This window comes from Rhinoderma darwinii, chromosome 3, assembly GCF_050947455.1.
Source record: "Rhinoderma darwinii isolate aRhiDar2 chromosome 3, aRhiDar2.hap1, whole genome shotgun sequence".
Lineage (NCBI taxonomy): Eukaryota > Metazoa > Chordata > Amphibia > Anura > Rhinodermatidae > Rhinoderma > Rhinoderma darwinii.
In genome coordinates, this window is record NC_134689.1 from 26,130,680 (window position 1) to 26,274,858 (window position 144,179).

At 43.6% G+C, this 144,179-nt stretch overlaps 2 protein-coding genes across 3 annotated transcripts; both read left to right on the forward strand.

Annotated features, from left to right (window-relative positions):
• Positions 1-9,298: 9,298 nt before the first annotated feature.
• NDST1 (N-deacetylase and N-sulfotransferase 1) lies at positions 9,299-80,000 on the forward strand. 2 transcript variants are annotated; one of them, XM_075856168.1, is made up of 15 exons: positions 9,299-9,576; positions 46,000-46,796; positions 54,269-54,751; positions 54,857-54,944; positions 55,456-55,610; positions 55,855-56,040; positions 57,932-58,060; positions 61,423-61,605; positions 68,466-68,562; positions 71,592-71,715; positions 72,010-72,184; positions 73,322-73,492; positions 74,766-74,875; positions 76,375-76,477; positions 78,052-80,000. In XM_075856168.1, the coding sequence occupies exons 2-15, from the start codon at positions 46,284-46,286 to the stop codon at positions 78,169-78,171; spliced, it is 2,637 nt and encodes an 878-aa protein (XP_075712283.1). In that variant the 5' UTR covers positions 9,299-9,576; positions 46,000-46,283; the 3' UTR covers positions 78,172-80,000. The 2 variants fall into 2 exon arrangements, with proteins under 2 accessions (XP_075712283.1, XP_075712284.1); XM_075856169.1 differs by lacking the exon at positions 9,299-9,576 and adding an exon at positions 19,883-20,093.
• Positions 80,001-93,515: 13,515 nt separating this feature from the next.
• Positions 93,516-100,211, forward strand: RPS14 (ribosomal protein S14). The gene is made up of 5 exons (XM_075856170.1): positions 93,516-93,621; positions 94,248-94,398; positions 94,666-94,827; positions 97,225-97,301; positions 100,093-100,211. Exons 2-5 carry the CDS (start codon positions 94,250-94,252, stop codon positions 100,158-100,160), a joined length of 456 nt encoding a protein of 151 aa, XP_075712285.1. The 5' UTR covers positions 93,516-93,621; positions 94,248-94,249; the 3' UTR covers positions 100,161-100,211.
• Positions 100,212-144,179: the final 43,968 nt, after the last annotated feature.

The following is a 144,179-nucleotide window of genomic DNA, read 5'->3' on the forward strand; positions in this document are numbered from 1 at the left end:
TGAGGAGCACCTTCTCTATGTAGGTATGTCTGAAGAGCACCATCTCCATGCAGGTGTGTCTGGGGAACACCATTTCTATGCAGGTATGTCTAAGTAGCACCATCTCTATGCAGGTGTGTCTGTGGAGCCTTATCTATATGCAGGTGTGTATGAGGAGCATCATCTCCATGCAGATGTGTCTAAGTAGAACCATCCCTATGCAGGTGTGTCTAAGGAGCACCATCCCCATGCAGATATGTCTGAGGAGCACCATCTCCATGCAGGTGTGTCTGAGGAGCACCTTCTCTATGCAAGTATCGCTGAGTAGCACCATCTCCATGCAGGTGTGTCTGGAGAGCACCATCTCTCTGCAGGTATGTCTGAGGAGCCCCATCTCCATGCAGATGTGTCTAAGTAGCACCATTTCTATGCAGGTGTGTCTGTGGAGCCTTATCTATATGAAGGTGTGTCTGAGGAGCACCATATCCATGCAGGTGTGTCTGAGAAGCAACATCTCCTTGCAGGTGTGTCTGAGGAGCCCCATCTCCATGCAGGTGTGTCTGAGAACCCTATGAACTAGGCCACCTGTAGACATTGTCATCTATGCTGTAAAGCTTGTGTGTTCTGATTGTTGTTTAGAATCCAGAGTCATAAGGTTTTTCTAAGAGTTTACTGTGTGTAGCAGCATCGTGATCACTAGTTATTCAGGGCATAGCTAACGAGGGCAGCATAGTTAGCAGTCGCACTTGGGCCCTGGTGCCAAAGGGGGCCCAAAAGTTTCTCTGCTAAATAAAAATACACCAGTATTATAAATGGCACAGGTAGATGAGGGACCACATTATGCATTTCATTATTACCAGCGGCTTGATGTAGCTACCATTTTTTCTTAAGGAATGTAGCAACAGAAGACTTGTCTGAGCAAGCTCTCAAATATATATTTCTGTGCTAGTCGGTTATTTATGTCCTAACTAAAGGACCATTTGATTTGTAATTATAGTCTTACAGTCACTGCGCGCTGCAAGGACTTCATTACTGAATACATTACACGCCACAGACACAAGTTACAGGGCACAACTAGAGACTATGTTACTATAACATATGTACTGTAGCTACTACATTACAATACAAATAGATCTAGAACTCAGAAAATATCTGGCAGACAACAGTGGAAAGAGCAGCGAAGGAGCATGGAGTAGGTAAGTGCGCTATAGTTTATTACAGGCATTATGGCTGGTATACAGCATATTCCGAGCATATATACTGTCATCAGAAGCAGGTTGATGAGATTTTCGACAGGCATTGTGGCTGCCTGTGTCAGCTGTGCATTGGCAGAATACAGGCTGACTTATATAATGACTACATTCTGTTTCTAGTTTCTAAAATAGCAACAAAAGGGAAATCTGAAATTCTGATAATAATATTAGAATTATCCGCTAGCAGTCAGGTGGAGACGCAACCTTCGGATTTTCTTCAGGAAAGTCCTTACCAATATGATGGTTTTTTAAAGGCAAAGAACAACACAGTGGGTTCACTCTCTGTCCGCGGGCCTGTCCGTGACAATTATTATCCAATTCCTAAATACTATCCTTAAATAGGTTGTCTGGGATTAGAAAAAAAAAATCATAATTTTTTTTGTCCCTAGAAAAAGCTCTACATATAGAAGTGAATGTGGATGAGCTGCGATACCAGACACGTTACAAAATCCCCTTAACCCCTTCCCGACCACCCCACGTAGATTAACGGGCTGCAGGGACAAGGACCAGTGCTCCTAACAGAGCACACAGGCACTCCCCGCAGCCCGGCATCTCCGCTACAGAGGTGAGCCGAACTGATTAACCCCTAAATGCGGCAATCAATAGCGACCGCCGCATTTAAGTTGTTACAACAAAACGTGATTTCGGGGGCCGATTGTTGCTTTGGCAACAGGAAGCCTAACAAAGGCTTCCGGTCTGCCATCTACGGAAGGCGATTAGGTCCTGCCAGAGGCAGGACTTAATATGCCCCCTGTCAGTGTGAAACTGACAGGTATAATACCCTGCAATACATAAGTATTGCAGGGTATTATAACAACGATCCAACAATTGGATCTTCAAGTCACTAGTGGGACTTTAAAAAAAAAAAGGAAAACATTTTCCAAAAAAATGTACAAAAGTAAAAAAAATAAAACCCAAAGAATAAAATTAAAAATCGCCCTTTTTCCCTTATAAAGTCCTTTATTAATAAAAAAAATTAAAAAATAAATGAACTATGCATAATTGGTATCGCCACGTCCGTAACTGCCTAAACTATAAAAACATAATGTAATTTATCCCGCACGGTGACCACCATAAAATAATAAAGAAATGATACCAGAATCGCTATTTTTCTTGACACTTCAGCTCCCAAAAAATTGAATAAATAGGGATCAAAAAGTCGCATGTACTCAAAAATGGTACCATTAAAAACTAAATTTTTTGTTCCGCAAAAAACAAGCCCTCACACAGCTTTCTTAATGGAAAAATAAAAAAGTTGGGTCTCTTAGAATATGGCGACCCAAAAACTAAATATTTTTTTTAAACCGTGATTTTATCGTAAAATATAAAATATAAAACACCTATATACATATGGTATCGCCGTAATCGCATCATCCCACAGAATAAATTAAATATATAATTTATAATGCATGGTGAACGCCGTAAAAAAAAGAATAAAAAACAATAGAAGTTTTCACGGCCTAATTACACTAAATTCAGAAAAAAACCTATGGGATCAAAATGCTAGATAAACTATTCTTAGGGCTGTAGTTTCCCAAATGGGGTCAATTCTGGGGATGTCCACTGATTTGGTCCCGCAGGGGCTTTGCAAATGCGACATGACACCCGAAAACCAATCCAGCAAACTTGAGCTCCAAAAGCCAAATAGTGCTCCTTCACTTTTAAGCCCTGCCGTGTGTCCAAACAGCCGTTTATTACCACATATTTGGTATTGCCATAATCAGGAGAAATTGCTTTACAAATCTTGGCGTGCTTTTTCTTCTTTATTCCTTGTAAAAATTTATAAAAAAGTTTTATTGGGAAAAAATGTAATTTTCATTTTTACGGACAAATTCCACTAAATTTAGTAAAAAACCTGTAGGGTTAAAATGCTCTATACCCCTTGATAAATTCTTTAAGTGTTATTTTTTTTGTCAAATTGTGTATTTTTGGGGTTGTTTCCACTATTTTGGCCCCACAAGATCTCTTTAAACCTGACATGGTGCCTAAAATATATTCTATTAATAAGGAGGCCCCAAAATCCTCTAGGTGCTCCTTTGCTTTTGAGACTTGTGCTTTAGTACATTACCACACTAGGGCCACATGTGGGATATTTCTAAAAACTGCAGAACCTGGGCAATAAACATTGAGTTGCATTTCTCTAGTAAAACCTTTTGTGTTACAGAAATCTTTTTATTAAAATGGATTTTCTGACAAAAAAAAGAAATTTGTAAATTTCCCCTCTACTTTAATTTAATTCCTGTGAACCACCTGAAGGGTTAAAGAGGCTCTTTCACCAGATTTTGCAACCCCTATCTGCTATTGCAGCAGATAGGCGCTGCAATGTAGATTACAGTAACGTTTTTATTTTTAAAAAACGAGCATTTTTGGCCAAGTTATGACCATTTTTGTAGTTATGCAAATGAGGCTTGCAAAAGTCCAAGTGGGTGTGTTTAAAAGTAAAAGTCCAAGTGGGTGTGTATTATGTGCGTACATCGGGGCGTTTTTAATACTTTCACTAGCTGGGCGCTCTGAAGAGAAGTAACATCCTCTTCTCTTCAGAACGCCCAGCTTCTGACAGTGCAGATCTGTGACGTCACTCAGAGGTCCTGCATCGTGACGGCCACATCGGCACCAGAGGATACAGTTGATTCTGCAGCAGCATCAGCGTTTGCAGGTAAGATCGACTTACCTGCTAACGCCGAGGCTGCTGCAGAATCAACTGTAGCCTCTGGTGCCGATGTGGCCGTCACGATGCAGGACCTGTGAGTGACGTCACAGATCTGCACTGTCAGAAGCTGGGCGTTCTGAAGAGAAGAGGATGTTACTTCTCTTCAGAGCGCCCAGCTAGTGAAAGTATTAAAAACGCCCCGATGTACGCACATAATACACGCCCACTTGGACTTTTACTTTTAAACACACCCACTTGGACTTTTGCAAGCCTCATTTGCATAACTACAAAAATGGTCATAACTTGGCCAAAAATGCTTGTTTTTTAAAAATAAAAACGTTACTGTAATCTACATTGCAGCGCCGATCTGCTGCAATAGCAGATAGGGGTTGCAAAATCTGGTGACAGAGCCTCTTTAAGAAACTTTCTAAATGCTGTTTTGAAAACTTTGAGGGGTGCAGTTTTTAAAATTGGTTGACTTATGCGGGTTTCTAATATATAAGGCCTTCAAAGCCACTTCAGAAGGAACTGGTACCTATAAAAATAGGTTTTGGAAATTTTCTTGAAAATGTGAGAAATTGCTGCTAAAGTTCTAAGCCTTGTAACGTCCTAGAAAAAAAAAAGGATGTTCAAAAAAACTATGCCAACATAAAGTAGACATATGGGAAATGTTAATTAGTAACTATTTTGTGTGGTATTGCTATATGTTTTACAAGCAGATACATTTAAATTTAGAACAATGCTAATTTTTGCAAATTTTCTCTAAAGTTTGTTTTTTTTACAAACAAATACTGAACTTATTGATCAAATTTTTCCACTAACATAAAGTACAGTATGTCACGAGAAAACAATCTCAGAATCGCTTGGATAGGTAAAAGCATTCCCAAGTTATTACCACATAAAGTGACACGACAGATTTGAAAAAAATCGGCTGCGTCCACAAGGCCAAAACAGGCTCAGTCTTGAAGGGGTTAAACTGAATCTAACGTTAGTGCTTCACTTTATAGATTACAAAACCCAGTTTGTACTTTTACCTGTGACTTTCTTTTTAATTAATAAGCCGTACCAACGTCACGATGACTTACAGCCTTGTAAAGCATTCGCTGGAGTATGAGCACAGAAGACAGGCTCTCTCCCATGCTGATGAGGACCATAAAGTGTTGCACCACCTTACAGCCACAAAACGCTAATGCATGATGTGTAAAACTGTCATAACTCCTTGTTATATTTATATCTTCAACCTCCAGCATACTAAATACAAACAGGGAGGGATAGATAGATAGATAGATAGATAGATAGATAGATAGATAGATAGACAGACAGACAGACAGACAGACAGACAGACAGACAGACAGACAGATAGATAGATGATAGATAGATAGATAGATAGATAGATAGATAGATAGATAGATAGATAGATAGATAGATAGATAGATAGATAGATAGATAGATAGATAGATAGATTTTACAGAGAAGGACCAATACATAGGCTCAGATTTATTAGGCTTTCATAATCCAGTCTGTCAGAGTGAATTAAGTCAAATTTATTACAAGGTAAATTTGGACAGTCCTAAAGTCAGAAAATGAAATCTAAGTCTGCTGTAAAACCCAACCACTTTCTCAGCATTTTTCAAAATTGGCAAGAAAATTAGCACATTTTGCGCAAATACGGCATGTGCCATAATTTGTGAATTCTATTAAGCCAAAAAATAGGCGCAAAGCGAAATAAATTCCCACCAGATGAGTACAAATATATAAACTACTATTAACAACTAACAATTTCCGTTGGTTGGAACTGATTAATTTGGTTCCATAGACATAACAATTATCACTAATGAGCAAAAAGTAGTAAAACTATTGCAAAATTCATCAGCGCTCCAGCTCTGTGCTGACAGATATTAGAGATAGCGGCATGTGTATGTGAATACTAGCTTATAGCTGATGGCAGATCTGACCGATGCGTAACATTCATGACAGTTATCTATATGTGTATGGTAATGAAATGTACATTTCCAGCCGACTGAAATCTGGTGTCACAGACATTGAGGATACAGGCTGGTGGCAGGGTGAAGATAGTGTCTGAGACGCAGTACTGCATTGTGGATTACTTGATACTCCATGTGAATTCGTATGGTGCCCCAGTAGAGCAATGCTTCAAGTGGAGAATACCCTTGGAATACGGTATGTTTATTTTCCATTGCTTATTCAGTAACATATTCTATGAACGCTATACAGAGATTGTCATCACTCACACCAGTTCTTGTCCCCAATGGGGCTCACAATATAATTTTCTTATCTCTCATGTGCACTATGGCCAATTTAATAGTAGATGTGTGGGAAAGAATGTGGAAAGAAACCGGAGTACCCGGAGGAAACCCACACAAACCCTGGGAGAACATACAATCTCCAGGCAGATGTTATCCTTGGTCAGGTTCAAACCCAGGACCCCGCAGCTGCAAGGTAACAGATTTAGACTATGTTCACACATTGTGGTTTTGTCAAGATTTTCAGTTATTGAAGTGATTTGGAGAAAGTCACAGCAAAATTACTTCAAAACTGAAAAAAAAACAAAAAAAAAACCACAACATGTGAATACAGGATTAGGAAAGTTTTCCTCCAATTTCCCCCCACCTGTCTCTGCTTACATCGCAGCTACAGTGATCACATGCAGTAGCGGCACAAGAACGCTGCGGCCGATGGCTGGTCACGTGCCGTATATATATTGACAACACCGCTGCAGCCAGTGATTGCCTGCATCGGTCACATGTCGGTACAGAATAGTTACGGCAAGACCATGCGACCCTCGTGGGGGATTTAAAAGGTAAGTAGGTGAATATTTGTTATTTCAGCCCAAAAGCAGCAGAACATTTTTTTTAAAAATTTAAAGCTGGAAACCCCACTGTACATCCCCCAAATCTGAGTTTGAGGGTGCTGCACGTCACTTACACAGACCTCCAAAAAAGCACGTCGCACATTAGGAGAACAGCCCTGTCAGTCGGTGGTTTTCCCCCAAACAGAACATCTGGTGCAAAACACCCCTGAAATCTAGATTGGGGGACTATACAGTGGGCACTCGCCACTAGTTTAACGCTTTATGGGCATACTCTTATTTAACCTCTTTCTGCCCTGCGTTATAATAGTACTTACGATTACAGCACAGTGATAGTGAGGGTACGGGAGCTGTGCCCACGCCATCACTTGCAGGTGCCGGCTGTATTAGGGTATGTTCACACGCAGTGAGCAAAAACGTCTGAAAAAACACTAGCTGTTTTCAAGGGAAAACAGTTCCTGATTTTCAGACGTTTTTTAAGCCACTCGCTATTTTCACGGCTGTTTTTGGAGCTGTTTTCAATAGAGTCAATGAAAAACGCCTCCAAAAACGTCCCAAGAAGTGTCCTGCACTTCTTTTGACGAGCCGTCTGTTTACGCGCCGTATTTTGACAGCGACGTGTAAAATAAAGGCTCGTGGGAACAGAACATCGTAATTCCCATTGAAAGTGATGGGCAGATGTTTGTAGGCGTATTAGGGGCGTTTTTTCAGGCGTTTTACGCCTCGAATTACGTCTGAAACCATTGCGTGTGAACATACCCTTATACTGCCAACACCCCACGGTCAGGGATAACTCAGATCCTGGCTGTTTAACTTATTAGATGACTTGTCAATATCGATTGCAGCACTTTAGTAATGACGCAATCACGTGGCACCAATGGGTTGACATGGCAGCCAGGGGGCCGCATGTTTAAAGAGGCTCTGTCACCAGATTTTGCAGCCCCTATCTGCTATTGCAGCAGATCGGCGCTGCAATGTAGATTACAGTAACGTTTTTATTTTTAAAAAACGAGCATTTTTGGCCAAGATATGACCATTTTCGTATTTATGCAAATGAGGCTTGCAAAAGTCCAACTGGGCGTGTTTAAAGTAAAAGTACAACTGGGCGTGTATTATGTGCGTACATCGGGGCGTGTTTACTACTTTTACTAGCTGGGCGTTGTGTATAGAAGTATCATCCACTTCTCTTCACAACACCCAGCTTCTGGCAGTGCAGACACAGCCGTGTTCTCCAGAGATCACGCTGTGTCGTCACTCACAGGTCCTGCATCGTGTCGGCACCAGAGGCTACAGATGATTCTGCAGCAGCATCCACGTTTGCAGGTAAGTCCATGTAGCTACTTACCTGCAAACGCTGATGCTGCTGCAGAATCAACTGTAGCCTCTGGTGCCGACACGATGCAGGACCTGTGAGTGACGTCACAGATCTGCACTGCCAGAAGCTGGGCGTTGTGAAGAGAAGTGGATGACACTTCTATACACAACGCCCAGCTAGTAAAAGAAGTAAACACGCCCCGATGTACGCACATAATACACGCCCACTTGGACTTTTACTTTTAAACACACCCACTTGGACTTTTGCAAGCCTCATTTGCATAAATACAAAAATGGTCATAACTTGGCCAAAAATGCTCGTTTTTTAAAAATAAAAACGTTACTGTAATCTACATTGCAGCGCCTATCTGCTGCAATAGCAGATAGGGGTTGCAAAATCTGGTGACAGAGCCTCTTTAATTTCCATACAGGGACTACAAAAAAAATGTCTAAAAAGTTTAGTAAAGTTTATAGAAAAATAAACAAAATCCCAAGAAACAAAAAAACTGCTTCCTTATGGGAATAATGTAAAAATGGAAGCATAATTGGTTTTGCCGCATCTGTATTATAAAATTAAAATGTTTTTTATTACGCATGGCTAACACCGTAAAAAAAAAAAGGTAAAAAACAATGGAAGTATTCCTTGATTTCGTTCATCTTGCCTCCCAAAAAAGAAAAAGTAATCGAAAAGTCATATGTACCCTAAAACAATACCTACAACTTACCCTGCAAAAAAAATAAACCCTGATAAAGCTCAACGGTAAAAAAGAAAAAGTTACGGCTTTCACAATGTGGGGCCACAAAATATTTTATTTTAAGTATTTTTATTGTGCAAAAGTAATAACAAATAAAACAAAACACTATAAACTTGATATTGGCTTAATCTTATTGACCCGCAGAATAAAGATAACATGTGATGAAAAAAAATCAAAATGATATGACTTTTGGATATAATAACGAAACAAAAAATGTCCGCGTCCAAACTAGGCCGCAAAGTCTTTCGACATTCACTATTGTTAAGGTACCATAGGTAAACCCTATTTACCGATATATTGCTACTTTTTTTTCACTTTCTATCTGTACTCACCGCTATATTGCATCTAACCATTGCAAAATACAGATTTTTATCAATTACTGGTATTTCTACGTTGTCAAAACGATCGAAAATGATCCCAGTCTGTCGCTATCGCTATGGTGACACTGGCAGTGCACTGATTTATTTGTACATGGGTATATATTTTTTTCTCCGGGTAAGTAAATCTTGGTATAAGCAGATGGGCATGTGGCGGCAGGTATAGTGTAATGACCCCTTTATGAAGCAACAGGGTGGACTTCCAGCTCTGCAGCACAGCATGGGTTAATGTGAATCAGTCTTTGTGAAGGGTTTGCTAACCTCCCCCTCCTCTCAGCCTCTCCTCCTCCCCCTTCCCTCTCTCTCTGTAGCTGTGTTGCAGGCTCTGGATTCCCCCTTGCAGCCTGAGAAACCTTCTCCATGCACAGCGAAGGGATCAGGCCCAAGAGATCCGCAGCAGAAGCCATGGACGCTGCAGGTAAGCTGGCACCGGTTGTGCCATGAAAAGAAGGGCAGGCTGGCAGTGCATGGTGGCTGGGTGTATATGTGTACAGTGGGGCTATATATAGCAGTGCTGCAGATCTGATACATTGTATATCAATGTAACACAGTGTAATGTTGCTCTATGGAGGGGGCATGTAGAAGTGTATCTGAGATTATTAGCTGGCCCTGCCAGTAGTCGGGGGTAAACCTCCACGTGTGGCACCAGTTGTTTGTTTTGAGTCTTGATGGGACTGGGCAGGTGAGGGGCACTTAGGCCACATCCTGGGGATAAAGTTATGGCTGCAGGCTGGAGACAGGAGCGGTGGAGGGAGATGCCCCCTGGAGCAATCCCTGGGAGGAGTCCTGAGGACTGGAGGATAATTTATGGGGCAATTAGGGGAAGGCAGATCTGTCCGCTCCTGATTGGGAAGTTTAGGGTGAGGGGCTTTGTGGGCATGTGTAATAATTTCCATCGTGTCAACCATAGTGGTCATGAAGAATAAAGTCCCCTGTACACGTTAGGTGGCTACCACCATTTTTAGGATGTTCCCTCACGGTAATGGGTATGAGTGGCAGTCCGATACTCTCAGACTCTGTTCTCGGCAAGAGGTGTAAATGAATGGGACGGTTGGATTTTTCCTCTGTGCTTTTATTGTTTCCAGGGATATGCAGCGGTGAAGGTGTCCCCTTCTTTTCTCCATTGCGATTAATAGTATGCTTGGGATCTGCAGAGATAAAGGGGTTCTCTGACCAATCAATATTATGGCACATCCAGACAGCCACCATAGACTTTAATGATGACTGACCAGGTCTGTGCGAGCATTTTATTGGCACAGGGATCAACGTTCCCAGCAGGAGATCAACCGCTGGATATGACTCAAACCGTTGTCTACTGGTTGCTTTCTTGCAAAAACAGCGCCACACCTGTCCACAGGCTATGCGTGGTATTTCAGATCAGCCCCATTCTCTTGCAGTTCAGCTGCAATACCAGTCACAACCCCTGGAAAGATGTGGCACTGTTTCTGGAAGAAAGCAACCATGTTTTCTAATCCTGGGCAACCAGTGCTTCATCAGAAGACCTTTTTGATCCCACTATGAACGCCAAATATACATATTGTGGAGAAGAGAGGGGATGGTGGGGGTACCAGTGGATATGCTATCAAATTTTCTCAGAAAACCCCTTTATCGATGTACTCCTTGATCCCCCAATGTTCCTGAAATATTCAGATCGTATTTTAATCCTTTTTAATTTTTATCATAGCATAAAAAATTGGCTGCGACAAAAAACATTACTGAAAAATATCAAAGTTTTACTATTCTTGTTGTAAAGTATCATTTTATAATTCATCTGTTCCAAGCATTTCCTTCCTAAAGAAAAAAAAATGCCTTGGTGGCCTACACGGGTAACATGCTGGTGACAACCACTGTAGACAGCAATTCTAGTGCCCATCGGGTTGTCGCCCAACTTCCAATAGACCCTGAATGGTGTGCAAATCTCCATAGTTACTTAGTTACATTCCATAATGATACATGTTTATATGCCATATAGACACATTTGTGGGATACTAGGTGGCATCCCCTACAGGCATTGTCATGACTGCTGTAAGTGGTTGTCACCCAGCATTTGCCACTCATGAGGAGGAAAACACCTATCTGGACGGGACTGATATTGATCTTCCTGATTCATGAACAGAATTCCAGTGAAAACTGTCACTTTAGTTGTCCATTATGATTTTTATTCGCCAGCTAATACCTATGGGGACAACCCAATTGTCCTCGGATGCCTCCAATTGGATGAAACAGGGATGGGACAGGTTGGATTTTTTTCTGTCTGATCCTTTGTTTTTCAGGGATAAGCGGCGTCCGAGAACTGGAAGTAGCTTTCTTCTCTTCCAGAAATAACGTGCCATTTGCACAAGCCAAACCGGCATGTTAATGGGGGGAATTACAGTAGATAGCTGTTGGCCAAACGATCGCTGGGCCTGATGGCTATCTTGTCTACGATGTGCTTTACATAGAAAGTGTAGTAGGATAGAGGGAGTGAGAAGGAATGTAATTGTACAACAATGCAGATTATCAGGATGCCAACCGTCCGTAAATTCCTGGACAGTCCGTAAAAATAGGAGACTTTTCCTTATTTTTTTCACCCGTGTCCGTAAATTTATTTTTTTTGATGCGACTGTGATTTGTTTGAAGCTCGTACAGATTTTTGGGATTGTAATTATCATCACTTTAAAAAATACTGCATACTGCTAATGTGTTGATGTCCGTATTCTAAGCTATGGACAGATATTACTTATAGCCTTTGATTCATTCTGGTTTTCCAATTTGTTCGTAAAAAATACTGTCTGTCCGCAATTTCTTGATAAATTGTCCTGAAAAAAATCAGCTTGGCAACCCTGATTGTTATAATCTTCAGGGTTTGTGGGAAGCTGAGTAACTATGGGCTCTGTATTCGCCGCCATATGTGGTTGTCGACCAACCGTTATTACCCATGTAGTAGACTGAATATTTCTCCGTATGTTCACACAACGGATTCTGTTGCAGAATCTCTGCGGTCTATTTTCTGTTTTATCTGCCATGGATCCCCATTAAATAGGGCTTATCCAAGTGTGACTACCCAATGCAGTTTTCACACGGTAACCGCGACAAGAAGTGACATCGCACGAAATCTGCGGGCAAATTCCGTTTTGTGAATGAGGGGTTGCCGTGACCACAACCCCACAGTTGCAAGAAATCTAGCAGGTTTCTTGCGACTGTCTGGTCTCGACAACCCACGGGTCATAATGCGGCCATGTTGACTTTAATTACGTACGATGCACACAACGATCCCTGGCTGCGCAATCTATGTTGTGGTCAAAGTTGCCGTGTAGCCCTAGCCTTAGTCTACAAAAAGGGGACCACTCTGGGACTTGTATTTAAGGGGGAAGTGTTCTTTACCCTGAAGTATAAACTCGAGCATGATCATAAGTAAGTGACTACACCCCCGTATGTTCGGTGGAAAATCATCACCGTCGATGTTGTCCATTTTGTTGGACTTGGGTCAAATTCCAGGAGCCAGTGCACTTAGAAATGTATCTATTGGCGTCAAGGGCAAATGGACCATAGGACCCGGCGCCAAGGGCATATGGCCCATTGGACCCAGCCCTGGTTGTGCCCATCTTCTTTAAGGGAGTTTTACACTGGGCGATTATAGTGCAGACGAGCGTTTATATAACGCTCGTTGCCGATAATTGCCCTGTGTAAAAAGGGCAGCGATCGGCAGATGAACGAGCAAACGCTCGATCTACTGATCGTATAGTTTTAAAAAAAAAAAAAATATTCTCATTTACGGCAGCACATCTCCCTGTGTAAACAGGGAGACCCGCTGCCGACATGATAATGTATGGGGACGAGCGACCAGAATAACGACCGCTCGTCCCCATCCATAGTTCCGTGTGACAGGAGCAAACGAGCGCCAATCAACGATGTCTCGTTGATCGGCGCTCGCTGCACCGGCCAAATATCGGCTGATGTAAAAGGCCCTTTACTGAGTGGCGAGGACCTGTGCAGGACTCTATTCTACATTGTTTGCAGACAAAGAGGCAGGGAATTGGATCAAGGGCTTAGCCTGGGTGGCAAAACTGGGCACCTAAATGACCCGGTTTGATCTTGCTATGGTGCCCCCTTTCTTTTATGTGCGCCACGTATTGGGGCCTAACTTTTTTTGGTTATTTTGTTTACATGCCTTTTAAAAGTCCCTATTTGCAGGCCACTAAAAAGTAAAATTGGCTCCTGGAGAGTTATAAATGGCTTCTACACTCTCTAGTTTTTTGTCCACCCCTGATGTAATCTATGCACAGTGCAATTCATTACAGTGAAAAGCAGGGATTAGAGGGCAATAGACTTGCTAATTTTAATCGCCCTTGTAAAAAGGTGTGTGATATAAAGAAACCTTGCCCTTAGGGGTAGTCTCTGATAATGTATATTAGTGACACTCTAGTTAGCATCTACTTGTCCAGTATTTACTCATGTAGTAGTGGTGGTCAGAATTTCTTAGGCTTCGTGCACATCTGCGTCAGGGCTCTATTCTGACGTTCCATCTGAGCTTTCCGTCGGAACGGAGTCCTGACTGACACAAACGGAAACCATAAGTCATTTCAAAGGTGACGGATCCGGTGCCAATGGTTTCCGTTTGTCTCCGTTGTGCAAGGGTTCTGTCGTTTTGACTGAATGAATAGCGTAGTAAACTACGGTATTGGTTCCGTCAAAACAACGGAACCCTTGTACAACTGAGCCAAACGGAAACCATTGGCACCGGATCCATCACCATTGAAATCAGGGATTCCGTTTGTTTCAGTCAGGGCTCCATTCTGATGGAAAGCTCAGACGGAACGTTAGAATAGAGCCATAACAAGTATGTGAACGAAGCCTTAATCTGACACAAAGGTTTTTGTTCTAAATAATACATTGTACCAATTATAAGGGACCTCTTACACGACGTGGACCGTGTAAATGAGCGCTGATCAATGAGACGGCATGTTGATTAGCGCTCGTTTGCTCCTTTGCTTGTTAACACGATCGCTTGTCCCCATACGTTTCCATTATGTCCATGTTTACACAGTTTATTTTCCTAATCTAGCGAACAAAAGGTTTTCAATTGATCATAATGGATTGTCAGGTGTAGTTATCAGAGGTGAAAAGGTAACCGTTGCACATTGACCCTATTAACTGATGAGGCCCAATGTCCCCTCTGCCACATAAAGACACCATGGCGCATAGTAGGTGGGAGGCCCGCTACATATCTCGCATTAGGACTCGGAAGCTTCAAATAACACCTCTAAATATTGTTGGGTTTTTTTGTACCAAAAATGTATTTTTAAAAGTTTATTGCTGATTTGGGGGTTTTCGTAGCTCCCGTAGAGCACAATAGAGAGTGACGACGCATATGTGTTTGCTGCAGAAACAACTCCATTGAGATGAATGGACCTGATTTTCAGTCGCAGAAATTTCTGCATCAAAATCTGCAGCGTGTTCAGGGGGCTTTAAAGAGGACAACCTCCATTTTTGTGTCTGATAACCAGTTGTACTTCTACTGGAACCTAAGCATTCAGCTGTTATTGCAAAGGAAAGCTGCAGACACATCAACGTGTAGTAATACATAGTCCTTCAGTGTAAAAGCAGTTCTTTAAGATGGCTTTGGTTAATATAGAGGCTTTCCCTTTAAGATTCCCATATGTCCTGTAAGTAGACACCCTTTGTCAGCCCTTATAGGACATATGGGGTTTCTGTCAGCCAGTCCCTCACTATTTTTATTAACTTTGCATACCATTCCCTATGTTATACAAGAATAAGGTCCCGCTATACTATGAAAAAACAATGCGTGGATGATATTGTTCTCTTCTGGAAAGGCAGCTGCTTCCATTATAGGGATCTACCAGAAAGCTGCTTCCCTGAAGTCAAGCATACTCAAATAGGTGCTCCATGTATTTGGTAGACCAGACACACAGTCCTGTCCTGGGTAGAGATTGAGCAGCAATTAGGATCCTTACATCACGTTTGGGAGAGGGGAAATATTCCTTAAAGGGGTTGTCTGAGCACCCTTTATTTTTTAACTGTCCTCTGTACGCCCTCGCCGGTATAGCCGGCCATGCATTGACAACTGAGCTCACGAGACAAATACTTTGAACCCTTTTCTGTCATACTTTCCGACGTGCTTAGCAAAGCGATGTGGAATTTAGGTTCTGTTTATCAATAAGATGTGACGTTCCCATGTGTGCTTAGTTTTCGGGCTTGATCATAAATCCTTGGTTGGTGACCAATGTCGAGGTGTATACATGATCATGCATCAAACAGACCCTATATACCCAGTTCTACCAAGTCTCTAGCCATTGGCGTTCCATCATGGTGCTACGGCCTCATGGTAGGCTTGGGCATGCCTTAAAGGGGTTCTCTACTTTGAGCAGTCCCTACTTGTTAGAAGGGACCCTTGACAATAAGTTGATTAGTCTCCTCTGCTGGGACCAACAGTGATTAGCTCTAATCTGTGGGGAAACCTAAGTTTTCAGACGTAATTCGGGCGTTTTACGCCTCGATTTACGCCTGAAAAATCGGCTCCATTACGACTACAAACATCTGCCCATTGCTTTCAATGGGTTTTACGATGTTCTGTACCCACAAGGTGTAATTTTACGCGTCACTGTCAAAATACGGTGCATAAAAAGACGCCAGTGTCGAAGAAGTTCATGTCACTTCTTGGGACGTTTTTGGAGCCGTTTGAAAAACTCAATTGAAAAACAGCTCCAATAATGTCCATAAAATACGCCGCAAAAAACGTGAGTACTTACAAAAACGTCTGAAAATCAGGAGCTGTTTTCGCCTGAAAACAGCTCTGTAATTTCAGACGTATTTTGCTACTGCATGTGAACATACCCTCACAGTAAAGGTACTTTTACACGACCCAACCTAGGCCGTGTAAACGAGCGCCGATCAACGAGACATCTCGTTGATCGGCGCTTGTTTGCTCCTTTCACAAGGAGCTAGTATGGGGATTATTATCATGTCGGCAGCACATCTCCCTGTTTGCACAGATGATGTGCTGCTGACGACGATAATAGTTTCAGTATTTAAAACTATACGATCAGCTGATGAACGTTCATCGGCTGATTGTTGCCCTGTTTACACAGGACAATAAACGGGAACCATCTTTCTATGAACGGTTGTTTGCCTGATAATTGCGCAGCGTATTTAACACTGGCCAATTTGGGCAGTAAAAACTAGGGTGTAGGAGTAAAGGGGGTTTTACACTGCGTGATTATCGGCCAGACGAGCGTTCATACAGGACAGCGATCCACAGATGAACGAGCAAACGCTCGATCATCAGCTGATCGCATCGTTTAAAAAAAAAAAAAAAGCTCAATATTATTGTTGTCGACAGTACATGTCCGGGTAAACAGGAAATCGCGCTGCCGGCATGATAACGTATGGGGACAAGCGATTGGAGTAACGACCGCTTGTCCCCATCCATAGCTCCATCTGACAAGAGCAAACGAGCGCCGATCAACGATGTCTCGATCGGCGCTCGCTGCACCGGCCGATTATCGGCCGGTGTAAAAGGGCCTTAGCGCCGCTTCCAAACTCCAGCAGCTTATTTGGTTGCAAACAAAAGGATTGGGCATGTTGGAATCCATACAAACCACCGTACACTTTAGAAGATCGGCCAATCCCATCTAAATCGGTTTTGGGTGACATAACCAAAAAATGTGTATGGCCGTCTTAAGCATTACACAGTTCCCATTACATCTTACAGAACAGGACAGGTCCTCCCAGAGTGAGACACGCTCTCTATTCTGGCCAAAGGATCTTCCTCTATTAAAGAGGCTCTGTCACCACATTATAAGTGCCCTGTCTCCTACATAAGGAGATGGGCGCTATTAATGTAGGTGACAGCAGTTCTTCTTATTTAGAAAAACTCTATTTTGACCACGTTATGAGCGATTTTTAGCTTTATGCTAATGACTTTCTTAGACTTTCTTAATGCCCAACTGGGCGTGTTTTTACTTTAGACCAAGTGGGCGTTGTACAGAGGAGTGTGTGACGCTGACCAATCAGCGTCATGCACTTCTCTCCATTCATTTAGTCAGCGCATGGGGATCCTGCTAGATCAGTATGTGCTGTCTTATACTGACACATTAACGATACTGAAGTGTCTTGACAGTGAATAGACATTCCTTCCAGCCAGGACGGCATGTCTATTCGCAATCCCGGCACTTAGCTGTACTACAGAAACGTTACAGAAGTGTCAGGATTGTGAATAGACATCCCGTCCTGGCTGGATGAGATGTCTATTCACTGTCTAAACACTTCAGTATCGTTAATGTGTCAGTATAAGACAGCACATACTGATCTAGCAGGATCCCTATGCGCTGACTAAATGAATGGAGAGAAGTGTATGACGCTGATTGGTCAGCGTCATACACTCCTCTGTACAACGCCCACTTGGTCTAAAGTAAAAACACACCCAGTTGGGCATTAAGAAACTAATTGGCATAAAGCTAAAATCGCTCCTAACGTGGTAAAAATCATTTTTCTAAATAAAAAGCATCACTGTCACCTACATTATAGCGCCGATCTCCTTATGTAGGAGATGGGGCACTTATAATGTGGTGACAGAGCCTCTTTAACTAAAAATTCCCTAATGGGGTGTATGAAAATGGGTTTTCTTTACTAAACAACCCTTTTAAGGCCTCCATACATATTGCTGTTGGTTGCTCCTGTTGGCTTTGTAAGATCTGCCATTGATGAAATGTCTTTGATTGACTTGGCAGACATACTCCAATATCTCATTTTCGATGGAGAAGGGGATTTTTTTGAGCAGCACCATTTGTTTCTGGAAGCCACTTATTGTTCCAGTCTCCATTAGGTAATATCAGTGTTTGGTTAAGCTAAGATTTGGAAGAGTTTGTCACAGACCTTCATGGGCATTTAGGCATCGGCTCCTCTTTAAGTCTAACCGTGTCTTTGCCCAAATTGCTAGGTCAGCTTTTTTACATGTTAACTGAAGTGACTTTTATGGGGTTTTATCCTCGGGGGAATGTTTTGGGCTCAGAGGTAACTTATTCCTAAAGTGAGTTAATAAAGAAGGGTCCCTAAGTGTAGGTCTCTGCAGCATAAGACATGTTTAAACCAGTGGCGTAACTACCGCTGTAGCAGGGCCAGCAGCATGAGGGTGCCCGTGCTGCCCGCCAACATGGCCCCCCCCCCCCATGGCCAGAGGCTCTACTAGCAGCCGCTATGGCTGCTACAGTGCGACGCCACTGAAGGGGTTGTTCCTACAAAAGACATCCAAAAGAATCCACAAGACAGGGGATATATGTGTGATCACTCGGACGCCCAGCGATAAGGAGAACGGGGGACCGACAGTCCCCCAAAGTTCTCCATGACAAACCTCAGACTTCCGGGGTCTGTCGGCAGCTCCATACAAATGAATTGTGAACCGGTCGCGCTTGTGCACATGCGTGACCAGCGCTCCTTTCATTTTTATTGAACTGCGCAGACCCCGGAAGTCCGAGGTTCGTCATGGAGAACTTCGGGGGGATTTTTGGTTGGTCCCCCGTTCTCCTTATCGCTGCCAGTGATCACACATGTATGAAGGCTGTTTTTTTGGGGGGGTGGAGGTTGGGTGCTCTATGGCGTTATCTACAGGGGTGGGCACTGTATGGCGTTATCTACAGGGGTGGGCACTGTATGACGTTATCTACAGGGGTGGGCACTGTATGGCGTTATCTACAGGGGTGGGCACTGTATGGCGTTATCTACAGGGGTGGGCACTGTATGGGGTTATCTACAGGGGGGCTGTATGGGGTTATCTACAGGGGGGCTGTGTATGGCGCGATCTATAGGAGGGCGCTGTGTGGTGGGAGTCTACAGGGAGGCACTATCTACAAGGGGGGGGGGGGTTATGTGATACCCAGGGTAGTTGGGGCCCCAGTCAAAAGTTTGCTATGCGGCCCAGTCTTTCCTAGTTACGCCCGTGGTTTAAACTACTGCCTCGTAGCCAAAATAAAACTTGGTCTCCATTGAATTAGTCTTACACAGGACTTGTCAATACTTTAAAAGGGTCCGTGACACACAGATTTTCTCTTTTGGTTTTATTTAAATCCGTGTCAGGCACCGCCCCCTCTGGCCTTGTGCTAGGCATAACATACTTTATCAGACTTGCCTGGGGTGTCCCTTTTAATGTTCTCTTTAGTTATGCTGATCTCCACTACATTGTAGACGCTGGGTGACAACTTCTGCCATAACTGTACCCATTATGGATGTCTTCTAGCTTTTCAAAGCCAAGTAGTCCCCTACCCCTCTTCCCCTCACCATGCTTTGTACGAATGATACCACTGATGGTCCGTCTTTACTGCGCTTCTGGTATTCTATTCATTTACAAATAAAACCTGCTATATTACTCATCCAATATATTCTTTTCTCTATTGTTTAATAATGTAAATTAAAAATGTATAGGAATTCCTTGTGCTGATATATTTTACTACAACAGTAAGACTATTCAAATTTAGAGTCTAACATTTGGTATTTGTCGGTTGTCACAAACAGAGCCAACACTTTTTGTACGAATTCTATATAAACTTCTTTGTTCCGAGTCCCCTGTGTATTGTTCTTCAACGTAGAATGCCGCCGAATATATTTGCTCTGTTTAAATAAAGGATGATAATTTGTGTCTCAGTCAAAAGCTACAGCGTGCGGCGGTGACAGCCGCGCTCAGTACAGACCTTATGAGAATCGAGCAGTGTTTAGAAACGCACTCTATGAAATCTAATGCTTTTGCATCCCAAAGGCAATTATGGCATTTAAATCCTTTTACTGCAAAGCATTACTGGTCCGGCGGTGACGTGACTAACCATTTTTCCAGCTTTGTAAGCCGTATGAAGAATAATAGAGGAGCAGGCCTGGGTTTCTTCTGGGAGTGTGGGGTATCGATGCATTGTCTGTGCGGATATCTCCGTCACCAGATGGAAGCACAAGGTGAGTTATTTAGGGAGAGCAAGACTTTTGCTGGTCGGAACGGAGCGCGTTCTGCAGCAGTCATTAGCTGCCTGGGGCCGATGTGCATTATACATGGAATGTGTTTAGTGCAGCTGTAGGTTACGTCTGGGATTTTTATTTTTTTCTGCATGTGCTTATATTGGGTTTACTCCTACAGATTGCAGCCCCGGACATATAGATGTCCTAGTAATTAAAGGTGCACACGGCCGTATTATGGAACTGTATCGGAATGTTCACGCGTGGCAGATACTCTGTGGATTTTTCATCCGGATTTGTGCAAATCTCATCCGTGCGCTGCAGAAAATTTTTTAATCTGGAGCATGTAATTTTCTGCTCCGGAGTGGCTTGCAGTTTTGTTGCAGATTTTCTCTATTGAGTTCAATAGGAAAGTCAAAATCTGCAACAACTTGCGATTGTTCCTAAAAAAAACAAAAAGAGAAAAAATATTTTCGCAAAGTTAAAAATAAAGACTAGACTCCTCTCTCCTGGCGCTCCCATAGCAATGTGTCCCTGAGACCCCCCTCATCCCCAGCTGGTCTCTGTACGGTCGACCATCTGTGATGACATTTTGTCATGTCCCTGCTGCGGTCACATCTGACTAAACTTCATCACAGGAGTCTGGCTGTACGGACAACTAGCCGGGGGATAAGGAACGCCAGGGGAGGCAGGAAACCGCTAGAGAAACCGCATGAAAAAAGCTCGATTTAATGCAGATTTTCTGGTGGTTTTCGCGGCGGATTCTGGGTCGAATTTACTGCAGAATTGTCCGCAGCAAATCTAACCCTTGTGGACCTATCTTATAACCTCGGAGTTGTACACAGCCATAATACCGGGCCGTACAAGTGTTTTGGGAGTGACTGTACCTCTGTATAACTCCCTATTGCATACAGCACCATGACTTGCTCCATCGGACCCCATATGTGCTGAGGAATTCAATACTTCCAGGTGAGAATATTTCTGCACCGCACCCAACAAGGCCTGGTAAAGCCTTCATGCACAGCTGGGCCATGTGCATGAGCCCCAAGATTGGTTTCACACGTTTTAGTTTCCGTATTACACCTGAACGTTTTGCGGTTCTAAACCTATGCTGATCAGTGAAACCGTGCGAGATCCTGGTGCTGTGGCAATAATACTGATGTTAAAGAATGGCCGCGTGAAACCAACCAACTGGGAAATGCGCATGTGGCTCTGTTCATATCACACCTATGATGTGGGTTCTACGTACACGCCAAAGTACCCATAGACTTCAATCGTTCTTTGGCCGGTTTCAGACTACTGTAGACTAGCTTCATTTTAGTGTTCCATCACGGACTAAGGTTGGTTCAGTAAAACCGTGGTAGATGCAAGTATTGCGGAGGTAAAATGAACACTAAAATGCGGCCAAAATATTTTTTACTAATGAAGGACAATTGTTCCCAAGCAAAAAAAAACACCTTCTAATCTCGATAAGAGTGGGTTCACGTGTAGCCAACATGCAGCATTTTTTTTTTTAAAGCATCAAAACATCCGGGGAAATGGCCTCCTTCAGACATGGCTGGCCTCATGAGATTAGGGGACTTTTTTTTCAGTCGTTCCATATTTGGTAAGATATAGTCCTGTTCCTCACACCCAATAAAGGGTTAGCCAGCTCTTATTTAAAGAGGCTCTGTCACCAGATTTTGCAACCCCTATCTGCTATTGCAGCAGATAGGCGCTGCAATGTAGATTACAGTAACGTTTTTATTTTAAAAAAACGAGCATTTTTGGCCAAGTTATGACCATTTTTGTAGTTATGCAAATGAGGCTTGCAAAAGTCCAAGTGGGTGTGTTTAAAAGTAAAAGTCCAAGTGGGCGTGTATTAGGTGCGTACATCGGGGCGTTTTTAATACTTTTACTAGCTGGGCGCTCTGAAGAGAAGTAACATCCTCTTCTCTTCAGAACGCCCAGCTTCTGACAGTGCAGATCTGTGACGTCACTCACAGGTCCTGCATCGTGACGGCCACATCGGCACCAGAGGCTACAGTTGATTCTGCAGCAGCATCAGCGTTTGCAGGTAAGTCGATCTTACCTGCAAACGCTGATGCTGCTGCAGAATCAGCTGTAGCCTCTGGTGCCGATGTGGCCGTCACGATGCAGGACCTGTGAGTGACGTCACAGATCTGCACTGTCAGAAGCTGGGCGTTCTGAAGAGAAGAGGATGTTACTTCTCTTCAGAGCGCCCAGCTAGTGAAAGTATTAAAAACGCCCCGATGTACGCACATAATACACACCCACTTGGACTTTTACTTTTAAACACACCCACTTGGACTTTTGCAAGCCTCATTTGCATAACTACAAAAATGGTCATAACTTGGCCAAAAATGCTCGTTTTTTAAAAATAAAAACGTTACTGTAATCTACATTGCAGCGCCGATCTGCTGCAATAGCAGATAGGGGTTGCAAAATCTGGTGACAGAGCCTCTTTAAATGGTCGACCCTTAGACCGCACAGGAGTTGAGGTTTGAAATTTAACCACTCGTCGTCTTTCATTTCTTACAACCACGTACAATAACTACTGTCACTTGTGTGTGCGTCACACATCAAAATGCATAGCCATGATCTCTCTCTCTAAGCTGGATTGTAACCAATATGTACAACATTACACCTTCCACAGGGTGTTCATCCAGCTTTCTAAGACTCCTGAAATCTTTCTAGTAATGTATTAATATATCCCCTACTTGTATGCTGCATAAAGGCTGATTTACTGTTCACAAGATTGGGAAAGCTGGAGTTAATGGTGGCCGTAATGGTTGTCGCCCAGATCTCCTAGAAGCCATTAAAGGGCTTGCTTTGTGAAGACAACCCCTTCTCTAAAGACAGCGACCCCTGGAACCTCCGACCATCACTGGGGATAGCTGACTGACCAAACCTTGTAGTGATACGTGCTAGCTATTCATTCAAATGAATGGATGACCATGTAATACATGAACAGGCCCGGTTTGGCAGAATGGTAGCCACTTTTATTTAGCGGCTCTTTGATGTCCATATGCCCTAATATGACTTATGGAAAGGGATTGTCTTGAGTGAACCACTTTACGAAAGAACATAATGGAATTTGTAAAAAAAAAAATTATATCTGAAGGACTTTTTTTTTTTAAGGCTTACTATTAGAATATTGGGGAAATCTAATGACTTACCTGAGGAAAAATTACTATTTTCTCTCATGTAACATACGACTGGTGCACAGACTGTACTAGACGATCACCATTTGATTGCCTCGTGCAAACCAGGCTTAACTTCATTTGGCCCAAAATTTATTTTTCTATCGGATGCCAAATAAAAAATAAAATAGGAAATTGCCAGTTAAAGAGCCAAAAATATGGTTTACTGAAATTCAAAGTATTTCCACTATCACTAGTGACATTGTAAATGTTCATTTAGGTTTCGTCTCTCACAGATTTGAGGAGAAGCCGACCCTATCTTTTAAGTAAAATTTGTTTGTTTTTAAGTGTTTTTTATTTTTTTTGCTTGTTTTTTTATTTTAGCAGGTTTGGTCTCTTCCACCATTCAACTTACAAAATTCCTCCGTGATCTAGCTAGTTCATGGTGGTAGGCCTCAGCAATGTTTGGTTTCAGGCTATGAAATTCCAACCTCCATTGTTTGTCTCATAAATTCCTGCTTGTAATGTAAAATGGTTGTCCTGATAAATCAGCGATAAAGTGTATTTGGGAGGCGGTGACTTTTTATTGGTTTAATACCTGAACTAGAGATAATAATAGGCTTATGTTTGGGTTTTTTCCTCATTAGATCCTTTTTTTATTTTTTGTCTTTTTTACATTTACGATGGTCTTGTTTGTGTCTAAACAGTTGAATGTTGGGGGGAGGGGGGTCCTCACCTGTCTGTGGCTCACAGCGGGATACAACAAATTCCGAGTAGTGTTCAGTGTTGACAGCCTGTCTTCCAGACTCCTTCCCCTGGGAAAGTGGTATAATCGTTCTAGGTATCTAGAGAGATCAGCAGATGCTGGTAAACACCACGTCTACAAATCAGAGGTTCTCAAGCTGCTTGCCGTGCAGGAGCCACAATATCAAAGCCTAGTGAGATGTATGAAGACATAACCTCGTGGTCCTACAGCCTCGCCTGAAAAACGAAGGCTGGATTCACACACAGCACTTTGTTGCGATTTTGTGCATTTTTTTTTTTTATGGCGTTTTAAATGGCCTTTTTGTTTTGTGTAGCCAGATGTTACATTAAAGTCCATAGTAAAATAAATATAAAATGCACTACACAAAACTGCGTTTTGGTTTGTGGTGTTTTTGAGGCAATCATAGGGCTCAATCAGACGAGCGTAAAATTTGTCCGTGTGCTGTGTGTGAAAATCACGCACAACACACTGACCCATTGATTTCAATGGGGCCGTCCACACATGCAGGAGTTTTCACGCAGCGTGTGTCCGTTGCGTGAAACTCACTGCATGTCCTATATTGGTGCGTTTTTCACGCACCAACGCGCTCATTGAAGACAATGGGTGCGTGAAAATCACGCACATCACACGGATGCACATCAGTGTGCTTTGCGTCATTTGCGCATAAATTCCATTGGAAAAAAAAAGATGCTATGCGAGTGCGTGAAAAATGCATGCCAATCACAGAGCACACTAATGCATAACGCAGCACACACGGACCAGATTCATACGCGTGAATCTGATACGCTCGTGTGAATGTAGACTTTTGGCCAGTGGCATTTTTTTCCCCAAAAGCAGCATGCTTTGGTGTTTTTTCAGGCGGGTTTTTCCCTTAGGGTATGTGCACACGTAGTGTTTTCAGGTGTATTTCAGGGGCGTTTACGCCTCAAAAAACACCTGAAAAAAACGGAAGCACAACGTCTACAAACATCTGGCCATTGATTTCAATGGGAAATTCGGCGTTCTGTCCCGACGGGGCGTTTTTTAACGCCTAATTTAAAAAAAACGGCCCATGAAAAACTGCCCACGAAACAGACGTGCATGTCACTTCTTCAGCTGTTTTTAGAGCCGTTTTTCATTGACTATAGAAAAACCGCTCCAAGAACTGGCGTAAAAAATGCTGCGAAAAACACGAGTTGCTAAAAAAAAACGTCTGAAAATACGATTTTAGCTTTATGCTAATGAGTTTCTTAATGCCCAACTGGGCGTGTTTTACTTTTTGACCAAGTGGGCGTTGTGGAGAGAAGTGTATGACGCTGACCAATCAGCGTCATACACTTCTCCCCATTCATCACAGCACATAATGATCTAGCTAGATCACTATGTGCAGCCACATACTCGCACTATAACGTTACTGCAGTGTCCTGACCATGAATATACATTACCTCCAGCCAGGACGTGATGTGTATTCAGAATCCTGACACTTCGTTAATACAATCCTGACACTACAGCACAGCAAGTGTAATCTCGTTTGAAATGACAGTGTAGAGCGTAATCTCGCGAGATTATGTTTGCTGTGCTGTAGTGTTTGTATTAGCGAAGTGTCAGGATTCTGAATAGACATCACGTCCTGGCTGGAGGTAATGTATATTCATTGTCAGGACACTTGAGTAACGTTACTGTGTGTTTATGTGGCTGCACATAGCGATATAGCTATATCGCTATGTGCTGTATAAATGAATGGGGAGAAGTGTATGACGCCGATTGGTCAGCGTCATACACTTCTCTCCACAACGCCCACTTGGCCAAAAAGTAAAACACGCCCAGTTGTCCATGAAGAAACTCATTAGCATAAAGCGAATATAGGTCATAACTCCGTAAAAAATGATCGTTTTTCTAAATAAAAAACACTGCTGTAATCTACATTACAGCGCCGATCACATCATGTACAAGATAGGCCACTGATAATGTGGTGACAGAGCCCCTTTAACGTTACTCAAGTGTCCTTACAATGAATAGGCATCGCCTTTAGCCAGGACGTGATGTCTATTCAGAATCCTGACACTTCGCTAACGTTTGTGTGAGATTTACACAAGGCAAGTGTAATCTCGCGAGATTACGCTGCAAACTTGTCATTTAAAACAAGATTACGCTTGCCTTGCTGTAAATCACACACAAACGTTACCGAAGTGTCAGGATTCTGAATAGACATTGCGTCCTGGCTGGAGGTGATGCCTATTCATTGTCAGAACGCTAGAGTAACGTTAATGTGTGTGTATGTGGCTGCACATAGTGATCTAGTAAGATCACTATGTGCTGTGTAAATGAATGGAGAGAAGTGTATGACGCTGATTGGTCAAAAAGTAAAACACGCCCAGTTGGGCATTAAGAAACTCATTAGTATAAAGCTAAAATCGTTCATAACTCAAAAAATCAGAAATGATAGTTTTTCTAAATAAAAAAACACTGCTGTGATCTACATTACAGCACCGATCACATCATGTACAAGATAGGGCACTTATAATGTGGTGACAGAGCCTCCTTAAAGAGGCTCTGTCACCAGATTTTGCAACCCCTATCTGCTATTGCAGCAGATAGGCGCTGCAATGTAGATTACAGTAACGTTTTTATTTTTTAAAAACGAGCATTTTTGGCCAAGTTATGACCATTTTTGTATTTATGCAAATGGAATTGCAAAAGTACAACTGGGCGTGTTGAAAAGTAAAAGTACAACTGGGCGTGTATTATGTGCGTACATCGGGGCGTGTTTACTACTTTTACTAGCTGGGCTTTCTGATGAGAAGTATCATCCACTTCTCTTCACAACGCCCAGCTTCTGGCAGTGCAGACAGCGTGTTCTCGAGAGATCACGCTGTGTCGTCACTCACAGGTCCTGCATCGTGTCGGACGAGCGAGGACACATCGGCACCAGAGGCTTCAGTTGATTCTGCAGCAGCATCGGCGTTTGCAGGTAAATCGATGTAGCTACTTACCTGCAAACGCTGATGCTGCTGCAGAATCAACTGTAGCCTCTGGTGCCGATGTGGCCGACACGATGCAGGACCTGTGAGTGACGTCACAGATCTGCACTGTCAGAAGCTGGGCGTTCTGAAGAGAAGTGGATGATACTTCTCGTCAGAACGCCCAGCTACTAAAAGTAGTAAAAACGCCCCGATGTACGCACATAATACACGCCCAGTTGTACTTTTACTTTTCAACACGCCCAGTTGTACTTTTACAAGCCTCATTTGCATAAATACAAAAATGGCCATAACTTGGCCAAAAATGCTCGTTTTTTAAAAATAAAAACATTACTGTAATCTACATTGCAGCGCCGATCTGCTGCAATAGCAGATAGGGGTTGCAAAATCTGGTGACAGAGCCTCTTTAAGCTTCACTGTAGGACTTCAAAAATGGCAGAAGAAAAGCATGTACAAAATTACACCAAATGTAAAACGTTAACAAAAACAGATTTTTTTTATTTTGTCAGATGGGAGGGGGAATGATTGGTGCATGGCCACGGTCGTTGCGCCACATTTGAGGTGCACGGCCAGCGAAAAGATGCAACAGATTTATTAGGAAATGTGCGCCTCTTAATAAATGTGCATTTAACTCACGCGGAGAAGATGGCTAAGACTGGCAAATGAAAAGCCAGTCTTAGTAGATCTGCCCTATAGTATAATAGAAAATTGTAGAACTATTCATTTATACAGTGATTACTCTTTATTTACATAAAACCGGAAGACCCCTTTAAGTATTCATAAAAATTAGAGATAATTTGTTGGATTATTATAATAAATTATGTTTCTTCGAGTGAGCCCAGGTCTTGATAATACATTGTATGCGACTGAGAAACACACCAGCTATTGTACCCAAAAACAATTTCTGGCCTAATTTTAGTGGAGTACGGCAGGTAAAGAGCCTTCTAGTGAGAACACAAAGGAAATGTAGTTAGAGGAGCTTGTCATTACCTCCGCATCCCCCGGGGACAGGCTAAGAAAATGATGATTGTGGAAATTACGAAAAGAGAATATTGTCGTCATTCAGATGTGGGAATCCGCCGTCGTACATTGACCAAGGACCGGCAGAAGTGGTAGATACAGTATGGATACTATAGATCAGCACGGAGGTGTAAGCTGACTCAGAGGGTGGGGTATTTTTATTTTTGCTTTCGACAAGCTAGAGGAAAATGCTGTGTGTGGGCTGAGATCTATCCTAATCTTCCATGTTTCAGTATTAAATCTACCAAGATAAACCAGGAGCTGTTGAGCTGCTAAAAAAAAAAAAAAAAAAAAAAGTAAAGACTCCGTTCTGCTTTTTATTTTGGGTCAATGATTTCTTTTAGCCACTTACATGAACTTCTGAAAAAAGATCTTCTATTCAGATTGTTTGACGAAGTCTAAATTGTGCAGTAAAGGGCTTGTCTGCTTTTTACAATCCCTTTTTGTTAGATGGGTACCCAAAAGCTGATCACCGGCTGTTCCACTGATGTGACCCCCACCGATCAGCTGAAATCTGAAGAGAAAGTTGACAGCAAGTGCTCAATTCCCCTTTAGCGCCACCACAGGAGATATTAAGCATTACATAAGATCCATGTACCCTCCGTGTAATTCATAGATGTGCTGGTTCCTCCAGAGAGAAGTGCTTTTTATTGCCACACTGCTCTGGGTACTAGATGAGCTTCTTGAACGAGGGACCTCTCCCTAATTCAGAATGTCCTAAAAGGGTATTTCAAAATGTGTTTTCTAGACCAGACGTCCCCTTTAAAACGATCAGATGTTAAATTCTGATGGCGTAATAGGACTGGCCAATAAAATGACAGGGTTTAACGACCAATTGCGTGCTCCCTGGAGACAGTAACTGATCTTTTCCATACCTTTTTTATAGGACTTTTCAAGTGTTGTTTGGTCGCTTTTGTTTGGATTGCAAACCATACCATGCGATCTTTGGTAACAATACAATAATTTGCAACAGCAATTTACCCAAAAAATGTCTTCGTTGCTAGTCGCCATTTCGGATAACTTCCCATAGTAAGCAATGCAAACAGTTAAGCTTTGTAATTTTTTTTTAATAGGAACATAGATAAATACCTATATATATATATATATATATATATACCGGATAAGAAAAAAAAAATAGGAATGCTGATCGGATCATGATTATATATGGACGTCTAAATCTTGTAGGCTGTGTGAGAGAACAGAACAAGATTTCTCCTAATGTGAGAGGTGGCTGACGCCCAATTCTTTTTGAGCTATGAAGTGGACCAGAAAACACTGTAATAGTAGATAAATTAGACAGAGGAGTGATCTTCCGTTACAAAACTGGTAACTTTAGGAGCCATCATAGCGATCTGCTGATCGACACATGACCAGATCCTGAGACCCCTGTCAAACAGCTCATTTTGCTGGGAGAAGTTTCCATCCGCTGCTATAGGGAATATCACGTGCAGCCATTCAGATAAATGAGCGTCCATGTAATACAGTACCAGGTCCTACAGAGAGAGAGAGCCACGGTTTATCAACCCTTCTCCTAGTTGGGGACCACTCTTATTAAGGCCATTTTACACAGGCCACTGATCGGGCAAGCGCACGTTCATCGGCTGATCTGCTCGTTTATGCAACATGAAATGTTAGCGTTGTGGGCAGCACATCTCTCTTTATGAACCGGCAGATGTGCTGCCCACATGATAGAAATGTATGGGGACAAGCGATTGTAATAACTATCGCTCGTCCCCATAGACAACCAATCCTTGCTCCTTGTGACAGGAGAAAACGAGCACCGATCAACGAGCTGTCTGGTTGATCGGCACTCGTTTTCACGGCCAATATCCGGCTGTTTTATATTACCTCTTCGTCTATATGCCCTAAGGCTATGTTCACAAAGGTCGGATTACCTGCGAAGTGCGCAGCTTATCCGACCCAGAACACACAGGGGAATCTAGGTGAATATTCACACCAAACGGTGTTTTAATTTGGTGCGCATATTTGGCCGAATTGACTGCTGCGTAAAACGGTCGCCAGAAAAAAAAAAAAGACCCATGCTCACCACTCCTGGAATTGTATTTAATCCTGAAATTACATTTCAATGAATTACATTTCAATGAAACGTCATCCTGCTTTTACGGCTGCTTTGTATGCAGGCGAAGTGCTATGGCAGTGCCACAAGAGGTAAATGTAAAAAAAAAACCTGCAGTATTTGCTACAAATGCACAGCGTAATTGCAGCAAATTCCACAAACCGTGGCATTAGTTGCAGAATTTTACTTCCCCATTGAACTCAATATGTAAATCCTGCAACAAATGTGTGGCGAATCCACAGCATAAATTGGCATGATGCGGATTTACAATCTGCTCCGCAGGTCAATCCACGAACATATTCTGTCTAATTTTTACGCAGCGTGTGGATGATATTTGTTCAAATGTTATCCACTTTGCTGCCACTGTAATACGCTGCAGATACGGACATAAAATCCACACTCCATGTGAACATACCCTGATAGGCCATATAGAAAGAGGTTGTCGAGATAAGAGCTGTCCAAGTAGCATAATGTTGTCAGTAGTATCGTCCGTGGATGACCACGCTAAATCTTCAGACTGTTGTGGTCACCAAGGAAGTCCGCTGCCAGTCGGTAAGTGCTGGTGGCACGTACTGACAAACAAGCTACGCTTTACCGCCGCGTAGAAGTATTTTTTAATAATGCCGTTTATAAACGGGCACAAGTATGGTAACAGGGTACTTTTTATTAGGTTATATTTTATAGCGTTAGATCTGGTACTGGTGGAGGGTGCTAGTGCTTCCGCTCCATGGAGTGACAGATTGTCTTCATATCCGCATAAAAGGCAATACAATCTATTCTTGGCATTATCGAGCCCGATGGCTCATCATCGACCGGTACGCTGCTCAGACACATGCTAACTATTGACTTTCCAGAGTCTGAAAATTCCATCTGAGCTTTGCAGTCATTCTAAAATATTTCCGACTATATCTGCTCTATAGGTTTAGATATGCATTTTCCTGAGGCACAAGTTCACGCACAGTTCACACATCTAATGGGGCTCAGTTAATTGACAGGGAACACAGATTTCACTGTATCCATCTTCCCAGGAATCGCTCTGCAGCGGCAACGCTCTCCAGATATTGCAGGCACCCAACCATGTGTCGTCTTTGTGATAAGACATGCAGAGAAAAATATCATCTTGTGGAGGCCTGCTGTGTGGTAACAAAAATAATCCGCTTTAGGCATTGTTACTTGAGCATCTTCCATTCGATGGAGGCCTGGAACTAATTTCTCTAGGATGCGCTGTGGTAAATGCCTTAAATCTTGCTTGAAAATATAAAACGATGGGGTGTGTGGGGGAGGGGGTACTGTAATGATGTACTTGATAATGACTGTGGAACTTAGAGAGTTAAATTTCACCCTCCCAGCTCAGTCCTCCCTTGAGTCGAAACCAGACAGTCCGAAGTCGTGAGAAAATGTACAATGCTGGCTATTGTTAATACGTCCTGCAAATACAACTTTAAATGAATCTATGAAAGTGATGTCTAGAGGATAGTTTTAGCAGTAAAGTGTGAAGATAGAATAGAAAAAGGCTAAGAGAGGCTCTAAATATTTGACCCCTTCCCTAAAAAAAAATAAAATAAATGGCTTTCTCTTTCTTAGGCCGATTTCACACGTCGCCTATTGGTTGGAGAAACCGCGCAGAAAATCTGCAGCAAAGTGCAATGTAAGTGAATGGGGTTTTAACAAACCCTATTCACAAGAGTGTTAAATGCCTGTAGCAGATTCTAGATGTGCTTTAGATTTTTTATATGTTGCGGAAATGCCGCAGATTCTCACAGCAAATTTAATTAATTGCAATGAGTGAAATCCACGACTGTCTGCCCCAAAATCCACAACGAAATCCGCATGTAAGTAACACATGGATATCGGCAACTATTTTGGTGAGGATTTGTAGGGCAACTCAAAAGCATAATTTTTATGTGATGTATTACCCAAGCTTAAAGGTAAACTGGGTTCCACCCGCCACTGTGACTTTAGACCACTTGGGGTCCAAGGTATGGGACCCCAACATAGTCAGTATTTCTGTAAAGAGAGTGTCACTATTCACATTCGTCCCTAGAGAGAGAGCAAACCTACAAACTCCATGCAGATGTTGCCTTTGGTCGGATATGAGCCCAGTACCCCAGGGTTTTAAGACAACAGTGCTAACCACTGAGCGACCATGCTGCCCAGTTATCTGTGGCTTTTCAAAATTGACAGAAGGGCCGGGGATGGTATTCGATAGTAAACTAACAGATACTCACCCCCTGAAATGCCCCCTCTCCAACGCTGAAGTCCTATTCTCTGCCACTCCGGGCCTAGAAGATCCTACAGTGGTCACATGCTGCAGCAGCCAATCGCTGGACTCAGTGGTAATGCTGTCGTATACTGCACGTGACCGATGAGGCGAGCAATTGGCTGCACGGCATGTGACCGCAGCAGGATCGTCCAGGACCGGATCAATGGAGATCAAGACCTCCGTGCTGGAGCGGGGGGCACTTCAGGGGGTGAGTATCTGTTAGTTTACTATGTATTGCCATACCCTGCCCTGCTGCACAATTTAGAAAAATCCCAGATAACCCCCGTATATCGCCTTATGTAAAAGCCCCTTATCGGCCAAATGATATTTCGGTAGAACGAACGTTCCCAACCATTGCCCAGCGTGAACCTGTGCAGCAATCGAATGACTAACGATAATTTGCTCATTTGTCAGGATTGTATCTTTTATGCAAACCTAAAAATGAATGTTTGTCTGCGGTACCTCTGCTTGTGTATACAGGCATCTGCCTGTAGTTTGTAATGGAAACAGCATGAGAGGAGGAAAGACAAAAGATCGCCGGTAGGAAAAAAAACATGCGATTATTGTTAAATATAAATGCAAGCCTTGCTAAAGCAGCAATCGGCGCTCATTTTAGCGATCTGTCTTTCTGTGTAAAAGTACCCTTAATATACCGGCCAATTCCCGCAAACAAGCGTTCATATACGTGGCTCGTTCCAGATGAACGAACAAACTCGTTCGTCGGCTGATCGCATATGCAGCTGAAAATGTTTTCGGCAGCAGATCTCCCTGTATAAGCATGGAGATGTGCTGCCGACTAGGGTTGTCACGATACCAGAATTTGGACTTCGATACCGATACTTTGTGTAGTATTGCGATACTCGATACCAAAATGATACTTTTCCAACAATAATACAAAAAAATGTCCCGTTTTCTGATGTGAGGCACGTGGTGTGATGAGTTTTGAACCTCCATGTGCCTCAATTAATAGTAATTAACCCCATCATGTTCCTCAGTCATAATGGACAACATTGGGTTGTTGTGTGAGGTACATGATGGGGTTAATTACTATTAATGTGAGGCACATGGAGGTTCAAAATTCAGAATACCTTGTGCCTCACATTAATAAGTGAAAGAAAGCAGTTTTTATTTTATATTTTTACCGTGTACACATCATAAATGACGCTATAAATTTGTTGTGTAGGTTATTATGGTCGCGACAATACCGAATTTGTGTGTATTTTATGTATTAAGACTTATGTTAATGTTTATTGGAAAAAATAAGTTTTTGTTTTTTGAATTTTTTTTGAATTTTATTTAACATTGCTTTTTTTTTAAACTTTTCTATTTTTAAGCTTTAATATACTGGCATATATCTATATGACAGTACATTAGCCTGTATACTGATAGTACACAGGCAGTTGTTAGGACATATCGAAGTATGCCCTAACAGGGAATATAGTCAGACCGCACTGGGGTCCTTCAATGGACCCTGGGCTGTCTGCCCATATATGGTATGTCCCTAGATCGCGTTACAGGGATTCCCTGTGACGCGATCAATTGGGCATCCCCCTTCTCATTTTCCCCTTGAATACCGCGGTCAGCTTTGATCGCGGCATTCAAGGGAATAGCGGCGGAGATGAGAGGTTTCTCTGATCTCCGCTGTTAGAGCGGGGCTGCTGTGTAATACAGCCATTAAACCGCTCCTGACAACAAGTCTGTGCACGGGGTCAGCATGATGTGATGCGGCCGGTGATGTGCTAATGAGCGGCGCCGCAGACACTGAAGACAAAAAACATGGGGGTGTTTTGCAGTTGACATCTTTCTGGCCTTGGGCTACTGAGCTAAATATCTCAAGAACAGCTCATTCACATACAACACGTTTCCATTCATTAGTTTGTAAGGTGCTTCAAATAATACTGCAAGGTACTGTACACAGAGCTGAGACCCTGTCCGGCAAGGCTCTGTGACTCAGAGGAACCGCGGCATCTTTTAAAATCAGTGGTTGCTGTTTGTAGTTGGTTACTGTGAAGACGCATAGTTAAGCATGGGAGCTGTGGACACAAAACCGTAGGAAATTTTTACTCAAGACTATTTAGGGCTCATTCAGACGAGCGTGTAACTCGCCCGTGTGACGACTGTTAAAACAACGGCCGTCACAAGGACACGTATTTCGATGGGGCCGTTCACACAGCCGTTATTTCAACGGCGCGTTTGTAGGGTCTGTGGGAAAAATAGGAGATGTCCTATTCTCTTGCGTTTCCACGCATCCCTCCGAAAACTCTAGTCTATGAGGAATCTGTGATAACGCATCCCGCACGGGTGTACCTCTGACCTGAAAAACCGTCTGTTTTTCACGTCTGAGGTTGCGCACACTCGTCTAAATGTAGCCTTACAATTTTGTGTTTTTATTTTAGTTCATTTTTACAGTTAAAAAATTGTGGCTACATTCGACTACGCTATTGCTTCCGGCAAAACATCGGGTCCGGTGCACAACAGACACAAACGGAAACCATGGGCACCGGATCCGTCACCATTGAAATCAATGGTGATGGAAACGGAAGCCTCTGGTTTCCGTTCGTCTCAGTTTGTGTCTGTTCAGGATCCCGTTCTGACGGAAAGCTCAGACGGAACGTCACAATTGGACCCCAACGCAGATGTGAACGAAGCCTAAGCTTGTCATTAAAGGGAACCTGTCAGTAGGTTTGTAGCCACTAAACCACAAGCATGCTGTTATGCAGCTGGGATTTAGTGTTCCAAACCTGCCTACCTCAAAAATAGACGTTTAGGGTATAGTTCGTAAAACTATAGATGGGAGCGGCATTAGGCACATCCACATTGTGAACATGAAGCCGAGGACCGTACACTGCGCATGCGTCCCATGCCACTGGACTCCTTTCTGTAACTTGTCATTGACTATTCCATAAACGTCCGTTTTTTTTTTTGTTTTTTTTACATGGGCAAATTTGGAATACTAAACCCAGCTCCTTAATGGCATGCAGATGATTTAGTGTCTTCAAACCAAGTGACAGGTCGCCTTTAAGAATAGACACTATATATTGGTATAATCCAAGGGACATACTAGAACGAGCCCAGGTATTTATTCATATTGCTAAAAGTGTCCATTTAACAATGTCGATGCCCCTTTTTATTTAACTGTATCCCAACAACAAACTGATTACAGGGTCGTTCTGGTGGGACCCACAACAATCCGCTATAATCTGTTGTGTAAATCAACAAGTGTTCAATATCCCTCAGTGCCACCATAGTGGAAATTAAGAATTTCATGGCTCCCATTTTAATTAAAGGGCTCTCGGACACTCTTTGTAGCCACTCTGGCTTGTACATTATGGTCCTAAACCTGAACCCAAATTAATGGATTTCTAAGCCAGACAACAATAACATTCCGATCATTGCTCTATAGGGGTGATTCTCCGTTTAAAATTTCGTTATACTAATTAAAAGTTCGCAATCATTGACAAGTGTAAACGTGTGCAGCAATTGCACGATCAGCAAGAAGTTGCTTGTTTTGTTTTTTCAGCCAATCTTTTAGGGCGGATTTACACGAACGTGTAATACGTTCGTGCAACGCGCGTGATTTTCACGCGCCTCGCACGGACCTATCTTAGTCAATGGGGCCGTTCAGACAGTCCGTGATTTTCACGCAGCGTATGTCCGCTGCGTGAAACGCACGACGTCCTGTATTTGTGCGTTTTTCGCGCATCACGCACCCATTGAAGTCCATGGGTGCGTGAAAATCACGCGCGGCACACAGAAGCACTTCCGTGTGACGCGCGTGATTCGCGCAACAGCAGTCAAAGCTATGATTGAAAACCGAAAAGCACCACGTGCTTTTCTGTTTACAAACATACAAACGGTGTCATAATGATGGCGGCTGCGCGAAAATCACGCAGCCGCGCATCATATGGTGATGACACACGGAGCTGTTAAGTGCCTTTTGCGAGCGCAAAACGCCGCGTTTTTTTCGCGTGCATAACGCACACGCGCGTGTAAATCCGGCCTTAGGGTGAGAACACACGGTACAGCAGCCGCATGTGGATAATACCATGCTAACGTGAGTGACAAAATTGCGCAAAATTAAGCTTTTAAAACTGTAAGGGTATGTTCACACGATTAACAAAATACGTCTGAAAATACGGAGCTGTTTTCAAGGGAAAACAGCTCCTGATTTTCAGAAGTTTTTTGAGCAATTTGCGCTTTTCGCAGCGTGTTTGCCACATTTTTTACGGACATTTTTGGAGTTGTTTTCAATAGTCTATGAGAAAACGGCTCCAAAAACGTCCCAAGAAGTGTCCTGCACTTCTTTTGACGAGCTGTCATTTTACGCTCCGTATTTTCACAGCGACGCGTAAAATAAAGGCTTGGGGGAACAGAACATCGTAAAACCCATTGCAGGCAATGGGCAGAGGTTTGCCGACGTATTGGAGGCGTCTTTTCAGGCGTAATTCAAGGCGTAAAACGGTTGTGTGAACATACCCTTATTACCAGCAAAATTGTGTGGCCAGAAGGGGTGGGTTCCGCTCCCGCACCATGTATTTTTACCCTATTAAAGACCTAAAGATTATCATTTGTCGGCGGTCAATCCCCTTGTGTAAACTGTAATTTTCTAGTCATTATCAGACGAGACAGGAGGTGTGGAACTGTAGGCCGAGGCGTGGTAAATACTGAAAGGAGCAAAGCAATCTCAAATACGATCGAAATTCTGAAATGACCATACAATTATTGTTACGTATAAATGCATGTCTTTCAAAATCGGCAGTCGTTTTTACAACTTTATCCTCACGTGCAAAGGACCCTTAACCCCTGTGCTTCATGCGTAGACGTTCTGCAGAGTCTACTGATAAGATTAGTTATGTCTCATATTCTGTGTCTACACCACGTAAAGATGGAGCAGTCTATGCATGTGTAATAATAAATAGTATATACTGTAGCTGTGGGTAAATATCTACAATTCATGACTATTTATAATTTTTATCCGGATACACAATGAAAAGTATTGGTAGAGCAGGAGAATGGGGGTGGAGTTAGGGCTGGGCAATTATGACCTAAATCAAAATCCCGATTAATTGAACATGTGACCTCGATTACGATTATTTAGGCCACACCCCATTTTGCATACCACACCCTCTATTTGCATGTTACACCATTGAGTTAATATTTATCCCCTGAGCCTGCAGTATACTACTGTATATAATATACCCCCTGACACTGCCCCCACACACTATAATGCCCCATAGTTGCCCCCACAAATTATAATGCCCCTATAACTGTCTCCACACATCATAATGCACCTATATTTGCCCTCCACACATCCTAATGCCCCCATAGCTGCCCCCACAGAGTATAATGCCCCCATAGCTGCCACCACACCGTATAATGCCCCCATAACTGTCCTCCACATTATATAATGCCCCCCATAACCTTCCTCCACACCATACAATGCCCCCCATAACTGCCCTCCACACATATAATGCCCCCCATAACTGCCCTCCACACGTATAATGCCCCCCCATAACTGCCCTCCACGCAGTATAATGTTCCCATAGCTGCCTCTCCTAGTATAATGCCCCTATACCGGACTTCCAATCAGTATAATGCCCCCATAGCTGCCCCCACGCTGTTTAATGCCACACAGCTGCCTGATAAAAATAATATACATACTCGCCTAACCCGTTCCAATGGCAAGTGGAGGAGATCCCTCTGCTCTCCTGGTCCGTGCAGCTCTGCGCAGACAGGCGCGATGACGTCACTGCCTCGCATCCAGCGATACACAGTGAATGGTAGAGCAGGGACACTACGGTCCCCTGCTCTACCATTGGGTACAACTGTATCTGTGTCCTGAAGTTGCAGATACAGTTTAAACCGGGAGAAAATAATTAATAAAACCGAAATTCGCAAGATGACGTCGATTTTTAATTGCGCTGATCTTCGATTATTTTTCGATTAATTGCCCTGCCCTTGGTGGAGTGCCCGATCCAAGCGAGTGTGCTCACTCAGCCTTTTTCATATGTCCTACAGAGTTAAATGGAAAGTGGCTGGCTATTTTAATTCAATTACGCTGGGTTTTCTGCATTAACAGGAACGCCATATTTATTAAGGCCCTCCAACACTTTTACAGATAAAATTGAAATCCATTTGGGGACATTTATTCATGTATTAAACCAGGTGGGAAATCTGGGTGAAGCCTTACGCTAAGGTCGGCTCAATAATCAAAGATTTTCAAGTAGGAAACGTGTGTTCATCTGTGAGAGGAAACGTGGACATCTGATTGGTCGGCCTCATACACTTCTTTACAACACCCACTTGGTCAAAAGTAAAAACACGCCCAGTTGGTCTTTAAGAAACTAAATTTAAAATAGCTCATAACTTGCTCAAAAATGATCGTTTTTCAAAATTAAAAACACTGTTGTTCTCTACATTACAGCGCCGAACAGATTATGTAGGAGATAGGGCACTTATAATCTGGTGACAGAGCCTCTTTAAACTGCTGCAAAGTGTGAACAGAGCTCAAGTCAAGACTCCACTCTTGAGTTGCGGTTCTCCAGCTGCAATTTAGCGCAGTTAGAAAACCCTCAATGGCTAGATGTGACATTTAAATCTGAGATTTTATAAAATCTCATCCACATATTTGGGCATATTTAGAATGGCATTGTTAGAGCGCACCATATTTTATCAAGTCCTTCACCACCATTTTTCCTAACATTTGTCCGAAAGCAGGGGACGCGGTTTGCAAGTCACGTGCTATACGACTTCTATATATGACTTCTATACTAGGAGAAAGTTTGATTTGTTAAGGTGTAGCTTATTAGCTGCGCCATATTCATAAGCCGCTGAATGCTGCGCGCGCATTGATTATAGTGCAGGCTACAATTTAACTCACACTTTGAGGATTCTTAACAGAATATTTCACAATATTTTCTTCAGTGTTTTACGAATGCGAATCTGAGATATTAAATTAATGATCAATACTTTTTTTTTTTTTAAGATGTACCCTGCTGCAAGAGTAAATCATTTTATTGTGACCTGCCTCTGTCTCACGAGTAAATAATTTTATGCTGGCATTACATCTCCCATGCTGTGCTAGGAAATGCAGCCCCTAGAGGCTAATTACCAGTGTCGCCCTCTCGTCTACTAGAGACGGGTACAATGAGGCATTTTTGTTGCGTTCTGACAATCGGATATTGACGGTATAATATTTCAGCTCTCCTCTATATCCAGTATATGAGTCTGTTGTGTTCGGAGCCCTAAGGGTAAAGAATAAAAAATACGAGCTGGTGTTTCTAACTTCAGCCTCCCCCCCTCAACTGGAGTAGTTGCTCGTTGCAGGCTTGCTGTGCGTTGGCAGAGCTGTGTGTGGGATTTTGTTAGGGTAGACGGGCTCGGTAGGACAGGATTAGGGTGCGGTACGGAGCCGTGATTGCTGAATGCTAATTCCGTAAGTAGAGTAGCTGAAAGCTGCAGGGGAGAATTTGGATTCCCTTGCAAATGCGCGTTAGTCATGCTGGTATCTGGGAAGCCTATACGGTGGCCTTCTGGAAATGCTTTGGGGAGACTTGGCCTGACCACTCGGCAGTGAGAGATTAGATCTCTGAGAAGCACCTGTCAAGGTGTTGAGTCGCAGCAAGAAGTATCTATTTGGCTTCTCCCCAGAGGGAACATGACCTAGATAGTTGTTCTCTCTCTCCGCCTGTCACTGGGCAGGTTTGATTCATGTGGAGGTTCGGGAGGCGGAAAGGAGAAAAATTGTTTTGGGAGTTTAGAATGCAAATGAGCCTAAAGTAATGAGGGCTTAGGAATTCCAGCAGGGCAGCATTGTGTATGTGCTCCATGCCTAATCTAAAATTGAAAGGGTGTTTGTAAATGAGGAGAGGTGATATGATGGAACCATTGAGATCTTTCAGGGATAATATAGGGCTAAAAAGGAATTATGCTAATCCTTTATTTAGAAAGTGACAGCATATTAAGCATCGCTGAGAATTTCGCATTCATGTCGGGCCCTTCCGCAGTGGAGCTTACAATCTAATTTCCTACTGCACTTCCACAAAATGTTATATTATCAGTTGTCGACGTTCCAATGTTTTTGGACCTGGGGAAGGAAATCTGAGCAATACGGTTGGGTCATAAAGATTTTATGCGGATGAAATCTTGACTGGAATGAAATCTAAGCCATGGGTGTACTTTGTAGATTACACCATCGTACAATTGTGGCTTCTAAATAGCCATTTAATTGACGCTCTTTCCCGTTCTCTTTCCCGTTCTCTTTCCCTTTCTCTTTCCCGCTCTCTTTCTCTTTCCCGCGCTCTTTCTCTTTCCCGCGCTCTTTCTCTTTCCCGCGCTCTTTCTCTTTCCCGCGCTCTTTCTCTTTCCCGCGCTCTTCCTCTTTCCCGCGCTCTTCCTCTTTCCCGCGCTCTTCCTCTTTCCCGCGCTCTTCCTCTTTCCCGCGCTCTTCCTCTTTCCCGCGCTCTTCCTCTTTCCCGCGCTCTTCCTCTTTCCCGCGCTCTTCCTCTTTCCCGCGCTCTTCCTCTTTCCCGCGCTCTCCCTCTTTCCCGCGCTCTCCCTCTTTCCCGCGCGTGTCAGAGGGTCATACACATTTTTGATCAGCCAATGTCATTATAACCAACTTTGATCTAATGTGTATAGGTAGCATTTATCTGTGCTTGTTTATGGTAGTGTATTGGGCTACATTCAAACAAGTGTCAGATTTCCACTCGTAAAAAACGTGCGTAAATCTGGTCCGTGTGCGTTGCGTTATGCATCAGTGTTCTTTTGTGCTTTGCAAGCGGGCATTTCGTTTTTCACGCACTCGCAAAGTACTGGGTTTTTTTTTGTTTTTTTTTAATGGAATTGATGCGCAAATCAATGAGCTAGGGATGCACGATGCATCGAAACTTCAATACTGTTTCGATACTCTGCATCCCCAAACGGTTCACTACCGTTGTTTCATGTATTTCGATACTAAGCTGTGCGGCCACACAGCTCAGTATAGTAATACATGAATGTATGAGAGCGGGGCTGCGGCTGTGTCATACAGCCATTGCCCCGCTCCTGAGTACTGACAAGTGCGTGCCGTCAGCATGATGTGATGCGGCCAGCGCTACACTAATGGGCGGCGACACTGAAGACAGAACATGGAGTGCGCACTGCAAAACACCCCCATGTTTTGTCTTCGGTCCCTGCGCCGCGGCTCATTAGTGCAGCGCCGGCCGCATCACCTCATGCTGACCGCACACGCACTTAATGCCAGGAGCTGGGCAATGGTTGCATTATAGAGCCGCAGCCCCGCTCTATAACGGCGGAGATCAGAGAAAGCTCTCATCTCTGCCACTATTCCCCTAATTCTGCAATCAAAGCTGACTGCAGCATTCAGGAGAAATTTCGAAGGGGGGATGCCCCTGGATAGCGTCACAGGGAATTCCTGTGACGCGATCGAGGGCCATACCATATATGGCCAGACAGCCCAGGGTCTATTGAAGGACCCCAGGGCTGTCTTACTATACTTCCTGTTAGAACATACCTAAGTATGCCCTAACAACTGCCTGTGTACTATCCGTACACAGGCTAATGTACTGTAGTATAGATATATGCCAGTACATTAAAGTTTAAAAAATAAAGTAAAAACAAAGTAATATTACATTTTAAAAAATACACATACGCCTTATTTTACAATAAACATTAAAATAAGTCTCAATACATAAAACATACACATATTCGGTATTGGCGCGGCCGTAATAACCTGCACAACTATTTTTTTGCATCATTTATGATGTGTGCGCTGTAAAAAAAACAAAACTTCTTTCACTTTTATTAATGTAAGGCACGAGGTGTGATGACTTTAACCTCCATGTGCCTCACATTAATAGTAATTAACCCCATCATGTACCTTACACATTAACCCATTATGACTGAGAAACATAATGGGGTTAATTACTATTAATGTGAGGCACATGAAGGTTAAATTCAGCATCACACCTCGCTCCTTACATCAGAAAATGGAAGAACTTTTTTTTTTTTTATTACAGTTGGCAAAGTATCGTTTTGGTATCGAAATCGCAATACTACACGAAGTATCGGTATCAAAGTCCAAATTCTGGTATCGTGACATCCCTACAATGGGCGCGTAGGTGCGTAAAAACACCAATATAGGACAAGCACTGAGTTTCACGCAGCGGACTCTCGCTGCGTGAAAACTCCTGCATGTGTGAACGGCCCCATTGAAATCAATGGGTCCGTGTGCTGTGCGTGATTTCCACGCATCACACAGACGAGATTCACGTTCTTATGAATGGGCCCTTAAGGTATTGCTATATAACCATGTTACACACTGCTAAACACTGGAGCAAAATGTACTCCAAACTGAAATTCCACTTTGCACTGTTCAACTCTATGATCAGCCAAAGTTGGGTTGTTAACTCCTCCGGCAGCTACAATGGATATCTAGTGATATCTTCGGTACTTGATTGCAGCATGCTGAGACTTGTAGTTGCACAGCCTCGGGTTGCCTATGCCGGCTGTAAATTGAAGCGTTGGGTGGCATGACATACAAGCTGACTTTTCTACATGCAGCTTAATTGCTCCGACACTAATTCAAAGTAATAAATGGAAGTTGAGATCTCGCAGTAATAACACTGTGGGCAGTATATGAGCGTTGGTTCTGAAATTCCATTCATTAGTGTCAGCCCTGGAACATTTTAATGCCATAAATTGCCTGGTCTGATACCATCTCGTGGCTAAATGCAACACTAACAAAAGCTATTCTACTGAAATGTGTATGGGCTTACATTGATAGAGGCGTAATGAAATCCATCAGTAGATGTATTGAGATGGTGTGAGCTGTGAAATACATTGGCACGAGATAAACACCGAAATGACCACAGAACATTGGGTAAAAAACCCAGTGACCGTGCAGTTTGGGATGTGAATATGTCTACAGGCCTAGCTTTGTTGGATTTCAAAATACCCGATTCTTTGTTTCCATGAGAGATAAGCTGCTGTCCCCATTGAAATAAACGTGCATGTTCAGCCAAGTATTCGTCTTTATGGGGGAGTCCGTAAAAATACCTGTCCGCCAACAGTTCTTTAACATGTATGGTCAACTTTAGTCACAGGATTACGGTTTCATGATGGCCACGCGTTGGCTAAAGTCCAGTTCCACCTTCCCTTCAGGTTACTTTTCATCTTCGTTAAAGGATATGCTGCGACTCTCTGTATCTGACTTATTTTTGTGATCTTACGTAATGTACAGTGATCAGTCCTGAGTTGAAGAGTATTAGTCCTCTCTCCTGACCTGTCAGTTTTAGCAAATACTTGTATACCCCATGAAATGACAATTCTGGGACGAGTTTTCTTAGAACTCTGTGTTGTGCTACTCGGCTGGAATTCCTTATTGAAATTTATTAATTAATTGACAACTGGGTGCTGCCGTTTCCCTTCTCAGTCTCACTCTCTCAGCACTGATTGGACATTGTCGGTCTATGTAGGGACACCCCCCCCCCCGCCCCCAACTGGTAATGCCCAGTTGTAAATTTATTCATAAACTTCTAGGAAGAATAACAGAGAAACGGCACAACGTAGAGTTCTAAGAAAAGATGATGCTCCAGAATTATTTAATGGGAAATACAATTATTTACTAAAACGTACATGTCGGGAGAGGTGACTGGTCCTTTTTAAATAGTGAATTGTCCTTCAAGAGTCTATGTACACTTTTTTTTTTTTTTTTTTTTTTAAATCATTGTTATTGGTGCAACTTTGTAATTACATTTTTATAAAAAAAAGTTAACTTTTTGTGATACAGCTGCTTTATAGCCTGTATACAGAGCTGCTGTATCTTGTGCTGAGACCTGAATCAGTCAGCTCCGCGGCACTGACTGGTTCATTGAAAGCGGGTCCTGTGTCTCTGACATGCTGGATCCACCTGTTATCGATCTAATCTAAGTTTTGAACTTAGATGTGATCAATAACCGCTCAATGACCCTCTCTCACTGAACCCGTCAGTCCAGCTGACTTGACTGATACAGGTTAAGCTTACGATACAGCTGCTCTGTATACAGTATACAAAGCAGCTGTATCACAATAATTAAAAATAATTTTTAATAAAATGGAATTACAAAGTTGCACCAATCACACTGATAAACATTTTTAGAAGATAAAAAACATTTTCAAAGGTGTACATAGCCTTTAACAGGCAATTGTAGCAGGTTTTGAGCGATGGGTAGGCTAAATCTATACGATTAATAGCTTTTTTCGCTTTATGGACATATTTCATTCTGTCTGAGCGGTGTCAGTAAGGTGAATCATAGGCGGGATTCACACGACCGGGTCGTTCCCGAGCCCGAGTGTCGGCCGGTAAAATCGGCCATTTTGCCCGGACGGTTTGCATAAAGTTATGCATCCGTGCCGGGCCGGGCAGATCCGGACAGTGACATCAGCGGCAGCTCCTGAAGGGGAATCCCCATGTGTTCGGGGATTCCGCTTCAGGAGTTTCCCCTGATGTCACTGCCCAGATATGGACCGAGACATCAAGCGCTCTGTCCAGGAGCGGAATCCCCGAAAACACGGGGATTCCGCTCCTTCAAGGAGCTAAAGTGCGGCTAGCACATAGCAGAGCGGGGAGATACCTCCCTGCTCTGCTATAGTGGCGTCGCTGCAGTAGTAGTAGTAGCAGCCGCAGCAGCAGCAGCTGCTGCAACTAGTGGCGCCATCGAAGGTGTCGCCGAGCCAGGGTGCTTTTAACAAGCAGGGGAAGGGAGCCAGCGCAGCGCTCCCTCCACCTGCTGTACACCCCGGCCCTGCCACACAGTGTACAGCGACGCCATTCGTCAGAATGGCATCAACTCCTCCTCCTCACATGCACTCTGCGCTGTGAGGAGGAGGAGATCGAGCGCAAGCGCCGGGAAACCCGGCCATCACTCGGAACACATTCCGGTGATGGCCGTGTAATACCCGGCCCCATAGACTTCTATGGGAGCCGGGCGGCCGGGTGCCCGGGCGAAGATAGAGCATGTCCTATTTTTTGACGGCCGGATTTCCCGGCCGTCAAAAAATCGGTCGTGTGAATAGCCCCATTAGGGGTCTATCATTCCTAATGCAGCCGGGTGCCAGCCGATTTATAAACGGCCGGCACCCGGCCGGGAAACCCTGCCGTGTGAATGAGGCCTTAACGTGCAGAATGAATGACACTTGCCACGTTGTCTGGAAAAGTTACAATACTAAGCACAACACCTGCTTCCTTCCCTCATGTAGTAGACTTTGCTAAGGTTACAAAAAGTATAATTGTGTAGTCTCAAAATCCTCGTAATACTTGAGGCCCGTGTTCTCTTCTAAATCCACAATTGGTTCACTGTAGAAGGAATAAGGAAAACCTGGTAGCTACCATCGCTAATAGCAGCAGTTCCATCCTGTATGGTTTTCTTTTTTTTTTTTCCCTTCCGGCTAAATCTTTTTTTTTTTTTTTGTCTTGCCGGTGAGGAATACTGTATTTTCTTTTTCTAAATATCTAAGGATTTACTGATGTTGTGAGTTACAACCGTTTTCATGTGCATGAGAAGAGATATGAGCGGGTGGAGGGTCTTTTAAGATTGCTATGTTACTGACTGTTCGTGTTTGATCTACTCTTGACTGAACTCTTGAGAAGTTGTTGGACCCAACTTTGATGCTGATAACTTTTGATGTTTTTTCTTACAGCCAATGAATTCCATCAGTATCCTACACCATTGCAATCCTGATTCCACAAATGATGAATGACCGTGATTTACACCTAAGCCTTCCTCCGGCACATCATCTCTCCTACACTGCCGGAGAATCCTGCGACAAACCAGCCTTACGTACCCGATTCATCCTAGGGTTGGACTTTCGATGGACATGCCATGGTGACATGAACAGAATGAGTTAAGGGTACTTTCTACATAACCAAGGTGTGTTAGTTAGCGCTTGTGCCGCTCAGCTCATTCTGAGTAGGTGCAAGGACCATGAGCTTGTCCCTGAAGTCACGCAGGTTTGGGAGGCCAGTAAGCCCACAACTGGTTCTCTTACTTCTGTTTGCCTTCTGTCTTCTGAGTGTCTTCATCTCAGCCTATTATCTCTATGGATGGAAAAGGGGACTGGAGCCTTCAGGTGGTGAGTCACAATCCCTGGACTGTGATGAGCCCAAGATTAGCCCTTCACGTTTGCTCCCTGTGAAGCCCATGAGATCAATGGACACTTCTAGAACTGACCCACTGGTGCTAGTCTTTGTGGAAAGCCTATACTCTCAACTTGGGCAGGAAATAGTGGCTATATTGGAGTCAAGCCGCTTTAAGTACCGGACCGAAATAGCTCCAGGCAAGGGTGATATGCCTACTCTTACCGATAAAGATAGGGGGCGATTTGCACTAATTGTGTATGAAAATATTCTAAAATATGTCAACCTGGACGCATGGAACCGAGAATTACTGGACAAGTACTGTGTGGAGTATGGTGTAGGCATCATAGGCTTCTTCAAGGTAAGGTGGTCATGGTTTTATATGCTTTTAAGTCTACTCTTTCTGAAATTTAGATCTTGGATACACAGCCGTGAGGAACTGGTTTTAAACTGTACCCAGTTATGGCCTGGTAGTACAATAAATGTGTTTTCTAATTCTCAATGTGCGATCGTAGTAGGATTGATACCCTGGAATTCCCCAGTCTATGGAAATTTGGTTTCTAAAAGCCTAGATGTGTTTCTTTTGTGGTCAACTCATTCGTTCTCTTTTCTTCGCTATCCCCAAGACACAACTTATTTAGTCCAGTTGAGTGGCCTTAATCCTCTGACAAAGCTGTAAAAGGGACATTGTTCTTGGACTGGGGTCTTGCTGGATAACCCCTTTCAACTGATGTCTTTCTATTCACCCCTTCCTCTCCCTCCCAGTCTACTAGACAACACATGGCCTTTAATTCCCATTTATCCTTAATGGGTTTTGGACTTTTTTATTTTTGATCTTGGATGCTGTAGTTATCATACACAAAGTACAAATATGTTGTATGCCCTTCTTTTATATTTGTATTAACTCCTAAATTTCTGTACAATATTTGTGACTGAGTGAGGTTAGTTTCTAACCATCTAGATAAGATTCTAGTGTGTACGCATTCATTTAATATATAATTCTACACTTCAATGTGATCTTTGCTTTATGTATTATGTACTGATCTTGAGTTAAATGTTTTAGCTGACCATACAGATTCTATGTATGTTGGCTAAACTTGCCGATTTTGTTAGGACAGGCCAACCATCTAATGTGTATAGTGGCATCCCAAATTTCCCCTGATGGCAGATGTCTGGAGATGTAAGGGTTGATCCTTTTGTCAGTAGATAAGCGACTGCCAGAGGTGTCTGGCAGCGGCTTTCTCCCTTTTCACTAAAACACATGCACGCTCAGCCGAATGTGTATGGGGGAGTCGGGAGGAATAGCTTGCGATCGTTCTATCTTAAGTGTATGGTCAGCTTTACACTCCATTCACACGCATTGCTGCATTTGGAATCCATTAGCATTGTGCTGACCACCGCACCCCAGCAGCTTAGCTCAGATCTCATTATGTACTAAACTCTAATGCATTGCATTATGGGACTTTTTTTTTTTCCCCTGTGTCATACATGCTGTGAACACTACCTCTCCTACAATGACCCACAGTAATGGAATCCTTTTGTAGACAGTGTGTGAACTGAGCCAATATTTATGAAAATGGAGTCAACTTCTTCATGTGTTTTTAGAAGTAAGTTTCAAAAAGTGTGGCCACATGTATTACCTAGAGAGATGTAAATTATATTTTCTGTCTGATACATCTTTAGATCCTAATGGATTAGTAGGTTGCATTCTAAGGAATGTTGGTTCAATTTCCAAAAAGGCTGCCGCCATTTCTGCGTATAGCAAGTGCTCTAACTGGTGGCCGTAGACTGTGCTATTCCAAACAGTTGAAAAAAAGGTATACCGAAGTATACCAGCCCAACGGAGGCCAAAAGGACACTCTTGAGGCCTCTGTAGGGTGAATGGGGAGAATACGGATTAGTTTGCCATATGCGCCGGGAGCTTACGCCAAGTGAACACTGCAAGTGTGAACACAGCCTGAAAGATCCACCGATGGCTATTAAGTGCGTATGGTCGTCGTAGAAAACCAATATAACTGAAACAACTCAATACAAAGTGAATTGTCTTCATACAAGAGAGCAACTCCAGGCAGGTAATATTTTTTTGCTTTTAGGAAGAAATGCTTTTTATATTTTCATGCATTTTACAGTTCTACATAGTAGCAGCCTGTTTACCATGAAGGATAGAACCAGGAATTATCAAAATCTTCTAGACTTTATAAGCGAAATAAACGAGTCCAGAAGCTATTGTGACTTTAGAGTGATCGGACATGAAGAATTTAATTTTATATTATTGGAGAAGAACCCCAAAAAGTTAGAGGCAAAAAGTTACTCTCATAGCTAGGCACATTGGCCTTCTGGGACTTGTATGAGCCTGGATACAACATGTTGTCACCATCAAGTGAAGTATCTGAGATATGGAGAGCAGTTGTTTTATCTCGCTGTGAAATCCATACCAAGAATTTGTTCCTCGCAGAGATCGGCATTGTTAGGACATCTAAAGTACTTTGGATGTTTCTGGAACCTCTTTCTTGCTGTAGGTCAGTCTTAACAACTATGTAACTCCATTATATTGACTCATTTAACATGTCGTCGTGGCTGTCCGCAGTGGAATAGCAGTATAGATAGGCTTAATTTCCAACAGCATCCATATTCGTCCCATAATCAAATATGGAGTTATTCACACCCACAGTTTTATAAGTTACGAACATCACTTTAAAAGGGCCTGTAAAAGACTTGATGATTTTGTATCAAACGAAAATATCTTTATTTTCTTCGTTTTTATTTGTATTGCATAAGAAAGAATGAATAAAAATATATTTGAAAACAAAACAAGGGCCTGTAAAAGAACGAAAAAAAAAAAAAAGGGCAGCATGGGAGGGCTGGGGGGGGGTAAGTTCTAATTAATGCTAATTAATATTTTGTTTCTGTAGTATATATAGGTCCTGTAATGCATGATGTTCTACGGTTTGGGGGCATGCTACATCATTAGATGGTTAGGTGGTGGCATTCGTATAACTACCAGGGTAGCAGGCATAGAAGATGCTATAGGGTCCGGCAGCTGACATCTACTCCTGAAGAAGACTCAACATTGAGGGTGTACTTGGTGATCTCCTTGGATGATTGAGGATAAGAGAGTATTTTAAGTGCAGAAGATGGAGGGGAGCCTGTGGTTAACGGTATGTACCCCAGGGATGAAAGAAAAGCCATAGAAGACAGTGTGAAGACTGCTAATTATTTATTGAACCTCCTGACTGTTTTTGGTGGTCATTATGAAGTGGGCCTCGTGGGTGTTGGTCCCTTATTTATATCCGGGCCCATAAGTTCTGCCTATTAGTGTAGCCCCATATAATAGCAATGAGTATGTGTTGCACAACATGAGGCCTGCCTAGCTCATCAGATTTCTATGTAACAAAATCTGTACTTTACCGGTGGGACTATGGAGGGCCACCTGTTTTTACATAACTTTTCATAAGTAATCCTGCATACTCATACAATTTGTTATGATTACCATATTTTATATTTGCATTTCTTCTTTTTTTTTTCTCTTCAGTAATTAAAGTTTCAACTTTATCTACCAGGAGAGTGCGCAATTTTAGATCAGTGGGGTTGCTGCACTAAGGGCCCTTTTACACAGGCTAATGATTGGGCAAATGGGCATTCACAGAATGCTCATTCCCGATTATTGCCCTGTGTAAACAGGGCGACGATCAGTCGATGAAACGCTCATTCATCGACTGATCGTATAGTTTCTGTAGCCTAAAATATTATAGTTGTATTCTTATATTATGTTGTGTAAACAGGGAGATGTGTTGCCGACATGATAGAAATGTATGAGGACGAGCGATTGTAATAACAAGCAGTCTCATTGATCGGTGCCCGTTTACACAGTTAAAATGGGCTTGTGCAAAAGGACCCTAAGCCCACTTGTCTAAAACGCTGTCACTTTGTAGGCAAGTGTATATAGGGTGACCCCCTATGATGTGTACATTTTGTTGAGCTTTATAGATTTCCCAAATAGGGACAACATTTCATTTAAAAAAGGCAGCGGGTTTTCCCCTGGGTGAACAAAGGATTGCGTTGTTTGAAATGTGACATGTCCAATCCTTCTTTCCCCTGACGGCAGATGTCTGATTTTAGATTTGGAATCTGGTTTCACTGAAATCAGTAGGTTCGGCATGATATCCCTAGTTTTGCACTTGTTGAGTAAAGCTACCTATACACATAAGATTCAAGTCGGCCGACCATTCTTTTCAAAAATGTCGGCCGTGGTCTACTGAAACTGCAAGTGTATGGCATAATGGGATGATCGTTTTCCACTTTGTACTGTCCCCGGGATTCTTTTTAAAAAATAAAAAAAAATACGGACTTCCTGATCGACCCAGTTTACTTTGTCATGTTGCTGGTGGGATCGTTTGTATAAATGAACGATCCCTCTGACTATTGATCAGTCACGTTTTGGCTGATCGAAGTACTATGTGGGTGGCCAAGTAGCAGGCTGTGACCGGCAGTGATCTGGCTATACTGTGACAGTGAGGCTTACTTTGGGGTTCCCAGTGCACTGCTACACACCTAATGACTAAAAAGACTCAACCCGCTGTGTTCATGTGGCAATGTTTCAAGCTATGGTGTCATTTTCAGAACGCAACTGGTGCATGGCCGGACACCTCCTAGGAACCAGGTTGCCTGGAGTGATTCAATTGGCCCCTAAAGTCCATGGTAACATGATCATCACTCACCTAAAGCAAAAGTAGTTTTTTTCAGGAATGATTCCAGTTAGGCTTCAATTCTCTTTAGTCACCATTTGACCCTATGACCATCGCATCGATAAAATCAGGCATTGATCATAAAGTCCTAATTAAGTTCAGAAGACCTTTTAACACTCACTATCTTGTTTTCAGGTCAAACATTGTGTTCTGATGCATTTCTTAATTTTATCTTTATAGTAGTTGGAGCTCTGGTGTGTGTGGTGTGTTTTATATATATATATATATATTTATATATTTTCGCTATGGCGGTTTTCATCTGCCCCATAAACTGAATGGAGCTGCAGGAGTGACCACTACTCAAAAATGGAGGCTCTGTACCCCCATTCTAGTAGTCAGTGGGGGCCCCTGCTATCAGACATTTATCACCTATTCTGTGAATAGATGGTAAATATGTTTCGTGGCAAAAACTAAAAAAAAAAAAAAAGGGTGGCCATTTACTTTTAAGGGATTTTCCGATCTTTACAAATTGTGTACATGGTTTAACTGCTGTAAGATTAGTCACTTACTAATTATACTGTCTGTAGCTGAAATGTCTCTGTAAGGCTCTGTTCACATTACATCAGAGCCCTCTGTCGAGGATTTACCGACATATACCTTAGACAGAAGGCTGTGACGTATCCCAAATGTATAGGTATACAGAGGGATGCGTCACCTATAGGATCACAAAAAAACAAGGTATGTCGACACATACCGGCCGGTCATATGTCAAAAGGACGCCGTTTTGGCATGCGCCAGGTGACTGGGGCCTTTTTATACATTCCACGTATACGCCGAATGTAGGGCACTGATGTAAGGTGCGCAGATCATAAGCGCAACACTTACTTGCAGTCACATGACTATACTCCTGATGTGAAATCTCGTACTCTGAAGACGTGATTATCTCCCCTCTCCACCTTCCTGAAGCACACATGTCCCACATCCTATCCTCTTCTTCTTTACCTGCTATAGCCACCTCTCCCTGCTTCCCCCTCCCCTCCTGTCTCTGGAGTGATCAGGTTTCGCATGGTGGGCAGCAGATCATGCGGTGTCTACGTAGAAGAGTTGTGTTGTGTGTAAGGACAGTGAGTAAATACAGCACTGTTAGGCCTCATTCACACGACTGTCCGAGTGTCGGCCGGGAAAAAATTTTTCCCGGCCGGTTTGCATCCGTTCCGATTCCGTTCCGGGCTATGTTGCCGTTTTTACCGGCCGATTTGGACCCGATTTGCATCCGTTTTTTTCCCTGTCCGTTTTAAAATCGGATGAATTTCATTTACATTTGTTGCCACACACAGCTCTCTGTAGATAATGCCACCCAGACCTCTGTAGGTAATGCCACCCTGCCCCTTGTAGGTAATGCCACCCTGCCCCCTGTAGGTGATGCCACCCTGCCCCCTGTAGGTGATGCCACCCAGCCCCCTGTAGGTTGCACCCATCCCCCCCCCCCCCCCCCCCCACATTCCAGGAGAAGTCACTGACTTCAATGTCCATATATGGACAGTGTAGCCACTGACTTCTCCTGGAGAGGAATTCCCTGCCACAGGTCGGGGATTCCGCTGCAGAAGTGAGTGACATCGCTGTGTCCATATATGGACAGTGTGGTCACTCACTTCTCCTGTAGCGGAATCCGCGGCCATAGAGTCGGGGATTCCGCTGCAGAAGTGAGTGACGTCGCTGTGTCCATATATGGACAGTGTAGTCACGCACTTCTCCTGTAGCGGAATCCCCAGCCATAGAGTCGGGGATTCCGCTGCAGAAGTGAGTGACATCGCTGTGTCCATATATGGACAGTGTAGTCACTCACTTCTCCTGTTGCGGAATCCGCAGCCATAGAGTCGGGGATTCCGACGCAGAAGTGAGTTACATCGCTGTGTCCATATATGGACAGTGTAGTCACGCACTTCTCCTGTAGCGGAATCCCCAATCCCCGGCCGGGGATTGGGGATTCCGACTCCTACAGGGAGCAAAAAAAGACCCTCCTCCTCCTCACATGCACTCTGCACTGTGAGGAGGAGGAGAGAGTGCGCGAGCGACGGTAGACCCGGCCATCACTCGGGACACATTCCGGTGATGGCCGTGTATTACCCGGCCCCATAGACTTCTATGGGAGCCGGGCGGCCGAAAATAGGGCATGTCCCATTTTTTGACGGCCGGTTTTCCCGGCCCGTCAAAAAATCGGTCGTGTGAATAGCCCCATTAGGGGTCTATTGTTCCTAATGCAGCCAGGCGACGGCCGCTTTATGAACGGCCGGCACCCAGCCGGGAAGCCCTGTCGTGTGAATTCCGCCTTACACTTTGTTATAGAGGGGCATGCAGGCAGCTGTAAATAAAGGCAATGTCTGTGAGAGGGGAGATGAATTATGGGAATTGTAGTCCATTGCATGTTAATCCTGCCCATACAGAACAAAGAGGAAGTGGCCCGATTTTACGTTTTTGCCAAATTGAACTTTTATATTGCAATTTATCCAAAGTACATCCTTCCCCTTAACAAAAGCTTCAATTTACAGAAATGACAAAACTGTTTGACTGGGAACATTGAAGTTCTCCTTTTATATTCCAACAGAAGATAACTTTTGAGCTTTGTCTTTCCCGTTTAACACCGTTGATGTAATGCAATGCAATCTGGGAGTGTTGTTGACAACACACAAGTGAGTCCTTTTTCTATATGTGATGTTTTGTCAAGGAAAAGTGATAAAACTTTTTGCATCTGAAAGTTGACACATTTAGCAAATTGCTCTTTGTTGTCACCTGAGCAAATATGTGGCTTGTACCTTGTAGGAGAAGGTGTGAATATTTCTGGTGCTGGGTAAGCAAAGCTGTGTTTTTGTGCATTAATGACGTCTCCAGTGTAAACCGAAACCGTGTTAAACTCTTGGAGTAAATGGAATATGACTGGGCTCGAGAGGAGATGGATGGAGCATGAAGGATATTGTGTATGTATAGAATTACATTCTTGATGTATAGCGTAGACTTATGCTACAAAGTGAGCCTTATTCCTGCTGCTTCATTCTTGGCATGCTGACCAGGCATTATTTAATCCTCTTCTTCCAAAAAATAGCTGTGGTCATGACTACATTAGACATAAATTTCTTTCTTTCCACCACAGGCCAATGAAAACAGTCTACTGAGCGCACAACTTAAAGGATTCCCCCTATATCTTCACTCCAATCTAGGCCTCAAAGACTGCAGTATCAATCCTAAGTCTCCTCTCTTGTATATAACCAAGCCCAACCAGGTGGAAAAGGGTGATCTACCAGGAGAAGACTGGACCGTTTTCCAGTCCAATCATTCCACCTATGAACCGGTGCTTCTCGCCAAGACAAAGTCAGCTGAGAGCATACCTCACTTGAGCGTGGATGCGGCCCTCCACACAACTGTGGTACAGGATCTGGGGCTACATGATGGTATCCAAAGGGTCCTTTTTGGTAACAACTTGAACTTTTGGCTCCACAAGCTAGTATTTGTAGATGCTGTCTCATTCCTGACTGGAAAGCGGTTGTCTCTTCCCCTAAACCGCTATGTACTCGTCGACATCGATGATATATTCGTTGGCAAGGAAGGAACACGCATGAAAGTAGAAGATGTGAAGGTAGGAGCAGTTCTATTAATTTTAGTGGTCTGTTTGGTCGTCTTGCCCTTGACTAGAATTTTGTGGAGTGTGTATCCAAAGTGACTTGCCCCCATTTCATTCTAGGCCCTCTATGACACCCAGAATGAGTTGAGAGCGCACATTCCCAATTTCACTTTTAACCTGGGCTTTTCTGGAAAGTTCTTCCACACTGGTGAGTTAGATGAATATGTTCTAAGTATATTTAATAATCCAAAGCCCCCATCAAATTTATATACGTCACCAAAATATGATCTACGATGGAGAACATGTGAATATGACAGATCTGCAGGGTAATGTCTTAGATTTCCTCCTCCTCCCCCCCCCCCCCCCCCCCTATGTCAGTTCTCCAGAAGACTATAGGAAGGTTTTAGACATCTGTCTATAGGATACTTTGGGCAACCATGGAAAATCTGAAGCCCCCCAGCTTCTCTGCGGTATTTTCCAATGACTCCTTAGGCTTTTTACTAGGACGTGTTCTTCTAAAGTCTAGGATCGCCGAGTATACTCTTGTGTCTAAATAACTTTCTCTAACCTTCAGTAGGGGCCTGTGTATCCATCTGACCTCTCAAATAATAAAATGTTTGGTGTAGAGTTGAAGGATTTACTCCAGCAGTGTTGATTCTGAGGTAATGTTCTCTTCATACATGGTCTATCTTCTGTTTTGTTTCTGTTGGTGACACCAGGTACGGATGCAGAAGATGAAGGAGATGACCTCTTGCTTTCTTACGTGAAGCAGTTCTGGTGGTTCCCCCACATGTGGAGTCACATGCAACCTCATCTCTTCCACAACCAGTCAGTTCTGGCAGAGCAGATGGCATTGAACCGGAAGTTTGCTGTGGTGAGTGTGACCTACAATGACTCAATTGCTATCTTACAGATCAGTCTTGGCCGTTTCTTCAATGTTCACCTCTGCCTGTTTGATCACGGGAGGTTCTGATGGGTCAGGAGGTTTGTATCCAACATGTTAATCGTCACTGCTTACCTTCTATTGCATTAGGTCATATAGAAAACTTCTGACTTTCTTGACTTTTTGTAAAAGCAAGATTCCTATAAAGGGAATAAAACTTTTGTTTGCATTTTAGGAGCATGGGATACCTACGGATATGGGGTATGCCGTGGCCCCTCATCATTCTGGTGTGTACCCCATACATGTACAACTATATGAAGCCTGGAAGCAAGTTTGGGGAATAAAAGTTACAAGTACTGAGGAGTATCCACATCTGAAACCTGCACGCTTCCGAAGAGGATTCATCCACAGTGGCATTATGGTTAGTCCTAAGTAAAGAGTTCCGATAGTTTTAGTACCGATCACTATACTTACATCTACATACAGGATGTACAACATCCAAATATGAGAAATCAGAAATCTATGTTTAAACCTGCTGTTTGGTACCTTGACCCATCTAACGAAGTACTTCAGGACCTTCTGAGGTCAGAATATAAAGGAAGTGTCCACTGCCCAAAACCTGAATATAAGGGATATTTGGGGTGGTTTTTCATTATGACAGGCCTTCTTTAAAGAAAAATAATACACAGGATGGCCAAAAAAAGAATGATATGGTTACCTATGACCTGGTGGTTAGTCTGCCGTGGTGTTTCGGTGCGGTTCTTTAGGCTTCATGATTTTACAGGTGAAAATGTTAAATAGAACAGCTTCACATGTTAAGAAGGCAGACACAAATTACATCTAAAAGCCGAGCCGAGAGCGTTAAAACTGTGGCACACTACCGCCGGGTAGTAACATTCAGGGGCAAATGTTACTTTCTAAGGACCACTTAAAGGAACTCTAAACCTAGAAATGAGTAATAAAAAAAAAAAACTGAAGAAACTTGCCCACAATGTTTGTCAGGATCTTCTGCATGTTTCTAAAAAAGCCTTGTAGAAATCCTGCAGAGAATACAGGGGTCTATTTTCTCCTGATCCCTCCCATTTTCACTTGAGGGGCATCTGAGGGGGTTGGGCTTGGTTAAGGGGTTGTGGTTTAGTGTCCCTCTTCTACTATTGCAGACAGAGCAGTGGGGGAGTGCTCCTGGGACATACATGGAAGAATTGTTTTATAGAATAGAATCAATGGAGATGAGGATATTAAAGAGACTGTCACCATATTATAAGTGGCTTATATTGTACATGATGTAATCGGCGCTGTATTGTAGATTACAGCAGTGGTTTTTATTTAGAAAAACAATCGAAGTTATGACCTATATTCGCTTTATGCTAATGAGTTTCTCAATGGACAACTGGGCGTGTTTTAGTTTTTGACCAAGGGGGCGTTGTACAGAGGAGTATATGACGCTGACCCATCCATTCATTTACTCTGCAGATAGCGATATATCTATATCGCTATGTGCAGCCTCATACACAAACTCTAACATTACTGCAGTGTCCTGATAATGAATATACATTACCTCCAGCCAGGACGTGATGTGTATTCAGAATCCTGACCACTTCTCTGCACGTCTCTGTGATTTACAGCACAGCGATATCTCGCTGTGAATGACCGTTTACAGCGTAATCTCGCGAGACTACGCCTGCTGTGCTGTAAATCACAGAGACGCTACAGAAGTGGTAAGGATTCTGAATACACATCACGTCCTGGCTGGAGGTAATGTATATTCATTATCAGGACACTGCAGTAATGTTAGTGTTTGTGTATGTGGCTGCACATAGCGATATAGCTATATCGCTAGTGCAGTGTAAATGAATGGAGAGCAGTGTATGACGCTGATTGGTCACTGATTGGTCAGCGTCATACACTCCTCTGAACAACGCCCACTTGGTCAAAAAGTAAAACATGCCCAGTTGTCCATTGGGAAACTCATTAGCATAAATCTAATATAGGTCATAACTCAAAAAATTTTGTTTTTCTAAATAAAAACCACTGCTGTAATCTACATTACAGCGCCGATCACATCATGTACAAGACAGGCCACTTATAATGTGGTGACAGAACCTCTTTAACAGAGGAATTGCTGCTTTTGGGGGTTTTTTTGTGTGTATTTTTTGTGTACCAGTGATTTGTAGCTGTGGTCTTAGAAAAAAAAAAAATATATATATATATATATATATATATAATTTTTATTCTCATTGCAGGATAAACTTTCGAGTCCCTTTTATGAGGGATACGTGTCCACTTTCACAACTTTGCTTTCTTTGCCACAGGTTCTACCTCGCCAGACTTGCGGCCTCTTCACACACACCATATTCTATAATGAATATCCCGGGGGTCCTGTTGAACTGGATAAGATTATTAATGGAGGCGAACTTTTCCTCACCGTACTGCTAAACCCAGTGAGTTCCAAAGAAAGAAAAATGATGTCTAGGTGTGGGCTCCTGCCGCCAGCTGTATTGTTTATCTTCCGTGTGCGATCATATCCCCTCGTGACATCATTTATACTGTTCATCCCTATCCCCGTGCAGCTATTTATGTCCAGCGTGTGATCTAGTGTTGCAGTCTGACCCCCTTTACTGAGGCTCGGTGTAAAACCTCAGATATATAGCGGAATAGATGAGGCTGCAATGTCCCAGCTGCGGATCCCAGGTGCTCGCATTGAGACTATTCCAGTCAATCAGATCAATAAACTGCCAGACTGTTGTAAACTATAAAAAGCCATTAAATGTTCTATCAATATTTGATGAAGGAGTAATTGTTTCCCAGGTTTCTTCCTGGACCGTATGCATTGCAGTGCACTGATAACCTTCACTCTGCTTCAACGTACTCCGTCCGATTCATTCCTGTTAGATAACAGGAGTATGAACTTCATTTCCTAATGGGTGTTTATAGGACAAGGCCGTCAGGAATGAAGTCACCGAGTGGAGAACTTGACAAAAGGATAGAAGAGATTATTTTTGGTTACATCTGTTTTTCTGAAAACTTGGTGACAATTAAAGTGACCGTTTCATCAGACGCCATAGTGACGTCATGCATTCTGAGTCACATTGGTCAGATTTGACCTCCGTGCTGCATCACTGCTAACCACTGAGCCGCTGTGTGACATGACTTAAAGGGATTGACTGACCAAGAGAACTCCGTTTTTTAAAATAAACTGGCTTCTCTAACCCCCAGCGATCAGCTGTTCTTGGCAGGGGAAGCTGCGTCTGGCCGCTCATTGCCCCCGCAGCGCAAATGCAGTATTTCATGTTGCCCATTCAAATTTGCATGGATGGCTGGGTCCGCCAGAACAGTTTTAAGGCCCTATTCATGCTACATTTTTTGGCAGGCAGAAAAATCTGCCTCAAAATGGGCAGATTTTGACTTGCCTGCAATTTTCTTGTCGCGATTTTGCAGCGTTTTTCGCAAACGCCACGAAAAATGCTTTCTCTGCCTCCCATTGATTTCAATGAGAGGTCAGAGGCGGAACCGCAGCAAGAAAGAGCGTGCCGCTTTTCTTCTTTTTTTTTCTTTTACTGCAAACCGTTAAAGACAGTCGCGGAAAAAAAAACCTCTGCCTCCCATTGAAATCACAGTTGACTGTTTCCGTGTCAAAATCAGCGGAAAAAAAAAAACTTACTGTGACCTGGGCCTAACAAAGCCGCTCGCCATTCTGGCTTATAGATTGGGATCCTATTAGACAACCCCTGTGTATAAACCCTATTGAGGCACATAGACGTCAATCTGAGGAACCGCCTTTGAAACAGTTGCCGGCTAGTCACACTCCAATAGAAGTGAATGAGGACCGAGGCGGTTGTGCAACTGCTCACATTCGCTACTATTAAAGTGGAACTCAAACAGTAAAAAAATATTACACTCAAATTTAAGAATGTCAATAGCAAAGGATCGGCCAGTTGTTCCGCAGTACGTAGCCACCAGAAAAAGCGTCCAGGCCAATAGGAAGTAATGTCATTGGTGAAAAAGAAGCCTTTTTTGTTCTCTGTCAGATTATTTCTACCGCTCTCTTTTCAGTTCCTCGCCAGCAGGAGACCTTTCTTTGTTTTGCAGTTCTATAGAGATTGACTGTAATGTGCCATATGTTCTATCACGCTGCAGTACAGTCCACTTCTATAATGTAATCGCATTTGGCACTTTTTACTTTGAAGCATAAAAATTGCAAGAGCCCTACAGAAGAGCAAGGCTGCAAACCCATTACACAGTTCCCGTACTGCTGTGAGCTGGGAATTTAACGTGACCCAGTTAATTTCTGGAATGGCTGGGTAGGTAGACCAATTACGAGAACACAGGAGACTTCTAGTGCCCTTACTGTATGTCAACATTACATATTAAATGCATTAGATCTATAGGGAATCCAACTCCTTGGCATTGCCCTGTGGTGCAGCAGACACCGGTTGCCATAAAAGAGCCGGTGGCTTCTGATTCGCTGATGAGGAAGCTGCGTAAAGTTGAGTTTATTTCGGTCTCACTGCTCTATTGTTGTATTGCTCCCGCTTATATTTTGCCCCTAAAGCTATTGGTAGTGGTGACGTGTGCTTCATGATACTGTTTACAGAGGTCTCACAGCTGGGATGTTCAGTTGTGGTCTTATGTGTAAGTCATTGCCTTTGGGCGATACTTGCCGGCTGCTTACTTTATTCTGTGTTGTCTGCTTGGATACTTTTTTGCTCTTCTCCATTGGGGGTTATGATCAGTGTCTGAATCGTCGATTGCGGGACTGATATAGTCTAAAAATATTTATTTTTTTCTGTCTCTTTAGTAGATAAGCAGAGCTGCAAAGTTAAGCATGGGGGAAGGGCTGCAGAAGTCCACAAAAAATGGCCACAGGTATCTTGAGGCCAATGTAGTACCTGTAGGGGGATGCATTTACACCACCTAGTCTCTGTTAAGTCTATGGAATAAGTGATCAATTATTCTATAACTTGGGTGTATTCCCTATAATAGTACATGCATAGCTCCCAACAGTCCCGGTTTCTCACCGCTGTCCCAGGCGGTCTGCAAAATGTCCCGCTGGGCGCTACAGCTGTATCAAAACAGCTGATCGCTGCTGACAGGCGCCCTGCATGCCAGATGACTGCAGCAGCGATGAGAATAAGGCAGGAGTCTGGCAGCGGTGTTCTGACTGGGAACGATATCGGCCCGGGAGTGGACCAGTCCAGTCACCTGACCCGTCATCTGATCTCATCGGTCAGGTGACTGGATAACGGTATCGGCCCGTATAATGACCACTTCAGACAGTACAATGTGCTGTATCCAGGTAGGTGTTAGGGTATGTTCACACGGCCTATTTTCCGGCCGAAAAATCAGAAGCAGAACGCCTCGAAACGGCCGCGAAAAAGAAGTGCAGGTCACTTCTTCAGCCGTTTTTCGAGCAGTTTTTCATAGACTCTATTGAAAACAGCTCCAAAAAACAGACGTGAAAGACGCGAGTGGCTTAAAAAACATCTGAAAAGCAGGAGCTATTTTCCCTTAAAAACCGCTCCGTATTTTCAGACGTTTTTGAGTTTGCGTGTGAACATACCCTTATAGTTGCCATACATGATTTGCAGTGATCCAGAGCATGCCGAGTGCTAGGTGTCATCGTTGGCTGTAAATTGGCTGCGTCTAATGTTTAGGAGATGTTCGCAAAAGAGAATCATGGGCCGGCCCCTTAAAACATTATTTGTATGAAAAACATCTGCACACCAAATACTGATGTTTTATCTGAAATTTATGATATATTTGATGGCTTTTCCTGACTCGCTGCTGCAATGTTTTATTTCAGATCAGCATTTTTATGACCCACTTGTCTAACTACGGCAATGATCGCCTGGGACTGTACACTTTCAAGCACTTGGTGCAGTTTCTTAACACCTGGACAAACCTCAAACTACAAACCCTGCCTCCTGTCCAGCTGGCGCATAAGTATTTCCAGATATTTCCAGAGGAGAAGGACCCCTTGTGGCAGGTAAGGACCACACAATTGATGGAATAAAGTTAGGAGAGGGTATTTTTCAGCTCACCCCTTTAGGTTAATGGGTGCGATCACCTTCATTAAGGGAATTCTTTATGGACTTCAACATTGATGACCAATCCTTAGTTTCTGGCCTTCAAAACCCAAAGACGTAGGGGCCGTCATGCTCGCAGGATTCCCCTTTATTGTTTACATGGTTACAGCGGCTCAACTGTTTGAGAGGCTGTGCCTTGTACATTCGTCCCATTGAACTGGTCGAGGCTGCAGTAACGGGCACAGCCACTGGTACGGATGGTATTCTGTGCCTATGTAAATATTATTTAAGTGAGCGCCACAGCCCCATCATTGTGCTTATCGACAGCGATCTCGGTCGGAGCCCCACCGATCAAGCATGGTTGGCCTATACTAAGGATAGGCCCCCAATGTTAAAGTTGGTTGTTAAGCAACATATTCTGGCCACTGCTTACTAAATAGAATTGCTAAATGGTAAGAAAACTCTTTATTTCCCATTAATGATTGTTAATTCATAATAATTTATCCTTGGGTCCTGTTCACCATTTTTTGCAGGCGGAAGATTTTGACCTGAACTCTGTTTGCCACGTTTTTTGCAGTGTTTTTCGACCACAGCCATTGAGCGCTGCGGGCACAAAAAAAAAGCAGCAAAAAACTATTTCTCTGCCTCCCATTGATGTCAATGGGAAGTCAGAGACGGAAATGCTCGAAGAAAGGGCAAGACACTTCTTTTTCCCACAAGCTTCTTTTTCCGCTCGCGGGAAAAAAAAACGCCTCCGCCTCCCGTTGAAATCAACGTCAAAAAATGCGCCAAAAAACTGTGAATAGGGCCTTAGTGTTTTTTATTTTTTTTATGCAGGTTACGCATTGGCGCCTGCTATTTTACCCAGTCTCACCTTCCCACATGTGTTTATCTATCTTCCGGCAGCGTCACTTACACATGGAGACACTTTAACCCCGCACATTCCAGTGTAGTTAACTGGCTCATTATATTTCCTACCAATTCTTTATCCCACTGCATGCTAAAAACAGACTGAAAATTAAGCAGCATCCAAAGCTGCTGAGAAGCACAGCCCCTCAGGGAAGGTGAGAGGTTATTTACTACACAGATCTATCATCTCTTCCCAGAACACAGTAGATTACACCACACAACAGAGCGGTAAGAGAATAATTACTTGTATTTAAAGCGCAAGTTCCCTCCGTGACCATACACCAATATATAAGGGGAGTTTTTCCCTAATAAAATGTCATGATCATGGGATTGCAGAGTTCGTTCCGTCTATATCTTTATCATTACTCTTTACGAAGTGGCCATAAATCGCAACTTACTCATTCCCGTAAAACACACAGACATTGGGTTGGATAAATTTGGCCACAGCAGCCGTTTTATTTTATTAACAAACATACAAAACAATAAACCACATTTGCATAAATCAAAATAACGAGGAAGGGTAGTCCTTGGAGCTGCAAATTTGGCACCAAACTGCCCACATATACAACATTTACCCCCAGTCGTTTCCCCACAGGTTCAGGGGCAAAGTTATAAACCGCAGTTGGCTGCCACAAATGTAAACAACTCCCCGGGACACCACCCAGCAGGAGCCCAAATTAAGCAAAACCACTGAGCAATTGTATCAATTTGGGAAGGGCCATACCCACGATGAATCCCCGATCACCAATTTACCACCAACTCCAAGGACCCCCAATCCACCACACGAATATACTTAGAAAACCTTCAAATATGAGAGCCCCACCAATCAACAGGGCGCGTTCTATCACCTCCTTAAGGCCCAGAGGTCAATGCCGACCGCATTAAGGTGAACCCCATCACCTAACCAAAAGTTCCCCAGGCCATCCCCAAAATCGTAGTGACTCACAAAGACACCCCTGTTCCTGACCACAAAACTAGAAACCACTCGATTTGACTTTCATGCGAGCCTTATTAAGGCATGCCACGGAGCAAGTGTGTCTCCAGGCCCTGTAGGGAAGGATCTCGGACCACACCACTACTACACTGGGAAAACAGGACCAGAGGCAGAACAGGTCGTACTTAATATCCCTTATCCGCTCCCTAAAAGGGCGTACTCCCAGGTTATTGTCACCCTCGTGCAGCACCAATATCCGGAGCTCTATCCAGCTGGGCATAAAGATGGAAGTCGGGGAGATCCCGATTCCAAACAATACCCCTATTGCCAAGCCAGCAAACTATAGCTGCATACCGCAGGAAACCCAATTGTCGCCCATCAGGGCAAACATGGTCCCATTCATCCCCCAGTGCGTGTAGGAGTGGCCGAGTATCCACAATAAGCGAGGGGCGTGATCTGCAACGAGAAGAAAAAAGGAGGGGGGGGGAGTGACACGGACAAAATTACTCAAACACAAAACATATAACCTACCTCCGTATCATCACAAGAACGGAGGACGGCCATAAGACTGAAATCTCCTAGACACCCAGCGACAGAGACGTCTCACTACCTCTTGCCCAATCCCCCAAGAAGCCGCCTCAGTAGTGGCCCCGATCGGAAAACAAATGAAGAGCGAAAACAGATCAAACCCCAAGATCTCTAAGTACTTCCGAAAAAAACACGGTAAACTAATATCGAGTCAAAAACGAACCATTGTCATGGCATAACAGTTGAATACCAGAACCCTTCCTAACAGCACTGTAGCGAGCGAAACAATCAACTGGGCACATTCGTGCTCTAGGAACACACCCAACATAACCAGTCTACCCCTACCCCCTTGATCCGTCTTGGAGTGCGTAATCCAGAACTCCACGCTCCCATCGAACAGCACGTCCTCTGTCCGCTACCCTCCGGTCCTCTTGGTGCTAGGCGCCACCAATTCCACCACCCGAAGGGCCCCAAAAAACGCCCACGAAAATGCCAACCGATAAAATGTCAACCTTATTGTTGGCGCTCCAACAATAAGGATACAGGGCGCTGTCCATCTGGCAATATCCTACCCTTACGGTAACCCCTCAGGGCCTGGACAACCAAGAAATCTTTTGTGACTTCCTAAAAACCCCGGATCTTAAAACCGAAAATGCTTCAGCTGCCACAAACAAATTCACCTTGGATACCGACCAGCCCGCCACAGAAACCTGGCCCAAGAAGCCTAGCAGTGCCAACACTCGATCGCTGTCCAATTGCAGATCCGGTAAACCTGCCAACCATCCCTCCCAGTCCCTCCACGCCGCTTCGTAAGCTGACCAAGTACCAGGTGCTAGAGAAGACTGGATCAATCCTCCTTCTGTTCGTAAACCAATCCCCATAGCCATTCTGGGAAGTCGATCCCCTCCAATTCCGCCTTCAGAGCCAACATACAAAACCGATCCCACTTCAAGCGAGAAAGAATCTGCGATTTCGTTTTTCATCCCGGGCACATGCACCGCAATTATCCACGTGTTAAGAGACAGACAGCGCAAAACTAATTGTCGCAAAAGCCAAACCAACAGGAGGGGAAGATGCTGACACATTATTAATCGCCACCACTACCCCCATATTGTCACAATGAAAATGCACAATTCCGAAATCTCTCACTCCAAATCTCCACCACCACCAATCCAGAAAAAAGTTCCAAAAGAGCAAGGTTCCGCATCAATCCAAGTTTGACCTATTCCGCCAGTCAGCGCGACACGCACCATTGACCCTTACAATATGCTCCAAACCCTACGCTCCCCGCAGCGTCGGTAAATCGCTCCTAATTAAAGCTATCGACTACCAGGGGACATTACAAGCGATTTACCATTGTACAATTGTACAAATTCTGACCAGACGGCCAAATTGTCCCTATGTTCCCTGTTCAGATGAACAAAATGATGCGGGACCCTCACACCTCCAGCTGCTTCCGACAATCGCCTACAAAACACCCTGCCCAAAGGCATAATCTGACATGCAAAATTACATTTGCCTAAAAGATTGCAAATCTCTAAGAGCTATTTTACGTAAATGCTGGGCACTACCCACTTTGACCTGCAGGGCTTCAAATTCATCCACGGGAAGACGACACTTCATCTTGACCGAATCAATCAATGCAAGACCCTCCGTCTTCTTGGTGGCCAATGGAACTCCAAAATGTTCCGCCACCCACTGAACTGTGCACAGCAAATTAGAACACACAGGGGAACCCGAGGGAGACTGACGCAAAGGAAGTCGTCCAGGTAATGAATGACCGGCGTGACAAATCTCCCACTCCACTCCAGGAAAGAGCTGAAAGCCTCAAAATAGGTGCAGGAAATAGAGTAGCGCATTGGGAGGCACCGATCCACAAAATAAGCCCCGTTCCAATAACGCCCCAACAGCCGCAGTCTGTCAGGATGTACCAGGAGGAGGCGGATAGCAGACTCCATAACTGTTTTGGCTATTAACACGCCCCTGCAGTAACGCTGCACCCACTTAACTTCCGCATCAAAGGAAATGTAAACCACCGAGCAAAGTTCTGGAGCAATCCCGTCATTGACCGACAGCCCTCTGTGAATGAGAAAAAAATGTTTGCGCTATCTTGAGCACCATCCTGAGAGGGGACACCACCAGATAAGGGAAATGGATATAGAAAAAGGGGCCTGCCATACTCCCCAACGCGACCTCCTTGTTCAACTTGTTCGTCACCACCCTGGGATATTGCAACGCTGAACATAAATTCTGCCACGAATAGGGGACCAAATGGGGGATCTTAAAACCGAACCAAAAACCATCCAACAACAGCTCTGCCCTCGCTCTGTCAGGTAGGGTTCCGTCTCTAACCACCTCACTCGTGTCAGACCCTTAGCTAGCACCACCCGCTCCCTTTTCTTTACCTCTTTTGAAGCATTTAGCTGACCCGTGCAAAGACTGCTAAAGGAGGAGCAGCTATGTTTAAAATTGCACCCCATTCCAAACTTGCACTTAAGTTGCCAGCACAGCCCGAACCCCCCCAGATGCAGCAGTACTTTAACAGGATTGTGCGGACTGGCCGGCAGCACCAGCCCCTCCCTGAAAAGACTGACCGAAATGAATGGGGGCCATCACACGCAATCACAGCCCTATGTCCTTATTATCCCCCTTAGCCACGTTCCCCCCCCCCCCCATAAACCCGGTGCGTATCACCATATAACAGAAGGGGGCGGAACACTGTTCCAGCTCCTTCTCACATATGACTCTCACCAAATGCCTGTTGCCAACTTGCAAAAATTTGAGGGATCAACCGATACCTGCGCTTCTCCTCCTCTTTTTTTTGCTCTCTCTCTGTTTTCCCTTACCTCCCTGACCTCCTGTTTTAAATGAGCGCCCAGGGGGCCCTCATAGCAAACAAACACCTCCCCTTTCACCTTATTGTCCAACTGCACCCTATCCACTTCCTTGTCCTCCTCTGTTTGGACCGACATGGTTACCCCTGCCTCCTTAATCCCCGAGACCTCCCCCGATGACTGAACACCCACAACAGGCCCAACTGGTGGCTGAACCCACACATGGACAGCTGCGGCCCTCCACAGTAACAGCAGGGACCATCTCAGATTACTAGGGCGTCTCAACCCATCCACCAGGAATAGACAAATCAGTGTGGCCAGTGGAACGCTGCCCACCGCCATTTCGCCGTACCAACGCCAAGGTTCCAGATGACTGGCAGGGCGTCCGACTGGTGCCTCGCCAGGGCTGCCCGCCGCAAATTCGCGTACCACAGAATGGGAGCTGGAGCTGTCCCAGGTGCAAGGGAGCCTGCCCCCACCCCTGCAGAGTTAGGCCGGTTGCGTGGATTCCTCTCAGACTGGGCGGTGGAGCCGGGGACCCGGCCTGGAGGCTCCCTAGAAAGGCTCCGTATCCGTCGCCTGACTCTCAGGAGGACCTCCGGGTGTAGGCCGCTGCTGAGGAGACGTCACTGCCTGTCCCCGGAGGAACGGAAGGCACCGGCGACTCGCCAGGCCCGGGAGCTCCCTCAGCCAGCTCCTGCGGACTGGTCCATCCCAATACCTCCTCCAGCGACACACTCCATTATAAGTAATAGGGTCCATCCTTCTGTTAAAGGGAGCAATTCAAATAAAAACACTATAGTAAAAGGATTTTACAGGATTAGAAAAAAATTGCTTTCTTCTATAAACAGCGCCACACTTTTCTATAGTTTGGGTCTGGTATTGCAGCTGAGCTCTATTGAAGTGAATGAGTCTGAGCTGCGGACAGGTGTGGCTCTGTTCATGAAAGAAAGCACAAAGTTTTTTCTAATTCTGGAAAACTCGTTAATGACCACATGCAGTAAACGTGCGTCGTGTGGTTCTCTGCTTTTAACCTGCGCCATTGTATATGTAAGTATGACGCCTGTGCTCTAGCAATCGACTTGGTCAAGTGCCTGGCTGTTAGGGATAGATTGACAACTGGGAGAGAGGACCGAAGAATATGGAGACCGTGACAATAAATATACAATTCTGATCAGTTGTTTCTCAGGGACACACAGGGTTTGTCATGCGGCTTTCCTAGAATACTGAAAGGTTTATCTTTCTAGTTATGCACCGAAACAAGGTGAGTATCCATAAATAACTAGGCATATTTGCCATTCAGCAGTCTAGGAAAGCTGGGGACTCTACCTTTCAGAATGGCAATACAAGCCCTATTCTTGGTCACCCAGCTTTTCTAAATTCAGATATTACCATAGCATTCCTTCATTGTGCTGATCGGCAGGGGTCCAGTAGGCCGGACCCCCACTAACCATAAGGATAGGCCATCAATGTTATAGTTCCGGATAACCCCTTTAACGACTTCACAGTTGAGGGCAACATGATCAGCTATTTACCACTAGCTTTTATTTTAGGAGGAAATCCTCAAAAAACATGGTCTTTTCTTCCTATTGCAATATTTTTTTTCTATTTGCAGGATCCTTGTGAGGATAAGAGACATAAAGACATTTGGTCTAAGGAGAAAACCTGTGACCGGTTTCCCAAGCTACTCATAATTGGACCTCAGAAAACAGGTATGTCTCTTTAAGAGCCGCCGGACGCCTGCCTGGAATAATGACCTGCATATGTGTGCACAGGGGTGATCTGTGAGCATGTAACACCTCTGAGCATGGGATGTTATATTTGTCCCATGGGAGGTGGGATTATTAGCAAGTGCGGAGGGGCAGGAAGGATTACTACATGATGAAGAGTATGAAAAGAGGGGAAAGTGAGATTAATACAGGATGTGGTGCGTTCACAGGGGGAGTCTGGATTAGTGCAGGATGTCAGGAGGTGGGCGGAATTAGTGTGGGAAAAAAAGTTGTCAGAGCAAGGGACGGCAGTATACAGAATATGAAGCTGGTACCCCCCGGTTCTGTGTTTCTTTCTTTTAAGCTGGCACAGCTGCTGGGTAGTGTGTGTACATAGTGACAGCTGCAACGGGTGAGACTGAAGGGTGGACACCGTGCGAGGGTGCTGAAGAGGACTAAATAGGACTTAATGTCTGGAGAATATGGTTATTTATGCTTCTACACGTATGGTGAAGTTATACATTTACTAGGCTTTGGAGTTGCCAGTGCTGTAAGGATAAGGCTGTGCTCGGATGATGCAGTCGTTAACAATTTTTTGCAAAACGGCGGCGGTTTTGCTATGGTACTAGGGCAAAACCCACAATATGACTGCAATGTGTGAACACTGCAAAAAGCCACATGTATAGAGGGCACGGTTCAGCCAAAAACTGTGGCAGCACGCTGTTGTAACTGCAAGGACATAAACCTTCATTCCAAACCCGCGTTTTATTATGGTTTATTCGCATGCCAACGCTGTTTGTAGCTGCTACGTACGGCCTTAGTCTTATCCTGGAATCACGCAAAGTTTTTGATGCTGTTTTTTGAGCCAAAGACCAAAGTCGATCCAAAAAGAAGGAAAAGTCTAAGGCCTCCTCCATGTAATTTTGTACAGGCATTATTCCTTGCAGTCCATAGAGAATCCAATGGGAAAAATAAAACACCAGAAAAAACGCCCTATCATGAGCATGCTGCATTTTGAAAAAAAAAAAAAGACAGACCCCAAAATGCGACAATAATGCCAAAGACCTATACGCTCTATATAGGCTTTATCTTATTTTACTACAGACTTTAAAGTAACATCTGGCCGCAGATGATCATTGCAATCGTCAGGGCCGAACAGCAATTATATCTGTTATGGCCTAAGGTATTCCCCCTGCCAGATGCCTGTGCATTTTATAGTCCATTATGTATTGGAATATACAGATAATCCAATGCAACCTGTGATTGGCTACAGCAATCTTATGGGATGAAACATCATCCCAAGAAGCCGGCCTGGACGGAGGACAAGAAAGAGTCTCTGACGACTCCCGTGGCGTAAATATTCATTTTTTTCATTAATTTCAAATGACATGCTAAAGATTTAAGAAACGCATCGGCAGCGTGTTGATGAGATTTGTTCAAATCTCATCCATTCTGATGATACTGGAATATGCTACGGATTTCCATAAAGAAATCTGTTGTGAAAAATCTGCAGTGTTTAAGCTACGTGTGAACATACACTTAAAGGTTTTTTGTTTTTTTAGTTAAACAATTATTATTTAAGTGATTACACATTGTTTTAATTTTTTCACAAGTCAGGAAATATCATAAATTAGATTCTAATTTATAACATTTCCATGTGCTGGCCACTAGAGGGAGCAGTTCCCAAAATTGTAGCATGGTCAATGTGGTAAAGCAACCTCATTGCTTTATGCTGCAAATTTGGGGTAAACACACTCACTCTAGTGTCTTCACACAACACCCCCCCCCCCTCCCTTCTTCTAGCTAGTGCCAGGAGAAGGAGGGGGTTTGAAGGTCTTCAAACCTCCTACACTGTGTGCCGCCATTTTCTGAGCGACTGCACAGTGTAGGAGGATTATATACAGGGCTCAGCAGACAGTATAACACGGACATAATACACACATCACATACACGAACATAATACACACATCACATACACGAACATAAATTACCTGCTCCTGCCGCCGCCTCCGCTCCTATTCCTTGCGCCTTCGCTTCCTTGAACATATGGCTGGAAAATGAAAATGGCGCCGGATTTCGCTCTGCGAACGAGCTTAGTTTTGGTCTGTGGGAGCAGCACATGTGCCGTTCCCACACACACACACATGTCGTACGCTGCAGAGAATGGAACGGCTCCCATTCGCATTCTCTATGGGCATGTATGTGCCGTATTCCATCTCTGTATGTGTCGTTAATCGACACATACAGAGATGAAAAAAAATGGCAGCCCCCATAGAGAAGTAAAAGTAAGAGCACTTTAAAAAGTAGAACATGGGACCACAAATAAATAAAATTTATGTTAATATCATATTAAAAGCAATATGATAAAAAAAAAAAAAAAATTGACACCTTCCCTTTAATAATCAGAAAGACATAATAAAGCCTATACATATTTGGTATCCTGTACTATAAAACTATTGTGTTATTATAGATGTAAGATGAATGGCGTAACAAAAAAAACTATGGCGAATTGCATTTTTTATGCTTTTATAAAAAAAAAATCAAATCTAAAAACGTTAACTTAAATGTACCCCAAAATTATTCCTAAAATATCTATAACTTGACCTGCAAAAAACAAGATCTTCTAAATCTACGTCAACAAAAACATAAAAATGTTATGTCTGTCAGAGTGAGGGGCGACAAAAACAACAAATTGCTTGAACTTTAAGGGGTTAATACGTAGAAATAGTTTTTGTGTCTGAGTAATGTACTCCTCTTCCTCGGTTTGTCTGGCTTCTGAGCTCAGGCCTCCACGACCCCCCCTGCTGGTTCAGTGTGTATACAATTTATCCTCTTTATCCTTGAATTCAGGGAGGTTTATCTTTTTATATGAGCACTGTAAATTCTGAAAGAGAAATGGTAACACTCCAGTAGCAGAAATATATGATTTACAGCTTTGGATGTGAATAGAGCAGATGACCTCTCTGGATTGTTATAACGCAATGTTCTGAGAATAATCCAAATATTAACTTTGTTTCCTTCATGTTCTTCAGGAACCACCGCATTGTACCTCTTCCTGGGAATGCACCCCGACCTGAGCAGTAATTACCCCAGCTCTGAGACCTTTGAGGAAATCCAGTTCTTCAATGGCCAGAATTACCACAAAGGGATTGACTGGTACGTTGTATCTCATCGGTTGTATGTAGAGACTATATTTCCACAGCAATATTATAAATAATGTTTGTTTCTTTTGAAAGTAGGATTAATATGAGATTAATGCTTTATGGAGATAAGAGTTGTGATTATGGGAATAACTCCCAACGTTTGTATCCCAAATTGTGGGACAGTCTAAACCCCGCTCCTCCGTGTACTATCTTAAAGATCCCCTTAAATACAGATACTAGAACATGGGGCTCCACCCTACACCGACATGGCTTGGATGTAAATGGATTCTTCTCACCCATTTTCTAGGTACATGGAGTATTTCCCTATTCCATCGAACACCACTTCAGACTTTTACTTTGAGAAGAGTGCCAACTATTTTGACTCAGAAGTTGTTCCCCGTCGGGTGGCAGCACTTCTGCCCAAGGCTAAATTACTTACAATCCTCATTAATCCTGCAGACCGTGCTTACTCCTGGTATCAGGTAATTGACTCATTTACATACCCATGTTCTAGGTCGATGGTTCGTCGCGTAATGAGAATGTGTCATCAGAAAACAACCTATTGTTTAAATAGTTTTTTATGTTTAACATCTTTTTTAAGAAGTTTTATTTTTGTTTAATTTTCTATATCATTAAATTAAAAAATAATTCAGAAATCCTGCAGTTTTCCCTCTGGCCACTGAGCCACAATATAGACTGACCCTTCCTGTTCTGTAGAGATCACTTCTTAGCAGTCATCTCATTATCTTCACCGTTTATATAGATAACACAGGAACCACCATTGATAAGAGGTGATGGACACCGCTCCCCTCGTCCCCCTCCCTGCACAATGACCTCTGCACAGGTCACAGAGCATGCCTAGAAAACTCTCCCATAGAAGTCAATGGGTCCTCTCCTTTTCAAAATTCCCTATAGACCTTGTAGTTGCTGTAAATCACCTGTCTAAATGCTGTTAACTGCAGGTCAGGCCCTCAAAATCATGTTTAAAAAATAGAATTAAAAAAAAATCTACAAACAAAAAAGAAAAACAAATTAGCATAAAAGATTATATTTCACTATGTGGTCTTAATTAGGAAAAAAATATATAGGTGATACGTTCCCTTTAAAGAGCCACAAGGATGTAACAATTATGAAACGTCCTGCGTCTACTAATAGGTGGCGTGAATCACTTACTGCATGGACCTGCCCACTCCAGTCACCAGACTCTTCTGACATCTAGTAATGGGCATCAGCAGTCTATTGGTAGTGTCTTTGGCTACTGCTTCTGCCTTTGGCCACAGGGGGTAAATATTTGACTAAAGTCATAATGACATCTGTCTCCATGACTTCCTGTAATACACAAGGATATTGTGCTCGCAACTATTAATCATGATTGCTGAAAAAAGAAAAAACGGGTGAATTTAACTATTCAGACTTTTTGTGGTCACCCTTTAATTTACAAATTGGGACGCACTTTAAATATGAATCAACATTGAAACCTACATGAAATGGCCTGATTTATGTATTAACTGCTCAAAGTATTCGGCTAATACACAGAAGTTGAGAATTCTTTCTCAAATTTCCCAATATTTTTTTTATTTTTTGTTTTCTAAATATTTTTCCTTTTTTTTTGTCCTCAGCATCAGAGGGCCCATGATGACCCTGTGGCCCTGAAGTACACTTTCCAAGAAGTCATAACTGCTGGACCAGATTCGTCACCGAAGTTAAGAGCGCTACAGAACAGGTGCCTTGTCCCGGGATGGCATGCCACTCATATAGAACGATGGTTAAACCACTTTCATGCTAACCAGGTGAGAGACCACAGAGTGCGCTTCTTTCCTCACTATTTAAAGAAACCCCCTTCCCCCTTCCCTTAAAATTTTACTAGTTTACAGAGAAATGTTAATATGCAATCCACGGTTCTCAGTTAGTGTAAAGTCCACGTCCTAGAATATCTTTTACTAGCTACTTTTTTCTCATTAGTTGATGTATCAGGATGTTCCTGTTTTCATAGTTTAGTGCCGTGTGAATGAATGAGATACTACAGCATGATCCTTCTCAGTGGGAAAAAGAGGGAGGCAGTACTATCTGTGCCCACTTCATTTACAGCAAGGCAGTAGCATCTCTAGTAGCGGGGCTTAATATAAAAAATCATAGGAAGATCTTGCAGGTTCCGGATTGTTGTGCATACTGCACTACCCCCCCCCCCACCCCTAATTCTCATAGCTCCTACTATAGCAGGCTGTCTGCTCCTAGTCTCCTCTCCTTAAGTGGTCCTTTCTCCCCAAACACTGGCAGCCACATTCTTTGCTTTACACATCCAGTGTAGCTCCCCCTAGAACATATGATGCCTGCAGGTTGTTGGTACCCGGATTCATAACTTTACATTTATCTACATTTATTTGAAGAGCACAAACAAGGACCGCACATTCATTAATGAACAGGAGGTTCTTAGTTAACATTTTGATCAAATTGTATAAGCCCACCTGCCACTTTTCCGGTCTGTGCTGTCGGCGGCTCGGCTGTAGTGGGTGCAATGACGTCACTGAATTGCACTAGCCGGTGTCAAGCTCCTAACGCCTCTTAGGCCTCAGGCCTGTGAGTGTATGACGGGACAGGGAATGGATGTCTCCCTGCTCCGCAATTGTATTCTTAAGACGCAGAAACAGTTGAAAGGGAACTGTTTTAACGGTGAAACCTCCCCCTAGCATTTGCCCCTGCTGTCTGTCATTTACAGAAAGAAACAGGAGGCAGTACTATCTGTGCCTCTTTCAGCTTTAGGATAAAATGTCCCAAATGGAGGATATCTGATCTTTTCGTGTATTTATTAAATATAACCTATGAGTGTGATAAATGGGAAATCTCCTCGCGTCTGCCAGTACCTGGGCTCTTTTCAGTAGCAGCAACACACTGCATCCATAGGGAATAGAAAACGTCAACTAAATGGTCATTTTAGGTAAATCTAGCAGATGAGGGTCACCATTATACATTGTGGATCCTGTACTGTTAACGCTTGACAGGAAATATTGATCACATAGGAAAGAGCTACTACCGGTAAATCTTTCTTTTTTTTTTTCCTCCTAGATATTGGTTTTAGATGGGAAGCTGCTGCGCACTGAGCCTGCCAATGTCATGGAATCTGTTCAAAAATTCCTTGGAGTGGCGAATGCCATAGACTACCACAAAGCGCTGGCGTGAGTACACATACTTTTAATTATTTTTTTCAAGCTTATTTTAACCCCTTAATACCGAAGGTATTTTAAACCTTGATGACCAAGTAATTTTTTAAGTTTTTCCATAGTCGCATTCAAAGAGCTTTAACTTTTTTATTTTTCAGTCTACACCGCTGTATAAGGACGGTTTTTTGCGGGACAATTTGTATTTTTTAATATTTCATTTTGGCGTATTCATAATTTATCGATTTTAACATTTATTAAAAAATTTTGGTGGGGTAATAGGAAAAAAACTGAAATTTCGCCACTATTGTTGTCTTAAGCGTCTACCGTTCTTTCCGCAGAGTGGGGGATACAACTGTATATGGATAAGTATAGCAGATGCTAGTGCTCCAAGTGTGGGCGCTCCGAATGTTTATCTCAAATAGGTTACGTTGAAACTAAATAAACAAATAAATGACATATTTGTAACTTATAAGAGCTTTGCGTTGCAATTCCGATCCGGGATGCCTCATGATGATCTTTGATCGGGATTGAACTTGTTAGAATGAATTTTAAAAGTTATTTATCCATTTTAATGTAACTTGAGACAAATGGCAGCAGTGCCCAATCTTGGCGCATGAGTATCTGCTATACCTATCCATGCCCACAAATAAATATTACATTTCTTTTAGGTGCAGAACATAAAAAAATTTCAATCGAAATCATTTTTTTTTTTTTTTAAACTTCTGTCTCTTGATATTGCTGTCAGACTTATTATGGCGCCCCCTGGTGTTCTTTTGATTCCCTCTCAGAACATCCACCTAATGTGTCCAGTGGGGCTGAGCAAAAGCCACTTCTAGTGCAACTATTCCTGTTGGCTGTCCTGTACAACAGCAGAAATCACTCCTTCGAGCTACCGAACATGTGACCACCAGTGCTGGACACATTAGGTGGACATTCAGATAGGGAATCAAAAGAACACCAGGGGGCGCCATTACAAGTATGTAACAGCAATAGCTATACAAAGGCGCATTTATTTGTTTTTGATACAATTGAAAAATTGTTCTGTTTTGTGAGATTTATCAGAGAAATGCAATATTTAACCCTATAATTATATATATATATATATATATATATATATATGTGTATGTATATATATATATATATATTACAAAATCTGATCAAAAACCCTAAAGAACAATACTCCGTCACTAAGGGTTAACTATAAAATTAAAAAAATTACTTTTTTGCACGCTGCCTCATTAAAGCATACCTGCCATCTATAAGTAACTTAAAAAGTGAAATTTTGCACTTGAATAGCTGACGCTCTTGACATGTCTAAATGGCACACTATGTTGGCATAGGCATTTTCCATTTTTTATTTATAACCATTAATTAACTTAAATCAGTTTTCCGCTCATTTCAACGCTATTTTTATTTTTTTTTAGTTGGCAGCGCAGACATTTAATTAGTGCAATTATCTCAAATCCGTAGCACCGGGATCAGGTCCTTCATTCCTTACTACTATTTTTTTCCAGGTTTGATGCCAAGAAGGGATTTTGGTGCCAACTTCTGGATGGTGGGAAAACCAAATGTTTGGGAAAAAGCAAGGGGAGGAAATACCCAGAAATGGACTCCGATGTAAGTTTGAAACAAAAGTTCAGCGTTACAGATTTATAGTTTTAGGCCCAGTTTACTGAATGAACACGAGATATAAGGCTCTGTCACACAGTGGGTCGTACAATTGAGGTTTTATAGTAAGGGTATGTTCACACACTAGACTAAAAACGTCTGAAAATACGGAGCTGTTTTCAAGGGAAAATTAGCTCCTGATTTTTAGACTTTTTTGAAGCCTCTCGCTATTTTTTTCTGCGTTTTTTACGTGGCCGTTTTTGGAGCTTTTTTCAATAGTCTATGAAAAAACAGCTCCAAAAACTCCCAAGACGTGTCCTGCACTTTTTTTTCACGCCCGTTTTGAAAAATGGCCGCGTAAAAAACCGGCACATCGGCATAGAATGCAGTTTTTCCCATTGGTTTCAATGGGCAGATGTTTGGAGGCGTTCTGCTTCCGATTTTTCGGCCCTGTACGGAGAACAGTCTAAGAAACCTTCATCCAAATTCTAAGAGTCAGTTCACACTGAGTTGTTTTTTTTTACGCGGAAAATGCGCCAAAAAACGGCCGAAAACTCCTTTCATTGATTTCAATGGGAGGCAAAGGCGGTTTTTTCCCGCGAGCGGAAAAACCGGCTCGTGGGAAAAAGAAGGGACGTGCCCTATCTTCGGGCATTTACGCTTCTGACATCCCATTGACTTCAATGGGAGGCAGAAGAAGCGTACTTCGCAGCATTTTTCCGCGGGTGGAAAATCGGCGTGCAGGCAGAGCAAAATCTGCCTCAAAATTCCAAACGGGATTTTGAGGCAGATTTTCTGCCTGCAAAATACTCTGTGTGAACCCAGCCTAAGTATGCTTTTGTGTGGAGTTTCCACTGCTAAAGGCCTTTTCAGACCAAAAGGAATTTATTAACCTTTCTAAGCATTAAAATGTTGTAAGAGGCCCAAAAATTGCAATTTGTGGTGAAAATGTAGACACTAGCCACTTTTAAAAAGGGGGTGTGGCATAACAAAAAGTGCCCACCTTGGCCCGACAGATTTACTATAATTTACGATTGAAAAATGTCCTACATTATGGTGGAAAATGCCATAGATTTCCCTTAGTAGGTTGGAGGTCCGGGCCGGGCCCATACTTTGCCCCCTTACCATCCCCTGATCGGAATACCCCCTTCTCCATCGGACAATAAAATAAGATGAAAAAAAAAAAAAAAAAATATCTACCTACCTCACCACTCCGCTTCTCCCCCTGAATCCCATCAGCCTCTCACTGCAGGTTGCGGCTCATACATGATACTGATGCCGAGCAGGATGTTGTATGTGACGCAGCACTCAAGAAGTTGAGTGCTGCCTTGCAAATAAGGCCGTGACGCTGCTCAGGTCAGTACATTGTATGAGTCGCGGCCTGCAGTGAGAGCCTGATGGGAATCAGGGGGGAGAAGCGGAGCGGTGAGCATAAATATTTTATTTTTATGTCCGATCGGGAGGTCGAGGGACCGGGCCACGGTTGCACTCCCTGCCACTGTGATTGTTACGGCCAAAACTTCTTCATAGAGTCTTTGTGCAGAGCAGTCAATGTTAATCTCGATTTCTTTTCATTTTTGCAGTCACAATCCTTCTTGACAGATTATTATAGGGACCATAACATCGAGCTCTCCAAGCTGCTGTACAAGATGGGTCAGACACTACCGACCTGGCTGAGAGAGGAACTGCAGAACACGAGGTAGCTGTTGGCTGCTGCTTTTGGGAAGAGGATAAGGTCTTAAGAATTTGACCAAGTAGATTCGGCATCGAGGAACTATGGCCTACCCGCTTGGCAAGTGACTTCAATGTAAAGACATCAAGATAGACGTCCCTTACTCCTGAAGGCATCACACAGCAACTGATATGCATCCTGAAAGGCCTGTTTTAGAGGCCTGGTTTATATTGTGTAGGATCCTCTACTTTATAGGGTCTTACAAGTTTGTCTGACTGTTGTACTTGGACTCAACCACTTATAAAAGTATTAATAATGGAGCCCCAATGATTTGGAGTGACGTGGGCAACTGGTGAATCTTGGATAGGTCTGAAATCGAACTGTCCGACGTGGACTAGTGTCAAAAATCACCCTGTTGTACAATTGATGGAAGTGCCACAAAGCTATGAAATACCATGTATTTCAAGAATATTTCCTGGTCTTCCCACAAAGAGACTGCAACAGTTTCCAAGCTGCTTCTTGGAATTCCGAGGTCATATAAATAACTGAATGTGATATTTGGTTGAGTGAAATCCTTAATATCCATGTAATTAGTGTACAGTTTGGTGCAAGCCGTGTATTGAGTTATTTACAGATTATCATGCCTCCTATGGCAGCACTAACAAAGCAGGTACGAGAGCTAGGGGTTGTAAACACTAAAACAGTCCCACCCCCTCAAAAAAACACCGAAAAATAAAAATGGTCTTTATTTTACAATATTTCCATGCATTGCCATGTGAACGGCTCTGTGTCCACACTGTGAATGAAACGGCACCCTCTTTCCTGCCCATAGCAAGAAGTTCCAGCATGATCTTAAAGGGGTTGTCCAGTTTAGAAAACCCATTAAACGCTTTGGGGGAATTCTCAGTTAAGAGGGGAGTCCTTTCTTCAGGACCCTCATCTCTTGGCCAGAGTGGAAAGTGACTACAAAGACCGACTCTTGCTCTGGGGGACCTGTCCTGTCCTTTATTACATAGACAACCCATTGATATGAATGAGCACTGAGTAATGCTTGATTTCTCCTGTGGTGGTGCTGCAGGGAAATTGAACACTTACTGCCACGTTCCTTGACTGATTGCTGGAGGTCCCAGGACGGGGACACTTTGTGATCAGCGTATTTTCAAGGCACCTTCTAACAAGTCGAGAGCGTCCAAGGTGGAGAACCCCTTTAAGCACTAATCCGTGACTAAATTACATCCAGCTAATGAGCTGCCGGTACTTGTTTTATCTGTTTTTAAAGCTGCGGAAACTCCCTCAGAAGTAGCTTTCCCCTCTCACACTATAACAAACATTGGCAATACTGGCAGGAACTACACAGTCTACTATATCCTAATACTACAATCCTACATTTTTAGCTGTTCACAACCCCTTAAAGTGCAAAAAAGGCTAGGGCCTCTCAAGGTTGACCACATTCAAAAACATTTGCCCTATTTTGGGGTAACCGAAAAGAAAGAATCTTCTGACTTTACCATCCTGGAAATCTGACTAGAATACACTGTAGCAATAATAATCAGGGATTCTGTGATGTAAAGTCACTTAGGTTTTCAAGCTTTCAACGCAGAGGAGCAACTGGTGACTCTAGATGGGAAGTGTCCCAGCATGCAATGCTGCTGTAGTATAGCTTACAGTCCACATATTTGCCAATTCCTTCTCTTTATTCCTTGTGTACCCTGTTATTGGGTTTTATTTTTACATTTGCTGGTCCATTAACCACTCAAACACTGAGGATTACTAATGTTTCATAGGTGAAGTCCCACTTTCCTGTATGTGCTGCGGTTATAACTGAGATGCTCAGTAAAATATCCTGTCTTAATAACCATTTATCTTCTCTTTTCACAATTTGTCCTGTAAGACTGCGATGATTGAATTATGGATGTCACAGAATGCGGCGGATCAAAGCTCTTATGGTGTCAATGATATAACAATGAACTTTTTCTTTTAACATATAGCGTTGTTTTAAATCTCTCCCCGTTCTCTTATTAACCGTGTGATAATGTCATTAAATGGAATGAAATGAAGGTGGATCTAGTACAAATAATTTGGAGCACCAACCATACAGCACCTAGAGCAGTGGTCCCCAACCAGTGGCTCGGGAGCTACATGTGGCTCACAACCCCCTGCTTTGTGGCTCGTCATAGGAACCCTGAGTTATAAAAATATGCTCTTGCTACAATATTACAGACGTGTCCTATCACCAGAAAAGTGGAAATTTGGGTGATGGAATACAAGTGTATTAAATTTGAAACTGAAATATTTACCTGCAAATTGAAATTTAAATGCCATCATAGACGTCTTATGATGCTAGGAGTCCCTGCCGCCCCGCGGAACTGCTGTTCCATACTGAACAATATAATACAGTACCATTTTTAATGGCCCGAACTCGGTTGTGTGCAAGAGGTGTTCATGTTAGCATTTTTTACTTAGATGTGGCTCCCAAGTTATTAAAAGGTTGCGGACCGCTGACGAGGGTCCAGGCAAAAACCCATGAACCGCTGTAAAGGCCCTTTTTATACGGACCAATGATCATGCAAACGAGCGTTCATATGAACTCTTGTTACCGATCAGTGCCCTGTGTAAACTGCAACGATCAGCCAATGAAATATTATCGTTTTCTACAGTTAATCTCTGTGCTGCCGACATGATAGAAATGCATGGGGACGAGCGACCGGAGTAAAGATCGGTCATCCCCATACGTTACTGATCATAGCTCCTTGAGAAATTAGCAGATGAGCACCGATCAAAGAGCTGCCTTATTGATCGGTGCTCGTTTTCACGGTCCATATCCGGTCGCGTAAGAGGACCTTTAGGTTTCCTTTTACATACTTTTTTTTTTTCTGCAGTTTTTTTTGTAAAAAAAAAAGAAAAGTCAACCGTTTTGGGTAGCATTTTTCTATCGATTTTACATTTGTAACATACGTTCTTCAAGTCCTATAAAAAGCGCAAGAAAGAACACCATACCTAGTGCGTGCTTCATTTAAATAAAAAAAAAAAACACCACTGACCCAAAAAATGTCACAAACAAAAAAGCATTGTTTGCAGTGTTTTATATTGCATTATAGATCTTCAGCTAAAATCTGACCGCAGTGTTTCTTGCAAAAAAAAAAAGGGAAAAACTATGCGTTTTTCCAAAAAACATTGTGAAACCACTTTTATAGGTTTTCCCACCATTAGAGATATGCCATAGCATTAGGATATACCGTCACTTCCTGAACAGTGGTGGTCCAGCTGCTGGGACCCCCCACGCTACTCAGAATGAAGCCATAGTTAAGATGGGGCTGGTTTTCCCTGACCTGTGGGTGGACGGGACTAATGGACTCCCACTGATCATAACGTTATGGCATATCCTAGAAATAGGCTATAATAACATTTATAAAATGTGAATACCCCTTTAGACCCCTGTAAGAGAACTCAATACTGCTACTAGCTAAGAAGGTTCACTACGGTAAGTAAAGTCTTCATTATTTCCCCCCTCCTCCACCCAAAATGGCATATACTAGTTTATTGCTCTCTAAAGGGGGTCTAACTTTTCATGAAAATGTACCATTAAAACCTTATGTTCATATTTGATACTTTGAGATGTGACACCCATTAAAACCAGCTGTCTAGATGTCCTATTAGGGTATATGAATGTCCTAGAAGGGGAGTCTTGTGTATTTGATGCAGTTATGTATTACACGGACAGCAAAGGGCCCCTGTGCAAGAAGTGTGTCTGGGCCCTCAAGCCTTCAATGGCAACAAAGCTAGACAAAAATAAATATATACATACACATTCATGCTACACACAAGCCACAAAAAGAAGCCGTTCACACATTGCACACATGCCGCATACACAAGGGGCACAGGCCGAGCGCACGCCAATTGTACATCGGACGCATGCGCCACTCACACATAGGACTAGTGCCACAAACACCATTCACACATAAGACACGTGCCACTCACACACATATATGCACACATAAAAGCACTGCCATGTCTGCCAAGTGTTACACAAGATCTGTCCCAGAACTATTTTAAATGCACCTCTTCCCCCTCCCACACACAACCCTTTAATAACAGGCCATTTTTTCATTTTTGTTTTTCCCTCTTTGACTTCCAAGAGCCGTAACTTTTTTTATTTTTCCATTGACATCGCTGTATGAGATTTTTTTTTTGTTGGACGAGTTGTGGTTTTTAATGGCATCATTTAAATGTACCGTATCATGCGCTGGGAAACTTTGAAAACTTTTGTGGGGTGGAATGGAAAGAAAAAACTATTTCCTCATTGTTTTTTGAGGTTTTGTTTTTTTGGCGTCCACCCTGCGGTAAAAAAATGACATGTTAACTTTATTCTGTGTGTCAATTTGATTACGGTGATACCAAATTTATCTATTTTTTTTTTTATTTTTTTACTACTTTTACAAAATAGAAACCTTTTTGTTTAAAAAAAATTCGTTTTGTGTCGCCATATTCTCAGACCCAGAACTTTTTTAATTTATCAGTCGATTGAGCAGTGTGATGGCTTGTTTTTTGCAGGGCGAGCTGTAGTTCTCATTGGTTCGACATACGACTTTTTGATCACATTATATTACGTTTTTTTTTGTGGGAGATGAGGTGACCATAAAACAACAATTCTGTTTTTTACAACGTTCACAACTTTCTTTTATTTTTTTAGACCGCTTAGGGTACTTTGTTACTGTAATTGTTGGCTCACTTGCATAATATACTGAAATACTTCTCTGTTGCGCTACATCGTGCGTTTTTTTATCGGCTCCTCTGGCAGGGCTTAATTTAGGAGCACAACGGTAGCAGACCTGGGGGCCTTCATTAGGCCCCCAGGTTGCCATGACAACCATCGGCACTTCGCGGGGGGGGGCAATGGGCTGTCTGAGGTTGTCGCCCCTTCTTTCAATTGCTTAGATGCCGCGGTCGTTATTGACTGCGCCATCTAAGTGATTAAACAGATGGGATTGGAGTTATCTGAGATCTCAGCAGTTTGAGCAGGGTGTCAGCTGTAATCAGCTGACACCTGCAGCGCGTGGAGCAGGCTTAGAACGTGAATCCGCACCATACAATCACCCTCACCCTTCGACATACAAACACGGTTTGTGGTTATGCAGGCGTGAACAAAAATTCCCTTTGCAGAGTACATGTAAAAATAATAAAACAATACTCGCCTGTTAAAACTCCTGCCGCTCCAGTGTCGATGCTCCCATGATCCTCCATCTGATCTCTGTTTACATGGCAGCAGTGATGACATGCCGTGACCGCTGCAACCAATCACTGACCTCAGCGGATACATTCTATATAGTGACAGGCTGCAGCAGTCACGGCATGTCATCACTGCTGCCAGGTAAACGCCGGCGGGAGACCACGGGAGCATCGGTGCTGGAGGGGCGGCAGATTTAACAGGTGAATATTGTCTATTTAGTTATTTTAACACGTACTCTGCAGCCAGACTTGTTGTTACACCTTGACAAACCCTTTAATTACATAATGTATTTGACACAAGTTAATGGACACAATCCATGCAGCCCTATCCTCACTTCACCCCCTATAGAGAACACCTATCCTGTCACCTATTTACCCATCAATACACACTGTCCTACACCTGAACATACACTGAAGAGGCAACAACTGATCTTAGGCCTTATTCACATGACTGAAACATGTTTCAGTACGGGACAGTATTCCCACGGGGAGGCAGTGACTCTCCGCCTCATACATAATTATGATGCTAGGAGCCCGTCTCCCAGAACGGTGTTTGGTCCGGGAAATGCATCCGACAAGGGGTCCGTATATCATGGTCGTGTGCATGAGGCCTTATTCAGACAGTCGTGTTTTGTCCGTAATATACGGACAGTGTGTCGGCCGTATTTCCCGGACCGACCACAATTCAGGGAGCCTGGTTTCTAGAATCCTAGTTATCTATGATGCTAGGAGTCCCTGCAGGAATACTGTCCCGCACTGTAACCATGTTTTCAGTATGTCACCATATTTCCATGGAGAAGTAAGGACTCCTAGCTTTATAGGTAACTGATGCTAGAAGCCCGGCTTCCTGAACTGTGGTCGGTCTGGAAAATTCGGCCAACATACGGTCTGTATGTTACGGACCGAGCCTGGCCGTCTGAATAAGACCTCATGTCCACTTCAGTTATTTTCTATCTGTTTTTTTAACGGATAGCATACTGACACATTCATTTCTATGTGACCATGCACACTTGCGTTGTTTTAACAGAACCGTGTGGCCGGTCTGACAAAAATAGGACCGGTCCTACTCCTGTCCGTTTTTGACGGAACAGTCTCTGCATTTTCGTTAATTTGGGCCGTTGAAACAACGGACTGCATACGAAAGCCATCCGCGTACTGTCCGTGTTTCACGGATCCATCATTAGAGGTCAAGCAGTTAGCGTTGCGGTACGTACTAAAAATCTTCAACGTAAGCAAGTTTGACATTATTTTAGCATTCTTAGTATGGTTTTAATATCCAGACAGCCCCTCCCTCCCTCCATGTCCTACTGATTCATATTAAGACTCTGGTCACACTAGTGTTGTGGTGTCAAAATAACGGACGCATGACAACTGTGCTGGATCTATTTTTTTTTACCGAATCCTGATCGACTCCGCTGACTAACAATGGGGTTTATCAGGGTTCCACTATTTTTAACATTAGGAATAGTGCTGCAAACCGTGCAATAGTTGCAGTCAAAAATACCAGCAACCCCAATAGTAGCCAATAATGCCAGTGTGAACAGAGCCTAATATTGCCAAAGAACATTATACTGATCTAAGTTTTGGTTTAGTAGACCCGACCCGCAGGAGATCTGGGTGTTACAGCCGTAATGTGGCCTAAGGTTTTTGGGTCAACTGCTGAATCTACATGAACAGTCAAATACAACAGTGACCACACTCTTGTCAGATCATATAAAGTGTATTACTCAGCAGAGAAGAGTGCTCCCCCAGTGGTGAAACAACATAAAATTCATAGTCCATTAATAGATTAGGGCCCAATACTGACCCCTGTAGTACCCCATTAGTTACCGTGACCCAATCTGTGTATGTACCGATAATAACCACCCTCTGTTTTCTATCACTGAGTCAGTTACTTACCTCCTCATAGAAGCTGATCAGATTAGTTTGACAGGACTCATAAACCCATGCTGATATGGAGTTATAGCTTTATTCTCATTGACATGCTTTAGGATAGCATCTCTAAGAAAACCATCAAACATTTTACCTATAATGGAGGTTAAACCCGCAGACCTATATAATCGCTTTTTGGCCCTTTTTTTTAATATTGACACCACGATTGCTACTTGCCAGTGCTCTGGAACCTTCTGTCTATCACTTAATTCCCTACGAACACAGGGTGTATGCCATCTGGACCTGATGCTTTGTCTATTTTAATCTTTTTAAGACGGCTATGCACTTCTTTCTGGGTTAGACAGGTGACTTTAAAGGTATGTTTACACGGCTTATTTTCGGCCGTTTTTCAGGCCGAAAAATCAAGCAGAACGCCCATTGATTTCAATGGGAATTACGGCGTTCTGTTCCAACGGGCCGTTTTTTTACGCGCCCGTTTTGAAAAAACGCAGCGTAAAAAGACGCCCCGTAAAAGTGCATGTCACTTCTTGAGATGTTTTTGGAGCCGTTTTTCATTGACTCTATAGAAAAACGGCAGTAAAAAATGCGAGTTTGCTTAAAAAAACGTCTGAAAATCAAAAGCTGTTTTCCCTTGAAAACAGCTCTGTATTTTCAGACGTTTTTTAGTAAGTGTGTGAACATACCCTCATGGTGAATTTACTGTGTCTGCATTTCCTTTTCACCTGTCAATAGTGAGAAAAAAATGTTCAATAAGTTTACATTCTCCTCATCACCCTCCATAATTTCTCCCTTATTACTTTTAAAAGGGCCAACGCTTTTTAATTTGAACCTTTTTATATAATTGGAGAATTGATTATTATCCTAGCGTTTTGTGTATACAGCTACTGTACAGATTATCTGTTTCCATGGTTACAGACTACAAACAAACCCTGTGTAGTCTGATCCTTTATCAGCTGTGCCCGGAATTCCTACTTAGTCAGGTTTTGGTCTTCTGTAAATATATCCCGCACCTTCGGCCTACACTAAAAAATTAATACTGTTAAATACAATCTATGAGATTAGTAATGTTAGGTGTCATTTCTTATCTTATTCCTTGAGGCAATATGAAGCAATTACCTTTTTTAGTGCATTTTTTGGTACACAGGAATTTCTATTGACATTTTGTGGGATCACTTCAGAAATAATATGAACACTCCAGGTAAAACTAGTATTGTGTTATGCCTAACTTAGGACCTGAGGGGGTGCTGGCCAGAACAGGGATTCAAAGATCCAATTGTCCATGCTCTGCCCCCTCAGGCCCTGCACTAGGTATAGCACAATATACCAGTTTTGCCCGCAGGGTTCATTTAATGACCTTTATGTAGTGGTCTGACAAAATGTGTTGTCTTTTTCGGGTTTTGTGATTGTTTTTTTTTTTTTTTTTCATTTGAAGGAACATCTGGATATAACTCTGGGCAACTTTTTGCTTTCTTTTGAATGGGTTTATAGGTCCTGATATTGGAGAGGATGTGAAATTATACAATTATTACAGTTATTGCGTTTTTCTGTTCTGTAAAGTCATAAAACCACCAACTCGATTTTACACTTTTTTTTTTTTACAACTCATTACTAATAAACTGGGGCATCTTTTACATTACTGGTGTCTGTGATTTTTCCCTCAATACGGGTGCTGTTAATCTTTATAATATTTATTGCCACATGTGGCCATGTAACGCTACATTCTCCAATGATGACTTTTCCGCATTACGGCCGTTGCGGTACACAGCGCCTGTTCTCCCACAGCAAACAGATGTTACATTGTGAGAAAACAATCTTGGTTTTCTACAGCAATAAGTGTGGAAAAATGTTTATGACTCATTCCTTACAGGTTGTGGATTTATTGCACCCATAGTCTCCATAATAACATTGTACGTGACGTAAGTCAGAAAGAGATGATGTCATCAAAATGTCTCCGTAGGACAACCTCAGACTTTTTAACCTGTAAATTCAAGCAATATTTTCTCAGCAAAGAAGTAAGACATTCCTGTTTATCGTTGGGGGTCCTAGCAGCGAGACATCCTGTGATCAGCTGATCTTAGGGGGATTCTTCTAAAGGCCCTTTTACAGGGGTCAATTATCGGGCAAACGAGCGTTCACAATTATTGCTCCATGTAAACAGGGCAACGATTAACGAGCAAACGATCGTTTATCGGCTGATTTGTATTTTTTTATGCAGCCAAAAATTGTGTAAACAGGGAGACGTGTTGCCGACATGATAAGAATGTATGGGGACAAGCGATCGTAGTAACTAGCACTCGTCCCGATACATAGCTCCGTGTGAAAAGCGAAAGCGAGTGCCGATCAACGAGCGGCCTCGTTAATCGGCGCTCGTTTACATGGCTCACATCGGACCGTGTAAAAGGAGCCTAACAAAACGGGATTGTCCAATGACCACAACCACTTTTAAGGACATGTTATACATTTCTTCTGGAAATTTGGCCTTGGCAACGTGTCATATATAGAGAGCTGCCACCAAGGGGGTCTGCGCATCCCATAAATGTCTATTAGATGAAGGTCTCATCTCCCGGGCCTGCACCAATTTCAAAAATAGGGGTCTCCTTACCATATTCAGTGAGGAAGCTGCTGGCCACTGCATCCAGATGGCAACTGGAGAGGTGGCCGGGATTAGTGAAACCGCTAAAATCACTGTGCTATGCTGTTTCTGTAATTCCCAATTACTTCTATGGAAGTAGCATAGCACAGCAAGCTCGTCTATTTCCATGATCTGGGTCACCTCTGCACTGATTCTCCACCTGGATTTGGTGGCTCGCGGGACCACCAGTCTCAAAATAGGTGTTGGTCCCAGAGCTGGGACCCACATCTATCTGACATTTATGGCATATCCCGTGGATATCATATTAATGTCTAAGGGTATGTGCACACAACCATTTTTCAGGCGTAATGGAGGCGTTTTATGCCTGAAAAGACGGCTCCAATACATCGGCAAACATCTGCCCATTGCTTGCAATGGGTCTTACGATGCTCTGTGCAGACGAGCTGCCATTTTACGCGTCGCTGTCAAAAGACGGCGTGTAAAATTACGGCCGCGTCAAAGAAGTGCAGGACACTTCTTGGGACGTAATTGGAGCTGTTTTTCATTGACTCCAATGAAAAACAGCTCCAATTACGTCTGTAAAAGACGCTGCGAAAAACGCGAGTACATGCAAAAACGTCTGAAATTCAGGAGCTGTTTTCTCCTGAAAACTGCTCCGTAATTTCAGACGTATTTGGCGTTGTCGTGTGCACATACCCGAAGGGTATGGCCACTATACAAGCGCTGATTGAGGATACAGCACAAGGCTCAGCAATTGTTGGCTCCATTTACATAAAGCAATGATCGTTAATATGATTGTTCTTACCCTTACATTGGCATCGTGTCGGCAGCACATCCTCTGTTTACACAGGGAGACGTCATGCCAACTGGTGACCACTTTTTTAATTGCCAAGAAAGATACGATCAACCAGTGATCAAGCGTTCCACAGGCAATGATGATCGTAAACGAGCATTCATATTAGTGCTGGCTCGCCTGATCATTTGTGGACAATCGAGTTGAAGCGTAAGATATTCGAGTGGGAGTGGCCGAATGGTAAAAAAAATTTAGAACCTAGACCCAGCTAATCTCCAGGGTTACTGTCTTTACAGGATAAGTTGTCTTCATAAGACAAGCCTTTTATTCATTTTATGGCTTTGTGCACTATGTGGCAATGTTTCTGAAAGGGCACTCTGCGGGCACTATTTATCAGGGTCATTCGATTGGCATTGTTTATCAAGGGACACTACTGGCTGGTTTTTTTTTTTTTTTTATCAAGGGGCACCCTGCAGGCACCATTTATCAGGGGTGACTCTACTGGAACAGTTTGTATGGCTGCTACTGTTTATTAGGGGCACTCTGCTGGCATTGTTTATCTGGGTCTTTCGTCTGGCACTGTATCAGGGGGCACTCTGCTGCCACTGAATATGTGGACTAACCTTCTGTCACTGTTATTGGAGTTAGGCCCCTTTCACACTGCGTTTTATGGTGAGTTTGAAGAAAAGCACCCAACATATATGTTAAACGGATACCATTATAGTCTATGGGTGATGGATGTCATTGCTAGCCATCTGTTTAACTATAATAGGCTATAATGGTATCCAATCAATGGATATGTCATGAAAAGCTATTGAAAAGCCCATGACGTATCCGTTAAACGGATGCCTGTGATGGATTCCAAACAGTGGCATCGGTCACCCATAGGCTCTTCTGTTAAAAACCATATACGTTTAACGTATACATTTTTTTATTGGATACCTGTCCTACATTGGAGAACACCCACAGCAGAAGAGGTTGCGTCAGGACACAGAGCTCGGGACCGGCATAAGCCCTCCTTTATTATGTGGTTGTCAATTATCAGGGTTGTAAACGTGCAGTCAGTCAAGAGAATGACCTATTGCCAATATACACAGTCGAGTCATATTATGACCACCTCCTACTTTCGACGTTGGTAGCGTGTAGCCCATAAAGGAAGTGATGTGTGGTGGGCAGGCTTGATGGATATATAAGGTGTGCGATAAGCTGTCTGAACACAACTTGTTGTTGCCATGGGTAAGAAGGGCAATTTATCAGCGTTGCAAAAAGGGAGGATTATTGGCTTTCAGGCCAGGGGTGGCAATATTTCTCACACAACGCAGTTTGTGAACTGTTCGCGTGCTGCTGTGGTGAAAGTGTACCGTGAGTGGACAAATGGCATCATTGGGAATAGCCGACGTGGAAACTGTGGATCACCATGTGCCATTGATGTGAGGGGTGAACGTCGGCTACGAAGGTGCGCGAGGCTCGAACCACATGCTACAGTGGAGCAGCTCACCATGAAAATCAACCAGGGGGCAACCAGACGTGTGTCTAAGGCTGGGTTCACACGAGCATGTTACGTCCGTAATGGACTGAACGTATTTTGGCTGCGGACCGAACACACTGCAGGGAGCCGGGCTCCAAGCATCATAGTTATGTACGATGCTAGGAGTCCCTGCCTCTCCGTGGAACTACTGTCCCGTACTGAAAACATGATTACAGTACAGGACAGTTGTCCCGCAGCGAGGCAGGGACTCCTAGCGTCGTACATAACTATGATGCTAGGAGCCCGGCTCCCTGTAGTGTGTTCGGGACATTAGTATTGCAGTGTATTCTACCAGTGATCTAACGATTGCTGGTTCAAGTCTCCTATGGGGACTAATAAAATATGTAAAAACAAAAGTAAATAGTTATTATTAGTGGAAAAAAATTAAATAAATATTTAAAGTCCAAAAAGAAACCCTTTTCACATTTTTTCTCTAAAGTAATGTCAAAAAATAAAAAAAAATACACAAAATTGGTATCGCTGCGTCCGGAAAAGTCCAAGCTATTACAAAATACCATTATTGAACTCGCACGGTGAACGCCGTGAAAAATAAAGAATTTTAAACGGCAAAATCACAGTTTTTTGGTCACCTTCGTTCTACCAAAAAATGTAATAAAAAGTGCTCAAAAAGTCTTATGTACCAAAAAATGGTACCAATAAAAACTACAGCTCGTCCCGCAAAAAATAAGTCCTAACACCACTCTATGGACGGAAAAATAAAAAAGTTGTGGCACTCGGAAAGCGGGGAGGAAAAACGAAAAAGGAAAACATTGTTCAGTTCGGAAAGGGTTAATTACTTTCCAATGAAAAAAAACATTTATGACCACATGTGGGGTATAGCCGTACTCGGGAGAAATTGCTTTACAAATGTTGGGGTGCATTTTCTCCTTTATCCTTTGTGAAATTGAAAAAATGCAACCTTTTAGTGGAAATAATGTTGATATTAATTTTCACGGCCTAATTCTAATAAATTCTGCAAAAGACGTGTGGGGCCTAAATGCTCACTATACCCCTAGATAGATTCCTTAAGTGGTGTAGTTTCTCAAATGGGGTTACTTTTGGGGGGCTTCCACTGTTTCGGTCTCTCAGTGGCTTTGCAAATTTGACATGACACCCAAAAAGTATTCCAGCTAAATTTGAGCTCCAAAAGCCAAATAGCGCTCCTTCCCTTCTAATCCCCGGTGTGGGTCCAAACAGCAGTTTATTACCACATATGGGGTATTTACGTAATCAGGAGAAATTGCTTTACAAATGCTGGGGTGCTTTTTCTCCTTTATTCCTTGTAAAAATTAAAAATGTCTAAGTTCTTACAGAAAAAAAGTAGATTTTTACCTTTACAGACTAATTCCAATGAATTCAGCAAAACAACTGTGGGGTCAAAATGCTAATTTTACCCCTAGAAAAATTCCTTGAGGGGTGTAGTTTCCAAAATGGGGTCACTATTGGGGGGTTTCCATGGTTTTCATCCCTCCAGTGCATTGCAAACGCGACACGCTACTGAAAACTATTCCAGCAAAATCAGAAATCCAAATGGTGCTCCTTCTCTTCTGAGGCCTGCTGTGGGTCCAAACAGCAGTTTATTACCACATATGGGGTATTGCTATAATCGGGAGAAATTGCTTTACATATGTTGGGGTGTTTTTTCTACTTTATTCCTTGCAAAAATTACACATTTCTAAGTTTTTTCACAAAAAAAGCTGATTTTCATCTTCACATACTAATTCAAATAAATTTAGCAAAAAAACTGTGGGTTCAAAATCCTAACTATACCCATAGATAAATTCCTTGAGGGGTATAGTTTCCAAAATGGGTCACTTTTGGGGGGTTTCCACTGTTTTGGCACCACAAGACCTCTTCAAACCTGACATGGTGCCTAAAATATATTCTAAAAAAGGGGGCCCCAAAATCCACTAGGTGCTCCTTTGCTTCTGAGGCCGCTCCTTCAGTCCATTACCGCACTAGGGCCACATGTGGGATATTTCTAAAAACTGCAGAATCTGGGCAATAAATATTGAGTTGCGTTTCTCTGGTAAAACCTTCTGTGGTACAGAAAAAATGTATTACAAATGAATTTTCGAAAAAAAAAATTATATTTGTAAATTTCACCTCTACTTTGCTCTGTGCTCTGAAAGCTTGCATATAGAACTTTTATGGTTAGCCAATAAAGGTATCATACCTATTATACTTTTGTCTTTTTTGACACAAAAGTATTTAACATTTCATATTGTCTCTGGCTAACACGGTACTACACAATTTTTTACTGTACTTCTTTAATTCCTGTGAAACACCTAAAGGGTTAAAACACTTTCTGAATGCTGTTTTGAATACTTTGAGGGGTGCAGTTTTCAAAATGGGGTGATTTATGGTGACTTTCTAATATATAAGGCCCTCAAAGCCATTTCAGAACTGAACTGGTCCCTGAAAAAAATAGGCTTTTGAAATTTTCTTGAAAATATGAGAAATTGCTGCTAAAGTTCTAAGCCTTGTGACGTCCTAGAAAAATAAAAGAATGTTCAAAAAAACGATGCAAATATAAAGTAGACATATGGGGGATATAAACTAGTCACTATTTTGTGTGGTATTACTATCTGTTTTACAAGTAGATACATTTAAATTTAGAAAAATGCTAATTTTTGCTAATTTTCTCTAAATCTTGGTGTTTTTTACAAATAAATATTACATTTATCGACCAAATTTTTTAACTAACATAAAGTACAATATGTCACGAGAAAACAATCTCAGAATCACTTGGATAGGCAAAAGCATTCCGGAGTTAATACCACATAAATTAGCAAGTCAGATTTGAAAAATCGGCTTCGCCCTGAAGGCCAAAACAGGCTCAATCCTGAAGGGGTTAATTAACCTACTGATTACCCCTAGACCATTCATTTTCTTTATTTACTTTAAGTAAATTCCTTTAAGTGAAGAAAATTGTTGCGGCTCAAAGTGCAAATCTCCCGGAAAAAATTTTTGAGAAGACATTTCTGCATGAAATATTCTACACCAGCGTAAAGTGTCAAAACTGTCCATAGCAACCAATCCCTGCTCAGCTGTCATTTTCTAAACCATGCTAGCATAAAATGAAATGCACTTTGATTGGTTGCTATGGGCAACAATCACACGTTCTCAGTTTTCATACACGACGCCTTTATTATGTTCCTGACCTTCTTCACGTGACTCCAAAACCGCCATCTTTGTTTCTGGAAAACCATTACAGCACTTTTACGGCCGTGATTTTTATAAGGAAAACAATTCCACTCAGTCACCCAATCGGACACTTTTACCGACACAATCATCGTCCTGTCACGAAAAATATCCCGCTTTACTGCCGTTTATCCCGCGACCCATAGCAGCTCACGCAGAATCACTTCCGGTGAAGGGAGTGACCTTTGCCCCCGCCACCCTGCATCCTTCCTTTCCTGTAGCGGCTCCACGAGAAGACGTAGCAGTAAGTGCGGCCCCGGGACCGAAATCCGAATCAATCCTAGGTCATGGCGGGGGGGACGGCGGGTATCAACCGGTGCCAAGGACAAGGGGCGCCCTGCGCTCAGTATACGGGGGGATATTGTGCTCCGCGGCGGTACAGGAGGTTATATATCTACATTGAGATATACAGGAGGAGGCCCCGGCACTGCCGCGCTCTGTAGTAAATATCCCCCCCGCACAGCGAGCACCGCCACATAATGTACACAACCGGGAGATACAATATCCTGACTAGACTGTATATAGAATCAGCAGTCCTATGTAAAAGTAGAATAAACACATTGTACCAAACCACACACTCCGCTCCAACGTGGGCATGCAGCAGAGCTGTGTGTGTCATTTGGTACAATGTTCTCTTTATGGTTTTCATCGGACTGCAGATCTCGCATTGCTAAATGAGCGACTTATCACAGGAATGTTCAGCTCTGCTACATCTGACAAGTCTTGGTTTATATCTGTTTACTCCTATGTCTGGGGCTCCTGTGCCCCTCCTGGGCCATTGATGTGGGCACTGGGCTGTGTATACAGAGATTATATTAAAGCTGCTTATTATAATGTCTTACCGGCGCTGTGTCTTCGATTCCTTCCCAGAAATGGCTCCACGTAAGGGTAAGGAAAAGAAGGAAGAGCAGGTGATCAGCCTGGGCCCGCAAGTGGCTGAAGGAGAGAACGTGTTTGGAGTCTGCCACATCTTTGCCTCCTTCAATGACACCTTTGTACATGTGACGGATCTGTCCGGCAAGTAAGTTACTGGATGATGTAGCGCAGGCGTCAGCAACCTTCCGCACTACAACTCCCAGAATGCCTTGACAGCCAAAGGCTGTTTGTGCATCCTGGGAATTGTAGTTTTGCAAAAGCTGTCGTGCCAAAGGTTGCTGATCTCTTATGTAGTGTAATGACATGGGATCTGCATGGACGGGTATCATGTTTTATGCCTGGTTACGGTCTTCCTGTGGTGATATGGCAGTCCTTGTGTTATACTGACTCTCGTGTGTGTTTCCTTCCATAGAGAAACAATCTGCCGTGTGACTGGTGGGATGAAGGTGAAAGCCGACAGAGATGAGTCCTCTCCTTATGCCGCTATGTTGGCAGCTCAAGACGTTGCCCAGAGGTGCAAGGAGCTTGGCATCACTGCTCTTCACATCAAGCTGCGTGCCACTGGTGGCAACAGGTAATGGCTGATAAGGGTTTACATACATGTGGGGTACATGATGCTCTGTATGTATTGCAATGTGTGGCACAAAGTTGCACCACAACTGCACGAACGTGTGGGATGGATATCTGCGGTAGGCGGTGCATGAGTGATTATCCTGATCTGCGCCTGTTTTGTTGGTCTGTCCTGGATCCTGGCTCCTTCATCTTGGCGCTTGTTTGAGATGGGTATAGTGGCCCCTTCTGTTTGGGGCTCGTGAACGGGGTGCTGTGTGCACCACTCGGACTGATCGGTCTTTCACTCTATCCCCTACCCCTGTTTATTTGGAACAAGGCCTCATACACACTGCGCAGAAGCACATGGGCTGCAAAATCTGGTCCTCCTTATGAACCCAGTCCATGTGGTGCTGCATCGTGCAACTATATTTCCTACATCCCCCTCCCCTATCCATGAGATGAGGTACAGTAGGGTCTCATAGGATATTATGGGCATTGTTTTCATATCTGGTCCATTCCCTGTGAACTGAGGCCTCCTGTAGTTGGTGTAATTCGGAGTAAGGCTCCCCACGATCTGTCACATGTCGCATCGCGCAGAGATGTGACTATAATTGCGCTCAAATTTATTGGCGATGCGACCCGGCCCTAAACGGTAACAATCATCTATTGCGGATGTCCAGGATTAGTTTTCAGTGTGTATCGTTTCAGTGGGGGTTTCCTTAGATATCATGACTGTTTGAGCAAAGCAGGACGGCCGTTTGGAAGTAGTGGCCGCACGCTGGATAAATGCTGCAAGATCCGCTAAATTCTGAAGGATCCGCTGACATCTGTTGTGTATTGGAGTGGCCTGACCAGAGGATGGCAGGACTGGGCATGTGGGATACGAGCTCTGTCAGACAAATCCTCAGTTGTCCTGTGCATGCCCGCTTTAAATGACTCCCACTCTGGTTGCCCGTTGGGGTCTGTTCCTCTATAATGTGTGAAATGGGCATTGGACGTGCCAGAGCCAGACACGCCAAGATTAGTTGCAGCCTGTAATGTGATGCGTGATCTGGGTTTCTATTTTTTCTAAGAAAAAGAAATTTTGGAATTGGTAAATGCGGTAAAAGTCCTGGTCTTATCCTGATGTATGTGACAGTTTGACTCTGAAAGTTTATTTTCAATAAAACGAGTTTAAAAAAAAAAAAAAAAAAAAAGTCCTTGTCTTACAGCGATGTTGTGGGTGTCATGTGTGGATGTAGCACTAGACTTATCCTATAAAGGCAGCCGGTTTCTATAATGAGCTTGTATGTTGGTGCCTCTGGGGTAGAATAGTCATATTTTGTAGGGGTTTGTGTAGGGGGAGGTTACATGCAATCTGCGTTCTCGTAGCCTCATCCTATAACAAACTATGAGATTATACCGTCTCGTGTTCTGGTGTAATATTAGAATTTGGATAAGTTATAGCTTACTGTGTAGATAGGGCATGGCAGGACGAGATCCGCTGCATCTCCCCCACCCCTTTTGGTTGGCATGATTTGGGTGAATATTGGAAAGTTGCACCTTGTCATTATTGCTGCCTGTAGGGCAATGTCTAATAAAATGTATAACCCGGTGGCTCTCGTGTTAAGGTCATGTGGACTGACCACTACAGAGACAAAACTTAAGTATAATTCTGTCCTTTGGTGTAACAACGTGAGTTTACTGGTCTAGTATACACTATGGATGACTCCTTTTAATAGGGTTTTCCCATGACAGACATTTGACATATCCACCTCGGGGGCCCCCTAAACCCCATTCTAGCTCACGCTGCCTCCCGGCCACTTATGGAAAAAGCATAGCACTCGGCTGTTTCCGTAACTCCCATAATAGTGAATGGCATGTTATCCGTTAGAGTGGCCAGGAGGCAGCGTGAGCACAACAAGCTAGAACGGGGCTTAGGGGGGCTCTGTTCTAGAGATCGGTGGGACCCGCATCTATCTGACATTCATGAACTATCCTGAGGATATGTCATAAATGTCCCTCATAGGAAAACCCCTTTAAGTCTTTATAACTTGTATCAGAAGTTTTATGTAGTAGATGGAGCTCCAGATTATCTTCTGTAATCAGGTTACGTTCTTTACGTGTACTCTGTGGGATAATTCTGGATCGGCGGTGCGTGCAGTTTACTTGATCCTATTGATTTGGCTAACTTGTAACCAGTTTGGACAACTTTTCCTAATCCTGTTCCCAAAGTGACCGGCGCAATCTGAGCCCGTGCTATCATGTGCTATTGCGGAGCACAGTATGGTGTGAGGACTCTCCTTGCAGAGGTTCCCCCTAATCTGGGGGTAGAAGGTTTTATTTAGGAGAGAGAAGATAAATACTGTTATTGTTTGTTTCATTATATTCATACATCAATGACTGCAGATCTACAGATTGAAACTGCTTACTTTTTCAGAACCAAGACCCCTGGACCTGGTGCCCAGTCTGCCCTCAGAGCCCTGGCTCGTTCTGGCATGAAAATTGGCCGCATTGGTGAGCGCTTTTATTCCCTCTTGTAATATTATGTAGCGAATGCTTTGCAGCGGTTTATGAATTTTCTGCACATTAGATCAGTAATAACTATGTTCTCCCGTGGAGCCTCCTGTGCACTTCTGACGTCTTGGCCATAAAGTGTCTTCAGTCGTGAGACAAACTGGCACATGAACCGATGAGCGAGGGGAGGGCAGATGAAGAACTGTATAATAGGATCCTATGAGGAGAACGGTTTCTGTGAGGTTACTACAGAACTCTGAAGTGTGGGGAATTTGGCACATCATGTGTTAACGACTGAGCCTTCACCTTTTTACTGTATTACTAATGAGTGTTCAGATGAGCTTTCAGTTGAATTTTTCACATTTTAAGTTACATTTTGCTTAGTTATTATTCCTCTCTGTAAAGATCACCTTAGGAGATCTCATCCGGCAGCCCCATAGAAAGTGAATGTAGCAGTGGCCGAGCATGCGCAGTACCGCTCCGCTGATATGGGGCTCACAGGGACAGCCAGGTACTCCCATTCTCGGGATTGGTGGGGGTCTCAGCAGCCCTACCCCCACCGATCACCTATTTATCACCTATCCTGTGAATAGGTGATAAATAATTATTTGAATACCAATTCAAAGCTCTTGAATTTTATAGCTTCATGGTGCTGTAATAATAGCGCCTATAGAAGTCTATCATACCTTAGTCACACTGCACACAGATGTGCACGTAATCACGGTCCACGATTACAGGCGTGGCCGCCAACAGCCATTCGCGTTTTCGGCCCGTGCCCCCATGCAAAGTATGGAGGCACAGTCCGTAAAACGCAAAATATAGGACATTATATATCTTATGCGGAGGCTTTCTACAGCCCGGACACGTTCCCGTAAATATACGGGAAGGTGTCCGTAGTCAATAGGAGTGAATGTGTCTGTTATTGCGGACCAAATTACGGTCAGCAGTTACGGGTGACTTCTACGGTCCTGTGCATGGAGCTTAGCTGTATCTGTGTATGTCTCATACTGTCAGGTTACATACAGATTTATTACAGGGTACTCCATAGGGGCATTTACAGAATAGAAGAATGTCTACGTAATACGGTGTCCTATTATGTAGTGGCCAAACACCTGAAACGAACATCGGCCCATTTCTTCGGGACCATCTAATGTGTATTAGATGTTCAGTTGACGTTTGTTCGGCAGATCTCGTGATGCTGGATGTGTTCAAAGGATCGGGCTGCTTATTCCATATGAATTCAATGCAAATTGCCATAAAGCGAAAAAAATACCCCAATTTTATACTCTACTGTAATACTACCATGAGAAATGAGAATAAATGTCAGGTTTTTTGTCGCAAAGCATTAGCCACACAAGTTAAAAACCGAACATAAATGCTACCGCCAAGCTTCAAAGAGCTACTGTTATGTTCTGATATTTGACTGCCGGGCGCCAGCGATAACAAAACGGGAGGTATATTTATTATGGGTGCGACTGCAGGTTACACTTCATATTAGTTAATGTTACCATAGCAGTCATGGTTAAAAACACAAGTCCATTCCCCCGTCTGACATATTTTGACAAGAAGTAGTCTTCAGGGGCTATAGCCTTTCCTTTTTGGATCGGCCTTTGGCTTCAAAAAATGAGCCCAAAACTGTGTGTGATCCTGGCCTAAGGCTACAGTAGAGCAGTGCGGACTTCGTACACTCCTGAGCCCTTGGTGTATTAAAGGGAATGTGTCGCTACAATTTTATTTTTTTTCTCATCTGTTAAACAGTTAGTATTTAAGTGATTAAACATTGTTTTAATTTTTTTTATTTTTTCACAAGTCAGGAAATATTATAAATTAGATTCAAATTTATAACATTTCCATGTGCTGGACACTAGAGGGAGCAATTCCCAAAATTGCAGTATTGCAATGTGGTAAAGCAACCTCCTTGCTTTATGCTGCAAATTTGGTGTAGACACACACGCTCTAGGGAGCTCACACAATCCCCCCTCCCTTATCCTGGCTAGTGCCAGGAGAAGGAGGTGGTTGAATCTTCTAATGTAGGAGGATTAGATACAGTGGTAATCAGACAGTATAACACGAACATAATACACACATCACATACACAAACATAACTTACCTGCTCCAGCCGCCTCTGCTGCCTCCGATCCCACTCCTTGCGTCTTCGCTGCCTGGAACATATGTCCGGAAGCCATGACCGGAAGTCTCCATCTTACTGTCCGGCCGCGGCTTCCGGTCCACATGAAAATGACGCCGGATTTCGCTCTGCCAAAGACCTTCCTTTTGGTCTGTGTGGGAGCGGAGCATGCGCCGTTCCCACACAGACGGCGTACACTATAGTGAATGGAACGGTTCGCGTTCTCTATGGGGATTTATGTGCCGTATTCCATCTCTGTACGTGACGTTAATTAACGAATACAGAGTTGAGAAAAAAAAATGGCAGCCCCCACAGTGAAGTAAAAGTAAGAAAAAAGTACAACACAAAAACAAATAAATAAAATTTATTTTAATAACATACTAAAAGCAATATTATATAAAAAAATAAATGTTCGACACCTTCCCTTTAAACGTCTGCTGTTTTTTTGTTTAAGTTTAAAACCGGATGAACGCAAATGTCTATTCTTGTATTTTTTTGTATATCTGCTCCGTCAGCTAATCTCATGCCATGATGTGACTCCTGTCTTCACAATGGTATAAAGATACTGCCTCGGGAATCAAGTCTGAGTGATGCTTGTGACACTGCTCTGTGTTCTATTGTTAATGAACGGTCTTCTAATTGTTTCTATTTTCTTTCCTTCAGAGGACGTGACACCCATCCCATCAGACAGCACCCGCAGAAAGGGCGGTCGCCGTGGTCGTCGTCTGTAGTTATCCTGCCTTGTCCTTCAGTTGTTAATAAAATTACCAGACCAAAACAAACCTGTTGCTTTGTTTTTCAGTGTGCTACATGTATGTTCAAAGATCAAACTGGTCAGTACCACCTGTCAAAAGTAGTGAAATGTGGCACCGTTGTGGAGGTTAGTTTAATTTAACAACTCTGACAGACAAAAAGCTGCACGCCTTTCTAATTCCCCATTCACGTAGTGTTTTGGCCTTCCATCAGATGTATGTCAGGAAGACTCCCGACATATTCCTTCGATGAAAGGCCAAAACCTATCCCACTGTATGGCATACAGTGGAATATGTCGCTCAAGGACTGCCCCTGGGAAAACTCCTGAAGTTACACTCCATATTTGGACTGTGATGTCAGGTGTGCTCACAGGCCTGAGTCCCGGGGTGGAACTTTAGTTAGCGCTCAGCCCGGGGACTCCAGCACTGCTTCTGACGTCACGGTCAATATATGGGCATTGCATTGACTTGAGGTGAGAAACTACCTGCAAACAGTGGCACACAAAGTACCTACTGGTGTAACAAGGGACTTACATCTGCATCCAGTAATGCCTTGTGCAGGGACCTACTGCTAGTTGTCAAGAGTTGAGGTAGCAGAGGGTCGAATGGCAACAATTTCCCTATCTTATGTAGATGTCTATAGCATGGGATCTGCATAAGATCCCAAACTATGGCATGTGAAGGGTAGTTGGGCTAATGTCTTTTGCCACAGGATCAAATTGTAAAACTTGTGTGGTTGCCTTCTGAAGCTTGTTTTCATAACTTTAATTCCTCTGCGGAATTGTGCAAAAATTCAATTATACCTGCCACATCTACCTGGTGCCCATAATCCCTTGTACCATGTCTCATGATGACCATGACTAAGAGTACTTTGCCAGTGGCCAGATCTTAGAAGTTGTGGATTCCCAACAATCAGGTGTAATCTGTAGTGAACTTGGCGAAACGTATTATTTTCCCCTGTGGGAGGATTGAAGTATTACACTGTGCCTATTCGTTGGGCTCTCCATGTAACGCGTTGGTGTGACTGGTGCTCTATAGACCATATAGCTGCTCTCTGTTTTATTTTGCCTGAACAGCGGATCTCTTACCTCCCATGTTCCCTAATAAGATATTTGTAAGTGGGTCCTCTAGACCGGACAATCCCTTTAAATTTGCTCTGGGTTTGCTACAAAGCATGTTAATATAATGTATTGGTCTGAAGTCCAGTCAATTGGCTTATAGAAAATTGTCAAACTGGGAACAACTTTAGTAAACTGCTGCGAGACCTGTAAGGTCTTGTTTACACACTGACATTATTGACTCGTTTTCTTTTGCCAAAGCAGACTGGAGAATTTATTAAAATCCTACATTATATATAGATTATTTGAACAAGGCTTTAGATGTGAATGGGATTTTGGCTTCATTGTAAGGGTATGTGTACACAGGGCAGATACGCTGCGTAAAAGTGCGCAGCGTATCTCCTAGAACCTGCAGGGAATTCTAGGAGGAATAGATGAATTATTCCATATTTCTGTTGAAGAGAGCAGAAAAATCGCGGCAAAAAACACGTGTGGTGCAAAACCACTTAAAAAAACCGGAGCTGGTTTTTCCAGGCAGAATTTTCTGCCTGCAAAAAACTCAGTGTGAACATACCCTTGCGCTGTAAAGACTTTTTTTATTTTTTTTTATTTTTTTCAAAATTAGCTGGTTTTGTGTCTCCATATTTCAAGAGCCATATCTGTTTTTTTTTTTGTTTTTTTTTTTAAAGGCAGAATTCACAGAAAACCGCAATTTTTGCATTGTTTTTTGTTTTGTTTTCCGGCGTTCACCGTACGGGTTAAATGTAACCACTTTATAGTTGGGGTTGTTACGAATACGGCGATACCAATTATGTAACTTTTTTTTTACTTTTTGTTTTTTAATAATCAGGCATTTTGTAAGGGGAAAAAAGTGGGTTTTTCATATTTATTTTTTTAATCCACTTTATTAAACTTTCTTTTTACTAGTCCCACTGGGAGACTTCACTATGCGATCAGCCGATCGCTTTTATAATGCACTGCAATACTTCTGTATTGCGATGTATTACTGCCTGTCCGTGTAAACCGGACATGCATAACTAGTGGCAGACCTGAGCGCCTTTACTAGGCCCCGTGGCTGCCATAGAAGACAGACACCCTGTTATCTTACGCAGGTTGGGGTGAGGGAGGGAGTGCCCTCTGTCCAAAACCACTCGGATGCGAGGGGTTAAACTAGCGAGATCGATAAGGATATCGATCTTGCCCGTTAGAGCGGGGCTGCTCCCTGCTCTCGGCTACCACCGGGAGATGAGATTGGAGATTTAACGGCTCCCTGGTCTATTTATTCCGATGGAGTGCTGTAAAAAGGCTATTGCATCGGAATAAAGCCTGTTAGTGGCCGCCGTAAAAACACTAATGGGCGGTCACTAACGGGTTAAATCCAAAACTAATCTAAGTGTAAACATACCCTGCCACAGAACAGCACAGCATGCCATATCCAGGATATATAGTGGCAACAGTTTTAAGGTACCAATGCATGTGTTTTTTTTTTTTGTTTTTTTTTTAAACACGTTTTATTGAACTTCAAGCTTGCAATAAAGAATTTACAATGTTATGTCATATCATACATCAATAATAATTACATATTAGGTCATTTCCGAACAATACAGAATACATTTCAGGCATTGTATCGGACCCACACGTCGGCAAATTATTCAGATGACATCAGTCAATTGAATTCCATATATACATACTTATAAGAAAGATGCAAAAAGAGTATGACACTGTATTCAAGTACATTATTCAAGCATATCTCCCTCCCCTCCCTCCCTTGACAGTCTGTGTGAGAGAGCGTGCATAGTATTTCCTGGGTCCAATGTCGCAGGTGAGGATAGCCGCCCATCCCAAATCTTCCCAAACTTTGGTCACATTTCCTATTTCTATAAACCACTCTCTCAAACGGGATGATTTGATTGACCAGAGATTTCCATTGTATAAGGCCTCATGCACACGACCGTAGCAGTGTGCACGGCCGTGATTTTCGGGTCGGCCGGCTGTGGACTTTCAGCCGCGGGCCGCCCGCAAAGCGCGGGACAATCACATGGCCGCCGTCATTGTTTACAATGAGCCCGGACCGCAGAAGATGTCCGTAATAGGACATGCCCATTCTTTCTGCGGAGCGGGTTCCCGGGCCATGCACGGACCGTAAAAACTACGGTCGTGTGCATGGCCCCATAGAAAAGAATGGGGCCGCAATTCTCCCGTGGATTTTCGGGAGAATTGCGGCCGCAAAAACACGTTCGTGTGCATGGGGCCTAAGCGTGGGGGGCCTGTCCGCCATCCATCTCAAGGCTATAGCTTTCCTAGCCAGGAACAAAGTTTCCCTAATAAATACGCGATTGTGAAATGGCCAACTCTCCTCCCGCAACAGTCCCAGCAAACAAATGTCCGGTGTCTTGGGTATAGGTATCGATACAATACCATTCAAAACCTCGAGTACCCCATCCCAGAAGGAACTAATACACTGGCAGCCCCAGATGAGATGTATGAAGTTTGCCCCTGAGGAGTGACATCTATGACATTCTGTATGAGGCATCCTACCCATACGGTATAAACTAGTTGGTGTAACAGAACACTGGTGTATTATATACAGTTGGGTCAGTCTATTATTGACAGAAAGAGATACCAATAAATGAGATTCCAGGGCCTCAGACCAATCTTCTTCGGACAAGTCTGGGATAACTGACTGCCATGCCTACTGCACAGGGAGTGTACTCGACTCAGTTTTTGCATTCAGGAGGTGAGTGTATATTGCCGAAATAATACCCTTGGGTCCCTGTGTCTTTAGAACTCCAATCAATGGGAACTTCGAAAGAGACAGGGACTGCGTCGTAAATTGCGAGGTCAACTCATGTCATAGTTGTAAGTACCTGAAAAACTGGGTACGATGTCAATTATAGCCCTCCATCATCTGAATGAATGATAACAACACATTGTCTTTATAAATATCCCCAAAACACAGAACTCCCTTGAACTTCCAAAACTTGGACCCCTCCAACATGTGTAAGTGCGGGAACATGGGGTTTCCCCACAACGGTATCCCCCTCCTCCAGATCCCCAAAACCACACATCAGCTTAGCTGCCTACCACACCTGATGTGCTAGTCTGTGAAGTAGAAGTAGTTTCCCTCTGAACAGAGTGGGGTTCTCCAGCACAGGCCACAGGACAGATATTCCCAGCACCTAACCCAAAGCATACTCTGGGAAGGATTCTGTGCCCTGATCAATCCATTCCTTCAAATAACGCAGTTGACCACTCAAAAAGTAAATGTAAAAATCAGGCAGTGCCAGTCCACCCCTGACCTTCGGACGCTGTAGCTTGGCCAGAGCAAGTTTCCTACGAGATTTCCCCAAACAAAACTAGCCATCAAAGAGTGCAGCCTATCAAAAAAGGATCTTGGGATAGGATCATTTGCGTGTTACAGTAAATATAATCCCTTTGGTAAAAGGATCATCTTCACCAAGTTTACCCGTCCCGCCCAATGCACGTGTTTTTCTTCAGTAAATCCGGTTATCAGCTGACCCAGGGACGGAGTCCCGGAGCCGAGCCGCTAGCTCTCTGCCTGGCACGCCTTCTCTCCCTCTGACAACACCGTCCATATATGGACAGCGATGTCAGGGGCTTCCCCAGAGATGGAGTCCCGGAGAAGAGCTGTTATCGCTCTGCATGGGACTCCTACTGACATCCCTGTCCATATATGGACAGTGACCCCCGGCACTTGTCCGGGTTCGCATGGTGCGGACGCCTGTGTGGGTCAATGTGTTAGGCCCCATGCACACGGCCATATGGGAGCACGGTCCATTAAAAGCAAAAGATAGGATATGTCCTATCTTTTGAGGCGGCTTTCTATGGCCCGCACACCTTCTCGTAAATAAACGGGAAGGTGTCCGTTACAATAGAAGTGAATGGGTCCGTAATTGCAGACCGTAATTACGGTCTGCAATTACAGACTATTCTTATGGTCATGTGCATGAGGCCTTAGGGCTCTAACGGTTTTCTTCCACACCTTGAAACCTACTAAGGGAAAATTATCAAAACTAATGTAAAGGAGAAGTGGAGCAGTCACCTGTTTTGCATGAAGATTAGGGCAACATGAAGCCTTTACTGAAGCTTCGTATGTCTCAGATATTATATAGATGTTTTTCTTTATGCTAAATGCTCCATTTAATGCATCTAAGGGAGAGTAGCTCTGTACATATGCCACCCGACAGCATTATATGGCGATATTGTCCTGGATGTGACGGTGTGATGCTTTCAGATCTGACAAATTCTTAGAGGAAGTAACAAATTGATTGAGCCAAAGCAGAACTGTCCTTTCAGGACCAGATTAATTTTAGTTTTTATGGTTTTGTTTTTTCCTCCCCGCCTTCAAAAAGTCATAATTTTTTTTTATTTTTTCGTTGTCACCGCCATATGAGAGCTTAATTTTTACGGGACAAGTTGTAATTTCTAATGCCACAATTTCATATTCTGTGCGATGTGCTGGGAAAAAATTGAGAATGGGTTGGAATTGGAAAAAAACAGCAGTTCCGCTATTTTTTTTATGGGTTTCTTTTTTTAGTGTTCAATGTACGATGAAAATTACACATTACCTTTATTCTATCAATACGATCACGGTGATACCGAATTTATACAGTTTTGCTTTTAGTACCTTTAAAAAAAAGTTTGAAAGAAACGAAAACATTTTTACATGGCTATATTGTGACCGCCGTAACATTTTTATATTTCTGTGTACAGCGCTGTATAAGGCGTCTTTTTTAGATAGATATCTTGATGTCGTTTTTATTAATACCATTTTGGGGAATGTCTGGTATTTCGATCATATTTTATTAAATTTTTTGGGTGGCTTGAAGTAGCAAAAAAAAGGGCAATTCTGCCATCTTGACCTTTTTTTCCCGCTACGACGTTCACCGTATAGGATATATATTATATTGTTCGGGCGTTTTCAGATGCGGAGATACCTAATGTGTTTGTTTATATGTGATTTGAATTTTTTAATTTTTTATTTATTTTAACTTTTATTTAGCCCCTCTAGGGGGCTTGAGCCAGCGATCATTAGCTCACTTATGCCATAGACTGCAATATCACAATATTGCAGTTTATGGCAAAATTTGTGCATTGCTATTGAGACCTGTGACAGGCAGTTCTCAATAGCAATCCTCCTATAGCAGGGCTGGGAGCGTTCACAAGCTGCTATAGAAGTACACCGGTCACCGGCCCCGAAGAAAAAGGCACAGTAAAAACCCCTCACATGCCGGTGGTCACATCTGGCAACGGCATCAGAGCTGTTAAATGCTTGCTATCAGAAATTTTTCTGATCGCATGCATTGCTGCTGGGTCCCCCTGTGCAACACTCTGCTTCTGAGTGGGTGACATATTTAATACAGTAGCAGCAAAGTGGGTGTGAATGAACAAATGTCATCCACGCTGCGGAAAATTTCAGTCCAGAAATTCACCTGCGATGTGTATTTTTCGTTCCGTGGCATGTCATTTACTGCTGCAAAAAATGTGGACTGAATTCCTGCAGTTTTCAGAGGAGATATCACCTTTAGGGCTCGTCCACACGTAACAGAATTGCTGCGTTTTTTTCTCGTACATAATTGCGGATGGAAAATAGGCAGCAGAATACAATAGCAGCATAGTGGATGAGATTTAACAAATCCCATCCACACGCGGTGTAAAAATTCAGTGCAGAAATTGACAACTGGGTGTTGCCATTCCTCTTGTCAAAGGGGCGTGTCCCTGCACAGTCAGACTGTGAGCACTGATTGGACAGTATCAGTCTGTAGGGAAATACCCCCAACTGGTAACACCCAGTTGTCAATTTATTGATACATTTGCAATAGGAATAACAGAGGAACAGCATAATACAGAGTTCTAAGAAAAGATGCTCCAGAATAGTTATATTATGGGGAATACAAGTATTTCATAAAACAGACATGTCAGGAGAGGTGACTGGTCCTTTGTAATCTTATGGGAACAATACAGTAAAGGTTTCTGTATGTGGGGGGGGGGGGGGTGAGTAGTACGCAGGATGTCGACTAGTAATCTCTCTGCTTGTTTGTTTAGTTTTCCATTTAGGTTGGTTTCCTGCTACCAGAGCAGTGCATTGTGGGAGGTCAGATGGTTCCAGAATTGGCGCTGTTAGGACACGTGACCGTGGAATGACATTCTTACTATGCAGGCAACTATTGTCCAGGGTCTAGTAAACCCTGCATTTAGGAGGGGGATAAATGAGAAACTATGCGTTTTGTAAATGGGGTGCAAATACTTTACTGGTTCTCTACTAGTTATTTTTTTCTGAAATTTGCAGGCAGAGGCACAGGCCTTGCATTTAAATTAAATTGATAGAAATGTGTCCTTGCACGACAATTTTGATGTATGGGACCTTGAGGTTTCTAGTCCTGCAGTAAGAATGTGTTGTCACCAGGTGGTGCTGTTGTGTATGTGAATATCGCAGTTTGCAGGCGTATAGACATATACTGTAATGTACCCATAGGCTTCTGTTGTGTAGACATGCCACATGTCCTTTAGTATACGTTGGGCAGGTTTACATCTTGATGCTTAGACTGCTGAAAAATGTAGGCTACTATATTTTTCAGTACTTTATGGGTACACAAGGGCATACATAATATAGAGAAAGACACTGGGGCCCTTGTAGAGAGGGGGCCCGGATCTAGTTGATCCCCTTTCCGATTGGGTAGCAAATACAGCTTTGCTATGATTTGTATTCAATGAATATACCGAGAGGCTCTGTCACCACATTATAAGTGCTTTATCTCCTACATAAGGAGATGGGCGCTATAATGTAGGTGACAGCAGTGTTTTTTATTTTAAAAAACTATCTATTTCCACCACTTTATTAGCGATTTTAGATTTATGCTAAGGCCTCATTCACACGGCAGGGCTTCCCGGCCGGGTGCCGGCCGTTCATAAATCGGCCGGCACCCGGCTGCATTAGGAATGATAGACCCCTAATGGGGCTATTCACACGACCGATTTTTTGACGGCCGGAAAATCCGGCCGTCAAAAAATAGGACATGCTCTATCTTTGCCCGGGCACCCGGCCGCCCGGCTCCCATAGAAGTCTATGGGGCCGGGTATTACACGGCCATCACCGGAATGTGTTCCGAGTGATGGCCGGGTTTCCCGGTGCTTGCGCTCTATCTCCTCCTCCTCACAGCGCAGAGTGCATGTGAGGAGGAGGAGTTGATGCCATTCTGACGAATGGCATCGCTGTACACTGTTGCAGGGCCGGGGTGTACAGCAGGTGGAAGGGAGCGCTGCGCTGGCTCCCTTCCCCTGCTTGTTAAAAGCACCCTGGCTCGGCGACACCTTCGATGGCGCCGCTAGTAGTAGTAGCAGCAGCTGCTGCTGCTGCGGCTGCTGCTACTGTAGCGACGCCACTATAGCAGAGCAGGGAGGTATCTCCCCGCTCTGCTATGTGCTAGCCGCACTTTAGCTCCTAGAAGGAGCGGAATCCCCGTGCTTTCGGGGATTCCGCTCCTGGACAGAGCGCTTGATGTCTCTGTCCATATCTGGGCAGTGACATCAGGGGAAACTCCTGAAGCGGAATCCCCGAACACATGGGGATTCCCCTTCAGGAGCTGCCGCTGATGTCACTGTCCGGATCTGCCCGGCCCAGCACGGATGCATAACTTTATGCAAACCGGCCGGGCAAAATGGCCGATTTTACCGGCCGACACTCGGGCTCGGGAACGACCCGGTCGTGTGAATCCCGCCTAATGATGTGCTTAACCAATCAGCATCATGCACTCCTCTCCATTCATTTACACAGCGCATAGGGATCCTGCTAGAGTCTTATTTGCTGTCTTATACTAACACATTAAGGGTATGTTCACACGGCGGGGGTCCGTAACGGCTGAAATTACGGGGATGTTTCAGCCTGAAAACATCCCCGTAATTTCAGCCGTACCGGCATGTGCAGGCGCTTGAACGCCGCGTCAATTACGGCCGTAATTAGCGCTGCTATTCATTGGAGTCAATGAATAGCGGCTCCAATTACGGCCAAAGAAGTGACAGGTCACTTCTTTGACGCGGGCGTCTAGTTACGCGCCGTCATTTGACAGCGGCGCGTAAATATACGCCTCGTGTGAACAGACAAACGTCTGCCCATTGCTTTCAATGGGCAGATGTTTGTCAGCGCTATTGAGGCGCTATTTTCAGACGTAATTCGGGGCCAAAACGCCCGAATTACGTCCGTAAATAGGCCGTGTGAACATACCCTAACAATACTGAAGTGTTTAGACAGTGAATAGACATTCCACGAGATGTCTATTCACAATCTCTGCACTTCGTTACTATTTCTATGGTAGTTACAGCAGAGGAAGCGTAATCTCGTTGTAACCTGTCATTTATCGCGTAATCTCGTCCTCTGCTTTAACTACCACAGACAGAGTAACGAAGTGCAGGGATTGTGAATAGACATCGAGTGGAATGTCTATTCACTGTCTAAACACTTCAGTATTGTTAATGTGTTAGTATAAGACAGCACATAAGGATCTAGCAGGATCCCTATGCGCTGAGTGAATGGAGAGGAGTGCATGATGCTGATTGGTCACTGATTGGTCAGCGTCATACACTCCTCTGTACAACGCCCACTTGGTCTAAAGTAAAAATACGCCCAGTTGGGCATTAAGCAACTCGTTAGCATAAATCTAAAATCGCTAATAAAGTGGTGAAAACAGATATTTTTTTTAAAATAAAAAGCATTACTGTCATCTACATTATAGTGCCGACCTCCTTATGTTGGATATAGGGCACTTATAATGTGGTGACAGAGCCTCTTTAACTCCGGTTTTATGTAAAGCTGTAATTATCAATCTCATTGCGATCTCAAACCGACCCGTAGCGGCCAGTACAGAGAGCGAATCGTGCACGGGTCCTAAGAATTGTGCTCCCGAACTCCCTGTTCCTGCTCACTGAACATCCTGCAGTGAAGAGGCGCTTGAATGGAGCAGCGGTCACACATGCATCCTGCCGCTCCATTGAATTTTTTTAGGACTGACGGAAACATCTGAGCGCTGTACTCGGCTGTTTCTGTCAGTCCCATAGACTTTGAATGGAGCCGCAGTGCTGCGTCCAAAGTTCTCCTCACCGCGATTGTGCAGTGAGGCTCAGGACCCCTGTTCTAGTGATTGGTGGAGCCCCAGCGATCAGACACTTATCACCAATCCTGCAAAAACGTGATATTTGTCCATTCTGGGAATACCCCTTTAAGATTTGCAACATTTATGTTAATTTCTGCTGTAAATTATGGTAAATCTATCAGACCTCTTGCTAAACTGCACCTATCTTTTGTAAAATGTCAAGAGGTGTGAAAATATGGTGTGCGCCAGAATTAGCAACATTTCTGTGCTGTAAAAGTGGCCTAAAGCCACAACTTCATCACCCCGGAAGTATTTTTGGTAGTTGAAGAATCTTTCAAACTGGAAAAACCCTTTAACCTTTGGTAATCCCTGGAATTGTCTAACCTGGCGTTCAGATGCCAGACGTCAGTGATGTGGGTGATTTCCCGTAAAATGCTGCTCCTTGTTCCTCCTCATCTGGACGATTCAATGTTTGGCAAACCAAAAAATAAGAAAGGCGCCCACACATGATGAGATCGTTGCTCAGGCAAATTGTACTGATGTTTTATATCTTATAACATGGGTGAGATATGTTACTGGCTGGGTGGGCTCAAAAGTATCACCCCAGAATGTAGGCAAGTGCAAAATGGCGCTACTTCCAGCATTTATGAAGAAATTGTAGCGCCCCTTTAAGCATATCTCGTGCCACATCTGCCTGACTCCTAATGCCAGCCTCTGATACATGTGACTGTTCATCTACAGCAACGGAGTTAAAGGGGATCTCCGGATTTTCTTTCAATCGAAAGGAGCTAATTTATATTAACATAAATGTGGTCCAAAACATCCCACTAGATGAAAGATGAAAACGTACCATGTGAACAGCGCCTAAGGTGATATTAGGGAGTTGCATGCTATTCCCTAATAAATAAAGGAATTCACTTATCTATTAAGGATTTATTATTATTTCGACTTTCCTCGTTGCAGGTCCTGTCATGTTGCATGGGTACCAACAGCTATTTTCACCTAGTTATAACTTTCAATTGAATTGAGGTCCAGACTTGGCCACTCCAGGATATTAAAGGGTTTTCCTACAATCAATATTTACCACCTATCAACAGAATAGGTGATAAATATCTGATCGGTGGGGGTCTGACCGATGGGACCCCCACCAATTACAAGAACAGGCTTACCTTGCCGCTCCTGGGAGCCCCATAGGAATGGAGCAGTAGTGTGCATGCTCGGCCACCACTCCATTCAATTCTATGGGGCTGCCGAAGATGGCGCTTGTCTACCCTGTAGAAATGAATAGCCTTTTTTTCAAATCTCATATAACCCTTTTAATGATGGTTTAAACCATTGCAGTGGCTTTGTGTTCGTTTTGCTGTAAAATAAATGTTCTTTCAGATAACAGTTCTCTTGCACACTGCAGCAGGTTTTCCTCCAGGGTCCTTTGCATAATATGTTTAAAGTGCAGCTAAGCGTTTGACAAACTTCTGACATGTCATAGTGACATGTCAGAAGTTTGGATTGGTTGGGGTCCGAGCACTGAGACTCCCACCAATCGCTAGAATGAAGCAGCTGAAGCGCTCGCGTGAGCGCTCAGCCGCTTCGTGTCTGTTCGACTTTTTCCGGAAATAAATGTATCGTTGTACGGACTCATTAGAAAGTCTATGAGCCCGTACTCCGATACATCAGCAGCGATTCAGCTGCTTCATTCAAACTATTGGTCGGGGTCTCCGTGCTCGCACCCTCACCAATCCAAACTTCTGACATGTCACTATGACATGTCAGAAGTTTGTCAAACGCTTATCTACACTTTAAGCAGCAAGATTTAAGCAGCAAGAACTAAATAATGACAGTGTCTAATATTCCACACAGATAAGTTCATTGTAAAATCTCTCCAGGATTGTGATTTACAGTCTATAGTAAGGAGCTTATACCCAAATAATGGGAAATTAAACACAATTTAGTCTAAAGCCGGTAAGCAGAAATTATATGGAGATGCGGGAGAGGATGGGAGCCGCCCAGTCCATCACTGGAAACCCCCAAATATTCATCTATTTACATTAATTTGGTTGTTCTTGAGGAAATGAAACCTGAAATTTCAGACACCACAAGTCAGTGCTGACCGCCCGCTTCATGGCTGCTGTTTATTCTTGATTATTCAATGTTCCTGGGGAAGTGTAAAAGTCCAGATTTCATACATTGCGATTTCTGCTGATCCATGAATAGTGCATGCAGGCCACGCAACTACATGAAATTTGGGTCATGCAATTTCTCCTTATAGAACTCAATGGAAGGTTGAGCTACAGTCAATCGCCAGTGTCATCAAGCACAGGGCCAAATTACAGATCTGTGATGTACGGATCTGTCATATGGTGACTACTGAGATCTATGGACCCATACTGTACATCTATGTGCCTCCATTGCATGCGGTATTACGGAGGTATTCTCCCCTAGAAGCATTGCTCCTAGGTGAAAATACAGTGCCTCGTGGAGCCACCATACATCAATGAGGGGCCATTTACTACATCAAGTCTATGTTGGGATGGTTGATTTAATTAAAGTTGAGATGGAATTGTTCTTACCAACCGTGTTACTATATCACATTAAAGAGATGACTGCATTGACAAAACTATCACTCCCATTGTACTCATTAACTTACGTTAGACTTGGGTTTGGCCTTTGGTGCTGTGGAAAAATGTAACTGTAAAAATTGAGTATGACTAAACTAATGGTTCCCCCAGTGCAGATAACCAATGCAGTCTGGCAGCCCCCATACTTGTAAAGTAGCGCAAACCCCAACTATATGTCAGCCGGGGGCCGACAAGGGATGCTGCAGCGTATTCCCTGCTCAGTGGATGGCGTTCCTACCCGTCCAGAACGTGGCATCACCATGATGATGGGATGCCATGTCTCTCCTCTGCTTGTGTTGTGCGGCTCCAGCCACAGGAGTGGGACCCTGTGCAATATATGACGTCACTCTCCTAGTACCTTAAAAGGGGAATCACTACAATCTTCCAACCCTGGTGGTGATTTTTCTGACGTTTGTTAGGCTGGATTCACACGACCTATATTCAGACGTAAACGAGGCGTATTATGCCTCGTTTTACGTCTGAAAATACGGCTACAATACGTTGGCAAACATCTGCACATTCATTTGAATGGGTATGCCGACGTACTGTGCAGACGACCTGTCATTTACGCGTCGTCGTTTGACAGCTGTCAAACGACGACGCGTAAATTGACTGCCTCGGCAAAGAAGTGCAGGACACTTCTTTGCAATGTAATTTGAGCCGTTCTTCATTGAAGTCAATGAAGAGCAGCTCAAGATTTACGAGCGTCACAGACGCCTCGCAAAATGCGAGGAGGAGCTTTTACGTCTGAAACGATGCAGCTGTTTTCTCCTGAAAACAGTCTGTCTTTTCAGACGTAAAAGCGACTTCTCGTGTGCACATACCCTAACTGTTGTTCCCTTTCATTTCAGTGTTTGACCCGGCTTTCATCTAGACTCCGCTTGATCTGACTTATCTGTGTACCAACCTCAGTCCTGACCCTGGCCTTGTTTCCTGATACTGATTTTTGTACCTGACGTTGGTTTGGCTGTGCTAACTCAATATTGGTCTCAGTCATTCATTGTTCCATCTGGCTGCCATATTCCTGTGCTACACTGCTCTACCATCCCTGTGTCATCCCGCTAAGCTGTGAAACCTTGCGTCACCTTCCCTGAGACGTCCCGCTACGCTATGCAGCTTTGCTACAGCGCTTGAGACGTCAAGTTCTGACCACGCTAGCCGGGATAAGCATCCAGGTACTTTCTTGAGCTTATAGTTTGGTTTTGGAGCGTTACACTCTAGCTTTTGAAATTACGAGGACATCTTTTTTTTTATCAAATCTTCCCTGTAGTCAGAGGTAGTTGTGGGTCGGTCATTGTGGTATGTGCTCTATTGATGGGCAAACTCCGCTGTCTGATTTCAATGTGATGGTGGAAGTGGCAGGGTTGAGTAATTTGTTAGACAGCTTTATCAAAGCTCAATACCTTTTTCGAACCATAAGTCATAGACTTTATATGTCGTTTGTATAACTTGCCATTTTCTTACCTGCCTTTCTATAACTGCCTCCATCTTTTTACTTCCTTGTGTCACTTAAATTCTCATATTACATTCTGATATACTATAGCATTTTTGAAAATGTCCAAAACAAATTTAGGTGAAAACCATTCAACATACTCAGTCATGGACATAGAACGCCTCGGTAAGGGTACGTGCACACGCAATGGATCCACAATAGACTTTATTGCGTATTACAGTAGCAGAAAAGTGGATGAGATTTCAACAAATCCCACTCACGTGCTGTGGAAAAAATATGCAGAAAGAAAGTGCGGAAATTGATTTGCAGTCCGGATTCTCAAATTTGCATCATGTCAATTTCTCTTGCAAAAACACTGCACTGCACAGAAAATCTGATCAGAAATTCCACAGTGTTTACACTAAGGGTATGTTCACACGCCTGAAAAACAGCCAAAAAATCGGAAGCAGAACGCCTCCAAACATCTGCCCATTGATTTCAATGGGAAATACGGCGTTCTGTTCCGACGGGCCGTCTTATTACGCAGCCATTTTTAAAAACGGCCGCGAAAAAAGAAGTGCATGCCACTTCTTTAGACATTTTTGGAGCCATTTTTCATTGACTCTATAGAAAAACAGCTCCAATAATGGCCGTCAGAGACACGAGTGGCTTAAAAAAACGTCTGAAAATCAGGAGCTGTTTTTCCTTGAAAACAGCTCCATATTTTCAGACATTTTTTAGTAAGCGTGTGAACATACTCTTACAGAACTGGATTTGCGGCGCTGGAGCCTGTAGACAGATATCTTTGCTCCGTGCTGCCATGCCTTTGTACATACAAAATTTTTTGTTTTTGTAATAGTCCTACTACTTTAAGGGTAAGTCCACACATAGCGTAAATACTGCGGATTTTCTGCAACGTATTATATTGCGGAAAATCCACAGCATAACACAGTAGCAGAAGAGTGGACGAGATTTGAACAAATCTCATCCACACGCTGCATAAATAATCAGCCCAAAAAATGTTTATAAATTGACCTGCAGTGCGTATTTTTAATCGCTGTTTTCTGTTGCGGGCATTCCCCATTGAATGTGGAGGTAAGATCCGCAACAAATCGCAACTCAGAAAAACAAACGCATACTTACCCAGATCTCTATACTTCTCCGTCCAGGCTGGCCTCCTGGGATGATGTTTCATCCCATGTGACTGCTGCATCTAATGAGCTGCAGTGTCTTTCCAGGAAGCTGGACTGCACGGAGGGATGTGTCGCCATGACTACGGCTCGGGGTAAGTATAAGAATTTTTTGCCGCTGCATTTCTTTACATGATAAAACATATGAAAAAAAAGAGAAAAAACAGCCACAAAAAAGCTGTGTAAGGGTATGTTCACACGGCCTATTTACGGACGTAATTCGGGCGTTTTTGCCCCGAATTACGTCTGAAAATAGCGCCTCAATAGCGCTGACAAACATCTGCCCATTGAAAGCAATGGGCAGACGTTTGTCTGTTCACACGAGGCGTATATTTACGCGCCGCTGTCAAATGACGGCGCGCAAATAGACGCCCGCGTAGAAGAAGTGACCTGTCACTTCTTTGGCCGTAATTGGAGCCGCTATTCATTGACTCCAATGAATAGCAGCGCTAATTACGGCCGTAATTGACGCGGCGTTCAAGCGCCTGCACATGCCGGTACGGCTGAAATTACGGGGATGTTTTCAGGCTGAAACATCCCCGTAATTTCAGCCGTTACGGACCCCCGCCGTGTGAACATACCCTAAAGAGTTCATAGTAAACCAACAGAATTTTGAATGCAGCTCTGGAAGTGAATGAAGTATAAAATATATTGTTACTCGGAGCAGTAGAAGTAAAGTATTTGCCATGTTCTTCCTTAAAAAATGATGATCAAAGGTTGAGCTCTGCTTTAAAGCGACACTTAAGTATATTTTTGGGATGTTTAGTGAATTCAGAACATTTTCTTTGTATTAGGTTTTCCTCAGATACTGCGTCGTCTGCCCAGACAAATGTAATTTTGTCTGAAATGAGTGTGGTGCATTTGTGGCGGGACTTGTTTTCTTGTGTGGCTTTGTTAGTGGAGACGCAGCTGTGAGACATCTGCAGCTTTGTAAGGTCAGAAAAATGACTGAGGTGAGCAGAAACACAGACGGAACGTTGCTGTAAATAGTGTAAAAATAAAACTGCTATTGAGACATTTAATGAGATTTATCAACCTGATTGCTCCAGTTTTCTGGCCTAAGGCTGGATTCACACAAGGTCATTACGTCCGTAATGGACGGAACGTATTTCGGCCGCAGGTTCCGGACCGAACACACTGCAGGGAGCCGGGCTCCTAGCATCATAGTTATGTACGATGCTAGGAGTCCCTGCCTCGCTTCGGGACAACTGTCCCATACTGTAATCATGTTTTCAGTACGTGACAGTAGTTCCACGGAGAGGCAGGGACTCCTAGCATCGTACATATCTATGATGCTAGGAGCCCGGCTCCCTGCAGTGTGTTCGGTCCGGGACTTGCGGCCGAAATACGTTCCGTCCATTACGGACGTAATGTGCTCGTGTGAATCCAGCCTAAAGAGGACCGGGCGCCTCTCCTGCCATGCTTGTTTGAGTAAATACTTGTAATCCCCATGAAATAACCTTTTGTTAGAAAAGTGTGTTGAGCCATTCCTCTTTTATTCCTCCTAGAAATGTATAAATAAATTGAAAACTGGATGTTCCTTAACCAGTTCCCACACCGCAGCACGTCTTGGTGCGGGGGTTGATGTATGAAGTGGGCTCATCCACTGAGCCAGCTCCGTACGCAGAGGGTGTCAGCTGTGTATTACAGCTGACACCCGGGACTAACGACCAGCAACAGCGATTGCGCTGTTCTTAGCCATTTATCCCCTTAAATGCTGCGATCAGGTATGCCGATGGTTGTCATGGCAATCCCAGGGGTCTAATGAAGGCCCTCAGGACTGCCTTTCTTCAGGGCCACTGGCAGGGCTTAATAGGAGCCTGTAAGAATGACAATATACTGCAATATTGTGCCAGCGATCTAACTGTTCCTAAGGGGACTAATAAAATGTATAAAAAAAAAGTTGAATAAAGTTTTTAGTAGTGTAAATTATGTGTGTGTGTATATATATATAATTTGAAAGCTCGAAAAAAAAAAAATAATTTTCATTTTTCGTCTAAAGTAATATAAAAAATAAAATAATTGGTATCGCCACATCCAGAAAAGTCAGAGCTCTCAGCGTACATGTTATATGTGTACGCCCAATGGAGACAGAGGCCAAATAAGTGTCCATTTGGCCTATATCATATTGTTTTTAGATATAGAATTAGAGTAGTAGACTATGCTATTCCATCCCGCCTAAACAGTATATTGCGTGGTATACTTTTTTTTTACATGGGAGCCTATAGGTGACGTATGCCATACAGTCACAGGCGTGTGTTTAACATATACGTCAGGGGCTTTTTTAATAACTTTTCATGACAAATACATTAAATGGATACCAATATAGTCTATGGGTGACGGATACATTTAACAGATGCCTAATAGTGGCATCCGTCACCTCTAAATTATAATGGCATCCGTTTAATGTATATGTCATGAACTCTCATGACCCCAGTTCATGACGCATCCGTTTAACGGATGCCACTGTTAGGGCATCCATCACACCCTACATTTAACGTATTTGACTGGAGTTTTTCGCGGCATATACGCCAAGCACAGTGCAATTACCTGAAGTAAACAGGGCCTAATGTGTGTGGGGTGACCAGACTGTCCCCCAATGTCTTCTATTGGGGATGACAAGGATCAGGCATGTTGGATTTTAACATGTTCGATCCTTTGTTCTCTGGAGATAAGTGGTAGATACTTGGCTGCTTGACTGATTCAATTGTGCATGGTTATGGGGAAATAAATGTCGAACGAACGGAACAGCTATCTGAACTGTATGGTCAGCTGTAGGGAACTGACTAAATAGCGAATTCCTTCAGGAATCAGTAACTGGGGCAGGAGACCGATGACCATACTGATATAGAAAGCACTTTCTATGTTTCTGTTTCTTATTCAGACTAAGGAAAGAAAGGGGAATTTCTTAGTGTAGTCTGAGTAGTCAGTAACCACTAAAAGGGAACTTATCAAAACTTCTTAAAAGAGCATTTCCAGTGAAAACGTTGTGCGACAACTACGTTATTTCTGTCCTTGAAACCTAAATATATCCAACCAGGGTCATGAAGTCATTACACATAAAAGTTTTATGCTGCAGGTATGAGGGTGTAAACTTGTATACTATGGCATGTACCCTTGGAAGACACATTACATGCCTTGTACATCGGCCTGCCCCCTCAAATGCCCTAGACCACACTCCTAGCCACGTCCAGTCTAAGCTTGCCTGTAATTTTTCTAGTATTGAAACAACCTGACCCACTGTAGCTCCCTTATGTCGTCGTCGTCCCCTTATTCTGAACATATTCTAAGAATCTATGGTGGGGTTGTCTGCTCAGCCATATATATGATCCTATCATGTTAGATACGGTCTTCTGGGGCCCTGTCTCTAAGCCTATCATGTGGACAGGGCCGGCCTTAGGGGTGTGCGACCTGTGCCATTGCATAGGGCGCATCACTCCAGCAGGTGGAAGGGGGCGCTGCGCTGGCTCCCTTCCCCTGCTTGTTTCAGAAGCAGCCGGGCCCGGCGACTCAGCAGCCGCCTGCGCGCTTCTTCACTCAGTGGCGTCATAGTCATAGCGGCTGATAGTGGCGACCCGACACCGCGCATGAGGGCGGCTGCTACAGCGGTAGCGTCGCCACTATAGCAGAGCAGGGAGGTATCTACCTGCTCTGCTAACTACTAGCGCCACTGTAGCTCCCTGAAGGCGCGGAATCCCAGTGTGGCCGGGGATTCCGCTCTTGAATGGAGCGCTTGATGCCTCTGTCCATATATGGACAGTGACATCAGGGGCAACTCCTGAAGCGGAATCCCCGTCCACGGCGTTGCCGACTCTGTGACCGGGGATTCCACTCCAGGAGAAGCCAGTGATGTCACTGTCTATAAATGGACACAGATGACAGGGGCTTCTCCTGGAGTGGAATTCCTGGTCTCAGCGTCGGCAACGTTGTGGACGGGGATTCCGCTTCAGGAGTTGCCCCTGATGTCACTGTCCATAAATGGGCAGATACATCAAGCGGAGCGCTCCAGGAGGAATCCCCGCCACAAGGGGATTCCGCTCCTTCAGAGAGCTACAGTGGCGCTATCTACAGGAATTGGGGTGCTACCTAAAGGGGGCCTGTGTGGCACTACCTACCAGGAGGCTGTGTGGCACTACCTACCAGGAGGCTGTGAGGCACTACCTACCAGGGGGCTGTGTGGCACTACCTACGGGGTCGCTGTGTGGCACTACCTACGAGGGGGCTGTGTGGCACTACCTACGAGGGGGCTGTGTGGCACTACCTACGAGGGGGCTGTGTGACACTACCTACGAGGGGGCTGTGTGGCACTACCTACGAGGGGGCTGTGTGGCACTACCTACGAGGGGGCTGTGTGGCACTACCTACGAGGGGGCTGTGTGGCACTGTCTAGAGGGGGCTGTTTGACACTGTCTACAGGGGGCTGTGTGGCATTATCTACAGGGGGCTGTGCGGCACTATCTACAGGGGGAATCTGTGAGTTACAGGTTGATGGTCATTTTACTGTGAGTGGCGGGCTGATGGTCATTTTACTGTGAGTGGCGGGCTGATGGTCATTTAGATGTGCGTGTCGGGCTGATGGTCAATTTACTGTGAGTGGGCGGCTGATGGTCATTTTACTGTGAATGGGGGGCTGATGGTCATTTTACTGTGAGTGGGGGGCTGATGGTCATTTTACTGTGAGTGGTGGGCTGATGGTCATTTTACTGTGAGTGGGGTGGCTGATGGTCTTCAAGTGGTTTCCACCTCTGAGCTCCAATTGAAATTAATAGGAGGCAGAAAATACCTGCAGCGCTTGTTTGCTGCTTTTTTGCCTGCGTCTTTTACATTGGCTTCAACAGCTTAAAAAAAACGCCCAAAAAAAAAAAAAGGTCAAACAACACTGTTAAAGGGGTTGACCGAGCTACCATCATATTTTCAAAAACCCCTTTATTGCATGTAATTTATAAATGTAAATACTTTTGTAATATACTTACATTTTCCAAAGTGGCCCCGTCTCCAGATCCTGCCATGGGGAACTTGACTGGTGACGTCACTCTCTGCACTGGCTCTGCCGCTTTGTTGATCTTGAATTCTTTGCCAGGTATACGACACGTCACTTGTCACGTGGTGTATATCGGCTTGTTCTGCTTCACAGCCCGTAACGCGCATGCGCTCTCACTGCTATTCTCGCAGTCCCTGCTGTTCTTGAGATAACAGCAGGAGCCGCGCATGCGCGTTACAACAGAGCAAGCCGATATACACCACGTGACAAGTGACGTGTCGTATACCCGGCAAAGAATTGAAGATCAACAAAGCGGCAGAGCCAGTGCAGAGAGTGACGTCACCAGTCAAGTTCCCCACGGCAGGATCTGGAAACGGGGCCACTTTGGAAAATGTAAGTATATTACAAATGTATTTACATTTATAAATTACATGCATTAAAGGGGTTTTTGAAAATATGATGGTATCTCGGACAACCCCTTTAATTTACAATGTGCTTCTAAATTCCTGAAGGAATTTTGAGGCAGATTTTTTTTGCCTTACAAAAAAAATGCTGTGAGAACACACCCTAAGAGTGTAGTGCTTGTTTTTAGCTGTTTTCTGTCTTTTTCTAAACAAATTTTTGGTAGGGGTGCCCTAAGGAAATTTTTCCAGTGGTGCCTCGAGTCCGAAAAGGTTGGGAAACTCTGTACTAGGCTACAGGATCACGCCGGCCTACGCAAGGATCCCGTCGTGGGAACGGGGCCTAGGTGAGTAGAATTGTTTTTTTGTTTGGGGGCACTGTCTACAAGGGGGAGGTGGGGGGCTGTACGGCACTGTCTACATGAGCGAGGTGGGGAATTATGGCACTGTCTTCAGGGAGGCTGTATGGCACAATCTACAGGGGGCACTATCTACAAGGGGGGCTGTGTTTGAAAGACAGGGGAGGAGGGCATTATACTGTGTGGGGGCTACTAAGCGGACATTATACTGTGTAGGGGTGCTATGCTATGTGTGACACTTAGGGGGCATAATACTGTGTGGGCACAATTAGAGGACAAAATACTGTGTCCTTGAAGAGGTTATAATATATTATTATTATTATACTGTATGGGGGGCAGTAAAGGGGCATTATACTCTGTGGGGGCACTATATAGGGCATTATGCTGTGGGGGGGCATTATATTATTTTTATGGAGCATTTTTTTTTAATGATGGGGTGGGGCGCCGAAAGATAATTTTGCACGGGGTGCCATCTATCCTAAGGCCGGCCCTGCATGTGGGATACTGTCCGCCAGGGCCCAGTATCTAATCCTATCTTGTGTGATACTGTCTGCTAAGCCGCTGTATCTAATTCTATCGTGTGAAACTGTCTGTTGGGGCCATGTATCTAAGCCTATCATGTGTGGTACTGTCTGTTGACCCATGTATCTAACCCTATGGTTTGTGTCAGTACTGGATCTACTGTATGGTCTGCAGTGAGATGTTGGGTGGTACGATTCTTGTTTGTGAAACAACAACAACTCCGAGCATATCCTTACCATTGTTCAGGTCATACTTGGAGCTGTAGTCTCACATGATACAAACTATGAGTGTTTACCGCAGAGGTTACACTGATTCCATAATTCATCTCTTCACTTAGCTTAGTTCTGGTACTGAGTTTATTTACTGAGCTTAGTTCTTGTGATAAACGTTTCCCAACTCTCCTCCGTCTCCCAGTACACACTCTAATGGACGCATGTGATGCTATATGTGCACATATAGGTGTATATAAGGGATGATCAGTGTCCGTTCTGTGTGTGCAATAATAATAAAGTTTACAAAGCAATTAAAGGGGTTGTCCCAAGTTGATAAATGGAGCTATAAAGCTCCCCCATGTAAAAATAAGAAGAATTCTAATTACCTGTCCGTCGTCCAGCGATGTCGTTTTCTTGATATCAATATATACACTCCAAATCGCATTAGTACTAAGGGCTAGGTCAAGGTCATAAACCGACCTCCCATATAATCAGATAGGCAACTCTTATTTGAATATTAAGACCACAGAGAAAGAAGAGCTTGTAGCCAGGAAATTATGTTAAACATTAGAAAATTTTTATTAACATATATATAAATACATTCATAAAATACACAATATATAAAAAAGGACAAGACTCTAGAGAAAGTTTCCAGGAGCACACATCAACGGTATCAATATGCAAAGATAAGTTTGGCTGTATTCTCCATTAACTCAAAATTCAGTAACTATCATAGAAAGGTATCTCTTATGGGGCAAATTCACATCAAAAGACGGCCCTATGTCAACAGAGATATAGTACAGAGATCTAGATACCAGGTCTTGTATCAAGATCAACTCCCTTAACTTAGTAGCTAAAAGGTGAGAAGTGTTGGATACAGCTTACCTATATTGAATAGCAGTAGTAGAACAATGTGTGCTCCAGCACAAAAGCCCCAACGCGCGTTTCGCAGTGATATTGCTTCCTCAGGGGGAGATGTGTAACCAGATGATACAAGACCTGGTATCTAGATCTCTGTACTATATCTCTGTTGACATAGGGCCGTCTTTTGATGTGAATTTGCCCCATAAGAGATACCTTTCTATGATAGTTACTGAATTTTGAGTTAATGGAGAATACAGCCAAACTTATCTTTGCATATTGATACCGTTGATGTGTGCTCCTGGAAACTTTCTCTAGAGTCTTGTCCTTTTTTATATATTGTGTATTTTATGAATGTATTTATATATATGTTAATAAAAAATGTCTAATGTTTAACATAATTTCCTGGCTACAAGCTCTTCTTTCTCTGTGGTCTTAGTTTTCTTGATATCGTTGATTGAAGTTGCGGTCGGTCCCTCTTTATATCTTGCTCGTTGCCTAGGTTCCCGGCCACCGCTATTTACCTTTAGCGGTGGCCGCGCATGCGTAATGACATCCTCTGCGCCCTGAGCAGAGGATGTCATTTGCTCGTGAACGCGCATCTCGGCGCTTCTCGGCGCATGCGCAGAAGATGCAGTGGAAGTCACCCGTCGCAAGGAGAAGTCTGCGCTCCGCTAAAGGTAAGTGTGTATATGTGTGTGTGTGTGGGTTTGTGTATATGTGTTCGAGTGTGTGTGTGTGTGTTTATGTGTGAGTGTATATATGGGTATATATGGGTGTATTTGTGTGTATGTGTATATGTTTGTGTATGTGTGTGTGTTTGTGTGGATGTTTGTGTGTATATGTTTGTGTGTGTGTGTGTTTTTGTATGTGTGGGTTTGTGTATATATGGGTGTGTTTGTGTACATGTGTATATGTGTGTTTTTGTGTATATGTGGGTGTGTTTGTGCATATGTGTATAGGTTTGTGTGTTTTTGTATACGTGTGTGTTTGTGTATATATGGGTGTATTTGTGTATATATGGGCGTGTTTGTGTATATTTGGGTGTGTGTGTATATATGGGTGTGTTTGTGTATATGTTTGTGTGTGTGTGTGTTTTTGCATATGTGTGGGTTTGTGTTTGTGTATATATGGGTGTGTTTGTGTACATATGTTTGTGTGTATATGTGTGTATATGTGTGTGTTTGTGTATATATGGGTGTTTGTGCATATGTGTATAGGTTTGTGTGTGTTTTTGTATACGTGTGTGTTTGTGTATATATGTGTGTGTGTGTGTATATGGGCGTGTTTGTGTATATATGGGCGTGTTTGTGTATATATGGGTGTATTTGTGTATATGTTTGTGTGTGTTTGTGTATATTTGGGTGTGTTTGTGTACGTATGTTTGTGTGTATATGTGTGTATATATGTGTGTGTGTGTGTGTATATGTGTGTGTGTGTGTGTGTGTATATGTTTGTGTGTATGTTTGTGTGTGTTTTTGTATACGTGTGTGTTTGTGTATATGTGTGTGTTTGTGTATATGTGTGTGTGTGTGTATATGGGCGTGTTTGTGTGTATATGGGCGTGTTTGTGTATATATGGGCGTGTTTGTGTATATATGGGTGTGTTTGTGTATATGTTTGTGTGTGTTTGTGTATATTTGGGTGTGTTTGTGTACGTATGTTTGTGTGTATATGTGTGTGTGTGTGTGTATATGTGTGTGTATATATGGGTGTGTTTGTGCATATGTGTATATGTTTGTGTGTATATGTTTGTGTATTTTTGTATATGTATATTTGTGTGTTTGTGTACATGTGTTTGTGTATAGGTTTGTGTGTATATGTGTGTTTTTTGGAGTTTATGTGTGTGTGTTTGTGCATGTGTATATGTTTGTGTGTTTTTGTATATGTGTGTGTTTGTGTATATATGGGTGTTTGTGTATATGTGTGTGTTTGTGTATGTGTTTGTGTATATGTGTGTGTGTGTTTGTGTATATGTGTGTGTTTGTGTATATGTTTGTGTGTATATGTTTGTGTGTTTGTGTATATGGGGTTTGTGTACATGTGTTTGTGTGTATATGTGTGTGTATGTGTGTGTATGTGTGTGTATGTGTGTGTATGTGTGTGTATGTGTATGTGTGTGTATGTGTGTGTTTGTGTGTATGTGTTTATGTAATATATGGGTGTGTGTTTATATGTGTTTGTGTATATGTTTGTGTGTGGTTGTTTGTGTGTGTGTAGGTGAGTATAAGTATCGGTATTGTTCACATTGATAACTTTTTTTTATGTTGTTGCAGATTTTGATGTACCAATTGGACTACGTCTTCGATTAGTTGGACTACTGCGTAGATCGACGTTTTTTGAAAATTTTAATAAAATGGTTAACGAGGGTTTTGTTGGGGATTTCTTATTTCAATAAAAAAAAATTGTCTTTGTGTTTTTTTTTCAAACTTTATTAGTGCCTAGATAATGGTAGTTGGCTGATTGACAGCGTCCATTATAAAGGCGGTACTTAGTGTTAGCCGGTGCAGAGGCTAGCACTAACCACCCATTATTACCCCGGTACCCACCACCACCAGGGGTGCCGGGAAGAGCTTGGTACGATCCAGTACCCGACCATCTGTTGTGATGGTCGGGTACTGGGGCGGCCGTAGGCTGGTATTATGAGGCTGGGAAGGGCCAAAAACAGTGGACCTTCCCACCCTTGTAATGCTAGGCTGCTGCTGCTGTGTTGTATCGGGCTGGTTCTAAAAATGTGGGGGACCCCCACGTCGTTTTTTTAAAAAAATTTAACAATAGACGTTGGGTCACCCACATTTTTAATAACCAGCCATATACAAGGCCGCAGCAGCCTGGCATTACACGGGTGGGAGGGGCCACTGGTTTAGTACATTCCCAGGCTGATAACACTGTGTTTGTGGCTGGTTATGATAAATTGGGTGGAACCCCATGTCTTTTTAATAAAAATAATAAATAAATAATTTAAAAAAATGACGTGGGGTCCCCCCCATTTTTATAACCAGCCAGATACAACATAGCAGCAGCAGCCTAGCATTACAAGGGTGGGAAGGTCCACTGTTTTTGGCCCTTCCCAGCCTCATAATACCAGCCTGCGGCCGCCCCAGGGCCCGACCATCGCAACAGATGGTCGGGTACTGGATCGTACCAAGCTCCTCCCGGCACCCCTGGTGGTGGTGGGTACCGGGGTAATAATGGTGTTTAGTGTTAGCCTCTGTACCGGCTAACACTAAGCCTCCCCTTAGTAATGGACCTTGTCACTCCGACAGCGGCCATTACTAAAGTGATAGTAATAAAACTTGAAAATAAAACACAAAGATATAGATAAAAGATTTTATTGAAATAAAGCACCCCCAACACAACCCTCATTAACCATTTTATTGATGAAAAAAAAAAGCGTCATCTAAGTAGTCCTCGAAACCGACGTAGTCCAAACACCAAACCTGTAAAAAATCAAAAATATTTAAAAAAAAATGAAATAAAACATGTCGTAGGCTTAGTTTCACTTTCATGTGTGATACTGACAGTTATACCATGTATAGAAGCCTGTGGCAAAGTTGGCTTAGATACAGGGCGCCAGCAGACAGTATCATACATGGCCATACAGACATTTATACAAACAAACATACATACATACATGCAAACATACATGCACATAGACATACATACAAGCAAACATACATACAAGCAAACATACATACAAGCAAACATACATACAAGCAAACATACATGCAAGCAAACATACATGCAAGCAAACATACATGCAAGCAAACATACATGCAAGCAAACATACATGCAAGCAAACATACATACATGCAAGCAAACATACATACATGCAAACATACATACATGCAAACATACATGCACATATACACATACAAACATGACAACATACATACAAGCAAACATACATACAAGCAAACATACATACATGCAAACATACATAAATGCAAACATACATGCATACATACATGCAAACATACATACATGAAAACATACATACATGCAAACATGCATGCACATATACACATACATGCACATATACACATACAAACATGACAACATACATACAAGCAAACATACATACATACAAGCAAACATACATACATACAAGCAAACATACAAGCAAACATACATACATACATACATACAAGCAAACATACATACATACAAGCAAACATACATACAAGAAAACATACATACATACAAGAAAACATACATACATACAAGCAAACATACATACATACATACAAGAAAACATACATACATACAAGCAAACATACATACAAGCAAACATACATACAAGCAAACGTACATACATGCAAACATACATGCACATATACACACATGCACATATACACATACAAACATGACAACATACATACAAGAAAACATACATACAAACATACATGCAAGCAAACATACATACATGAAAACATAAATACATGCAAACATACATGCACATATACACATACAAACATGACAACAAACATACATACATACATACATACATACAAACATACATGCAAACATACATGCAAACATACATACATACATACATACATACATACAAGCAAACATACATGCAAACATACATGCACATATACACACATACAAACATGACAACATACATACAAGCAAACATACATACAAGCAAACACATACATACAAGCAAACATACATACAAGCAAACATACATACACATACAAACATGACAACATACATACAAGAAAACATACATATACATACATACATGCAAATATACACATACATGACAACATACATACAAAAATAAACTCACCTAAGACGTTCCCACGAAGAGCTGAAAGGTCCCGTCACTTTTCTTCTTACTGCTCCCATTCACAATAACATAGCGGTGGGCGCAGATGACGTAATCACGTGTGCCTGATATGATTACGTCATCAGCGCCACAACGCATTGTTACTATGAATGCGAGCGGCGCCAAGAAGAAGGAAGATGGCAAGTGACGGGACCGTTCAGAGCGCCGTTAGAACGTCTTAGGTGAGTTTATTTTTTTTATATATTTTTAGTTGTTCGCCGGGTGCTGATGCAGCACCGATGCGGCGGGTACACAAATTACATGTAGTGACAGGGGGGGAGAGAGAAGTTGTTTGCCGAAACGGGGTGAATGTAGTGTAGTGTAGTGTAGTGTAGTGTAGTGTAGTGTAGTGTAGTGTAGTGTAGATGACATTCACGGTAAGTTCGTCTCAATCGGGCTTACCATGCCCGCTTGAGACAAACATTCTCCCGATGTTGCTAGAACTACAGTATCTAGCAACATCGGGAGCGCGCACACTGCAGAGCAGAGCGGCTTGATTGACATCGAGCCGCTCACGCCCCTTTTTAGAAAAGATAACCAGCACTTGCTGAGTTATCAAGTGTAAAAAAAAGGCACTTAGGAAATGAATTTTTAAAATTTTTTAACAGCAAATGTTTTAAAATTCATTTCCTGCTTAGAACATTTAAAAAAAAAATTTGAGTCAACTTGGGACAACCCCTTTAATAGTGGACGTGCACATGTTCAGTATAGATGAAGGGTGGGCTCAACTCAAGTAACCCCAGTCCGACACTGGCACCAGCAATGCATATAAAATGTAAGTGCTGCCAGTCTGGTGAATGGAGATAAGTATTGTATTTATATAAGTGACCCTCACTACAATATACATTTATTTCCTGGGACAGTATGAGGTAGTAAAAATACTGTAAAGTGAGACCATGAGGGCATTGCACAGGCCAGATGCGTTATTGTAGTGAACGCTCAATGAGTCTCGTAAGAATACATAGTGAAAGTCACTTTCGGTCTACACAACAGACGCTGTAGAATTTGGACAGTACGAGTCACGTGACATAATGGCGACCCGTAATGGGGCAGATAATAAGGCAATAAAACGACCGGTAAGACGATTACCTGCCCTACCTTTTAACGCATGTACTTTCCAAAGGGGGGCCAATATATATATATTTTTTAGAGTTCAGCTTGCGTAAACAGACTTTGCGTTTACATGCGGTTTTCCATAAAAGCATTAAAACAAAAACAAACAAAAAAATACATGCATTTATACCCAGTTTTTTTGGTAATAATATTGCACTAATACATTTTAAAGTCAAAGACCACTAGAAATGGTTTAGCAAGACAACATTTTATCAACACTAAGAATCCCAAAAAATAAAGAGCATTCATCAGTCCGTGCAGGGACAGAAAAGCACAAATAAATGAAGTGATGTTAATATGGAAGAGATAGAGAGGGTTAGAAGTACGGAAACCAGAAGGGGAAGACCCCGGTAAACTACATTAGTGGTTGAAATGCTGATATTCAAGAAAACCATGTCACGAATCAGGGATTCCTCTTGATGTCAACACAGCATTACCAGATGGATATGACCTGGTGCAGCCGATCATGAGCCTCAGTCATGAGTGGTTCTATTCTCATCAAATGGTCAATTTCTACAACCCATGCCTGAAGTGTAGCACCCCGTGTTGATTTACAGTGGGGGGAATGAAAATTAAATTTCTTCTCTTGTGCGTAACATGCCAAAATAAGTTGGTTTTATTTTTGCCAATCCTGCTCTAAAAGTTAAATTGCCAATCTCTATGACCCATTTGTTCACATAAACTGGAGACTGACCCATTTAGGCCTCTAAATGAAAGAAATAAAATGTGGAAAGCACATGTGACAGCGCCGTGTTTTGCAGAAAAAGCATTCAAACGACTTAGGCTGGATTTACACGAGCGTGTGCGTTTTGCGCATGCAAAAAACGCAGTGTTTTGCGCGCGCAAAGGGCACTTAATAGCTCCGTGTGTCATCACCATATGATGCGCGGCTGCGTGATTTTTGCGCAGCCGCCATCATTATGACACTCTGTTTGTATGTTTGTAAACAGAAAAGCACGTGGTGCTTTTCTGTTTTCATTCATACTTTTTACTGCTGTTGCGCAAATCACGCGCGTCACACGGAAGTGCATCCGTGTGCTGCGCGTGATTTTCACGCACCCATTGACTTCAATGGGTACGTGATGCGCGAACAACGCACAAATATAGGACATGTCGTGCGTTTCACGCTGCGTGAAAATCACGGACTGTCTGCACGGCCCCATAGACTAACCTAGGTCCGTGCAAGGCGCGTGAAAATCACGCGCGTTGCACGGATGTATTACACGTTCGTGTAAATAAGCCCTTAAGGTCAGTTTTCAGATTTGATCGGAATTGAAAAGAGCCCAAGAAGAATCTCAGTTGTGTATCAGCCAGCCATGATAAAGGCCTCGCCGGGCAGGCCTCCTGCGTTGAGGAATAGGGCTGTAATTGAAATGTATCAGTCACCACTTGACTAATCCTTACCCTTTCTGAAGCTGACAAAATCCCTTTATGGACTGAAGAGGGAAAGCCGTGTTATCAAATAAGTGAGACATTGGTCCAGGTCTAGAGGAAAGCAACCATTTAAGTAGGCCCCTATCCCATACAGTGAGGAGGCTGTGCGTCAAAAGGGGTAAAGAAGCACTGCGGGGGAGCAAAGAGGGCTTTACCCAGGGTAACATGCAAAGTGAAATGGAAATTAATGAGGATTCTAATTCTACCCATCTTTTAGAAGAATTATGGCGGTGCAAAACCACCCGTCTGAGCAATTCCCAGGATGGAAGTTTATGGAGTTGCTAGGTGAGACTGCTGGAGATGGTCAGGAATGAGCATGAAAATAAATCCGCAACCCCAAATCCGTCACAACACTGATCAACAGAGTCTAAGGCTACGCTATGGCTTTCGTCAGAGCCCACTGCAAGGCGGGATGTTTTTTTTCTGCATAGAACCCTGGTTGTTTTGACAGAGTTCGGTATTGGATAAGAGGTGCAATGCAGGCAATACCAGAACAGGTAACAAGACAGCCAGAGGGTAAACAGAAAGTCCAAATCACAAAGCTAGGGGATGTCAGGAATAGTAGAGGTCAGTACCAGCTGGGGACAGAAAGTCCAAAACCGTAAGCAAGGGGTAATCCAGAGACAAGCCGAGGTCCAGTTCCAAGACGTCAAAATAGCCAAAGGTACAGGGTAAAGTTTGAAGCTTGATCAAACACATGGAAACCAGGAAATTCACAAGCGAAGAACTTAGAAGCAACCCAGGTTAAGTACTCCACCCTTACACTTGATAGGAAAAAAGACAGAGAAAAGTGCTTACGTTATTCTCTTCCCTCAGGTTTTTATTGTATATATTTGTTCAACCACATTACAGACTCCCTGGTGCCTTCTTAAGCAATGTTTCTAGGGGAGAACCATCATGATCTGCAGCGAGCAAAGTGGTCCTCACGGATTGCCTCCCTCATGGCTCCCAATTTGGACCCTTATCAGTGTGCCAACCAACCTCACTGATCTGAATCTTGTGGTTCTATGTCCTAGTTTTTTTTTTCTACTGGTTTAGTTCCCAAGTTCTTGGTGGTTTGGTACCCAAGTCCATTTGTGATCTCCTTCCTGTGGGTGGGAGGTATTCTAATTAAAATCTCAGAATCGGGAGCCAACTATAGATTCTTCCACTGAGTATACTGAAACCTTACCAGAATAAATTGGCATCAGTTGGCGCTTTGCCCCTGTAAATTCACATGCAAAATTCATGCACAGTTTCCTAATTAACTGTGATGACACCAGAATTCACAGCCTAAACCTAATGTCTTCTATCTTCCCTGCATTTGCTGTGCGGCTGAATACAACCTCTTGTTCCCTGTTATCAGCCATGACCGTTGTGTTCTTTGATGAGATGACTAATAAGAAGTGCACAGATATTTTATTCCCCAGTATCATTACTTTACCCAACTTTATATATATATATATATATATATATATATATATATATATATATATATATAAATGAATGAAATCCCACATTACCTGCCTGCACCCATTACCGTGTTGGAATTTGAAGCAGAGTGCTGCTTATTTCTATCTATCTATTTATCTATCTATCTATCGCCACCTCTCCATTCATTCTCTACCTGGATGCAGCGGTTCTTGACATAGGTTCTGGGACCCGCATCTATTAGAAATATATGGCATATCCCATGGATATTCCATAAACGTCTTTAATGGTAATAACCCTTTAAGGGTGTGTTCACATATATTAGTTGCATCAGCGTCACTTTTTTTTTGTCTCTTAAGTGATTACAACTGATGCAAAAATGTATCAGTTGCCATCAGGCTTTTTCACAATTTTTACTACAAAACCATCAATTGTCATCAGTTGACATTAGTTGTCATGAGTTTTTACCGTCTGTTTTTAACATCAGTTTTTACCACAGTGGTCCAACAAGTCTAGGTCTGAAAATGTGCCAATTTTATCAGAGTGGTGCATAGCTTGTGATAGATTGGATACATGATAGATTAGATACTTGTGTACCATATCAGGGCTCTCCTTCTCTGCTCCGGCCTTGGCGATACACTGAAGTCTGACACACAATTTGTAATTCTAATTGTTTAGCCATTCTTGCTTTTGCTTTTTTTGTTTTTCTTTGTTCTTTTTTTGCTTTTCTTGTTTAGACACACATTGTAATGTCACGTGTTTCATATTCAGTGTGGCGCCAAGAGGGAGAGCCCAGAAGGCAGCTGCTGTCCACTAACCTCAGATCAGATCTTCTAAGCATCCTTGTGAGCCTGCAAAGGCGCCAAACACTAGCCATAACTTCAGGGAGTAGCTAGTTTTTGGCGCCTTTACATCTAACCAATCCCACCCTGGATCTCCTACCCACACCACACCACGCAGGGATTTCTGTTGTTTCTATTTACACAACAGGGTTCGGATGTTGGCCGTTAAAAATAGCCGTCTAGGTCCATTTCTGACGGCCGTTTTGCATCTGTTTTTATATCCATTCCGTGTCCGGTTTCCGTTTTTGACAAATGTTTAAAAACAGATGAATTTCATGTTTCATGTGTAGATAATGAAACACTGCCCTCTATAGATAATGCCGCAGTGGCTTCTGTACATGGTGCCACACGCCCCTTGTAGAAAATGCCACAGTGCCCTCTGTATATAGTGCCACACATCCCCTGTAGATAATGCCGCAGTGCCCTCTTTAGATAGTGCCACACATCCCCCTGTAAAGAATGCCATAGTACCCCCTGTAGATAATGTCACACAGCCACCCTGTAGATAGGGCCACACAGCGCCCTCTGTAGATAGCGCCACCCCCACTGTATATAGTGCTAACCCCCTTCCCCTGTAGATAGCGCCACTGAAACTCCTTCCAGCAGCGGAATCCCCGACCAGAGCATTGCCGACCCTGTGGCTAGGGATTTCCTCTGGGAGAAGCCCCTAGCGCCCTGTCCACATAAAGTTATGTGCAGAATTATATGGACAGTGACACAAGTTTTGGCATTTTAGCTGTTTACCAAAACATATTGAATATACAGTTATATAATCAATATGGGCTTAAAGTGCAGACTCTCTGCTTTAATTTGAGGGTATTCACATCCTAATTTGAGGAAGGTTTTAGGAATTACAGCTCTTTAATATGTACCTGCCTCTTTTTCAAGGGACCAAAGGTAATTGAACAATTATCTCAAAAGCTATTTAATGGATTGAATGGGCTATTCCCTTGTTAATCCATCATCAATTGGCATTTGCATTTGGAAGCTGTTGCTGTGAACCCACAACATGAGGTCAAAGGAGCTCTCAATGCAAGTGAAACAGGCCATCGTTAGGCTGAAAAAAATGAAGAAATCCATAAGAGAGAGAGCACAAATGTTAGGAGTGGCCAAATCAACAGTTTGATACATTCTTGGAAGAAAAAAAAGAGCACACTGGTGATCTCATGAACTTCAAAAGGCCTGGACGTCCACGGAAGAAAACAGTGGTGGATGATCGCAGAATCTTTTCCACAGTGAAGAAAAACCCCTTCACAACATCTACTCAAGTAAAGAACACTCTCCTGGAAGTAGGTGTATCAGTATCTAAGTCTACCATAAAGCGAAGACATCATGAGAGCAAATACAGAGGGTTCACCACAAGGTAAAAACATTAATTAGCCCCAAAAATAGAAAGGCCAGATTAGACTTTGCCAAACAACATCTAAAGAAGCCAGCCCAGTTCTGGAACAGCATTCTTTGGACAGATGAAACTAAGATCAACCTGTACCGGAATGATGGGAGGAAGAAAGTATGGAGAAGGCTTGGAATGGCTCATGATCCAAATCACACCACATCCTCTGTAAAACATGGTGGAGGCAGTGTGATGGCATGGTGGAGGCAGGGTGGTGGCATGGTGGAGGCAGTGTGATGGCATGGGCATGCATGGCTGCCAAAGGCACTGGGTCACCAGTGTTTATTGATGATGTGACTGAAGACAGAAGCAGCCGGATGAATTCTGAAGTGTTCCGGGATATACTTTCTGCTCAGATTCAACCAAATGCAGCAAGGTTGATTGGACGTCGCTTCACAGTACAGATGGACAATGACCCAAAACTTACTGCGAAAACAACCCAGGAGTTTATAAGGCAAAGAAGTGGAATATTCTGCAATATCCAAGTCAATCACCAGATCTCAACCCGATCAAGCTGCATTTCACTTGCTTAAGACAACAGTTAAGGCACAAAGACCCACAAACAAACAACAACTGAAGACCGTTGCAGTAAAGGCCAGGCAAAGCACCACAAAGGAGGAAACCCAGCGTTTGGTGATGTTCATGGGTTCCAGACTTCAGGCAGTCATTGCAAGCAAAGGATTCTTTACAAAGTATTCAAAGAAAACATTTTATTTATGGTGTGCAACATGTAGAAGTAAAAAATGGTTGGCATCCTTTTCCATAACATCAATAAAGAATTGCCCTTAAGGGTCAGTACCTGAAACATCAGCTCCTATAGCATATGGTCCCTTGTCCTTTTATTAGGATTTCGGAAGGTCAAAAACAACTAGTTACAGTTGGTGGAACTTGTACAGGGAGAGGTAAGTTTCTTCATAATAATTAACTTTTCTTTTAAAGAGGGATTAATGGCAGACATCATGGAATATCCATTAAAATATTAAACTCTCCAAGCTGTCTTTAGGGATTCCTACCCCTGACCCTGTTTCCCAGGGATCCCATACCTTAGGTTGACAGACCTTGGACCCCCATAGGATACCTAGAATAACTAATAACATTTTGCCCTGTCTCCTTCCAGGCTCTGGATGTTTTCTTCGCTGAAGTTTGAGACCAGTCACTTCTAACAAATGACCACCCCTTGTAATCAGTCTTTTTTATAGCCTAGGAGATTAGTGGCAATTCCCTAACTACCTTACAGTGTGATAAGTGTATCCAAGAGGTACGTTCGGCTATCTTTACGCCAGTATGTGTGGTAAGTAGAACCTGATATGATCCTTCCCAATGAGGATGATACCAGTGTTTTGATTTTATAGCTTTGATCAGGATCCACTTTCCTGTCTTCACAGGTTCAGGTACAGTGTCACCTGGAATACAATTAGAGATAGAAACTTCCCTGTTGGTTAGCATTTTTGCCATATATTCAGCAAGTGTAAAATCAGACTCCTCATCCATCTTAGAGAATGGATTTAACTGTGGTATTACAAATGGTCTATTATACATCGTTTGAAAAGGTGTCAAACCTGATGCTATAGGAGTCACATGCATATTTAGGACTACTAATGGTAAACAATATACCCAATTCTTCCCAGTCTCTTCCATTGTTTTATTGAGTTTGTTTTTTAGCAGCCCATTGTCGCTGTATATTTTCTCAGGTATCCCAAACCTAGGTATTATCTCCTTTACCAATGCTTTAGCGACTGTGATAACATCTGGGCTTGCTGTGGGGAATACTTCTACCCATTTGGTAAATACATCAATAATCACTAAGCAATATTTCTTCCCTTTGACTTTCGCATGAGAACCAAGGTCAAAGATAACTAACTTTAATAGCATATGAAATCAGCATTAATATACTTGTCTTAAAGGAACAATGTCTCTCTTATTCACTACATAAGAACAAGATGTTGTCTCCAGACAAGATGGCCTCTGCACAAAATGAATTCATTTAAACATTATTTTAATCACTTTTACCCAAGCCAGGTACTTAAAAGAGGTCTTATCCCCCTTACAGACTTTGTTTTCTTAGCTTGCTCTACGGTCATACTTGTCCTGCATAATGCCAAAAAGGTCTATACAGTGGCAACAGGCTGGGCCAACTACTTGGCAAATGCCCCCTTGGGCAGCATTCAAAACATCAAACACATAATCTGTAACAGTGTCCAATTTGACGGCCACTTCCTCTATATTATGAGCATTCTTTACTGCTAAACCTACTAATATTGGCAATAATTCAAACTTGTCCTGCCATGGTACATATTGGTCATAATTGTAGCACTGTCACTTAATGTCCTAATGGGACTTTTACCCCTGCAGATATAACAGTTTGTGGGCAGCATCTTTCTCAAACCTAAAGACACCCAGGTCACATAACCTCAGGGCTCTCATTGCTGCCATGTACTTGTTAGGTAAGACTAAACGTGGACACCACAACACTACTCAGTTCTTTTCTAATCAACGGTTTACTGAAAAATCACAATTTCAAACAGGCCAAATAGAAACAATGCAGTATTCAAATCAAGTCTCTCAGTAGCTGGGGCCCTCGCCCTCGTGGGAGTCCCACTCGCCCTTGGGTGGCTGCGCCTGGCGCTCACTGACCCGGCCAGGCGGGTCTCAAGAAGGAATGGGCCGTCTCCGCGGATCACTGTGGTGCTACCACTCACACTGCGGAATCCCCAAAGGTGGAAGCTATGCCCCTCGCCCTTTGGCTACGGCGTGAGTCCGGCGAATATATTACCGCGTGCGCCTCCGCGGGTCAGAGTGAGAGCTACTCACTACCACGCGGCATACCACCCTTACCTCCGATTTCTGCTCCTCTGTTGATGAAGATGACGTCTTTTCCCTTGTGTCTCCTGACACCGCTGAGCTGTAGTGAATGTCCAGCTAGTCCTCTTTTAGGAACGTTGAGCCAAGGATACTTCTCCTACAAATGGCGGCAGCCTGGTCACTGTGCTCTCTCTCTGTCACACTGCAAGTCCTCTTTTCTTGTCCCCACTCCGCTCTGCATCCTCTCTCCTCCCCAAGTCTCCTCCCTTTTTTCCTCCTCCTTCCTCTTCCTGGGGTCCTGCCAATTTCCCCTTCCCTCTCTCTTCATCTGTGCTTTTGTTCCTCCCTTTTTCTGTCCTAATGGCCTGTCTGTTTTCTCACTCCTGCTGTGTTCCACTGCCCCCCAGTGGTCATTGTTAACGTTACGGTTTCTACACATTGTTTCTAAGACATATGTCTAACCTTTGCTGCAAGCGGCCTGACGTCACACAAACGGGGGAAAACACGAGGCCCAGAAGGGGCTGAGAGCACAAATGGACACCTAAGGCTCGTGGAGATGGTGGGAGGCGAGGGGGCTGCGACCCCTATCATGTCATGAGGGTGCAGGAGGCTGGTACCCCCATTACACATCTCCCTTGAGGAAATAGTGCAGTCCCCGGCACTACAGTCAAAATCCCTGTAACGGGACGGTAAGGTCCCTCTGTTCTCCCGACGGGGGTAACGTACCGTCCCTTCTTCTTGGTCCCTTTCACCTGTTGTTGAGGATGGGACATCTGCGACCGGGACCACTACCCACCATTCGCCACTAGGTTCAGCGGGGGTAGTGTCAGGTGCCGTAGCCGGTGTCAGCTCCCTCATCTGCTCAGCTGGAAACGAACAGGGTCTCAGCAAGTTTCGGTGTAGTTTCCGTACCCTGCCGTTTCCGTCTTCTCGCTGTACTTCGTACACTGAGAGTTGTGGACTCGCTCTTCGGATAACGACATAGGGCACTCGCTCCCAACGTGGTGCCAACTTACTGGCTCGTTGTGCTTGTTTGTTGCGGACCAATACCCTGTCCCCAGGGTGGAATGGTTCTATGGCCTGGCTGGGTCCGGCCGTTATCGAGGGTTGTTCATGTCTCCTTGCTGCTTGTACTCGATCTCGAGCTCGCTGAATCCTGCGCTGGTGCTCCACTATCCACTGAGACGGGGTTCGCCCACTATTTTCTTCAGGTTGCTCCATGAGTAAGGCTATTGGTAGGCGTCCCATTCGGCCAAACATGAGCTGATAAGGAGTGTATCCAGTAGTACTGTGTATGGTATTATTATATGCCCATACTACGTCTTCCACATAATTAGGCCACCGCTCTTGGTGATCGTCGCCCAAAGTTCTCAGCATCCCCAACAGAGTCCGGTTAAAGCGTTCACACGCCCCGTTGCCCTGAGGGTGATAGGGTGTCGTTCGCGACTTCCGTATGCCGTGTAGCACACACAGCTCTTGAATCAGCTGTGATTCGAAGTTTGGACCCTGGTCAGTTAACAGTCTCTGTGGACACCCATAGGGCCGTATAACGTGAGTCCATATTAGTTTGGCTGTGGTGGGTGCTGTCTGGTCCCTGGTGGGGATGACGATCGCATATTTGGAGAAATGATCTACACACACCAATGCGTATTTGTGTCCGGAGGTCACTTCATGGACGGTAAGGAAATCCATTGTTAACAGTTCAAAGGGTTCCCCCGTGTGTATGGCCTGCGGCACGGTAGTCTGCACTGGTCCTTTGTGGATAGCACAGTTGGCGCATGTCCTGCATATCCGCTCCACCGTCTCACTCAGTTGTGGGCTGTAGAAATAACCTCGGACCAGGGCCTCCGTTTTCACAGCGCAGAAGTGTCCTCCGACCTCATGTAGGGTCCGGCAGACTGACTCTACTTCTTTGATCGGCAACACCAATTGCCACACGACTCGTTGCTCTTTCGCCATCCAGAGCCGGCGGTAAATGACTCCACCTCGAAGGAGCAGCCGCTCCTGTTGTCTTGCAATTTGGCATCCCCTTCGTGTCAGCTGAGCACGTTCGGACCCTGTCGGCCGCCGTCTGGCCAGAAGCCACCCATGTAAATGTTTTAGGTCCTTATCAGACCTCTGTTTCTCCTGCCACTCTAGATGACTGTACAGTTCACCCACTTCGGGCCCTCCAGTTGCGTCACCCTGCTTGCCACCCGCAGTGGCGGGATCTCCACCTCTTCCACTTCTTCATCCTGATCCCCGACAGGGTTCGTTGTCGGGTTCCGGGACAAGGCATCCGCATTGCCGTTGTTGCGCCCAGGCTTATAGCGAATTATATAATCAAACCGGGCGAGGCGTGCCACCCAGCGCTGCTCTAGTGCACCCAGTTTGGCGGTGTGTAGATAAGCAAGCGGGTTATTGTCAGTATAGATCTCTATCCGGCTTCCCGTCAAGTACTCTGCAAATCTTTCCGTAACGGCCCAGACTACAGCTAGGAGTTCAAGGCGAAAGGAACTGTAATTCAGGGGGTTCCGCTCGGCGGGCCTCAGACTCCGGCTACCGTACGCAATCACCCTTTCCACTCCATCTCTCTTCTGTGACAGCACCGCTCCCAAACCGTGCAGGCTAGCATCAGTATAGAGTTGGAACGGCTGTGAATAGTCCGCGAATGCCAAGATGGGCGCAGTCGTTAATCGCTCCTTTAACTGTTGGAAGGCCTGTTCCTGAGTCGGGCCCCATCGGTTGGCCACCGATGTACTCTGTTTCCCCCGCCGTTCTGCCGGCTGCCCCCGTAACAGTTCGTGGAGTGGACCGGCAATCTTGGCAAAATCTTGGATGTATCGCCGGTAGTATCCTACCAGCCCCAGGAAGGCTCTCACTTCGGTAGATGTGCTGGGTGGTGGCCAGTCCATGACGGCTTGAATCTTGCTAGGATCAGGTGCCACTCCCTCTGGGCTGACTACATGTCCCAAGTAGTTGATCTTCTGTCTCGCAATCCGACATTTAGTCGGTTTTAGTTTCAGCCCGAACCTCGTCAAACGGCTCAGTACGGCCTCCAGGTGACCCAGGTGCTCTGGAAAGGTGCTGGAGTACACTACGATGTCATCTAGGTAAATCATGATGGACTCGAAGTTCATGTCTCCTAGGCAGTGTTCCATCAACCGTTGAAATGTACTTGCCGCGTTATTCAACCCGAATGGCATCCGGTTACACTCAAATAGCCCCATTGGTGTGATGAATGCCGTCTTCTCTTTGTCTTCCTCTCGAACGGGAACTTGCCAGTACCCACTGGCTAGATCGAGGGTAGTGAAATACTGAGCCTGACGGAGTGCTGTGAGTGACTCTTCCACTCTCGGGAGGGGATAAGCGTCCCTATGTGTGCATGCGTTCAGTCGGCGATAATCGATACAGAATCGTAGGGTGCCATCCTTCTTCCGCACTAGCACAATTGGCGCAGCCCACGGGCTTGTACTTTCCCGGATCACTTGGCCCTCCAACATCTTCTGGATTAGGTCTTTGACCTCCTGGTACAATGCAGGTGGTATGCTTCTGTATCTTTCCCGCACTGGGACTGCACCCCTAGTGTGAATGGCGTGTTCTATAGCGTCGGTACAGCCATAGTCTTCCTCGTGAGAAGCAAAAGCAGTCAAGTAGCGTTGTAGGAGCGCCCGTAGTGCTTGTTCAGACTCCGGGTCGGGGGCCACCCCCTGCAATTTTAGTTGTTGCCACAGCCAGGTCAGTGTCCCTCCAGCCTCCTCTGTCTCCTTGGGCTCTGGCTCGTTGGACTGCCCGTGGGGTTCCGACTCAGTTACATCTTGAGGTCGTATAACATGTACTGCCGCTAGAGCTGTGGCGGGAGGGATGACAGTCACCACATCATCCAGATTCATCAGCCGAACGGTGGCGCAGCCCCGCGCTATTCGGCACACGGTCCTTCCCACCATCCAGTTGGAGGCTGGAGAGGCGTCGCTAAGTGGTTCTACTATCACAGTAGCATTCCTCAACCGTAGATGTGTCTTCACCTCCAATGGTAGCGTTAACTCTTGTCTAGGGGGCAGTTGAAGGGGTTTTCCTCGGGGTGACCTAATAGTACCCACTTGTCCTTCCTCTTGGGCTACTCTTTCTTTTTGTCGGCAGATTCTCTGTAACTGTTGAAGAGACTGTTGCACTCGGGTGTTCCCGCCGACTCTTTCCCAGTAGACGGTTCCCATCTCCCGCAACAGGAGTCCGTCTAACTCTCGTAGTATGTTCATGCCGATGATTACGGGAACACCCGGCCGGGCATAGTTAGGCACGACCAACACGGCCTGTCTAGGGATTGATTTTCCGAACAGCTCCATATCTAACCAGGTCATTCCAACCACTGGGATGGGGAGGTTGTTGGCAGCTGTCAAGGTGAGCCAAGGGTTCTCCAACTCATCAGACCCCGCAAAGTGTCTCTCATACACTTCCTTTGCCATCGTCGTAACTTCAGAGCCCGTGTCTAACAAGCAACTCACGTCTATCCCCTTTATCCGGGTCTGTAAGATGGGCGATCTGCCTGCGATACGGTGATGTTGATCATTCGGGCCGATGGAATTGGAGGTCCCCGCCGCTTGGCCCTCAGCCGCGGGTGATTCTAGTTTAAAGGTGGCCGTTCCATCCTAGGGGCCTGACAGTCTCTTGCCAGGTGTCCTGGTCGGCCACATTCCCAACACCGGCGAATTTCGGCCGGATCAAATCTTCTCTGCCGAGGACGGTCCTCCCGGGTAGAACTTGCCGCCTTCAGCTGGTTGATCTCTTCTCTCATCTCCCTCATGGACTCCCTCACATCCCTGGCAAAGTCTCGGAGGAAAGCACTCTCTGGTGTGGGGTCCATTTTCGGAGGTGGTCCGCTTTTGGTAGAGTTGTGTACACTAACGTGAGCACCATCCTCTCCCTCGCGCTGCCACTCTATGGCCTCTCGAACTACGTCCACTAAGGCGGTATGCGGCTCCGTCCGTATATAGTCTCTGAGGCTCCTTCTTAGCGCTCTATTCTTCAACCCAGACACGTATTGGTCCCGCAGCACCCTGTCCGGGTCAGGAACAGCCGCACACCCCTCTTGATCTTTCTTGCTAAGTCGGTTCCACAATCGTTGGAGTGCGACCGAGTACTGTTGGACAGATTCATCTTCCCGCTGACTACGGGTATAGAATTTTTTTCGTAAATCGGTAACTGAGGTAGTGTCTCCGTATAGGGTTTCGAGCCTGGCGATGATGTCTTCCAGGGTCGCTCTTTGACTGACTGGGAGGACTACTACTGCTGCCCGAGCATCTCCTTCTAGCAGGCTCAATGCGAGATCCGCTTGGTGTGGGGGAGGTACTTGGTAGAGTCGGGCCGCTGCTCTTAGCCTCTCAGCCCAATCCATAAGCGTCACGCTCTTTCCGTCATATTTGGGCACATTTAACATGGCTGCCCCCATAGGGAACAGAATTGGGGGTGGGGCTGGGGCACTGATGGCAGGCTCCGCTGAAGTTCCTGGTTGGCTCATCCTGTTCGTGACGCCACGTGTTAGGTAAGACTAAACGTGGACACCACAACACTACTCAGTTCTTTTCTAATCAACGGTTTACTGAAAAATCACAATTTCAAACAGGCCAAATAGAAACAATGCAGTATTCAAATCAAGTCTCTCAGTAGCTGGGGCCCTCGCCCTCGTGGGAGTCCCACTCGCCCTTGGGTGGCTGCGCCTGGCGCTCACTGACCCGGCCCGGCGGGTCTCAAGAAGGAATGGGCCGTCTCCGCGGATCACTGTGGTGCTACCACTCACACTGCGGAATCCCCAAAGGTGGAAGCTATGCCCCTCGCCCTTTGGCTACGGCGTGAGTCCGGCGGATATATTACCGCGTGCGCCTCCGCGGGTCAGAGTGAGAGCTACTCACTACCACGCGGCATACCACCCTTACCTCCGATTTCTGCTCCTCTGTTGATGAAGATGACGTCTTTTCCCTTGTGTCTCCTGACACCGCTGAGCTGTAGTGAATGTCCAGCTAGTCCTCTTTTAGGAACGTTGAGCCAAGGATACTTCTCCTACAAATGGCGGCAGCCTGGTCACTGTGCTCTCTCTCTGTCACACTGCAAGTCCTCTTTTCTTGTCCCCACTCCGCTCTGCATCCTCTCTCCTCCCCAAGTCTCCTCCCTTTTTTCCTCCTCCTTCCTCTTCCTGGGGTCCTGCCAATTTCCCCTTCCCTCTCTCTTCATCTGTGCTTTTGTTCCTCCCTTTTTCTGTCCTAATGGCCTGTCTATTTTCTCACTCCTGCTGTGTTCCACTGCCCCCCAGTGGTCATTGTTAACGTTACGGTTTCTACACATTGTTTCTAAGACATATGTCTAACCTTTGCTGCAAGCGGCCTGACGTCACACAAACGGGGGAAAACACGAGGCCCAGAAGGGGCTGAGAGCACAAATGGACACCTAAGGCTCGTGGAGATGGTGGGAGGCGAGGGGGCTGCGACCCCTATCATGTCATGAGGGTGCAGGAGGCTGGTACCCCCATTACATACTTCTTACATATGAGTAACAATAACCAGGTCACATCATAACTCCACATAAAACACCTGAAGTTGTTATTCACAATACCGTGGCATGTTTACATACATTATAATTATAAACCTCAGACAATATAAACAATAGGGTCTCAACTAATAAAATAGGTTTGGGTCCCATCAGTTGATTGACAAGTCCTGTACATCAATCAAGCAAACAAACAATCAAACAAACACACAAACACCTTTATTTAAGAAAAACTTCTCTGTCCCTCTGGACAGGGCACCTAGAAAATGTGTAGTTACTGGGTACATTTTATGTCACACTTGTTACTCTTTTCAGCAGGATTTGTACTTTGATCTGAGCTGATTACATGTAACAGCTCCTACTCACAAAAATATTCACAGATGCCATATATTTTATCTGACAAGTGTCTCAAACCAAATTTTTTTCTTACCTACTCTGAGATTCAAATTAATACCCTTATACATATAACTAATATCTTAGGAAGCTAAAAACAACTTGTTTAATTCAATGAAATCCATACAAATTATATTAGAATGGATATTGTGGACTTGGGAACTGTCCTCTTTTTGGTCTTACATTCCCCTGTGGATTATGTTTGGCGCATGTTAAACAGGTTAAACAACATTTTTAGAGTAGTTAGTAAAGCAATGTGCCGTGAACACTGTAGATGAATTTCTACCATCCCCCCTGTTGAGACATGACTTGTCCCATGGCTCAATATGACTGCATATCTGAATAAGTTGCTGGGTAGGATTTATTTGTTCTTACAAGATCCATCTACAAACAGTATGAGATCACTATTTGGTAGTGGAGTATCTTTAAGATCTGATTTTGGTAACACTCTTTCTGCTATGGAGGATAGGCAATCATGTGGTTCACCATCCTCCGCAGTAGACAACAAGGTCGCAGAATT

Bases quoted from the DNA above. Each gene is read 5' to 3' on its own strand.
- NDST1 (XM_075856168.1), top strand. From the start codon at position 46,284: ATGAGCTTGTCCCTGAAGTCACGCAGGTTTGGGAGGCCAGTAAGCCCA. The intron at 58,061-61,422 runs GTGAGTTCCAAA...GTTTTATTTCAG, and splicing joins TCACCGTACTGCTAAACCCA to ATCAGCATTTTTATGACCCA. The intron at 74,876-76,374 runs GTGAGTACACAT...ATTTTTTTCCAG, and splicing joins GACTACCACAAAGCGCTGGC to GTTTGATGCCAAGAAGGGAT.
- RPS14 (XM_075856170.1), top strand. From the start codon at position 94,250: ATGGCTCCACGTAAGGGTAAGGAAAAGAAGGAAGAGCAGGTGATCAGC. The intron at 94,399-94,665 runs GTAAGTTACTGG...TTCCTTCCATAG, and splicing joins GTGACGGATCTGTCCGGCAA to AGAAACAATCTGCCGTGTGA. The intron at 97,302-100,092 runs GTGAGCGCTTTT...TCTTTCCTTCAG, and splicing joins CATGAAAATTGGCCGCATTG to AGGACGTGACACCCATCCCA.